The following is a 144,179-nucleotide window of genomic DNA, read 5'->3' on the forward strand; positions in this document are numbered from 1 at the left end:
GATTGTCTGTCTGGTATCGGGTCCTTGCGCTAGCAAATCCTGCCCAGTTGATTTCTGACTAGCTGGTTCTGGTAGTAGATTAATGTAAGTGATGGAGAAAATCGGCGGTGTCATCTCAGAATGCAGGTTGGTATCTAGTCAAGGAGGATTTTGAATGTTTATGAGAGGATTCAGAGTTCATTGTGGAGATCATGGAGAGTGACTGTTCTCTGAGCAAGGTAAGGAAGGACAGGGTCTTAGCTGTGGAAGGAAGTGATGTCAGACCTATTTCTAGGAGAGAGAGGATGGGACATCGTGGCAACTATACAGATGGGGTATTACAGAGGCCTAAAATAGGGTGGAGGGTACCAGAGTAGAGGTGGAGGAAGGTGAATGAAGAGTGATAAAAGAAATTTTTACAGGGACTTCGCTGGTAGTCCAGTGGTTAAGACTTCACCTTCCAGTGCAGGGGGTGCGGGTTTGATCCTTGGCCGGAGAGCTAAGATCCCACATGCTTTGCCCAAAAAACATACATAAAACAGACATGATATTGTAACAAATTCAATAAAGACTTTTTGAAAACAGTCCATATCAAAAAAATCTTTTTTAAAAAAGAAATTTTTACATATTGAGATATAGGGAAATCATTCTGTCCTATACATGAGTTAAGTTGAATGTTATGCTAATTAAAACAGCCTGTTGTGGCCTATCCAGATTTCCTGGAGAAGGAATGGCAACCCACTCCAGTATTCTTGCCTGGAAAATCCCACGGACAGAGGAGCCTGGTGTGCTACAGTCCGTGGGGTCACAAAGAGATAAAACTGAGTGCACACATGCATTGTACATCTGCTTTAATTATTAAAGAAAAGGCACCCTGACCAGAATTAAAGAATGTGTATGTTAAAAATAAAGATGAAATGCCCCTCTTCCTGGGATACCAATGCTGGTCCTCCTTTGATGATAAGACACTGTTCCCAGGCATCAAGGTCATGCTGTACCTGCTGGATGTGTACGTGCTAGTCTTTTTTTTTTTTTAATATTGAAAAAGTGACGCCCTGACTTGTTTGATATTCTTTGTTCTGACAAGGTATAAAACTGTGTTTTTAAAAGCCTGCTTCTCCAGAGTAGTTTCTCTGAGTTATCTGGGAAGCAGTTTTCCAAGCTAGCCCTCAGTTTGGCTCAAATGAAACTCTTTTCTATTGTTATTATTAATTGTTTACTGATTATTTTCATCGACCAGAGAAAGGCATGGTGATGAGTTTCCACCTGAGTGATTGGGTGGGGCTGACTCATGGGATATGCTGATTGGGTGGTAGGGAGGGGAGAGAGGATGAGGTGCTTTTGGATTTTCACATGGAAACTTTGAGTAGAGCGGGGGCTTCGGTGAGGACTGATCCAGAATCACTCAGATGAAGGCATGGAGCCTGGTAGGAGGAGTGTGTGTCAGTGTGGAGGTGTTTGACATGACACTGCTCAGGTGCTCTTGGCTGAAAAGTCTTTGTACTCCATGTAAACCTGAACTTGAGCTCCAGGACAGCCTCAGGGACTCTGGAGCCTGACACAGATGACAAACACACAAAGGAGTACAGGCTATCAGGCAGAAGAACTAAATTCAAACAAAACTCACCTGCTTAGGAGCTGGGTGATGTGGGGCAGGTTACTTAACACCTGTGAGTCTGCATCCCCTCATGTGTGAAATGAGATTAGTGAGAATGCTCTGGAGCAGTGCTGGGAGGCACATTGATGCATGCTTTCAGTGCTTCCCTGTTTACTGCCACAAAGCAGGTCCATAGTGAACTGGAGCTATTATAATTCCTGACTTGAGTGTTCACAAATGATTATGATATTTTGTGAAGTCATTGAATGAGTCCCCCCCTTATTTATATATTTTCTTTCTCACATTTGCTTTATTTAAATTTATTTGTTAATTTAGCATTTTAATTGATGTGTAGCTTATGTATATTATATAAGTTACAAGTGTATAATATAGTGAGTGATTCACAATTTAAAAGGTTATACTCCGTTTACTGGTATTATAAAATGTTTGCTATATTCCTCATGTACAGTATATCCTAGTAGTTTATTTTATACCTAATAGTTTCTACCTCTTAATCCCCTTCCTGTATTGCCCCTCCCCACCAACAGATGGGACTTCAGTTCAGTTCAATTCAGTCGCTCAGTAGTGTCCGACTCTTTGCGACCCCATGAATCGCAGCATGCCATGCCTCCCTGTCCATCACCAACTCCTGGAGTTTACTCTAACTCATGTCCATCGAGTCGGTGGTGCCATCCAGCTGTCTCATCCTCTGTCTCCCCTTCTGCTACTGCCCCCAATCCCTCCCAGCATCAGGGTCTTTTCCAATGAGTCAGCTCTTTGCATCAGGTGGCCAAAATATTGGAGTTTCAGCTTCAACATCAGTTCTTCAATGAACACCCAGGACTGATCTACTTCAGGATGGACTGGTTGGATCTCCTTGCAGTCCAAGGGACTCTCAAGAGTCTTCTCCAACACCACAGTTCAAAAGCATCAATTTTTCGGCACTCAGCTTTCTTCACAGTCCAAATCTCACATCCATACATGACCACTGGAAAAACCATAGCCTTGACCAGATGGACCTTTGTTGGCAAAGTAATGTCTCTGCTTTCTAATATGCTGTCTAGGTTGGTCATGACTTTCCTTCCAAGGAGTAAGTGTCTTTTAATTTCATGGCTGCAATCACCATCTGCAGTGATTTTGGAGCCCTGAAAAATAAAGTCTGACACTGTTTCCACAGTTTCCCCATCTATTTCCCATGAGGTGATGGGACCAGATGCCATGATCTTAGTTTTCTGAATGCTGAGCTTTAAGCCAACTTTTTCACTCTCCTCTTTCACTTTCATCAGATGTTTTAGTTCCTCTTCACTTTCTGCCATAAGGGTGGTGTCATCTGCATATCTGAGGTTATTGATATTTCTCCTGGCAATCTTGATTCCAGCTTGTGCTTCCTCCAGCCCAGCGTTTCTCATGATGTACTCTGCATATAAGTTAAATAAGCAGAGTGACAATATACAGCCTTGACGAACTCCTTTTCCTATTTGGAACCAGTCTGTTGGTCCATGTCCAGTTCTAACTGTTGCTTCCTGACCTGCATATAGGTTTCTCAAGAGGCAGGTCAGGTGGTCTGGTATTCCCATCTCTTTCAGAATTTTCCACAGTTTATTGTGATCCACCCAGTCAAAGGCTTTTGCATAGTCAATAAAGCAGAAATAGATGTTTTTCTGGAACTCTCTTGCTTTTTTGATAATCCAGTGGATGTTGGCAATTTGATCTCTGGTTCCTCTGCCTTTTCTAAAACCAGCTTGAACATCTGGAAGTTCACGGTTCATGTGTTGTTGAAGCCTGGCTTGGAGAGTTTTGAGCATTACTTTACTAGCGTGTGAGATGAGTGCAGTTGTGCAGTAGTTTGAGCATTCTTTGGCATCGCCTTTTTTTGGGATTGGAATGAAAACTGACGTTTCCCAATCCTGTGGCCACCACTGAGTTTTCCAAATTTGCTGACATATTGAGTGCAGCACTTTCACAGCGTCATCTTTCAGGATTTGAAATAGCTCCACTGGAATTCCATCACCTCTACTAGCTTTGTTTATAGTGATGCTTTGTAAGGCCCACCTGACTTCACATTCCAGGATGTATGGCTCTAGGTGAGTGATCACACCATGGTGATTATCTGGGTCATGAAGATCTTTTTTGTACAGTTCTTCTGTGCATTCTTGCCACCTCTTCTTAATATCTTCTGCTTCTGTTCGGTCCATACCATTTCTGTCCTTTATAGAACCCATCTTTGTATGAATGGAATGGGTGAATTTAACTCAGATGACCATTGTATCTTCTACTGTGGGCAGAAATCCCTTAGAAGAAGTGGAGTAGCCATGATGGTCAACAAAAGAGTCTGAAATGCAGTACTGGATGCAATCTCAAAAATGACAGAATGATCTCTGTTCGTTTCCAAGGCAAATCATTCAATATCACGGTATTCCAAGCCTATGCCCCAACCAGTAATGCTGAAGAAGCTGAAGTTGAACAGTTCTATGAAGACCTACAAGACCTTTTACAACTAACACCCCCAAAAGATGTCCTTTTCATTATAGGGGACTAAAATGCAAAAGTAGGAAGTCAAGAAACACCTGGAGTAACAGGCAAATTTGACCTTGGAGTACGGAATGAAGCAGGGCAAAGGCTAATAGAGTTTTGCCAAAAGAACGCGGTGGTCATAGCAAACACCGTCTTCCAGTAACACAAGAGAAGACTCTACACATGGACATCACCGGATGGTCAACACCGAAATCAGATTGATTATATTCTTTGCAGCCAAGGATGGAGAAGGTCTATACGGTCAGCAAAAACAAGACCGGAAGCTGACTGTGGCTCAGATCATGAACTACTTATTGCCAAATTCAGACTTAAATTGAAGAAAGTAGGGAAAACCACTAGACCATTCAGGTATGACCTAAATCAAATCCATTATGACTATACAGTGGAAGTGAGATGGATTTAAGGGACTAGATCTGATAGACAGAGTGCCTGATGAACTATGGATAGAGGTTCGTGACATTGTACAGGAGACAGGGATCAAGACCATCCCCATGGAAAAGAAATGCAAAAAGGCAAAATGGTTGTCTGAGGAGGCCTTACAAATAGCTGTGAAAAGAAGAGAAGTGAAAAGCAAAGGAGAAAAGGAAAGATATTCCCATTTGAATGCAGAGTTCCAAAGAAGAGCAAGAAGAGATAAGAAAGGCTTCCTCAGTGATCAATGCAAAGAAATAGAGGAAAACAACAGAGTGGGAAAGACTAGAGATCTCTTTAAGAAAATCAGAGATACCAAGGGAACATTTCATGCAAAGATGGGTTCAATAAAATGCGACTTAATTAGGCTTAAAAATTTTTGAACAGTAAAGGAAACCATCAATAAAACCAAAAACCTACTGAAAGGGAAAAAATATTTGCAAATGATTTGATTGACTAGGGGTTAATACCCCTAAATATACAAATAGCTTGTGCTGTCAATATCAAAAAAACAAACAGCGTAATTAAAAAGTGGGTAGAAGAAGTGAATACACATTTTTCCAAAGAGGAAATGTAGATGGTCAACAGTGGCATGTAAACATGCTCAACATTGCTAATCATCAGTGAAATTCAAATCAAAACCACAATGAAATATAACCTCACACTTGTCAGAATGGCTATCATCAAAAAAAATACTGCAGATGGTGATTGCAGCCATGAAATTAAAAGACACTTACTCCTTGGAAGGAAAGTCATGACCAACCTAGACAGCATATTAAAAAGCAGAGACGTTACTTTGCCATCAAAGATCCGTCTAGTCAAGGCTATGGTTTTTCTAGGGGTCATGTATGGATGTGAGAGTTGGACTTGTAAAGAAGGCTGAGTGCCGAAGAATTGATGCTTTTGAACTGTGGTGTTGGAGAAGACTCTTGAGAGTCCCTTGGACTGCAAGGAGATCCAACCAGTCCATCCTGAAGTAGATCAGTCCTGGGTGTTCATTGGAAGGACTGATGTTGAAGCTGAAATTCCAATATTTTGGCCACCTGATATGAAGAGCTGACTCATTTGAAAAGACCCTGATGCTGGGATATTTCAAAAGAACAGCATGTATACTATCTATGGTGAAACAGATCACCAGCCCAGGTGGGATGCATGAGACAAGTGCTCCGGCCTGGTGCACTGGGAAGACCCAGAGGAATCAGGTGGAGAGGGAGGTGGGAGCGGGGATCGGGATGGGGAAGACGTGTAAATCCATGGCTGATTCATATCAATGTATGACAAAACCCACTGAAATGTTGTGAAGTGATTGGCCTCCAACTAATAAAAAAAAAAAAAAAAAAAATAAATAAATAAAAGAAAAGACCCTGATGCTGGGAAAGATTGAGGGCAGGAGGAGAAGGGGACGACAGAGGATGAGATGTTTCAATGGCATCACCGACTTGATGGACATGGGTTTGGGTGGGCTCTGGGAGTTGGTGATGGACAGGGAGGCCTGGAGCGGTGCGGTTCATGGGGTCTCAAAGAGTTGGACACGACTGAGCGACTGAACTGAACTGAGCTGAAAACACTGGTGAGGATGTGGAGAAAAGGGAACCCTCCTACTCTGTTGGTAGGATTGTAAATTGGTACTGTCGCTGTAAGGAACACTATGAAGGCTGCTCAAGAAAACTAAAAATAGAACTACTATGTGACTGAGAAATTCTAATCCTGGGTCTATATTTGAATAAAACAAAAACACTAATTTGAAAACATACATGTACCCCAAAGTTCATAGCAGCTTTATTTAAAATGGTCAAGACCTGGAAGCAACCTAAGTGTCTATCAACGGATGAATGGATAAAGAAGATGTGGTGATTTTTTTAAATTTAAAATTAAAGTTTGAATTCCATTAAAAATTTTAAGATAAAAGTTGTATATTTTAATGTCTACACCGTGGTAATTATGTGTATGTGTGTTTAGTCAGTCATGTCTGACTCTTTGGGACCCAATTGTGTATGTATATATAGACACACAAATGGTGAAATAATTATTACAATTAAGCTCATTAACATAGTCATATCCTCACAGTTACCTTTTTATTTTGTAGTGAGAACACCTGAAATTACTCTCTCAGCAAATTTCTAGTGTGCGGTACAGTATTGTTAACCATAGTCATCTTGCTATGTGTTAGATCTCTAAAACATATAAATTCTTTACAGCTTTGATTATTGTCCCTTCATTTCCCCCAAACAGAGATCTTAAGCTGTAGAGGCTTCTTTATTGTACTTTGATTCTGTCCTTATTTTTGAAGGTTCTGATTTATACCTGGCGTATCAGAAAAACACAGTGTCCTATTGTAAATTAAGAGCCCCAGCCATCATCTGATGGTTTTATTTCTTGTCCCATTCATAGCTAAAAGTTACTATTTTGAAATTGTATATGTTTGGTTTGTAGTATTTTTAAAGATTTTATTTATTTATTTACAGCTGCCCTGGGTCTTTGTTGCTGCTTATGGGCTTTCTCTAGTTGCGGCAAGTGGGGGCTGTTCTCTTGTGGTGGTGTGCAGGCTTCTCATTGCAGTGACTTGTCTCGTTGTGGAGCGCAGGCGCTAGAGCTTGGGCTCAGTATTTGTGAAGCACAGGCTTAGTTGCCCCTCTGTGTGTGGATTCTTCCCAGACCAGGGATCAAACCTGTGACCCCTGCATTGACAGGCAGATTCTTTACCACTGGACCACCAGAGAAGCCCAATGTTTGTTTTAAATTCAAAGTCTTTGGTAAGAGTCACATGTTAAGGATGACTGAAATAATTCCAAGGGAGCCATGTTGGAGTAGTTGTAGACAATGTATTTGAATTAATGTGATATAAAACCAATAAAATGAAAATTTCATGTACTTGCCAAAATTCTCAGTTTGTAAAATAACCTTCATCTCTTTGGCATCAAATGCTTACATTCATAGTCATAAAATAAGATATGGACATTTTCAGTTGTTGTTCAGTCGCCAAGTTGTGTCCAATTCTTTGTGACCCCATGGACCACGGCACACCAGGCTTCCCTGTCTCTCACCATCTCCTGGAGTTTGCCCAAGTTGATGTCCATTGAATCAGTGAGGCCATCCAACTATCTCATCCTCTGACATTTTCCATAAAACATGACAAAACAAAACAAAACAGGAAAAGCTCTACTCTCTGTGAATTCAGTATTTTTAGATTCCACATAGAAGTGAGGTCACAAAGTATTTTTCTTTTTCTGCTGAATGTTTAAGTTCACGAGTTTCAGTAAGGCTCTCATGACTAGGCAGGATAGGAAGCATTGAAATGTTTTATGGATGAGGATCCCAAGGCCAAAGTGGGTGAGGCATGTAGTGAAACCATGGGCGGGCCTGCCCTTCACACCCACAGTTGTGAGAGGAATATGCTGCATTTCACCAGATTCTTAGAACTTCCCTCTTTCTGCTTTGAATTGGAAAATATCCCTGGGAACACAAATTAATTATATGCCTTAAGTAACCACCTGGATGTAATTGCTTGCTTGCTGTCCCCTTCAGAGAAAAACAAGTGCCCACCCCCATCCCCCAGCTCTTCAGCTTTCTGTGCAATTGATTTGTGCTCATCCTGGAACGAATTTGCAGATTGGAAGCCTTGTCCTCCAGAGTCCAGGATTCCACCTCCAACCCTGTCACCATCTGGCCAGACTGTGTGGAAATGGAGGTGGGGGGATAACAGCAGGCAGCAGGCCCTTTGCAGGAGCAATAGTGCCGGGCTTTAACTTGCAGAGGGCTGGGGCATCCCTGCCCTGTGCAGCAGCATACAGGTCAGTGGGGCGGGTCAAAGGAGAGAGTGCAGGAACCCGGGAACAAAACCTGCCTCTCATGGCTGTTCACTGCTGCCAGTGGAAGCCATCCATCATGCTGCTTCTCTAAGCAGCTGGATGCCCAGAGCTGCCTCCCGCGGGATCTTTTCTTTCTCTTGCCTGTCCCAGGAGCACTTGATGGCTGTCTTTTCAAAGCTATTTCCTCTTAAGACCCTTATGCACAACGTTTTGAATGCTGTGAGGCCAGTCGCATTTTGGGCTCTTTTGAAGTTTTTGCGTTGTGATGGGTAGGGGAATACAAACCAGGGATCATCTTGGCTTATCCCTCAGAAGTTTTTCACAACAAAATGGGGGGAGCCTTGAAGTCGGGCTTTTAATGCAAAGACCTGTGATGCGTTGGAGTTCCCCCTTGTCATGATTAAGTAGGAAGAGCAAGTTGCATGCATCAGGCTGCCTGTTGCATGAATCAAGTGCTTTTGCCTTTTTTTCCTTGACTGATGTGATAATATGAACACTGGACTCCCAGTGAATATTTTATTTTGCATTCGTATCACTCAGTCCTTGTTAAAATGTTGTTGCAGAACTTTTCCCAGAGTAACAAGTGAAATCTGGGTATGATTCAGTTTTGATGGAAACTCGCTGCATGTATGTTGCAAGGTAACAGATTAGATTTAGTGACTCAAATGGGCTTAGATTTAATAGGACTGTAATTGTATAGTGAATTTTAAATGCCCTTTTGATTATTGCATCAGGGTTATATTGAAATACATACTTGTCATTATGTCTTGACATTTTAAAAACAATTACATCAAATCTAATGAGAGGGAACCCAGTAAAAAAAAACTCAATTACCTCTCAAGGGTGCCAGGTTTTCCATTTCAGTTCTGTGGTTTTCACTGACCTTGGCGTTTTTCTCCCAGTGGTGATAGAAAGATAATAAATTTGGTTGGTATAATTAGTCATTATTCTCATTATAGTGTTTTCTAATAAGCACCCCAAATTATCCAGTCTGCATTTTTCTCCTTCAGGCTGCTTCCAACACCCTACATTTGTTTTTGTCTCATTCTCTAAAGACTGGTGAAGATACATCATGGTTCCTGGGATAAATGTGCTCTTTAGTTTAATTCAACAATTTGAGTGCCTGCAACATGCCAGGTTTTAAACAAGATATAGAGATACAAAAATGAATTCAGACATTATTTTGTTGTCAATAAGCTTTTCTCTTTTCGTTTCCTTCCTCTTCTTCCTCTTTCGTCATCATAGTCGTCATTGTCCTTCTTGCATCTATTGAAATTTTACCCTAAGGAGTCACTGTGTTCATTTCTTTTCTCTTGTCTCATCTAACAACTGCGTGATTAGGTGCCATTATTCCCCTTTGCAGATGAAGAAATCAAGACTTAAGTTAAATACCTTGCAGAGAAGCTGAGTTCAAGGTGAGGTCTGTATGACTGCAGCTTCCACCCTGAGAACCATAAATGCATGACTTTTCATGTCATTCTGTTGTTCTCAACACTTGGAACAACTTTCCAGAACCTGCTGCATAGGGTGAAATTCTTAGGGTGCTTCATAATGGAGCCTCAGTTACCTTTCCAAGCTCCAGCTTTACTTCTGTTATCTGTGAGTTAACGTAGCAGGTGGAACCTACTGTACTCAACTCTATCCTTCACCCACTCTCCAGGCCCCGTGCACATGGCTCCCTTCGTCAGCAGTGCCAGCAATGCCTTTTTATTCCTTTTCTCTACCTGTCAAAACCCTTCCTACTTTTCAAGGTGGCTCCAAAAGTGGTCTCTTCAAGGTGGTCTCCCTGAAGCTCCCTCTTATCCTCTAATAATTAATATCTTCCTCCATGATGGAAGATCTTGATAGTACTTCTCTTGCTGTTTGTAGCTCATTCTGCTTTGTTAACTGTGTAGCTCATTCTGCTTTGTTAACTGTTAACTCTTCACACCCGATACCCTCAACCACTCTGCATGTTCCTTAAATGGACCTTCCCCATCTTGCTAGCTCCATGATACCCAGTACAATGTCTTAGGAACTCTAAGAAAATACTTGCTGAATTGAATATTTATTTAGCTGCAGGAGATGCATCATGCAATTTCAGGTGGCATGTGTTAGGGGAAATGTATTCTGTAATGCCAAACTATAGTTTCTGAAATTCTCCATTCAAAACTTCTTTATAAGAGTACAGTCATTCAGGGAGGACTAATGTATGGCAGAAGCCAACACAATATTGTAAAATAATTATCCTTCAATTAAAAATAAAAAAGAATGCTTTTTAAGAAACAGATCACTAACTACTAAAATTCTAAACAATCATGGAAAGATAAAGCTAACTTGAGGCTACTCATGGAAAGCAAGTTTAATATTTTTCAATTTATTTAAACTAAAAATAAAATGAAACAAAACAGTATACTCATTTATCTTACCCCGATTCCCTTCTGGCAACCACTAATCTATGTATCTGTGAGCTTAGTAATTTTTTTTTACATTCTGTATGTTAAAGAAATCATATAGTATTTGTGTTTTTATGTCAGACTTATTTCACTTAGCATAATGCCCTCAAAGTCCATCCTTTTTTTGTTACTCATAAATGGCAAGATTTCTTTTTTGTGTCTGAATAATATTCCAGGGAATATATATACCACATCTTTTTTATCCATCCATCTACTGATGGACACTTAGATTGCTTCCATAGCTTGGTTATTGTAAATAATCCTGCAAAGAATATGAGGATGCATATATGTCTTCAAATTAGCATTTTTGTTTTCTCTGGATAAATATCCAGAAGCGGAATTGTTAGATCATATGGTCATTCTATATATTTTTAATTTTTTGAGGAACTCCATACTGTTTGCATTCCCACCAACAGTGTACAGGTGTTTCCTTTTATCCACATCCTTGCCAACGCTTATTTCTTATCTTTTTGATAATAGCCATGCTGACGGATGTAAGGTGATGTCTCATTGTGGTTTTAATATGCACTTCCCTCAAATGGCAACCCACTCCGGTATTCTTGCCTGGAAAATCTCATGGATGGGGGAGCCTGGCAGGCTACAGTCCATGGAATTGCAAACAGTCGGACATGACTGAGCGACTTCACTTTCATGTTCATGATTAATGATGTTCAGCAGCTTTCCAAGGCTTCCCTGGTAGCTCAGCAGCAAAGAATCTGTCTGCAATGCAGGAGACGCAGGTTTGATCCCTGAGTCAGGAAGATCCCCTGGAGGACAGCACGGCAACCCATCCCACATTCTTGCCTGAAGAATCCCATGGACAGAGGAGCCTGGTGGGCTACAGTCCATAGGGTTGCAAAGAGTTGGACACAACTGAAGTGACTTAGTATGGAGCTTTTCATATACTTGTTGGCAATCTGTATGTCTTCTTTAGAAAATTTTCTATTTAGATCTTTTGCTCATTTTTTAATTAGATTTTTTTTTGCTAGAGTAACATGAGTTCTCTGTTATTATCAGAGATATGCTGTACACATATTTTCCCCCATTCAGTAAGTTACCTTTCATTTTGTTGATGATTTTCTTTTCTGTGTAGAAGTCTTTAGTTTGATGATTGCTTATTTTTCCTTCTGTTGCTTTTACTTTTGGTGTCAGACTCAAAAAACCAATGCTAAGACCTATGTCAAAGAGCTTATCTATGTTTTCTTCTAGGAGTTTTATGGTTTCAGGTATTATGTTCAGGTCTTTGATCCATTTTGAGTGATGCTTTGTGTATGCTGTAAGATAGAGGTCCAGTTCCAATCTTTTGTCTGTGGCTTTCCAGTTTTTCCAACACCATTTATTGAAGAGACTGTCCTTTCCCCATTGCGTTCCTCAGTTCTTTTGCAATAAAATGACTGAATATGCTTGCATGCTCAGTCACTCAGTTGTGTCTGAGTCTCTGTGACCCCCATGGACTGTAGCCCACTAAGCTCCTCTGTCCATGGAATTTTCCAGGCAAGAATCCTGGAGTGAGTGCCATTTCTTTCTCCAGAGGATCTTCCCGACCCAGGGAAGTGAACTCGTGTCTCTTGTGTCTCTGGCATTGGCAGCTGGATTCTTTACCACTGGGCCTCCTGGGAAGCCCAAAGTAATTGTGTGTCAATTCTTTATAAATTTATCATTTTCTTATCTAAAAGGTATAAATATTGCTTGCTTTGGTTACTTCTTTGAGTCTCATTTGAGTCCCATATGTACAAAAGTAATTTTTTTTAGTTCTCCTGTAAATCTTTCTTTTGTCAATTTAATTATTAGACCAACCAAGAATCTAGAATGGAGGGAGGAAAATGCTTTCCTTCCCCTACAAAAATAACATGATCGTGAAAGAAACAACTAAACATAGTTAGGTATAGCTTACCCCAGCTGACTTCCTTTGGATATAAAATAATGGAAAGGAATTAGTGTGGATTTGTAAATTCAACTATGCTGGTTGTAAGACTAGGCTATGTATATACTCTACATTCAATTCCAATGTGGGGGAGAAGGTGGTTTCTTCACACCAAGAAATTCTTGGACACCGACTTGGTGTCCTGCAATACCACTCAATTCTGATACTATCTACTAATACCTGGAGATAGCATTAGATCCCACAGGTTAAGGACTCAGTCCTACAGGACTGCGCCCCTCCCTTCAGGTGCCAATTGTATGTCCAGGTTGTCACCTGTGCTTCTGACTGATTGGCTATAGATGAGAGGTTCCAATGACCCCTTTTCCTTGGGTTTGATTATTCTGCTAGAGCAACTCACAGAACTTAGAGAAATATTTTACTTATTGGATTACTGGTTTCTTATAAAAGGATATAACTCAGAAATAGCCCGATGGAAGAAATGCATAGGGCAGGGTATGAGGAAAGGGCACAGAGCTTTCATGCTCTCTTGGAACATAGCACTCTCCTAAAATCTCCATGTGTTCACTAATCCAGAAATTCTCCAAACTCCCACCTTTAGATTTATATGGAGGCTTTATTGCATAGTCATGATGGTTGAATTATCAGCCACTTTGTGATTGATTCAATCTCCAGCTCCCATCCCCTCCCCAGGGGTCAGTAATCCCTGGTGTACTCTAATAACATGGTTGTCTCCTCTGGAAATCAGCCCCTACTTAGGTGCTTTCCAAAAGTCACCTCGTTATGTAACAATACACCTTCATGGTCCTCATCTCTTAGGAAATGCCAAGGGTTTTAAGAACTCTGTGCTAAGAATGTGAAAGAAGACCAAATATATATTTCATATTATTAATTACAATATCACAAGTCTTGACTTTAGGATTGGGTAGTCCCTTTTCTGTGCCACATGCCCCTATGTTCATGTCTCTTGATGTATTTACTGTATATAAATTCTTTGTATCCCCTATTAAATGATGAGTTTGCTGAGTCATTGCTCAGTGGTATGTGCTTAAAGAAATAGTTGTTGAAGTGAGATTTTAATCCATTACAGTAAATAAAATTACTTACCTATAAAGGAAGATCATACAGTACGAATCACACTCTTTCTTCTGTAAATAGCTCTTAAACTTTTATGTAGACCATCTTAATGTTTGGAAACTGATGTATACAGTGCACAAGATTCTAAGTACTTCTATTCTAAGCTTCTATTATTATCCTCTTTTACATATCGAGAAACAGGCATGGAGTTTAACTAACTTGCTCATGGTTACACATCTAATAAGAGGTGGACTTTAACCAGAGCCCAATCATCACAAAAATGCTGGAGATAGTAATCTTACCCTGTACATGATTATGTCTTAATTCTTTGCAAGTGCTTTAGCAATTGTCTTATATTATTCCTATTTACTGAACAACTTTAACAATTGCACTTTTTCCTGGAGGAACAAAAATAAAGTAGTGGTCAGCTGATCTCCAAGACTTTAGTGTCTAGTAGGAATGAGCGCAGAAGAATTGATGCTTTTGAACTGTGGTGTTGGAGAAGACTCTTGAGAGTCCCTTGTACTGCAAGGAGATCCAACCAGTCCATCCTAAAGGAGATCAGTCCTGGGTGTTCATTGGAAGGACTGATGTTGAATCTGAAACTCCAATACTTTCTTGAAGTTTATTGAAGTTCAATACTTTATTGAAACTCCAATACTTATTGGCCACCTGATGCGAAGAGCTGACTCATTTGAAAAGACCCTGATGCTGGGAAGGATTGAGGGCAGGAGGAGAAGGGGATGACAGAGGATGAGATGGTTGGATGGCATCACTGACTCAATGGACATGGGTTTGGGTGGACTCCAGGAGTTGGTGATGGACAGGGAGGCCTGGCGTGCTGCGGTTCATGGGGTCGCAAAGAGTTGGACATGACTGAGCGACTGAACTGAACTGAACTGAACTGAGGAATGATGTCAGTGTGGCAATGTGGCCTCTTACATTTCTGATGTAGTTATTAAATATTGTGATGTTAGGCAAGGCATGTCATCTCTCTGAGATCAACTGAATGGTAAGGTTGGGATTAAATAATCATCAAAAGCTCTAACACACTTTTCATCAACAGCATATAGTGAATGTGCAATATGTTCCATATCTCACAAGGTAGGTTACAGAACCAGGTTAAATCCCAGGAGTTAAACAGCTAGTTGCTTAGAAAGGGGCACTTCCTTACAGCTGACACAAAGCCCTTTTAGTTTTAGATGGAATATGAGGAGTTTTACTTGTGTCTTTTGATTCAAAACTTAATAAAATTCATATCTAAAATGGATATCTCATTCCCTTAGTTTGGTTGCTATGTATAGTTATACAGGCTTTGCACTGTACAACTCCAGGGGGTACTGCTCACATAAATTGTGATGAATATGACATGTCTGGAACTGGACAGTGTAGTGACCTGATTCTTGACAACTCCATTTCCCATAAAAGCAGACCCTGTGACATTATTGACATTTCTATGTTAAGGCAAAATTCCATATTGTATAATAAGAAATTAACATAATGAGACTGCATCTGCACATCTGTGTGGTACAATGGATACACATTTCCAATCCTGTAGGTCTTTTTCTCTCTTTATCCAGCCTTATTTACTTTGTGTAGGCTCTAAAATCATCATGTGGTCACATATGGCCAGTGTTGCCTCTTTCCTATGAGTACATGAAAGAAAAAAAAACTGAGCCACTGATAGAGTTGCAAGAAGAGTACAAATCTGGGAGGAGATCCGGAGGGAATGCAGCAAGTTTATCAGACTTGTGCAAGGGATGAAGAGGGAGGTGGAACTGAGACTAGGCATGAAGAAAGAGTCTAGGGATGAAGAATATTTGGCAGATTCAGCCTGAGAGGGAAAAACAGTGCAGAAGAATCAGGACTTAATTTGTTTTAGTGGGTTAGTTCTTTAGTCCATAATCAAAGATTCCAAGAGGTCCTCATCTTTCTCTTGAAGGCGTCCAGTCACTTCTTTAGTAGTAATTACTCTGAGGGGCCTGAAAACTGACTGTATCCTACTTATCCTAGAGGTTTTCTAAATATAGGCCTAGATATGATAGTAGAAGGTGATAAGTGAATTTTAAGCGATAGTTGGTAAAGACATTTTGGGAACGGGACATTTCTTGGAATGCCTCAAATCAGACAACCCCCTGCCCATGCTTATGAAGCTCACCATGGTCCAAAGAGGGCAGAAAGCACAAGCATACCTGAAACACTTGGTCCCCAAAGAAACAAATGTTTCCCTAAAACTAAGAAACATTTTTCTTTTCACTTCAGTTCCGTTCAGTCACTCAGTTGTGTCTGACTTTGTGACCCCATGAATTGCAGCATGCCAGGCTTCCCTGTCTATCACCAACTCATAGACTTTGCTCAAACTCATGTCCATGGAGTCAGTGATGCCATCCAACCATAATAGCTAATACATAGTCTGTATATTATTGAGTTCCTTTGTGTCGTCTTTTAAAAACATTTTTGTTTTCATCATTTAGATATTATCAGTTACTATTTAGAGTCTGGAGGATGGGCAAAAATAAAAAATTTTTCCTGACTCTCCTGAAGTGCCTTAATGGCTGTGTATCAGTTGAAATGAAAGCACTTAATTACTCAATTCAAGGTAATTGTCCATATCACTCATCTAAGTAGTTACAGAATGTTCTAGCTCCCCGGAAAATACCATCAATTAGAAAATGCCAAACTCTCTGCAATTCTTTAGTTTCAGATAATCTATTTTCTCTTTCTGTCATTTCAAATACATACTCCTCACATTTTTGACTTATGACATCCACTGACCTCTGGTATAGTTTTTAAATAAATGCTTATAGTATTTTCCTTATTTACACTTCAAAGTATACTACCCAAAATAAGCTTCTTACTTCTGAGGAAATGCATACATGTTTTGAGTATTTTATTTTCTAAAAGACCTGAGGCATTTTACATCCATGGACTCCTCAGTTCTGCTCTGCTCAGTTGTTGTTTTTTAAATTAATTTATTTTTGACTGCACTGATTCTTTGTTGTTGCACATAGATCTTCTCTAGTTGCAGTGAGTGGAGGCTAATTTCTAATTGTGGCACAGGGGATTCTCATTGTGGTAGTTTCTCATTGCAGAGAATGGGCTCTAGGGTACACAGGCTTCAGTAGTTGTGATGCATAGGCTCGGTAGTTGCAGCTGCTTGCGGGCTCTAGAGTATAGGTTCAGTAGTCATGGCCTTTGGGCTTACTTGTCCCATTTAGAGTCTGCCCAGACCAGGGATCAAACCTGTGTCCCCTGCCCTGGCAGGTGATTCTTAACCACGGGACCACCAGGGAAGTCCTCCACTCAGTTTTGATGTACTGTAGAACACACGGCTAATTATTATTCAAGAAGGGATTGGAATCCTAACTTTTCCATTCTAGGCAACCTTTGGTAGAATGCCCTTTTGCATTCACCTATCAGTCATCCCCTTTGCCTTTCTAGTACTGACCGGAAGGATTCTATAGTCCTCAAGCTCTCCCGGAGACTGTACTGTGGCGTTCTTCCTCTACCCCTTCTCCTTGGACTAAGAGCAGTACTCCATGCTCTGGAGTTCTCTCCCTTGTCATAACACCTTTATACCCTGTAGTATAAATATATATATTTATATATAATTTATATATTATTATCTTTTTTTTTCTTTCTGCTCAGTTCCTGGCACAGAGTTCCCAAAACCCTTGGAATTTCCTTAGTGATAAAAATGTCTCTTTTATGCTAATGAGATTATTTATGGTGTGAAGTCAGCAGGGTTGGGATGTAAGAGGGTGAAAGTTGGGGGCTAAGTAGCCATGATTGGAAGGTTGAAATTTCTAGTTCCACCCCTGGTCCTCCAGGAAGAGGAAAGCGATTGGAGAGTGAATTCAGCAGCTAATGGCCAATGATTTAATCAGTCATGTTTACCCAACAAAACCTCTATAAAAACCCCTAGTCAATGGGTTTCAGGAAGTTTCAAAGTATGTGAACATATCCACATACTGTAGGTGGGAGAATGCTTCCTGACACCTGGGGGACTGAGGCTGTTGCCCTTGGAACCTTTCTGAACTTTGCCCTATGTACCTATTCACCTGGCTGTTTATTTGTATCCTTTATAATAAGCTGTGATAGTAAATATAGCACCTTACTACATTCTGTGAGTTGTTCTGGGGAATTATTAAACCTTAGAGAGGGGGTCATGGGGAACTCTCAAATTCATAGTCCACCTGGCAGAAGTGTTGGTAGCTACTGAACACCTCATTCATGGCTGGCATCTTAGTTGGAAGCAGTCTTGTGAGACTGAGCATTTAACCTGGGTGTATTTCCTAGAGGTTCTAGTTCTCTGGGTAAATCCTGACTAGTACCTAAGCCTTGATGCCCTCTTCTCCATTTCAAAACAACTACTATCTTAGAATGTGCCACTGGCCTCTTATTGCTTTCCACTCTGGCCTCCTATCATTCACTCTCTACCCAGCAATTACAGGGATCTTTTTATGACATGAAAGTAATCATATCACTTCCCTAAATCAAAAACCCTTCAAGGCTTACCTTTATACTTAAGAACAAAACCCATACATGTCATTCCAGGACTACTTGACTGGCCCCATTCACTTCTTCCATTTCCATCTCCACTTTCTGCCACACTCCCTTCTCATTTACTGTCTTATGCACATGGGGTCCCTCCCACCTTTCTCTTCCAGAGGCAGCCTAGAAACATAGGTGAGGAAGGAGAACTTTAAGAAAGGTTAGCCCCCAAACCATGAAAACATGCTTGTGATAAGCCAAATATGATGGAACCAGAATTTTTTTGTTTTGTTTTGTTTTTCCATTTATTTTTATTAGTTGGAGGCTAATTACTTTACAATATTATAGTGGTTTTTGTCATACATTGACATGAATCAGCCATGGATTTACATGTATTCCCCATCTCGATCCTCCCTCCCACCTCCCTCTCCACCTGATCCCTCTGGGTCTTCCCAGTGCACCAGCCCCGAGCACTTGTCTCATGCATCCAACTTGGGCTGGTGATCTGTTTCACCCTTGATAATATACATGTTTCGATGCTGTTCTCTCGAAACATCCCACTCTCGCCTTCTCCCACAGAGTCCAAAAGTCTGTTCTGTGTTTCTTTTTCTGTTTTGCATATAGGGTTATCGTTATCATCTTTCTAAATTCCATATATATGCGTTAGTATACTGTATTGGTCTTTATCTTTCTGGCTTACTTCACTCTGTATAATGGGCTCCAGTTTCATCCATCTCATTAGAACTGATTCAGATGAATTCTTTTTAATGGCTGAGTAATATTCCATGGTGTATATGTACCACAGCTTCCTTATCCATTCGTCTGTTGATGGACATCTAGGTTGCTTCCATGTCCGGGCTATTATAAACAGTGCTGCGATGAACATTGGGGTGTACATGTCTCTTTCAGATCTGGTTGGAACCAGAATTTAAAATATTTTGGACCATGATCCACAGTAAGAAAATCCACTTGACGTTGCAACCTAGTGTGTGCATACACATACACAACAGTCGTTTCATTAAACAATATAATATGGCATTTATGTGGTCTACACTCTGATTTTTCCTATTCTAGGCTATTCCCTCCTCTTCCCTTCCCTGAGAAAAGTTTTGGGGACTTACCTGGTGGTCCAGTGGCTAGGAATCTGCCTGCCAATGCAGGAGACTCAGGTTTGATCCCTAATCTGAAAGGATCCTGCATGCCACAGAGCAGCTAAGCCCATGTACCACAACTACTGAGCCTGTGCTCTAGAGCCCTCGAGCCACAAGTAGTAGAGCCCAAGTGCTGCAGTTGCTGAAGCCTGTGTGCACCTAGAGCCCATCCTCCACACCAAGAGAAGCCACCGCAGCGAGGAGCCCATGCACAGCAATTAGAGAGTAGCCTCCACCCCCTGCAACTGGAGGAAACCTGTGCACAGCAACACAGACTCAGTGCAGCCAAAAGTAAAGAAATAAAATGCTCATAAAAGATTAAAAAATGTTGGCCATGAACCATAAATTAATTTCATGACTCACCGATGGGCCATAACTTGCCATTTGAAGTGCATTGGATACAATAAAGAGGTTTTGGGGTGGGGGATTAGGGCTTTGAGGACTCTGGATCCTGAGAGCCACTAGAGAATAAGAAAAATTGGCTCGTGTTAGATCATGACTTTTGGTTTAACCTCTGTCATCTCTATTTGGTTTGCTCTTCTGAAAAGGAATCAAGACCTGGGCTGTAGGTTCTGAATGCTTTCTCTGTTCTGTGTTAAAATGTTAAGTCTCATAAAGGTCTGTGTTATCTTGTTTACTTTCTAAGTGTCAGTGTCCTCATCTTAAAATAAGAATGATAATAATTCCAACTTTTTGTAGTCATTGTGAAGATTGTATGAGGGAATGTACCAAAAGGACTTAGCACATAACTGCATGTAATAAACAACCAATAAGTGGTAAGGTGTGAGCTAGGCAGTCCCTAAAAGGCAGGTGCTACTAGCATCATTTTGTGGTATGCAAACAGAGATTCATTAAGTCAAGTAGATTTGCCCCAGATTCAACGATTTTTCAGTGTTTCATTTTCCTGACCCAGTTTGAACCACTTAGAGATAAACAAAGAAGCTAGTCAGATAGGGATTGAAATATCTGTGACACTTGTCTTAGGTATGTGGCAAGAATGGGTGCATCTCTGAGTCAGGTACCTTGGAGCACCCATGGGTCTCCCCAGTACTGTAACTGGCCTAAAGGCAAATATGCATTGCTGTTCACATCGTTTTCTTGGTTAATCATGAACTTTTTATATATTGGAGTTTAAATTGATCTTTCATAAAATCCTTCTCAAGGAAATTGTCTCTGACAAATTGCATTGATATCATTGGCTTTTTCTTTATGACTGTGTTATTTAAATTAAAACATTGTTCTGAAATATTAAAGGTCAAATGTGTGAGAATTAAATTCATTTAGTACCAATGTACTTGACAAAAAAGATTTTGAAAATTTCTAGAAAATGGTAAATTAATATTTTTACTCAGACTCCTTCTTCCTTGAGCTGTTCATATCTTTCTGCTACCGACCTTTTTATATCACAGATTTAAACAGTCTAGAATATTAACATAGTATCTACCATGCCACTAAGTATTTATAACTCTGCTTTAAGCTGACATCCATTATAAATAGCACATTGCTTACATCAGTGTTTAAAAAACAAACTTTTTATGTGACACAGGTAGCACCTGTATCACAAAGGCAAATAGTATGAATTATTGCTTTTGAATGAAAGCTTGTCTCTGAGCCCAATGGTGTATATGTGTGTGTGTGCTCAGTAGCTTCAGTCATGTCTGACTCTGCTACCCTGTGGACTGTAGCCGCCAGGCTCCTCTGTCCATAGGATAGAGGTCCAGTTCCATTCTTTTGTATGTGGCTGTAGAATTTTCCCAACACCATTTATTGAAGAGACTGTTCTTTCCCCATTAGTTCTTTTGCTGTAAAGTAATTGGATATGCGTGCATGCTCAGTCACTCAGTCATGTCCAACTCTTTGCAACTCCCCTGGACTGTAGCCTGCCAGAATCCTCTGTCCATGGGTTTTTCCAGGCAAGAATATTCGAGCGGATTGCCTTGCTCTCCTACAGGGGATCTTTCCAACCCAGGGATCAAACCTGCATCTCCTGCATTGCAGGTGGATTCTTTATCTGAGCCACCTGGGAAGCCTCCAGTGATATATGCTAAATAATAATGATAATAAAAATTTACCTACTAGCATTGCAGACCAAAACAAAAATATCTTGCTAAAGTATTTTCTGTTCAGGAAAATACATCTCTTGGGTAGCTTTTTCTTCTCTGACCTGCATGGTAATTGGAGGTTACTGGTTTGGTCTGATAAATTGCTTGGCATATAAACTAGGGTTTAACAAATTATCTTCTTGGCTGACATATTTTAGAAAATCCTGCAGGCATTTGAACTACAGAAGGGAGTATTTTACCATGACAAATACAATTCTGATCAATAAAATCTGATCAAGATATGTATACTTAGTCGCTGAGTCGTGTCTGACTCTTTGCGACCCCATGAACCATGGCCTGCCAGCCTTCTCTGTCCATGGGATTTCCAAGGCAAGAATACTGGAGGGGTTGCCACTTCCTTCTCCAGGGTTCCTGATCCAGAGATCAAACCCAGGTCTCCTGCATTTCAGGCAGATTCTTTACCATCTGGGCCACCAGGGAAGCCCAAAATCTGACCAAGAGGGCTTTTTAATTTTTTTCCTCAAAAGATCATTGGTTCACAAAGCCTCCTATATGGCTTAACTTTTGGAAGTGCTAAGATATGATGCTGGGAAAGATTGAGTGCATGAGGAGAAGGGGTGACAGAGGATGATCAGAGGTTGGATGGTATTGTCAACTCGATGGACATGAGTTTGAGCAAGCTCCAGGAGATATTGAAGGAGAGGGAAGCCTGGCATGCTGCAGTCCAGGGGTCTCAGAGAGTCAGACATGATTAAGTGGCTGAACAACAACAACAAAGACATTACAAAAAGGTTTCAAAAAGTTCTTTGTGCTTTGCAAACTCCTGGAAAAATAGGGAGCCAGGAATACCGTAGGGGGAGAGAGTCATTCACAGGATGGCTCCACCGTCAGTTTCTTCCCCAGTACCAGTAACAAACGTGGCATTTCCTCCTCCTGCTTTAACACTTGGCAGAGGATACCTCACTGAAGTGAGGTATCCTCTGCCTGACTTCTCAGAGGAAGTAGTTTTCTTTTCCTTTACTTTCACCCTAAGTCTTCCATGACTCCCCCTTTCTTCTTCCCAGTTAATTTAACTTCATATTATCAAATTCTTTCCCTCTCATTACTCTTAGGGTTTTGAGTAATGATCATTGTGAACCATATGAGGAAAAGACAGACATAGGATAAGGTGTCAAATACCCATTTGATGTTATTGTTGTTGTTGGTAAACCACAGTTGAAGATTGTGGCTGTGATCTAAAACTGAACGACAAAAGGCTCTCCCCCCCCACCCCTCCGCCCCGACCTCTCCGATGCGTGAAATTCTAACCTGCTAAGTTAGTTTGCTATTTAGAAGAGGAAAAAGCAGGGAGGGAGGGGAAGAAAGATGGTCTTTGGGTTCACAGGTTCCAAGGGAGAGAGCCAAAGAGAGCTTCAGACAAGCATGGATAATGACCCATTTTACGAAGGTCACCAATGAAATAAATCCTTCTTTCCTTGGGAAGGACAGAGTGAAGGGGTCAAAGAAAAACAGAATTTCTCTGTTATTTAAAATTATTTATTCCTCAAAAAATTAAAAACAGAACTACCATATGATCTAGCAACTCTACTTTTGGGTATATGCATCCAAGGAAATGAAATCACTATGTTGAAGAGATAGCTGCACCTCCATGTTCCTTGCAGAATTTACAGTAGCCAAGACATGGATTTAACCTAAGTGTCCATCAACAGATGAATGAATAAAGAAAATGTGAATCACACACACACACACACATACAATACAGAATACTATTCAACCATATAAAGGAAATCCTGCCATTTCTGACAACCTGGATGGAACTTGAGGGCATTATGTCAAGTGAAATAAGACAGAGAAAGGCAACTACTATATGATCTCACTTATATGTAAAATGTATTTTAAAAAGAAACAAACAACAAACAAAAAGACTTAAAAAACAGAGATCAAATTTCCTGCGAAGAAAATGAATCTGCCCTCTGTCTTGGAAGTAGACTCTTGTCTCTGTCCTTCAGGCTTTTTTTTTTTTTTAAACTATACAAACATTCTTGAAAAGATAGTTTGAGCCAATAGCTTTTACAAAATGTGTAGAAACATAATGGAGAATTACTTCACAACACAAAGAACAGATGAGACAAATAGAAAGCAGCAAGATGGTAGATTTTAATCCAGCCATGTCAGTAATCACATTAAATGTGATCAGTTAGCCATTTAAAAGACAAAGATTGTAAGGTTGAATAAGAAAGCAAGACCTAACTATACTATCTACCAGAAACTCACTTTAACTATAAAGACATCAGTAAATTAAAAATAATAGAGTTGAAAAATATATGCCATGTAAATATGAACCATAAAAAAGTTGGAGTGAAAGTAAAAAGAAAGAAAGTGAAAGTCACTCAGTCATTTCTGACTCTTTGCGACCCCGTGGACTATACCGCCCATGGAATTCTCCAGGCCAGAATACTGGAGTGGATAGCCTTTCCCTTCTCCAGGGGATCTTCCCAACTCAGGGATTGAACCCAGGTCTCCCGCAGTGTGGATGGATTCTTTACCAGCTAAGCCACAAGTAGCTGTATTGAACAGTAGATTTCAGACAAGGAATATTATCACAGATAATCAGGGATATTGCAAAAAGATAAAAAGAGTGACCATCCAGGAAGACATAATAGTCATAAATGTGTATATATCTAGCCACAGAGCTTTAAAATAAATGAAGCAAAAGCTGATAGAATTGAAGGGAGAAGTGGACAAATTTACAATAATAACTGGAGATTTCAATACTCTGAGTATTTAATAGAGCAAACAGACAGAAAGGCAGTAAGAATGTAAATCTGAATAACCACCTACCTTGATCTAATTGACATATATAGAATATTCCACCCAATAACACTAGACTACAATTCTTCTCAAGTGCACATAAAAGATTCACCAATGTAGACCACATTTGAGGTCACAAAATGTAAAAAGAATAGAAATCATGAAAGTATATTCTTAAATCATTCCAGAATTAAATTAGAAATCAATAGCAGAAAGGTATCTGAAAAATTCATATATATTTGGAACTTTAAACACATTTCTGAATGACAAATGTATTAAAGAGGAAATCTCAATGGAAATTTGAAATAAAATAAAAATCCAACATATAAAAACTTATGGGATAGAGCTAAATCGTACTTAGAGGAAAATTTATAGCATTGCAGACTTATCTTAGAAAAAGACAAAAATCTCAAATTGGTAATCTAAACTTCTATTTTAGGAAATTAGAGAAGAAGAACAAAATAAACCAAAAGCAAGCAGAAGGAAGGAAATAATAAATGCAAGCGCAGAAATGGATAAAATTGAAAGCACAGAAACCACAGAAAGGGCTTCTCAGGTAGCGCTAGTGTTATGGAACCTGACCGCCAGTGCAGGAGCTGTAAGAGACATGGGTTCTATCCCTGGGTTGGGAAGATTCTCCTGGAGGAGGGCACAGCAACCCACTCCAATATTCTTGCCTGGAGAATCCCATGGACAGAGGAGTCTGCTGGCTGTGGTCTGTAGGGTCGGACAAAGTCGAACACGACTGAAGCGACTTAGCGGGGAAACAACAGGAAAAAAAAATCATGAAACACACAGCTGGTTCTTTGGGGGAAAGCAACAAAGACAGTAACATTGAATTGGTAAACTACTAGGCAGACTGACTAAGAAACAAGAGAAGACAAATTAGTTTTTCAGATTTTCTGTAAAATTATATCAAGTGATAATATTTTAAATGATACAGGGCTATTCTCTCACCATAAAAGATGGTTGTATTATATACTCAGTAAATATTTGCTGAAATAAATTGAACTCAATATCCAGAGTCGGACACAACTGAAGCTACTTAGCCAGCAGCCGCAGCAGCAGTATCCTAGTAGCATGGAACAGAGATTAAGATCTAATAATCAGTGGTTTACAGGCATGTGCAGTTACTCAGTTGTGTCCTACTGTACAACCCTACAGACTGTAGTCTGCCAGGCCCTTCTGTCCATGGGATTCTCCAGGCGAGAATACCAGAGTGTGTTTCCATTTCCTTCTGCAGGGGATCTTCCTGATCCAGGGATCAGACCCATGTCTCCTGCATTACCAGATGGATTCTTTACTGCTGAGCCACCTGGGAAGGTCCCAATGAATGGTTTGCCAAATATGTTACCTCAAAGTTTAAGTACTATTGTGAACTGAGATGTCTACCTGCAATTTAGTTTGTGAAAGTCATTGTTTGGATTACTTACAACGATTTTTAAGTCACTTCATAAAAATGTTAGAATTGTATATTTGAATTTTGATTATGATCTTTTTACCAGAAAATCTTGTCACGAGTCTAACCTAGGGATTCTTAAAAATTTGTTGCAAGTGCACTTCAGTAAATGAGTTCTGGTGTATCATTTGAAGCTCAGTGCATTTAGTGAGCTTTGCCATATTTTCCTTTGACCTGGGGTTGGATGGGTGTCCTTTTTTTTTTTTTATTAGTTGGAGGCTAATTACTTTACAATATTGTAGTGGTTTTTGTCATACATTGACATGAATCAGTCATGGATCTACATGTGGATGGGTGTCTTATCTTGGATGAATATCTAGAGAAAGTTCCTATTTTATTACCTAGAATTTATATAGCTCTGACCTACTAAATACCACTCTTCATATTGCCTTTATACATTATAATTGCTTACATGGTTGTCATAGTCATGGCTATATTCATCATTAATTCACCCATCAAAGTGAAATTATTGCTTGCAAAGAATTCTGTTTCCCAGTTCCTACCAGGTCCTTCTGTACAGAACAGGTGCAGGCAAATAGATAACCCTGGTCTTGTGCAGTGTTCTTTGTATTTGAGTTTTACTGAGAGGAGCTGTGTTATTTTAACCTTTTCTTACTGTGCCTAGCTTGAAGAGTTCTTTGAAGCTGGTCTGAACGTGTTTTGTTCCTCTCTGTGGGGTCTCTTTCTCCCACAGATTCTGTTCTCCCATCCCTTTGGGGGTTGCTCTTGCATGCCTTTTTCTCTTCCTCTATTCACTCCCAAGCTTTATCATTTTACTTTTGACTTTGGCTTTGTTCTTTCAAACTTTTTGCTTTCATTTGACAAGCCCTCCAGGGGTAAGAACAAAATGATCCAGGAAAGTAGCGATTGAAAATAAATGTTAAATCCTCAGTATTGCTCTGCTATATTAATTTGTGTTGAAATTTTGGGTGATGAGGGGGGAAAAACCTGTATTTTGAAAAGAAACATCTCAAGCTGTATATAATACTATTTTGCCTTCAAAACATTTGTTTCTACAACCTTAAGTAGAAATTTCCATACAAAGTTTCTCCATTGGCAGTCTGTGAGTTAGTTTCACTTGTCTTTAGTTAGCTTTAATATACTCTCTAGTTAGACAAACAAAATATCTTTGAGCCAACTATAGTCCTGGATTGATAGAAATCCAAAGACTCATATAGATTCAGCTTTAATGTGTTTTGCTCTGCTATCTGGAGTAATACTAGCTTTATGGGAAGAGGGTAAAGGGCTTGGGAGGCAGAAAGACGGAAAGAAGCCAGTCAGTAGGAAGATAAAAGACAGTGAAGTGCCATTCTAACACTTTTTAGAATGTCCCACATCACCTGAAACCCTTTAATTGGATGTTTTTTGTATGTTTTATACCCCAGCCCACAGTCAAGACATGCAAACACACATTCATTCGCAGGCAGATATGAGATATATGAAACACAATTTCATAAAACAATATCTTTCCTTATACCTGACAAATGCTTATGTTTTCTATTCTGTGTCCCTTGTAACTGTTGGTCACAGATGACTAGTTAATTTCATGACCCCTTAGTATGTGGCAACCTGTGGCTTGCATAACACTGCTGAAGAGATTGCAGCTCTTCATTGCTGGGGATAAATTCTCACATTTTCTTATTTTTCAATAAATGTTTTTATCATCTTTTTCTCATCTCAAGCACTGAGCAGTACTATTTGTCAAATGGAAAGTGACTTTTTCTGACCTAGTTAAAGGCTTAGAGATGTAAATAAAGGGAAGATTGAAACCCTGAAAACCCAGGGTTTAAATGTCAGAAAAGTAAACTCACAGACCAAACCTGTTGGGAACGAATAGGAGATTACAAACAGGAGATTACGTGACAAAGAAAAGAAAGGGATAAAGAAAACCCGTTAATCACAACCAGAATCTGAGAGTTTAATGTAAGCAAAGACCACATTCTTTTCAGCAAAATGCATGAGTTTACAGATAAAAAAATATTCAGATTTCATCCAAAATCGGTACATTGTATAGAAGGAGATATTAGTAACCCTTCCCTCAGTGGTAGAATAAGATGCTTACTCTTACGAATTTAATTGAATCCACCCATGGAACAACAGGGATAAATGCTATTAAAGGTTAAGGTCACTCCTGAGTAATAGCCCCACCCCCACTCCAATCAAAAAAGCAATGAGATTCTATTTTACATAATGGGGGACTGCTGAGTCACTTGGGGGAGGCTGTAGCTCATTACCTCCTGGAGAAAGAATTCTGTCCTTTGTGGAAAAGCACCTATGCTGAGTGCTCCTCCACTATGGGGTGTATGTAGAACCACAGGTGAGCTTTTTATAAACACTGATCCAGATGAGCCATCAGGATGAGTACAATTCAAGTGAAAGGAAATACATACTGGCAAACACCAAAAAGGAAATCTGAGCTGAGGACTCACAACTGAACATTGGATTGTGCCCTCCTTCCCACCCATTTCCACTTCAGCTATTGTGATAGGTTGGGGTGCAAAGGGCATCAGACTTTCCATCTGAAGCCCTGGAAAGTTTATACCCTTTCTACTCAAGTGTGGTTCACACACCAGTATATCAGCATCACCTGGGAGCTGGTTAGAGAGGATGGAGCAAATGACAACAGCCCTGGATGTTGCTAAGGGAAGAATGGAAAGACCCTTTATGCTACAGGCATGTTTTCAAATAGAGAGACTCAAGAAAGAGGATAACTCCTACACTGTTTGTGGGAATGTAAATTGGTGTAGCCATTGGGGAGAACAGTGTGGAGGTATCTCAAAAAACTAAAATAGAATTGCCATATGACCCAGCAATCCCACTCGTAGGCATATATCTGAATAAAACTATAATTCAAAAAGATACATGCACTCCAGTATTCATAGTAGCAGTATTTACAATAGCCAGGACATGAAAACAACCTAACTGTTCATCAAGAGCTAAATAGATAAAAGAAGATGTGGTGTGTGTGTATATATATATATATATATATATATAATGGACTATTAGCCATAAAAAGAATGAAAATAATACTATTTACAGCAACATGGATGGACCTAAAGATTATCATACTAAATGAAGTAAGCCAGATGAAGAAAGACAAATACCATATGATATCACTTTTATGTGGACTGTAAAATATGACACAAATGAACTTATCTAAGATACAGAAACAGGCTCACAGATATAGAGAACAGACTTGTGGTTGCCTTGGGGAGGGATGGATTGGTAGTTTGGGATTAGTAGACGCAAACAATTATGTATGGGATGGATAAACAATGAGGTCCTATTGTATAGCACAAGGAACTATATTCAATATCCTGTGTTAAACCATAATGGAAAAGAATATGAAACAAAAAATAAAAAAGAAAGAGGGTAAGACAGTTCCTTTTACTCATCCATGTATGACTGAGGAGAAGAGAAGTTGTCCAGTATTTGGCTTTCTCATGTACTTCCCACTGTAAACACAACTGATAATGAAATTTCTGGATCACATGAAATGAAAAGTCAGAGGGTTACTTGCTTCCTGTAATACAATGTAGGCACCATAAGATCAGGAAATTTTTTCTATTTTATTTCTTGTTATAATAACATCTGAATCAGTCTTCATTTCCCCTACCCTCTTGCAGACACCCAGTCTCATACACAGAAGCATTGCTTTGGTTGGGATAGGCTGTATTGCAGTAACAAACAGAAAGGCTTCTCATTCATATGCAAGGTCAGTATAGTTCATCAGAAAAGTTTTGCTCATAGTGTTAGTGAGGCTGATGGAGGCTCCATCTCAACATGTGCCTCTCAAGCACTATGGTAGAGGTAAATCAGCTCTCAAAGGCTTCAACCCTAACTGACCTAATACTTTCACTCAAATTTCTTTGGACGAAGCAACTCACATGGTCACACCAAAACTTGAGAGGGCAGGAGAGTGAAACAATACCATGCGTCCAGAAGGAAGAGAAGGAGAAACGTCTGATGAACCACACTAATGACTACTGGGAACCAATGACCCTGGAACTAAATAAAGCTGATGAATCAAGTTCTATGTAAACACAGATGTTGTTGCTTGGTCATGTCTGACTCTTTGTGACCCCATGGACTGCAGCATGCCAGGCTTCCCTGTCCTTCACTGTCTCCCAGAGTTGGCTCAAACTCTTGTCCATTGAGTTGGTGATGCCATCCAACCTTCTCATCCTCTGTCAACCCCTTCTCCTCCTGCCTTCAATCTTTCCCAGCATCAGGGTCTTTTCCAGTGAGTCACCTCTTCCCATCAGGTGGCCAAAGTACTGGAGCTTCAGCTTCAGCATCAGTCCTTCCAATGAGTATTCAGGACTCATATCCTTTAGGATGGACTGGTTTGATCTCCTTGCAGTCCAGGGGACTCTCAAGAGTCTTCTCCAGCACCACAGATGGAAAACATCAATTCATTGGTGCTCAGCCTTATTTATGGTGCAACTGTCACATCCGTACATGACTACTGTAAAACCATAACATTGACTATATGGAGGTTTGTTGGCAAAGTGATGTCTCTGCTTTTTAATATGCTGTACAGGTTGGTCATAGCTCTCTTTCCAAGGAGCAAGTGTCTTTTAATTTCATGGCTGCAGTTACCATCGGCAGTGATTTTGGAGTCCAAGAAAATAAAGTCTGTCACTGTTTCCATTCCTTACCATTCTATTTGCCATGAAGTGATGGGACCAGATGCCATGATCTTTATTTTTGAACGTTGAGTTTTAAGCCAGTTTTTTCACTCCCCTCTTTCACCTTCATCAAGAGGCTCCTTTAGTTCCTCTTTGCATTCTGCCATAAGGGTGGTATCATCTGCATATCTGAAGTTATTTATATTTCTCCCAGCAGTTTTGATTCCAGCTTGAGCTACATCAAGCCTGGAATTTCACATGATGTGCTCTGCATGTAAGTTAAATAAGCAGGGTGACAGTATGCAACCTTGATGCATTCCTTTCCCAGTATGAACCAGTCTGTTGTTCTGTCTGGTTCTAACTGTTGCTTCCTGACCTGCATACACGTTTTTCAGGAGGCAGGTAAGGTGGTATGGTAGTCCCATCTCTTGAAGAATTTTCCACAGCTTGTTGTGATCCACACAGTCAAATGCTTTAGTGTAGTCAATGAAGCAGAAGTAGATGTTTTCCTGGAATTCCCTTGCTTTTTCTATGATCCAGTGGATGGTGGTAATTTGCTCTCTGGTTCCTCTGCCTTTTCTAAATCCAGCTTGTACACCTGGAAATTCTCGGTTCCTGTACTGTTGAAACCTGCTTGAAGGATTTTGAGCATTACTTTGCTAGCACGTGAAATAGTGCAATTGTGTGGTAATTTGAACATTCTTTGGCTTTGCCCTTCTTTGGGATTGGAATGAAAGCTGAACTGTTCCAGTCCTGTGGCCACTGCTGAGTTTTCCAAATTTGCTGGCATATTGAATGCAGCACCTTAATAACATTATCTTTTAGAATTTGAAATAGCTCAGCTGGAATTCCATCACCTCCACTAGCTTTGTTCATAATAATGCTTCCTAAGGCCCACTTGACTTCACACTCCAAGATGTCTGGCTCTAGGTGAGTGATCACACCATCATGGTTATCTGGGTCACTAAGACCTTTTTTGTATAGTTCTTCTGTGTATTCTTGCCACCTCTTCTTATTCTCTTCTGCTTCTGTTAAGTCCATACCGCTTCTGCCCTTTATTATGCCCATCTTTGCATGAAATGTTCCCTTAGTATCTCTAATTTTCTCTTTTTTTTTTTTCCCTAATTTTCTTGAAGAGATCTCTAGTCTTTCCCATTCTATTGTTTTCCTTTATTTCTTATTGTAAGGGATTTGATTTAGGTCTTACCTGAATGGCCTAGTGGATTTCCCTCCTGTCTTCAGTTTAAGTCTGAATTTTGCAATTAGAGTTCTTGATCTGAGCCACAGTCAGATTTTTGTTTTTGCTGACTGTACGGAGCTTCTCCATCTTTGGCTGCAGAGAATGTAATCAGTCTGATTTCGGTATTGACCATCTGGTGATGTCCATGTATAGAGTCGTCTCTTGTATTGTTGGAAGAGGGTGTTTGCTGTGACCAGTGAGATTTCTTGGCAAAACTCTGTTAATCTTTGTCCTGCTTTATTTTGTTCTCCAAGGCCAAACTTGCCTGTTATTCCAGGTATCTCTTGACTTCCTACTTTTGCATTCCAGTCCCCTATGATGAAAAAGACATCTTGTTTTGGTGTTAGTTCTAGATGGTCTTGTATGTCTTCATAGAATCATTCAACTTCAATTTCTTTGGCATTAGTGGTTGGGGTGTAGACTTGAATTACTGTGATATTGAATGGTTCGCCTTGGAAACAAACCAAGATTGTTCTGCTGTTTTTGAGACTGCATATAAGTACTGCATTTTGGACTCTTTTTTTGACTATGAGGGCTACTCCATTTCTTCTAAGGGCTTCTTGCCCACAGTAGTAGGTATGATGATCATCTGAATTAAATTTTCCCATTCCCGTCCATTTTAGTTCACTGATTCCTAAAATGTCGATGTTCACTCTTCAGTCAGTCAGTCAGTTCAGTCGCTCTGTCCTGTCCGACTCTTTGCGACCCCATGAATCACAGCACGCCAGGCCTCCTTGTCCATCACCAACTCCCGGACCTTGCTCAAACTCATGTTCATTGAGTTGGCGATGCCATCCAGCCATCTCATCCTCTGTCATCCCCTTCTCCTCCTGCCCCCAATCCCTCCCAGCATCAGCATCTTTTCCAATGAGTCAACTCTTCGCATGAGGTGGCCAAAGTATTGGAGTTTCAGCTTCAGCATCAGTCCTTCCAATGAACACCCAGGACTTAGCTCCTTCAGGATGGACTGGTTGGATCTCCTTGCAGTCCAAGGGACTCTCAAGAGTCTTCTCCAACACCACCATTCAAAAGCATCAATTTTTCGGCACTCAGCTTCCCTCACAGTCCAACTCTCACATCCATACATGACCACTGGAAAAACCATAACCTTGACCAGATGGACCTTTGTTGGCAAAGTAATGTGTCTGCTTTTTAATATGCTGTCTAGGTTGGTCATGACTTTCTTTCCAAGGAGTAGTTTAATATGCTATCTAGCTTGGTCATAATTTTCCTTCCAAGGAGTAAGTGTCTTTTAATTTCATGGCTGCAATCACCATCTGCAGTGATTTTGGAGTCCCCCAAAATAAAGTCTGACACTGTTTTCGCTGTCTCCCCATCTATTTTCCATGAAGTGCTGGGACCAGATGCCATGATCTTAGTTTTCTGAATGTTGAGCTTTTAGCCAACTTTTTCACTCTCCGCTTTCACCTTCATCAAGAGGCTTTTTAGTTCATCTTCACTTTCTGCCATAAGGGTGGTGTCATCTGCATATCTGAGGTTATTGACATTTCTCCTGGCAATCTTGATTCCAGCTTGTGCTTCTTCCAGCCCAGTGTTTCTCATGATGTACTCTTACCATTTCCTGTTTGACCACTTCAAGTTTACCTTGATTCATGCACCTAACATTTCTGAAAATAAATGATAGAACTTTAACATACTTCCAAATGTTGACCTGTACAAAGTTTAACATAGACTCATATCAATGCAAGAAAATATTCTTAATGCAAAAAATATTCTCTACTTCTAAAATAAGTCTTATGTTTCTCTGCTCTTTTTCTCATTTTATCCCCCCCCGACCCCCCCGCCCAATGGGATGTGTCCCTTCTTCATTTTTCTTTAGGCATTTGATAGATTCTTGTGATACCAGTATAGAAATGTGGGCTGGAGCCTATAATGTTGACAGATTTATAGCTGATGAATGATTTGAGGTTGTTTGGATGAAGATCTTCAGTAGTCTGCCAAAGTTTTCTCTCTTCTTTGACAATTTTTATCATAGATTTGAATTAAGACACAAAAAGCATAATATACCACATTTTCAGATGACATGACACTGGGTGTGGGAGAGTTAGGTCATGTTATCTAGAAAAAAATCAGAATCCAGAAAGATGTTGTAACAAATGTATGGAAAAACCACAGAATACATTTCACAATGAAATTCTTATTTCCAAGTTTAAAAAATTGTTTAAATACTTTATACAATTACATAAATCACTTTGTTCCAATACAGAGATATAATAATTTTTAACAATATATGGAATTACATAAGATGATCTAAATTAGAAGTAGATGAGAGAGAATAAAGAAAATGAAAGTTGGGGCAAAGAAGGAACCAAGAAAGGAGGTTAAAAGTCCTTCTAGTGATGATGTATGAGGTATGGGAAAGTGTATGAGAACAAGATTGATAGATACAATGTTCAAGATGACTGGACAAAACAGCATTCAACATGGCTCAGGATGGAGTCAAGGCAGGGCTGACAAGAAGAGATCGGCTAATATTTCAATTCTAATTGATTGGTAAGTGGATTCTTAGAGCAGCAGGAGAGGAGGGTTTCTGAGACTGGGTTTAGCAGGAACAGATGTGGTCATACAGCAGTCATTAGTGGAAATGGGTGGAGCAGCATTTGTGTTGGATCTTTGGCAATCCTAGGTGAAGTCTCTCCATTTTATGCTAGCAGATGTCAGATGTCAAAGCAAAATGGTCAGGGGTGAGGAAATTAGATAAGGTTAAGTGGCAAGTCCAGTGGTGGGCTCATTCAACACCAATGCCAACTCTCTCTTAGTGCAAGGAAACTGCTTGGACCACATTTTATAGGGCCTGATGCCTCCTTCATAGGTAGGGAGGGATTTTGGTGGATGCTAGAATGTATTAGAAACATTTGACTTGGGAAAGTCTGACCTTGATATGCATGCCTTTTACTTTGGAAGTCCCCATATCATCTGAGAGTCTTTATTTTTATTACTTTGCCTTCTGCTCCCATTTTGCATCCTGGAGTCCCTAGTCTCCCATCTATTCTATCATGGGTGTTGTTTAAGACAGAGTGGAGGATGATCTCTTCTGAAAGTTGCCAAGTCATATCTCTCCACTTTCCACATACAGCTGTCACCCAAGGAGTATAAAAGAGAAGTTTTTTGCACTGTGAATTCTGACTTTAACTTACACAAGTTCTGGGTGGTGGTTTTCTTCCCCAAAAGGTGGAACTTGGAGAGAGAGTTCCATGGAGCAGATCACATGGGATGAAGGTTTACCAATTAGCTTTTGCTATATAAGATGTCACCAAAACCCAATATCTTAATAACTTTTCTTATTTCTCATAATTCTGTGCATTGGGTGGCCATTTCTTCTGGTCAACTGATTTCTACTGCCCACTGGTGACTCTACTGTGACCAAGTTGGCTAGACCAACTCTCTCACCTATCTGTTTGTGGGCTTTCTGTTATTTGGGTGAGTATTGACCTTGCAGTGTTCCCAAGAGCAAGAGAGAGCAAGTTCCAAGGCCCAAGTGTTTTGCAAGTCTTTCCTTGTGTCACATTTCCTGTTGTATCATTGGCCAAAAATAACCACGATGATGTGATCACTCACCTAGAGCCAGACATGCTGGAGTCCAAAGTCAAGTGGGCCTTGGGAAGCATCATTATTAACAAAGCTAGTGGAGCTGATGAAATTCCAGCTGAGCTATTTCAAATCCTAAAAGATGATGCTGTAAAAGTGCTGCACTCAATATGCCAGCAAATTCAAAAAACTTAGCAGTGGCCACAGGGCTAGAAAACGTCAGTTTTCATTCCAATCCCAAAGAAAGGTAATGCCAAAGAATGTTCAAACTACTGCACAATTGCACTCATCTTACACTCTAGCAAAGTAATGCTCAAAATTCTCCAAGTGAGACTTCAGCAATACGTGAACCAAGAACTTCCAGATGTTCAACCTGGATTTAGAAAGGTTAGGGGAAGCAGCAGTCAAACTGCCAACATTCATTGGATCATAGAATAAGCAAGAGGATTCCAGAAAAACATCTACTCTGCTTTACTGACTACACCAAAGCCTTTGACTGTGTGGATCGCAACAAACTGTGGAAAATTCTCAAAGATATGTGAATACTAGAAAACCTTACCTGCCTCCTGAGAAATCTATATGTAAGTCAAGAAGCAACAGTTAGAGCTGGACATAGAGCAATGGACTGGTTCCATATTGGGAAAGGAGTACGTCAAGGCTATATATTGTCACCTTGCTTAATTAACTTATATGCACCATGTGAAATGCTGGGCTGGATGAAGCCCAAATTGGAATCAAGATTTCTGGGGGAAATATCAACAATCTCAGATATGCAGATGACACCACCCTTATGGTAGAAAGTAAAGAGGAATTGAAGAGACTCTTGATGAAAGTGAAAGAGGAGAGTGAAACCACTCTCACCACTACTATTCAACATAGTGTTGGAAGTTTTGGCCACAGCAATCAGAGCAGAAAAAGAAGTAAAAGGAATCCAGATAGGAAAAGAAGAAGTGAACTCTCGCTGTTTGCAGATGACATGATCCTCTACATAGAAAACCCTTAAGACTCTACCAGAAAATTACTAGAGCTAATCAATGAATATAGTAAAGTTGCAGGATATAAAATTAACACACAGAAATCCCTTGCATTCCTATATACTAACAATGAAAAAACAGAAAGAGAAATTAAGGAAACAATACCATTCACCATTGCAACAAAAAGAGTAAAATACTTAGGAGTATATCTACCTAAAGTAACAAAAGACCTATACATAGAAAACTATAAACCACTGATGAAAGAAATCAAAGAGGACACAAACAGATGGAGAAACATACTGTGTTCATGGATTGGAAGAATCAATATTGTCAAAATGGCTATTCTACCCAAAGCAATCTATAGATTCAATGCAATCCCTATCAAGCTACCAACGGTATTTTTCACAGAACTAGAACAAATAATTTCACAATTTGTATGGAAACACAAAAAACCTCGAATAGCCAAAGTAATCTTGAGAAAGAAGAATGGAACTGGAGGAATCAACCTGCCTGACTTCAGACTCTACTACAAAGCCACAGTCATCAAGACAGTATGGTACTGGCACAAAGACAGAAATATAGATCAATGGAACAGAGTAGAAAGCCCAGAGATGAATCCACGAACCTATGGACACCTTATCTTTGACAAAGGAGGCAAGGACATACAATGGAAAAAAGACAACCTCTTTAACAAGTGGTGCTGGGAAAACTGGTCAACCACTTGTAAAAGAATGAAACTAGAACACTTTCTAACACCATACACAAAAATAAACTCAAAATGGATTAAAGATCTAAATGTAAGACCAGAGACTATAAAACTCCTAGAGGAGAACATAGGCAAAACACTCTCCGACATAAATCACAGCAAGATCCTCTATGACCCACCTCCCAGAATATTGGAAATAAAAGCAAAAATAAACAAATGGGACCTAATCAAACTTAAAAGCTTTTGCACAACAAAGGAAACTATAAGTAAGGTGAAAAGACAGCCCTCAGATTGGGAGAAAATAATAGTAAATGAAGAAACAGACAAAGGATTAATCTCAAAAATATACAAGCAACTCCTGCAGCTCAATTCCAGAAAAATAAATGACCCAATCAAAAAATGGGCCAAAGAACTAAACAGACATTTCTCCAAAGAAGACATACAGATGGCTAACAAACACATGAAAAGATGCTCAACATCACTCATTATCAGAGAAATGCAAATCAAAACCTCAATGAGGTACCATTACACGCCAGTCAGGATGGCTGCTATCCAAAAGTCTACAAGCAATAAATGCTGGAGAGGGTGTGGAGAAAAGGGAACCCTCTTACACTGTTGGTGGGAATGCAAACTAGTACAGCCACTATGGAAAACAGTGTGGAGATTTCTTAAAAAACTGGAAATAGAACTGCCATATGACCCAGCAATCCCACTTCTGGGCATACACACTGAGGAAACCAGATCTGAAAGAGACACGTGCACCCCAATGTTCATCACAGCACTGTTTATAATAGCCAGGACATGGAAGCAACCTAGATGCCCATCAGCAGACGAATGGATAAGGAAGCTTTGGTACATATACACCATGGAATATTACTCAGCCGTTAAAAAGAATACATTTGAATCAGTTCTAATGAGATGGATGAAACTGGAGCCCATTATACAGAGTGAAGTAAGCCAGAAAGACAAAGAACATTACAGCATACTAACACATATATATGGAATTTAGAAAGATGGTAACGATAACCCTATATGCAAAACAGAAAAAGAGACACAGAAGTACAGAACAGACTTTTGAATTCTGTGGGAGAAGGTGAGGGTGGGATGTTTCGAAAGAACAGCATGTATATCATCTATAGTGAAACAGATCACCAGCCCAGGTGGGATGCATGAGACAAGTGCTCAGGCCTGGTGCACTGGGAAGACCCAGAGGAATCGGGTGGAGAGGGAGGTGGGAGGGGGGATCAGGATGGGGAATACGTGTAACTCCATGGCTGATTCATATCAATGTATGACATAACCCACTGAAATGTTGTGAAGTAATTAGCCTCCAACTAATAAGGAAAAAAAAAAAAAAAAAAAAGAGGAGAGTGAAAAAGCTGGCTTAAACCTCAACATTCAAAAACACAAAGATCATGGCATCCAGTCCCATCAATGGCAGATAGATGAGGAAACAGTGGAAACAGTGACAGACTTTATTTTTTTGGGAACCAAAATCACTGTGGATGGTGACTGTAGCCATGAAATTAAAAGACGCTTGCTCCTTGGAAGAAAAGCTATGAGAAGTCTGAACAGCATATTAAAAAGCAGAGACATTACTTTGCCAACATTTGAACTCTGTGGGAGAAGAGTTCAGAGACATTACTTTGCCAACATTTGAACTCGGTGGGAGAAGAGTTCAGAGACATTACTTTGCCATCTAGTCAAAGCTATGGTTTTTCCAGTAGTCATGTATGAAGGTGAGAGTTGGAGCATAAAGAAAGCTGAGCACTGAAGAATTGATGCTTTTGAACTGTGGTGTTGGAGAAGACTCTTGAGAATTCCTTGGACCACAAGGAGATCCAACCAGTCCATCCTAAAGGAAATCAGTCCTGAATATTCATTGGAAGGACTGATGCTGAAGCTGAAACTCCAGTACTTTGGCCACATGAAGCAAAGAACTGACTCTTGGAAAAGACCCTGATGCTGGGAAAGACTGAGGGCAGGAAGAGAGGGGACGACAGAGGATGCGATGGTTAGATGGCATCACTGACTCGATGGACTTGAGTTTGAGAAAGCTCTGGGAGTTGGTGATAGAAGCCTGGCGTGCTCCAGTCCTTGGGGTCATAAAGAGTTGGACACGACTGAGCAACTGAACTGAACTGATTTACCAAAGCAAGTCACGATGACTGCACCTGAACTGAAGAGGTAAAAATATATTCACTACCACTGGATCAAGGAGAGATATATTGATTCTATCCCTCTACTTTGAAACAACCTGCCAAGTCAGATTGCAAAGAGGTGTATATAGAAATGAGAGGTCTCTGTGGTCATTTTTGTAGCCTGTCACAGAAGAGGGCACCTGCTTACCTACATCGAGCAGTCAAGTCAATCATTGCAGATTGTCCTCCCGTCACTGTGTTTAAAATTGGAACTGTAATCCTACTTTCCCAGCGAAACACTTTGAACTATGTTTAGGGCCCTTGCTGCTGCTGCTGCTAAGTCGCTTCAGTCATGTCTGACTCTGTGCGACCCCAGAGACAGCAGCCCACCAGGCTACACCATCCCTGGGATTCTCCAGGCAAGAATACTGGAGTTTAGAGCCCTTAAGGAGGGTTTATTCCTTGATATTGGACCACCACTATATGACCACGTTGGAAATCTAGTTCTAAGTATTCAACTTTAAAGTGACCTTTGAAAATACAACCCATTTCTAATTTGAGGTCTATCTGTCTTGTTGACTGAAACAGAGTTGCAGAAAAGACTAGTGCCTTTCTTAAAAAAAAAAAAAAATCATTCTGTACTCTGACAGTAAGAATTCCTTTTTGAGGTAGATGCAGATAATGACCTCGTGGTCTGAGTTTGAAGTTTGCTATTTCATTTTTTGGCTAATTATAGTCAGAACTGCTATTTTCACTCTAGAGCCAAATGATTATTTATACTTCTCCTGGATCATTCTTTATGTACCATTAGCAATGACATGCAAAGCACAAGGGATTGAATATTTACATCCAAAATTCTGAAGTGAATATTCTCTCTTTGGCAGATACAATTGCTCAGGGTTGTGAGGCCCAGTAATAAAGAACCATATGTCATTTATGGATTGGTTGCTGCTGCAGCAATGGTTTTTGAGCAGCTGAAGCTCTAAATTTCCCTGCTTTTCACTCTGTGTCTGAGTGTGGCTGAGTGTTGCTTTGGTGTTGTCTGTTAAAGAAATGTGGAAGATGATGAAGATATCTTTCTTTGAATTTTCCTAATGGCTAATCCTTAAGAGTTGTTGTTTTTTTTAATAAATGGAGTATTATAATTACAGCATGGGAGGATTAAGGGTTCAGTGCAGAAAGTATTTCTTAGGCATTTAGGAAGATTCTGAACTTGAGGTTGGTCTGATGATGTATGGAGCAAAAGACATGTTCCTTGGCCTCAGCCAGCTTATGTACTAATCAGATTGTAAGAGAGGAACATGAATAATTCCAGCAGTGTCCAGAATATGCTGAGTCCCAAAAAGAATGCAAAGAAGGGAGTATGAAGTTCAAAGGAAGGAAGGAGCAATATCATTCAACTTACATTCATAGCAATGAGGACATGGCATTTAATCATTGATTTTCTTGTCTCCTTGATGGCAGAAGTTTAGACTCCCCTGGGTTTTATCACCTCTATTGACTTTCAAAGTGCCTGCCACCCAGTAGAATAGATGGCAATGAATTTATGTGAAATGAACAAATGGATGAATGGATTGATTCACTTAGGAGGAGGAAGAAAAACTGTGGATGTGCAAAAAGTTGCAAGGTGCTTAGAAGAATTGGCAGACAGCAGTGGATTAGGGAGAGGAAGTGTTTGTGATGGAGGGCACAGACTGAGCAAAGATTTGAAACAAAGAAAGTACAAAACAATTAGGAGAAAAATAATCCAGTTTGGCTGCAGTGTGGGAGGATGCATTTGTATCCTAGAACTTTTGGTGTAAACGTCATCAAGCCATGAATGGTGCTTCTTAGCTCCTGTCCTCTTTCCTTTAAGGGATGAACATCAACTCATCCATTCTGTCCTTGATTCCAACTGGAGATTTGGGCAGAGTGAGGCACAGCAATAACAGGGAGAAGAGCCAGCAGTGACATCAATGGTTCCTAAGCCCCTAGACAAGGGACCACCATCATCATCATAATAATGACAATAATGGCTCCAAACTTATGAACTCATACTAATTGTCAGGCACTGTGTTAACTACTTAACATGACCATCTTATTTTATGCTTCCAACAGCCCCAATTCTTGCTGTGACAAAGAAAAACAATACATTCTGCATAGAGATATTTGAATGTATAAGGTAGTCACATTTTTTTTAAGCCTAATTTTATCTTCATAAAACTAAGATCATGGCATCTGGTCCCAACACTTCATGGCAAATAGATGGGGAAACAATGGAAACAGTGACAGACTTTATTTTGGGGGGGATCCAAAATCACTGCAGATAGTGACTGCAGCCATGAAATTAAAAGATGCTTGCTCCTTGGAAGAAAAGTTATGACCAACCTAGACAGCATATTAAAAAGCAGAGGCATTACTTTGCCAACAAAGGTCCATCTAGTCAAGGCTATGGTTTTTCCACTAGTCATGTATGGATGTGAGAGTTGGAGCATAAAGAAAGCTGAGTACCAAAGAATTGATGCTTTTGAACTGTGGTGTTGGAGAAGACTCTTGAGAGTCCCTTGGACTGCAAGGAGATCCAACCAGTCCATCCTAAAGGAGCTCAGTCCTGGGTGTTCATTGGAAGGACTGATGTTGAAGCTGAAACTCCAATACTCTGGCCAACTGATTCGAAGAACTGACTCATTTGAAAAGACAAAGGAAAAGATTGGAGGCAGGAGGAGAAGGGGATGACAGAGGATGAGGTGGTTAGATGGCATCACTGACTCAATGGACATGAGTTTGAGTAAACTCCAGGAGTTGTTGATGGACAGGGAAGCCTGATGTGCTTCAGTCCATGGGGTCACAAAGATTTGGACACGACTGAGCAACTGAACTGAGCTGAATTTTATCTTCCCTTTGTGTCCATGCATACTCAGTCACTCAGTCATGTCTGAGTCTTTGTGACCTCATGGACTGTAGACTATAGCCCTTCAGGCTCCTCTGTCCATGGGATTTCCCAGGCAGGAATACTAGAGTGGGTTGCCATTTCCTACTCCAGGGGATCTTCTTCACCCAGGTATTGAACCTGCATCTCTTGTGTCTCCTGCATTGGCAGCCAGATTTTCTACCACGGGGCTACCTGGGAAGGCCTTGTCTTCCCTTTATAGTCCCCAATAACTTTCACATATTATTTGTTCGTATTAAATTCATACTGATAGCATATATTAGTATTTATGATAGAAGTGAGGTAGCTCAGCACAGTGGTTAAGAGCATGGACTCTGCAAGTATATTTCCTGCCTAGATTAACATTCTGGCTCAGGCACATTCTGTGTCTGTGACTGTGGGCAGGAAATGTATCCTCCCTGTACCTTAGTTTCCTAATCTGGAAAGTGTAAATAATAACAGAAGAACCTATTTCATAGTGTTGCTGTGATAATTAAGTGAATCATTATTTGCAAAAGACTTCAGGAACACTCTATAATTTTTGACTGTTATAACTATTACAGTGTTCATTTTACAAATGGGGAAACCAAGTCACAGGAAGGTAAAGAAACTTGCCCTGCAGTAGTTAGCAAGCAGTGGGACCCAGCATACTGAGTTCAGGGTACCACCTCCAAGACATGAAGGAACTAACTCTCTCATGGACCTTTGATTGTCCATCAGAGTTGCATCTTTTATGGTTGCATACTTGACATAGTCTCAGTGGACTGACCCAGGCAAATAATCTTAAGTGAACTTCCTATTTCTTCCTGTTGGAAGAGTTTTTAAACTTACTGATAGATGCTTATGCTGAAGCTCCAATACTTTGGCCACCTGACGCGAAGAACCGACTCATTGGAAAAGACCCGGATGCTGGGAATGATTGAAGGCAGGAGGAGAAGGGGATGACAGCGGACAAGATGGCTGGATGGCATCACCAATTCAATGGACATGAATTTGAGCAAGCAGCTGCTGGAGATGGTGAAGGACAGGGTAGCCTGATGTCCTACAGCCCATGGGGTCTCAAAGAGTCAGACATGACTGAGTGACTGAACAACCATGCTAGAAAAAACATGAACCCTGGTCTTTAGAGTGCCATTGATTACTTTCTCTGCACAAGGCATGGAAGTCAGGGTTCTAGAGAAACACCTGGCAACACTCTGTAGCTCAGAGAGCTTACAAACAATTATAAATAGATGAAATGTATTCATGAGAAAATTCCAGAATAAGGCATATTTTACTTCTATTTACCACTTACATAAAAAGAGAGATCAATCAATCACTATGGGCTGAAATGATTAGGAATGGAGACTCCTTTGTGGGGTAGGAGTTACCTTGAGTTTTGTAAGAGACAGCCAAGAATTATATCCCTAGGGGCACAGGTACAGGTAGATGTGGGAAGGGTTGGCGTGTGTGTGTGTGTGTGTTGTGTATACAGGACATGTCCACAATGTTATAGGAAGAATATATAGAGCAGGTCCAGAGGACAAATGTGATGACAAGCAAATTAGGATGAGGAAACAAAACAAGGAAACAAACAGTGGCCTGAGGACCAATATCTAAGCTTGAAAGAATGTAGGAAATTGTGGTCGTAGGTCTAAGATGAACCCCTCTGCTTCATCTGGCACTTCAGAGCACAGATACCTTAATATTTCAATCTTGTTTTTTTCCCTAAATGGCCTTAATTTTTACATAGGTTAACAGAAACAGGAATGATGCCATCTTTGGGATGAAAGCTTTATATTTTCTATTTCCTTATTGTTCATTAGTAAGGTATCCTATCAGTATAAAAGCAGAATGTGTGTTTGGGTCAGTGTTCTTCTAAAGGCAAAGAATAGAGGAATTAAGTTCTAGAAGAATATCATCTAATTATTACCGCACTGTTCTGATCTTAAGCTTTGAAGTAAATGGCTTCTCTTTTGGTCATTTATTGATTTCCTCTTTGAAAGTTTTTTGCCCCATATATCATCATTTTGCATACATTCTTGCTAGATCTCTCTAGTTGATTGCTATTATAAATTTTACCTTATTTTCTTACATGGTTCAAGTCAGTTTTTTTTTTAGTTAAAACACATGAATGAGTAATAAATAATTACATTATTGATCTCTTCTTGACATCTTTGCTGGATGTGAAACTACCATTTTCTAAACTTATCATATTTGTGTAGTAAAAAATTTGCTGTAGCTTTACCGGTCTTATATTAAAATTTTTTTCTATGACATTCCCTGTCTTCTTTTCTGAAATGCCTTTCCTATAATTTAATGAAATAGGACAAAAGTAGAACAGGGGAAAGACATTGAAAAATGGCAATGGGGAGGATAAGAAAGATGCTCTTTAAATATAGTGACGATGAAAGATTAACTTTTTCAAGTGCAACCGTATTTATAAAAGTTAGTTTTTTTGCTACTTTTTAAAACATAGGATATAATATTTCTTTGAAATGATTTTTAAGGTTATGAATTAATTTTAAGTGCTCTTATCATTAAGTTATTTTAAAGGTTTATCAGACTGGTTAAATCTGATGAGCAAACTAGCTTCTGAGCCAATATGTTTTCTTGTTTCTTCCAAATGTGATTAGAATTCAGTAACAGTTTGGAAGCCCTACAGAATAATTCAATGATATTGTTTACCATTTCAGGTATTTACCATTATAAGGCCTTTCTTAGCAACTGATTTTACTTATGCAACTAATGTCATTAGGAGCCTCAGTGCTTGTTTATCATATTTTTTAAGTCCAGAGTATTTGAGGTTCATGAGTAAGAATGCTCCAACTGTCTTCATGTTAGTAGTTTTAGCCCGGGGATGAAAATGGAAGAGAAGTTCACATTAGGGTCTGCTGATAAACTGGACATTTTCATCTTTTATATTGTGAAATACATTGAAAAATAGAATATATTAGTGAGTGCATTCTGTGTGCTCCTTACAAAGTCATGTTGTCATCCCTCCTTTGAGACGAAGACTCTGAGACACAGAGAGGTTAAGACATCTACTCAAGTTCACAGGGATAGTAAATGACAGAGCAGAAGTTGACCTTAGATGAGTCTAACTATGAGGACTGCCATCTTTCTGGGGGATCTATTGCCTCTGCCTGAATAAGAGGAGTTTCTTTCTGTAAAGAAGCAGTATATGATGCAGAGATGGGTTTGGGCAGCTGGTGAACCTGGAAACAAGGCTTGAGAGAAGTTCAGGTCCAGAATCCTTCCCTCTCTCTTCCTCCTCTCTTGCATGGCCACCTTTCTCCAGTCTATCACTTTTCTTTACCTACCCTCCCGTCTCTAAGGAAAATTAGCGTGATAGTGAAGAGCCAAGGTAGATTCTGTAGGCAGCAGATGCCCATGAGAAAATCTATAAATCCAAGACAAAACACCAGTTTGATTTTGAAGGTACTGAGCCTTGGCAGAAAACCATCAGTTTGCACAACATGCTTTAGGGAAACATCTTTCCAGGCGAAATAAAAACAAAAGCAAAGTTTAAGCTGTCTGTGAAACTGGACACCTATAGACATCTATGTGGGGGAAGGATGCAGAAAAGATACCTTGACTGTTGGAGAAAGTAGCAATAAAATCAGTCCAGATGAAACTGGGGCTCTGTGCTCAACCACTCTATATCTAAAGGCCGGACAGTGTATTGCCAAGAGGGCCGGAATGGGCAGTAGTTTAGGAATGAGATTTCCTCATTCAAATCAGAGCTTTTCCACTTATATCATGTCAGTTCTCAACTTTTCCATCTGTAAAGTGGGAGGAACAATGACACATACTTTGCAGAGCTATATTATTGGAATATAGTATATACTTGGAATGAGACCTGCTACATAGAAAGCCCCATGCGTAGATTGACTCTCGAACCTGCTATTGAATTGCCTTCTCATGTAATCAGTCAATGAAGCCCTGAAAATACATGACCTCCTTATAATCCTACATGTGACAAAAATTAGGAGGGGTCACTTGTAACCCCCCAAAAAATGCATTGCTAAACCCCATAGCAATGATATTACTTCTCACTCTCTACTTTGATGAATTCTTCAGTGGGCAAGATAAAATGGAAATTGGCATTGTATACTTGCCTGCAGCAGCCACTATCGTATGTGGTCCATCATCTGTGACTCACCAAAATATGGTTGAATTGATTCACTCCTAATCTTCTGAGAGATCTTTCAATATTAGTACTTTAAAGTGCAGTCAGTGGAGACAAATACAATTCAGCATATTTCTCTCTCCTCTCTCACTGCCTCTCCCTCCCAGCTATAAATCGTTATCTATTCACTGGATAAACAGCATCTAAATTCCCTGGTGCCCAACAGCCCACTGATTTCACTCAAAGGTTGTCTCATCCAGCTCTGAATCTGGAGTCTGGTGTCTGAATGGCCAGTAGGATTTATTTTCCCTGGTGGTTAGAGCCGATCTGTTTTACTCAGGCAAACCAGTTTCAACAGAGGAATAAATACTGAGGTGAAATTATTTGCATAAAATAAGTGAACCCCATCAATGAGCTGCATTTTATTTTGTTATCAGAGAGCTAGCTGCCTGCTAGCCCTGCCCATCAGCAGATGGCCTCTCTGACCTTTCTGACTTTAGTTCACAGTGGATTGCACTTTTCACTAGTAGTAGCCTAGATACTCAAATCAGTGTCATGGTTTCATACCCATAGCCTCTGACACCCCTAGGCACCAGACTTGTGGGGATAAGGAGACCCCATTAGAGGCACTATTTCAACTAACATGAGCTTCCCACTTGCTTCCTGTTGCTTCATTTAGAGTTGGCAGGCAGTGTGGCTTTAGGAAAACATAAAGAAAGCTGGGATTATATCTTGGCTCTGCCAATTTCAGGTGGTGACAATGTCAGCAGAAGTTTTGACATATCTGAGCTTCAGTTTCTGAATCTGTAAAATGAAGATAAATACTATTTTATTCAGCATTTTTTGAAGATTAATAGAAGTGCTGGAAGTTGTGTCTAGCATAATACCTGCCACCTAACAGGTGCTGGTCAAATGTTTCCTACATCGTTTTTCTCCTTCCTGTCCTCCTTATCCCCTCCCTTCCTTCTTTTTTCCCCTCATCCTTCCATTCTCTTTCTTCCTCACATATAATTTTCAGTTTGCCTGGGTCTCCTTTTGTGATTCTAAGTGATCACTTCTGGGGTAATTGTCATTTTTGGGACCTAAGATATGGCCTGAAAAGCCTGAACATCAAATCTAAGTTTTGCCCACCAGCCTTCAGCCTCCCTTCCCACCCATGGGACACTCCCCTGCAGAGATCCAGTCTCTAAGTCTGATTTTCTCCAAAACTTAATAATCAATTTACTTCACCCCTAAGATAACTGTTGTTATCTCATGTTCAAAAATTCAGTAGATGTTTAAAAAGTGCTTGATAAATTGAACCTATGATAGCCAAACTACAGGCACTCATGGAGTATGAGATACAGATTCTGGACACTAAGTGTTTTGTAGTCCTGATAATCAAATGTGTCCACAAGCCTGGTGTCTGGAAAAATGACTAGGTGTCAGGTTAAGAGCTCTAGAATCATGTTGGCTCATCTCTGTGTCCTCCAACAAATCTCTTAATTTCTCTAAATCTGAATTTTCCCATCTGTTAATAGGTGATATAAGGTGGTTTTGGAGCAAATAAAAAATGAGCCCTAAAGTACTTAGCACAGAGTCACTTGGCTAGTGGGAGAAACAAACAATGGCTAGTCCTGAGATAATCTGAAAGAGATCTGTTACGGCCCCCAACCCTAACCCGATTCATATATTGAAGTGTAACCCCTTGTGACTATTATTATAGTCACAAGTTTTAGTTAAAGAGTTTTTAGAGAGGTGATTAAGTTAAAATAAGGTAGTTAGGGTGAGACCTAATCCAATATGAATTGTGTCCTTAGAAGACAAGATGAGGGCATCATTCAGTTCAGTCCCTCAGTCATATCCAACTCTTTGTGACCCCATGAATTGCAGCACGCCAGGCCTCCCTGTCCATCACTAACTCTGGAGTTTACTCAAACTCATGTCCATTGAGTCGGTGATGCCATCCAGTCATCTCATCCTCTGTCATCCCCTTCTCCTCCTGCCCCCAATCCCTCCCAGCATCAGGGTCCTTTCCAGTGAGTCAGCTCTTTGCATGAGGTGGCCAAAGTATTGGAGTTTCTGCTTTAGCATCAGCCCTTCCAATGAAGACCCAGGACTGATCTCCTTTAGGATGGACTGGTTGGATCTCCTTGCAGTCCAAGAGACTCTCAAGAGTCTTCTCCAATACCACAGTTCAAAAGCATCAATTCTTTGGCGCTCAGCTTTCTTCACAGTCCAACTCTCACATCCATACATGACTAGTGGAAAAACCATAGCCTTGACTAGACGGACCTTTGTTGGCAAAGTAATGCCTCTGCTTTTTAATATGCTATCTAGGTTGGTCATAACTTTCCTTCCAAGGAGTAAACATCTTTTAATTACATGGCTGCAGTCACCATCTGCATGATTTTGGAACTCCAAAAAATAAAGTCAGCCACTGTTTCCACTGTTTGCCCATCTATTTGCCATGAAGTGATGGGACCAGATGCCATGATCTTAGTTTTCTGAATGTTGAGCTTTAAGCCAACTTTTCCAACTTTGTGTGAAATGTTCCCTTGATATCTCTAATTTTCTTGAAGAGATCTCTAGTCTTCCCATTCTGTGATTTCCTCTATTTCTTTGCATTGATCGCTGAGGAAGGCTTTTTATCTCTCCTTGCTCTTCTTTGGAACTCTGCATTCAAATGGGAATATCTTTCCTTTTCTCCTTTGCTTTTCACTTCTCTTCTTTTCACAGCTATTTGTAAGTTCTCCTCAGACAACCATTTTGCCTTTTTGCATTTCTTTTCCATGGGGATGGTCTTGATCCCTGTCTCCTGTACAGTGTCACGAGCCTCGATCCATAGTTCATCAGGCACTCTGTGTATCAGATCTAGTCCCTTAAATCTGCTTCTCACTTCCACTGTAAAGTCATAAGGGATTTGATTTAGGTCATACCTGAATGGTTTAGTGGTTTTCCCTACTTTCTTCAATTTAAGTCTGAATTTGGCAATAAGGAGTTCATGAAATGAGCCACAGTCAGCTCCCAGTCTTGTTTTTGCTGACTGTATAGACCTTCTCCATCTTTGGCTGCAAAGAATATAATCAGTCTGATTTCAGTGTTGACCATCTGGTGATGTCCATGTGTAGAGTCTTCCCTTGTATGGTTGGAAGAGGGTGTTTGCTATGACCACTGCGTTCTCTTGGCAAAACTCTATTAGCCTTTGCCCTGCTTCATTCCGTACTCCAAGGCCAAATTTGCCTGTTACTCCAGGTGTTTCTTGACTTCCTACTTTTGCATTCTAGTCCCCTATAATGAAAAGGACATCTTTTGGGGGTGTTCGTTGTAAAAGGTCTTGTATATAGAACCATTCAACTTCAGCTTCTTCAGCATTACTGATTAGGGCATAGATACATACAAAGGAAAGGAAGAAGGAAATGGCAACCCACTCCAGTATCCTTGCCTGGAAAATTCCGTGGATGGAGGAGCCTGGTAGGCTATAGTCCATGGGGTTGCAAAGAGTCAGACATGACTGAGCAACTTTACTTTCACATACAAAGGAAAGACCATATGCAGGCACAGGGAGAAGCCAGCCATCTGCAAGACCCCCTTTCGGGTCTCTGAAGAAACCAACCCTACCAACACCTGAACCTTGGATTTCCAGCCTCTAGAAATGTATGAAAACAAATTATTGTTGTTTAAGTTCCCCAGTTTGTGGTATGTCATTATGGCAACCCTAGAACCGTCACTCGAAATGCCAGGCTGGATGAATCACAAGCAGGAATCAGGATTGCTGGGACAAATATCAGCAACCTCAGATATGCAGATGATACCACTCTAATGGCAGGAAGTGAAGAGGAACTAAAGATCCCATTGATAAGGTTGAAAGAAAAAAGTGAAAAAGCTGGCTTGAAACTCAGCATTCAAAAAACTAAGATCTTGGCATCTGGTTCCATTACTTTATGGCAAATAGAAGAGGAAAAAGTGGAGGCCATGACAGATTTTATTTTCTTGGGCTATGGATGGTGGATGGTCCAAAATCACTTTGGATGGTGACTGCAGCCATGAAATTGAAAGACACTTACTCCATAGAAGGAAAGCTATGAGAGACCTAAATAGTGTATTGAAAAGCAGAGGTATCACTTTGCTGACCAAGGTCTGTACAGTCCAAGCTGTGGTTTTTCCAGTACCTGTGTGTCTAGTTGTTCACTTGCATCTGATTCTTTGCAATGCTATGGACTATAGCCTGCCAAGCTCCTCTCTTCATGGGATTTTCCCAGCAAGAACACTGGAGTAGATTGCCATTTCCTCCTACAGGAGATCATCCCAACCCAAAGATCAAACCCACGTCTCCTGCATTGGCAAGCAGATTCTTTACCACTCAGACATCTGGGAAGTCCATGATTTTTCTAGTGGTCATGTATGGATGTGTGAATTGGATCATAAAGAAGGCTGAGTGCCAAAGAATTGATGTTTTAACAATTGTGATGCTGGAAAAGACTCTTGAGAGACCCTTGTACTGCAAGGAGATCAAATCAGTCAGTCCTAAAGGAAGTCCATCCTGAATATTCTTGGATGGAATTGTTGCTGAATCTGAAGTGCCAACACTTTGGCCACCTGATGTAAAGAGGCAACTCTTTGGAAAAGACCCTGACCCTGGGAATGACTGAAGGCAATAGGAGAAGGGATAGCAGAAGGTGAGATGGTTAGATAGCATCACTGACTCAATGGACATAAATTTGTACAAACTCCAGTAGATAGTAGGGGACAGAGGAGCCTGGCGAGCTGTAGTCCATGGGGTCAAAAAGAGCCAGACATGATTTAGTGACTGAACAACAACAACAAAAAGCCCCACCCTACACCAGGACTGTTTTCGCCCAGCCCTATTATCCTGAAGAGAACTTTGCACTCAGCCTGGGCTCAATCAATGATGATATGTTTGAATTTAACAAACTGAGTGCTTTTCTCTTTCCTTTTGGAGCTTTCCTCCCTGGTGACTAGCATCTCTCAGTCATAGGCTGGCCATGTTTCAGAATAAGTTCCTGCTTTGCATGTGGAAGCCCCCTTTGAGCATCTTTTCAACACCAGTATCTTAATCCATTTACTGTTTGCCCCTTTATTTCCTTATGAACCAAGAAAAGTGAGCTTTGATTATTTCCTCAACAGTTTGGCCATCTACCTGTGTGAGTTTTCCAGTTTGCCAGAAATAGGGACCTCGTTGCTCCATCTGTGTCCTTGGATTCTGACCCACTGCCACATTTGACCTCGGTTTTCCATGTGGGCCCTGAGTACTTTCTAAGCTTCAGTGGCCCAAGCACCTATATAATTGAGGAATGGGAAAAGCACACACATTCTAACATTAATTTGAGTGGTGAGTGTAGTTTGTATAGCTGAGTCATGCTACCCATGGACACATGAAGAAATTGAGGCCCAGTCAGGGTCAGTACCTACACGGTCAGTATCACACTTCAGTTTGCTTCTCAATAGCACCAAGACCTTCCTGTTCCTGCACAGAACCTTTCACTTTGCCTTCCTGCCTCTGACCCTTGACTTTGCTCTAACCTCCACAATCTACCAGATCATTCTAATAATTAATTGTTTGACATTCCCAAAACATAGTTTGTAGCTTTGTGTCCGTGTCCCCATATATGCCTCTATGTGGTTCCATAAAGATCAGCTACAGTGTAATGCAAGGGTCCCCAGCCTCTGGGATCTAATGCCTGATGATCTGAGGTGGAGCTGATGTAATAATAATGAAATAAAGTGCACAATAAATGTAATGCACTTGAATCATCTGGAAACCACTCCCCCCCACCCCCTAACCCCAGTACATGGAAAAATTTCTTTCCACCAAACCGGTTCCTAGTGCCAAAAAGGTTGGAAGCTACTGGTTTAAGGAATCTCTGACCCTGAAGCTATACCTCTGAGTATGGATAAAGAAGATCAGCATTTGCTGACAAGATCTGGAAGTGACTTAAAACAGAATTGTTTTGCTACTCCTTGGACACTGAGCTTCTCAAACTTGCCTCTAGTAGTAAGATTACCAGGATACATAATAAGCTCTATAAATGGCAGAGAGGAATTTATGTCATGAGATCTAAAAATTCCTAGGTGGCCTTGTTCTATGATGACTATGCCATGTGTCTTGTGTGAGATCAGATTTCCTTAGAGATGCAGCATGGTCAGTGCATGAAAGCGATTCATAAGAGGAAGGCAAGGAGTCAGAAATTGAGCACTTGAAATAAATCTGGAGGCACAAAAGCAGACTAGATCTAGGAAAATATCTAGGAGTCAGTAGGCAAGTCAGAAGGGGGAATCATTTGGGCGGTCCGATATAGGAACGGACATAGGAAAAGGAAGTATGTGACTTAGACACATTGTTTTGTGAACTTTCTGTGAAGTCATTAATTGTTTCTTGCCTCAGTAAATCCTCTTTATAAAAATAATAGGTTGGACAAGTTGCTCTCTAAATTCTATTCTATTTCCCCAACACTAATCTGTTTTATTTGTTAAGTACCACTGTCAGAGCACATTAGCAGTACAGCTAACAGATATAAGATACAAGCACTATTGAGTATTTGACATCTGAGACCAACTTCTTTTCTAGAAGAAAAATTATTTTTTGTATGTTTTTTACTAAGGCTAGAGCAGGTCAAAATCCAGGTGTAAGGGTTGGTCTTAGAGAACACTTTTGAGAGCAGAAGGTGACCCATGGGTACTCATTTCACATCTCTAGTAACTTGTGAGCTATTTGGCCCCATGGCAGTGGGTCAGCAATGCTTTTGAGGCTTTGGCACTGAATTTGACTTTGTCAAACCATGAATCAAGATTTAGGAGGATTTAAAAACAGAAGATAGCTCCACGTGGAGCTTTCTGTCCACAGAATGACAGTGGGGAGAGGCGTTTGACTACATGGGAAGCAAAATCTTTCTGAACCAGTGAGATGAAGTGTTACAGTGAACCATCAGTTCAGGGTGAGCCAGTTAGAACGCCCCCAGATAACTCTTACTGCCCTTGTGTTTACTGGAGAGATTCTTCTTCCTAGGCCAACCTCCTTAACCCTTACATTTACTTCAAAACCTGTTAGAACATAGGGCAAGACAAAAGTAGGCTGATATCTACACCCTCAATATGATATTCCCAGCACTTTTCAACTTTGACTATGTGTTAATCAGATTTATGCTGTCTTCCTCAGGACCAGCTACATAATTTCCTGAGCCCAGTGCAAGATGAAAATACAGGGCTCCTAGATAGATCAGTCAATAAAGAATCTATCTGCAATGCAGGACAACGCCTGCAATGCAGGTGACCCGGGTTTGATCCTGGGCTTGGGAACATACCCTGGAGAAGGAAATGGCAACCCACTTTGTATTTTTGCCTGGGAAATCCCATGGACAGAGGAGCCTTGCAAACAACAGTCCATGGGATCACAAGTGTCAGATGTGACTTAGAGACTAAACCACCACCACCAGTTCAAAAGTGAAGAACTTAAAGGTGGTGCTGGCACAGGATTAATCCAAGTGCAGATCTCTCCTGAGCGTGAGGTTCTGTGTGACTGTACAGGCTGGATGTCTGTGGAGCTGACACTCATCCTGTCTCCCAATCTTCTGTTCCTGGAAAGGAGCCTGTTCAAGTGGGGTGCTGGTTTTCATCTCTGAGCTGTTGGACAAATCCACTCAAGCAAGCTCGTGTATACCATTCTCTGTCTTGTACTGTCTTGTTAGGAACCACAGACAATTTTGCTGAAGTGAGGAAAAGGCATCAGAACAAATTTGACAATGTTTTCTGGTTTACATTTTCCATTGAGAGGCATCCTCAGATTGCCAAGATGTTCCTACATATGCTGCCTCTAAACCAGGGGTTCTTAATGAAGGGTGAAAATCAGGATTACTTGGGATGCTTCTTCAAAACATACTCCTCAGAGATTCTAAATCTGCCAACATAGTTTACATGGGGTATTGAAAAGTCTTTGAGCAAAACATTGGTAAAGAACTACTTGAAAATTATTACATTTATTTGTTGTTTTTGAGGAATGTATGTTTACATATCTGTATATCCACCTACCTCCTTGATGTTAGAGTCTGTTGAAACTGACTTTTTTCTTTCAGAGTGCTTTAACCTTTACTTCAGTGAATATATTCTGGGTGGTGATGATTATCCACTTTGACACAGAGTGTCAAAGAATTTATTTGTGACCTGCTTTCACGGAGGCCACAAACTAGTTATTGCAACCAACCAAGAAAAAAAAAAGAAAAGAAATGAAGAAATACCACAAGTACTGGCAATATTTATTGCAGCATATGGCTAATGTGTAAAGAGGTAACAGAACGACGTATCTCAGGGGATCATTCAAAAGGAAAATTACTTAAATTAACTTCTCAGGCAAACCAAATTATGCACCATGCCCCCTCCTGTAATGCTATACAAAGTCAATGTTTGTGGAGAGTAGAACTGGGGACTATCAGTCAAGTCTTTCATAAGAATGGTTGTGTCTGCAGGGATTTATTTTTTTCCTTTGCATTTTTGGCTTTTAGATGAATGAAGAATTTTTCTCAGCAAATTATTAATTACTCCTACTTGCCTGTCGAATTGAGTTCACTGTAGTTATGTAGGAGTCAATGGTATTCAAACTGCAGCTTTTGATGAAGTAATCGGCTGCTTCTGGGGCCTCTTTCAGCTGCCCTGGGCGTGCTTCACATGTAAACGACTGCCAAATGGATTCTTTCGACATTCCAGCCAATTAAAATACATTTAAAGTGCAGCTGGTAGAGAGGGAAGCCGGGTGATTGTGTGGAGAACTTCAGGGCAGAGAGACAGAAAACAAACTTTGCGGAACCCAGTTCGGGCAGCCCAGCCAGGGGCTGGGGGACAATGGAGAGTCCCCCAAAGAGGGTATCTTTAGTTGCTGTCATCATCAAAGATGACACTTTGAGCACCACCTTAAAAGACACAAAAGAGGGAAGCATGTTTGTTAGGGTGTCAGTTTTCTCCCCTTGCCTCTTGAAACTCTGTGTTGGCTGGCTGCCCAATGCGGTGCTGCATACAAATATTGACAGAACACAGCGGTGTTTGTTAAACCCGGTCTGGGGAAGCCAGTGATTAAAACTCTTGAAGGAAGAGCCGAAAACCCCAGGAACTCTCCTCAGTAGCTTTAGAACACTGACCGAATGCAAGAGAAAGCACTGAGTGGGCTAAAGTGAACATATTCACCGTCCCTGCTATGCCTTTTCGGTAAGGTCAGAATTTTCTTTTCTCTTTTTTCTTTAATGTTTCTGTTGGTGTGGAGACGAGAGCTTCCAACATGCTAAGTGCTCTGCTTCAGATCTCTGATTTGCAGAGCATAGGGTTTGCCTGTGATTTTTCTGGAGGGCTTGAGGGGATTGCAATGTGTAAATAGACACAGGGCATCACCCAGCACACGTGTGGAGTCCGCCAGTGCTTTTCCAGAATTCAGGATACATTTTTCAATATTTGCCTCTGTTGATCTGTCCCAGGATTTGCTGCCTGTGTCCAAGTGTCCTGAGGTTGATTACAAACAGATTCCTCCTTTGAACCAATAGGTATGCTGTATGTGCTTGTTTCATTTTTATTTTCATCATCAATGTCTTGTGCATTCTGTCACCAGCCCCTTGCCTGTGCACGCGGAAAGTGTATTTTTCCTCCTGGGTTAATATTCAATCAGACACAAGTGTCCTGTCTTACTCAAGCAAATCCCAAATGTTTGGAAATGCCTTGCTTTATCTCAACTTTCCTTGGAGAAGCTGCTAACTTGGGAATTTGTTCTGAATCACTCTTATACTGGAAGAGGGCAGCTGCGATTGCACTATCTCTATGGTTCTGCAAGCTCAGTAAATACCTGGCTCTGTGGGTTGGACTCCCAGGCCCCTCTTAAATTCCTGAGAATGTTTAGGAAGAGTAGGGCTGATGAGGGGTATTGATTGCTATCCATCAATTGACCAGTGAAAGACACACACAGTTCCTGATTGTTTCTGATCCTAGCTTGTCACAGTTGGCCCCTTTTGGCTTTGGTTTTGTTCATTGCAAACAAAGAATCTTGCACATTTCATGGTGAAGGATCACGTTGCAGTTCAATGCTCTTTATTAATCTTTAATGTGCCAGTAGCTCTGAGGCTATGCCAAGCTGAGCCTTTCCAAAACTCTTCAAGCTACCTGCTGCCAAGATAAACGGTGGTAGGCTCAGAAGGAATATTTTACAGAAACTTGCAAGAGCAAAGTTTTAGCTATTAAATTTGTTATGGGTCAATGAAAGAAATCTTAAATACAAGAGATTTCAGAAAGGGCTGCTTCAGCTCTGCCCTCCACGTGAGAGACCTGCTGTTGGGGCGCATGTTCTCACACACACAGTGGTCTGTGTTCTGGGTGTGGAGAGTATACGGTGACCTACTGTGTGGGTGTTGGGTTGGGTTTATGAAATGGGTGCTGTGTGAACGGAGGCATGCAAATGCAGAAGGCCTTCCTGCTCATGGCAGTGTTGGAGCCCAGGGGTAAACATGGCTCCACATGTGGTGGCTGCTTGTCCCATACAACCATTTCAGACACACCAAATGAGTCAGTGATGGACAGCGCTCACCAGAGTACCTGTGGACACAAACGTAACTATGTACAAAAGAAGAATGGCATGGTATACCTCGAAAAATTGGGCCCTGGAGGTGATCTAAGAACTCAGATGCAATGGAAACTTACTGTGAGGCCGTGGAGAATGGAAGGCTTTGGCCTCTTGGATCTGTCAGTTGCTCACCAGGCTAATGCAAGGTCAATGGTGTCATCATTGCTTCTTAGGAATGCAGGTAAGAGTCAAAAGAATCCTGCCTGTAGACACCAGTGCTGTAAGCAGAGGTTCCATTTGTTATGGTTGCTATGAGAACACTGAATTGAAGTGAGAGGAGTTTCAAAGTCCTTTCTGATTTAGATTCAATGATGTAAAGACTTTACACACACACACATGTAGACAGTGATGAGAAAGGGGCAAGAGTGAGGGAATCCTTCATTAAATGGGTTTTGTTGATTTTAGAGTCAAGCCCAGTCTTCTTCCTGTGGCCTAGAATAGGGTTGACAAACTAGGCATCACAGACTAAATCTGATCACCATGATTTTTTTTAATAGATAAATTTTCATTAGACCCAGCCAAACCCCTTTGCTGATACATGGTCCACAACTGCTTTTGTGCTATCATAACAGAATTGAATAGTTGCAACAGAGATCCTATGACCCCACAAAGCCTAAAACATTTATTGCCTGTCTCTTTACAGAAAAAGTTTGAGAGACTGGACATGGAGGACAGTGCTTCTTAAACTATCTCATAGATTGGTTTTGTTTTTAATTTCCAGTCTGTTTTGGACTGGAAACAATTTTATTAAATGTGGCAAAATGTTGCTTCAAGGTTGTGGCAATACCAAATTGCTACAATATTTCTAAACATTTACTCTTAAATTTTGTACTTATCATGGATCCTTTATTTTAATTAATTTATTTATTTGGCCAAGTGGCTTGTGGTATCTTAGCTTCCCAACCAGGAATGAAACCTGGGCCCTCAGCAGCAAAAGCTTGGAGTCCTAACCACTGGACCATTAGGGAATTCCCTGTCATGTATCCTAAGCAAACAGTTTGCAGACCAGTTCCAGTCCTGGGACCACACTTTGAGAAGCTGTAATCCCTACTCAATTTTCTAGTTTCATCTTGTGACATTTGCCCAAATATCTAATCATACTACTCTTTCTGAAGACTGGATGCAATAAACTCTTTTCCACATTTGGGCCTGTGTTATGACTATTTGCTGGTCCTGGAACTGTCTAAATCTTGCCTTAGCTTTTTCTTTGTATGAGGGCTCTGCTTTGGTTCATTTCATCAAGAAGACCTTTTGACCACTCTGTCTGAAAAATCTTTCCTTACCTTACATCACTCTGTCTTTATTTTATATATTACAATCAATGCTTGTGCTGTTTATGTTGCTATTATTTGTTTCCCTCCATTGGTCTGGATTCAGTAATGATCCATTTCAGCTGGTTCAAGCAGAAAGGGATTTCATATTTGTTTTAGGTGGCATGTGAAATCCTGCAGGTGCCGGGGAGCCAACAAAGCTTCTGAGATAATGCTCAGAACAACAGAACAAAATTTACCATTACATCTCTGTCACTATACAAAGCTAGGATTCAGGAAGCTGATGCCACCATTGCCAGCTTCAGGATCACATTGCCTCTGCAGTCATCTCTTCCACCAAAATGAGCATTTCTGTTTCTTGAAAACACATAAACCTAAGGACAGGATACTGGGATCTTTTCTAAACAGATTTTCAGAATACCCCAAACCTCTGACAGGAACAGCAGAAATATAGCATTTACCACATGATCTTCACTCTGATTTTCAAATGCCACTGGATGGGAGGTAAAATCTGGGTGAAATCTGGATCACTGCAGAATTTGAGCTGTGAGAGCATCAAGGAAATGCCATATTAGGTTTTTTAGTCTTTAATGCTGTAATGGAATCACCAGAGCGTGCCTTCATCCCCTGTTGGAATTTCATCTCTATGATGGTAGGGACCCTATCTGCTCATTCATCACCCTTCACCAGTGCTAAATTAATGCCTGATATGTGCCCAGTGAATGTTGATAGTAAGAATGCATGTGAATGGCATGTTCCCCAGAAGTCCATGATTTATATAGGAGGGTAGCATGTGGAACACCTGGGAGAGATTTATGGCTTTCAGTCAGCTTGGGAAATGTCTCTGGTGGGAGATGCAAGACTCTCTATTGGTGACAGTCTCATTTTTGAAACATACCTTGTTTTTCAAAGCTGAAACATATTTATGTAGCTGTAGTTAATCTGTTTAGGACTGGGATTATTCTACTACCTAATATCATTTTTTGAGGATATTCAATGAGGATATTTAATAATATCATTTGCTGAGTAACACAGTACACTAAGTGTTATATATAATTAGCTCATTTAATCTGAAAAATATCTTGATGAAGTGACGTTACTTCCACTTACAAAGAGAATAGAGGTTTAGAGTAGAAGAGTGTCTTCTCAAGTCATAGAGCTGGCGAGTTGTAAAATCAGATTTTATCCCATGACTTTTGAAACCTAAGTTTATATCCTTCACTTCTAGTTATAACCCTCCATATAATTTATCTTTGTGGTTGCTCTCTCTTCACTTAAGCCTTCCTAGTTTTGTTTCCATCCTGAAAGTGAAAGTGAAAGTGAAGTCACTCAGTCCGACTCTTTGAGACCCTGTGGACTGTAGCCCACCAGGCTCCTCCATCCATGGGATTCTCCAGGCAAGAACACTGGAGTGGGTTGCCATTTCCTTCTCCAGGGAATCTTCCTGACCCAGGGATTGAACCTGGCTCTCCCTCATTGGAGGCAGACACTTTAACCTCTGAGCCACCAGGGAAGATTTGTTTCCATCCTACTGGTTGGTTAATTTACTGCATTATCTACTTTGTGCCTTAGCAAAGTAAATCTAGTCATCAGGACTGAAATATCAGTACAGGTTTCTGGTTATCATATTCATGCTGACTGTCAGCAATGAGTCTGTGGGTCTATAGATAATGATATAAAAGTAGGTAGGAGAGAACTAAATAAGTAGTGATCAAGATATGAAAAGTTGCACTTAGGACAAAAATCCTAGAAGGTGGGTTATTTCTCTTGTAATTGTGCAAACTTTCAGCCCCACAGAATTAACAATTTCAGGTCTTTTTCAGTGTTGTGGAATGAGATTTCCATTGGGGCTTTGAAAAGCTCACATATTCCTGGAAATATAAAAGGCATGCACATGCACAGAGGTGTGCATTTTCTCAGGAAAGACCTGAGAAAGCCCCAGTCTCTCATCTGTTACTGACATTGAGCCTCTGCACAAGCAGGGAGTGAAAATTAAGAATCATAAACAGCTGGCAAATTGAAGGTATGCCCCTCTATACACAGAAATCCCCTCAGCAAAGCCTGGAACTTATTGGCTGAGGGCATTATTTTTATTATTATTTTAAAAGAAATTTTAACCCATTATCTGGCCACTAAACTAACCACACATGAAAAAGAATGCAGATTTTACAGAATATGGTTAGGGAAGTCACTAAACAAATAGGAAGAATAATTACAGCAACAACAAACAAAAACAACAAACCATAGTTGGGGGAATGATATGATTTCAAGTATTGATGTTTTATATTATTTTAAATGTCCACTTTTCAAGAAAAATAATGAGACATGCAAAGAAACTGGAAAGTGTGTTCTATTCACAAGGAACAAAAGGCAGTCAATAGAAATTATCTTTGAGGAAGCCCAGAGATTGGATTTACTAGAGCAAGACTTTAAATCAGTGACCATAAAAATGTTCATAGAACTAAAACAAATCATGTCTAAAGAAATAAAGGAAAATATGATAACAATATATCACCAGAGAATATCAGTAAGGGGTAAAATTTGTAAAAAGCAGCCAAATAGAAATTTTAGAGCTGAAAAGTACAATAACTAAAAAAAAAAATCACTACTGGGTTCAACAGAAGGTTTAAGTAGGCAGAAGAAAGAATCAGAAAATTTGAAGATAGGTCAAATGCAAAGTACATAATGAGAAACGCTGGGCTGGAGGAAGCACAAGCTGGAATCAAGATTGCTGGGAGAAATATCAATAACCTCAGATATGCAGATGACACCACCTTTATGGCAGAAAGTGAAGAAGAACTAAAGAGCCTCTTGATGAAAGTGAAAGAGGAGAGTGAAAAAGTTGGCTTAAAGTTCAACATTCAGAAAACTAAGATCATGGCATCCAGTCCCATCACTTCATGGGAAATAGATGGGGAAACAGTGGAAACAGTGGCTGACTTTATTTTTGGGGGCTCCAAAATCACTGCAGATGGTGATTGCAGCCATGAAATTAAAAGATGCTTGCTCCTTGGAAGGAAAGTTATGACCAACCTAGACAGCATATTAAAAAGCAGAGACATTACTTTGTCAACAAAGGTCCATCTAGTCAAGGCGATGGTTTTTCCAGTAGTCATGTATGAATGTGAGAGTTGGATGTAAAGAAAGCTGAGCACCGAAGAATTGATGATTTTGAGCTGTGGTGTTGGAGAAGACTCTTGAGAGTCCCTTGGACTGCAAGGAGATCCAACCAGTCCATCCTAAAGGAGATCAGTCCTGAGTGTTCATTGGAAGAACTGGTGTTGAAGCTGAAACTCCCAATACTTTGGGCACCTGATGCGAGGAACTGACTCATTTGAAAAGACCCTGAGCTGGGAAAGATTGAAGGCAGGAGGAGAAGGGGACAACAGAGGATGAGATGGTTGGATGGCATCACTGTCTCAATGGACATGAGTTTGGGTAAATTCATGTTAGTGATGGACAGGGAGTTGGTGATGGACAGGGAGTTGGTGATGGACAGGGAGGCCTGGAGTGCTGCAGTCTGTGGGGTCTCAAAGAGTCGGACACGACTGAGCGATTGAACTGAACTGAACAAATGAGATTATTCAATCTGAAAAGAGAAAGGAAAAAAAGAAAAATCAGCAGAACTTTGATGAGACAGTATCAAGTATACCAATATACACATAATGAGAATCTGGGGAAGAAAGGAGAAGCAGAAAGGGACAGAAAGAATATTTGAAGAAAAAATGGCTGAAAACTTTCCATATTTGATGGAACATGAGAATCTATAAATTCAAGAATCTCAATGAATTTCAAGTAGAATAGATTCAAAGAGGTTCACTTTGAAACAAATTATAGTCAAATTGTAAAAAATCAGAATCTTGAAAGCAGCAAGAGAAAATCATCCTGTTATGTATAAGGAAGTCTCATTTATATTAATAGGTAGTTTCTCATTAATAACCATGGAGGTCAAAAAGCAGTGGAATAATATAAAGTACTAAAAGAAAAAAAAGACTGTCAACTTAGATATATATCCAGCAAAACTGTTCTTCAAAAATAAGGATAAATTAAGACATTACCTGGAGAAGGAAATGGCAACCCACTTCCGTACTCTTGCCTGAGGAATCCTCTGGACAGAGGAACCTGGTGGGCTACAGTCCATGGGGTCACAGAGTTGGACACAACTGACACACACACAGAAGATATTACCAGGTTAAAAATCTGAGAGAATCTGTCACTGACAGACCTTTCCTTCCTTAAATTACTAAAGGAAGTCCTTCAGACCGAAATAAAAGGAACTAGACAGTAACTTGAATTTGCACCAAAAAATAAAGAGCACTGCTAAAGTATAAAAGGCAGTTTACATGTATTTTTTGTTTATACTTCCTTTCTTTTCCTCCTGCCTGATTTAAAAGACATTTGCAAGCTATTAGCATAAAACTATATTGATGAGCTTATAATATATAAAGGTGTAATGTGTATTACAATAAGAGGACAATGGAGACTAGCTCTATAAAAGTGAAGCTTTTGTACAGTGTTGAAATAAACTAGATATTAATTCAACTAGACTATTATATTAGATAATCGAGATAAAATAGACAAATTCCTAGACACAAAATACTGGAACTGACTCAAAAAACAAAATCTGAATAGACTTTTAACAATAAAAATATTGAATTAGTTATCAACAGACTTACCACAAAGAAGAGCCCAGGCCAGGTAGCTACCTGTTGTATTCTAGCAAAAAAGAAGAATTAACACTAATTTTTCACAAACTCTTCCAAAAAATAAAAGAGAAACAAACACTTTCCAGTTCAGTCTATGAAGAGGGTATTATTACTCTGATACTAGGGGAATAAGAAACAAGAACTATAGCCTGATATGTCTTATTAATATGGACACTATAATTGCCAACAAAATACTAGCAAACCAAATTAAACAACATATAAAAAGGATCATACTCCATGACTAAGTAAGATTTATTCCAGGAATGAAAGACTGGTTATGCATAGGAAAAAAATCAATGTAACACAACAACATATTAATGGAATAAAGGGAAAAACCATATGATTGTTTCAGTAGATGTATAAAAAGCACTTGACAGTAGCCAACACTTTTTAATGGTAAAAGTCTCAACAAACTAGGAATAGAACTGTCTCAACCTGATAAAGGACACCTACAAAAACCTTACAGCTAATATTATATCCCAAAGAAAGGCAATGCCAAAGAATGCTCAAACTACCACACAATTGCACTCATCTCACACGCTAGTAAAGTAATGCTTAAAATTCTCCAAGTCAGGCTTCAGCAATACGTGAACCATGAACTTCCAGACGTTCAAGCTGGTTTTAGAAAAGGCAGAGGAACCAGAGATCAAATTGCCAACATCCGCTTATCATCAAAAAAGCAAGAGAGTTCCAGAAAAAACATCTATTTCTGCTTTATTGACTATGCAAAAGCCTTTGACTGGGTGGATCACAATAAACTGTGGAACATTCTGAAAGAGATGGGAATACCAGACCACCTGACCTGCCTCTTGAGAAATTTGTATGCAGGTCAGGAAGCAACAGTTAGAACTGGACATGGAACAACAGACTGGTTCTAAATAGGAAAAGGAGTACATCAAGGCTGTGTATTGTCACCCGGCTTATTTAACTTATGTGCAGAGTACATCATGAGAAACGCTGGGCTGGAAGAAGCACAAGCTGGAGTCAAGATTGCTGAGAGAAATATCAATAACCTCAGATATGCAGATGACACCACCCTTATGGCAGAAAGTGAAGATGAACTAAAGAGCCTCTTGATGAAAGTGAAAGAGGAGAGTGAAAAAGTTGGCTTAAAGTTCAACATTCAGAAAACTAAGATCATGGCATCCAGTCCCATCACTTCATGGGAAATAGATGGGGAAACAGTGGAAACAGTGTCAGGCTTTATTTTCCTAGGCTCCAAAATCACTGCAAATGGTGATTGTAGCCGTGAAATTAAAAGATGCTTACTCCTTGGAAGGAAAGTTATGACCAATCTAGACAGCATATTAAAAAGCAGAGACATTACTTTGTCAACAAAGGTCCGTCTAGTCAAGGCGATGGTTTTTCCAGTAGTCATGTATGGATGTGAGAGTTGGACTATAAAGAAAGCTAAGTGCCAAAAAATTGATGATTTTGAGCTGTGGTGTTGGAGAAGACTCTTGAGAGTCCCTTGGACTGCAAGGAGATCCAACCAGTCCATCCTAAAGGAGATCAGTCCTGAGTGTTCATTGGTAGGAGTGGTGTTGAAGCTGAAACTCCAGTACTTTGGCCACATGATGTGAAGAGCTGACTCATTGGAAAAGACCCTGATGCTGGGAGGGATTGAGGGCAGGAGGAGAAGGGGAGGACAGAGAATGAGATGGTTGGATGGCATCACCGATTCAATGGACATGAGTTTGGGTAAACTCCAGGAGTTGGTGATGGACAGGGAGGCCTGGTGTGCTGCAGTTCTTGGGGTTGCAAAGAGTTGGACATGACTGAGTGACTGAACTGAATTTTATACTTAATAGTAAAAGACCTTCCTCCTTACAATCAAGAAAAGATAAAATTCTGCTCTCATTATTTTATTCAGTATTGTACTGTAGTTCTATCCAGAGAAATTAGATAAGAAAAATAAATCCAAAGGCACCCAGATTGGAATAAAGAAGGAAAACTGTCTTTATTTGCTGATGACATAATTTTGTGTATATAAAATCCTAAAGAATCCATTTAAAATACAATTAATAAACAAATTAATGCTACAGAATACAAGATCAATATACAAAAATCAATTGCATGTCTATACAATAGCAGTGAGCAGTTGAAAAATGAAATTAAAAAAAGCAGCTCAATTTATAATGGCCTCATAAAGAAAAATGTTTAGAAAGAATTTTAACAAAAATGTAGGACTTGTAATACTAAGTATTGCTAATGAAATTAAAGAAGGCCAAAATAAATGGAAAGATATTCCATGTACATACCTTCAGTGACTTAATATTTTTAAGATGACAATACTCCCCATATTTATCTAGAAGTAGAACACAATTGTTATCAAAATCTAAGCTGCCTTTTCTTTCAGAAATGACAAGATTGGTAAGAAGTGAAAATTACAGGGGGCTTCCCTGGTGGTCTTGTGGTTGAGACTCTGCCTGCCAATCAGGTTTGATCCCTGGTCTGGGAAATTCCCATATGCTGCAGAGCACCTAAGCCCCACGCACCTCAACTACTGCTCTGGAACCTGTGAGTCACAATCACTGAGCCCCTGCGCTGCAACTACTGAAGCCCATGTGCCTACAGCCTGTGTTCTGCCACAAGAGAAGCCACTGCAGTGAGAAGTCTGCGCATCACAATAAAGAGTAGCCCCTGCTAGCCACAAACAGAGAAAGCTTGCACGCAGCAATGAAGACCCAGCACAACCAAGAGTAAATAAATAAATCTTCAAAAAATGAAAATTACCAAGAAAGTCAAAACAATCTTTAGACCAAAATTGTAACTCACAGTTCTTGATTTCAAGTTACTGCAAAGCAACAGTACTAAAAACAAACAAAAAGTATGTTATTAGTATAAACCTACATATATAGATCAATGAAATTAAATTGAGAGTTCAGAAATAAAACTTTACATTTATGATCAATTGATTTTTGACAGTGGTGCCAAGACAATTCAATAGGGAGAAAGAATAGTCTATTTAACAAACGGTGCTGGGAAAGGTGGATGTCCACGTATAAAAGAATACATTTGGAGCTCTTAACTCACAACTCAAGCAAATATTAATTCAAAATGGATCACAGAGCTAAATGTAAGAACTAAAACTATGAAACTCTTGGAAGAAAACATAGGAGTAAATTTTCATGATTTTGGATGAGGTAAAGTTTTCTCAGATACAACACAAAAATCAAAAGTGACAAAAGGAAAAATAAAGACTTTATCAACATTAAATCTTTGTACTTCAAAGGACATCATTTAAGAAAGTGAAAAGATAGCCCACCCAATGGAAAAAAATATTTGCAAATCATAAATTTAATAAGGGACTTGTGTCCCATACAATGACATATTCACCCAAAGTATATAAAGAACTCTCACTATCAAACATAAGAAGACAAATAATTCTTTTAAAAAATGGGTAAAGGATTCAAAGTAATTTTCTTCTAAAAAGATGTACAAATTGCCAGTAAGCACATGATTTGAGGGTTTGAGAGAGTTTGAGATCATTAGTTATTGGTAAAATGCAAATCAAAAGCAGGAGAAATACCACTTTGCCCCTATTACAATGACTATAATGAGAAAGATGAACAATAACAAATGCTTGCAAAGATGTAGAGAAATGAGAACTCTCATGTATTGCTGGTAGGAATGTAAAATGGTGTAGCCATTTTAGATAAGATTTGACAATTGTCAAAATGCTAACCATAGAGTTCCCACATGATCCAGAAATTCCTCTCTTATGTATATACCCAAGAGAATCGTAAATGTATGTCCATACGAAAACTTGTACACAAATGTTCTTAGCAGTATCATGCATAATTAACAAAAAGTATGTGGTATATCCATACTATCAAGTCATATAAAGGAATTAAATACTGATACCTGCTAAAATATGGATGAATCTTGGAAATATTATGCTAATGGAGAAGACACAAAAGGACACATACTGAATATATATATTCTATTATATGAAATGTTATGCAGATCTATAGAGACAAGGGGAGAAACCAGAGTAATTGGACACCTTAGAGTTAAGTCCACCTTTCCAATTTTTGAGCATAAGGCAAGAGTGCAATTAGAGGTTCACATAAGTTAAATATTTTAAAGTTATAAATCAAGCAAATACCATCTTAAATATGTCTATTCTCCTACTTTGACAAGTATATCTTTGTCCAAAAACAGCCTTGTACTATTGGCTATGGGGTGTCAGTAAAAACTTTAAGAAAAACAGTAATGTGATTATATTATCATTTGTGAAACAGCCTGCTGGCAGACTTGTCCATGTGTGAATAAAAAGGTGTCTGGGGATTGCAGTTGTTAAGCTAAAGTGATGGTTCTATCAGGAACTGGGGAGTACTTAAACCAACGTCCTAAATATGGAGAGAGCGTTACAGATAAAACAGAGATTCTAAAACTTGGATCAGCAGAAATGAATGTGGAAGGGAAAGGAAGGAGGAGAGAAAAGAGAGAGGCCAGCTGAACTTTAGCGCATGAGTGACTCAGGCTAGTGACATCATTACCCAAGAGGAAAAATAAGCAGTTTTTATGGGAGTTGGAGGAGTCTTGTCAGCTGGTCTTTGGGTATGAGAGGCTGAGCTATCTATGGGACGTCTGGTGAAATTGGCCAATTAGCATTAGGAAGCATATGCGTGTAGCTTGGAAAAGAGGCCTGAGTTAATAAAATGATTTAGAAGTCATCAAAATTATAAAAAAATCCCAGGAGTGAGTAAGATTTCATAAGGGGAGAGTAAATAAAGACTAAGAACCAAATGGAAAGAGACACAACAGAGTCGTATCATTAATAATCAGACTTGAGAGGCTTCCTTGGTGGAAGGGAAGGAAGTGGGTGTAGGTTTGATCCTTGGTCAGGGAACTAAGATCCCACAAACTGCTTGCTGTGGCCTAAAAAAATTAGACTTGAATTGTTTGCTAAAAACAAATGAAAAATATAACAGCATTTTTATAATAGAGTTTCAATCACATGGTAAGCTTGATGCTATTGATTAGACAATGGTGATTATGATATGATCCATAACTAGCAGCAGTTGGGAAGAATAAGCAAAATTAGCTGAAGCATATATGGAAAAACATATAACTAGCTTTTAATACATATAACTACTTTTATATAAATATATATACATATATATGTAAAACTAAAGATGTATGTATAACTGGCTTTAGTTTGTTAGGGTTGTTTTTGTGTGATCACCTATGTTTGAAAGAAGAAAAACAGGCTGTTAATTGCCTTAACTGGATGATGATGGTGCTATTTAATATTATTATAGGATTTTATATCTTGAAAGCACTTCAGAACCATTAATTAGGCACTCCTTATCAGCTCTCTGCACTAGACATTACCGTTCTGCTTGTGTTCTTTCTGCCACTGCCATACCTCCACATGCTGTCATTTATGACAGGGTATGTGATTGGAGTTCATGGGAAAAGATCTTAGAACCAAGAAATTGCTTAGTTTTTGTTTCTTTGAAATAGCATTGATTTGAGTTTGAAACCTTGGGTTTGCAGTTTTTTTGTTTGTTTACTTACTGAATGAGTAAAATTTGCTTGTTTTCAAAGACTTAAGCTGTTGTCTGAAACACTCTTCTGTCCTTTGATTGACAAAAATGCAGGGCTATGACTACTTCTTGTCACCCAAGCCTAGTCTTAGGAGTCACTGTTTTTACATTATCACCAGGAAATTGCCCAATACTGGGGCAGTGTTCTTTTTCCTTGGTTTCCCTGGGATTTAGCATTTCTAAGAGAAGCAAGTAATTTGTACAATAAGTAATTGAACTTTGTTAGTGGAATTTAGGAAAGTAAGAAGTTAAATGAGTTAATTAGACTTTTAGTCTCAAATTAGCAGCAGTCACCCATTTTCAAGGAACCATGAAAGAGCTTGTTTTGGGGAAATCTTTACAAGAGATAAAGATTTCATACATACCTCTCCATGTTGATTCTACCAAGTCATTTCAGTCCTCTCTGCCCTCGCTTCTAGAAATTCTGTAGTAGGATTGACTGTCTTCTCCCTCTGTGACTTGTATGCTGTGCTGTTTATGTCTTTACCTCTCTGCATCCTGTTTTATTACTGTGATTGGATATAAAATGGGTTGCTATGAGGTAGGTGATCTCATAATCTGATAACTGAAGTGTAAATTGGTGTGGCTTTTATGGAAAGCTTTTTAACAATGTATGTTAAAGTATTTTAATCTATTATAATTTAATCTATTCAAAAGAGATAATGTGTGATATATAATTACCAGCTTACAAAATTGTTCATTACTATATTAATGCTAAAATGAAGAAAACAACTACCCATCAACAGGAGAGCTGTCAAATTACGGACTAGAGAGAACTCTTACAAATCAATAAGAAAAAGATCACTATCCCAATAGAAAATTGTTAAAGGAAATGAAATGCAATTTTCCAAGGAGCAATATAAATTGCCAAGAAGCATTTGAACAGATGTTCAACCTCATTACAAATTAACACGATACAGATGAAAATAATGAGGTATTATTATGTTACCTATTATTAGCAGTGATTAAACCATCCTCATTGGTGAAAAAGTAGAAATCAGGCATTCTCATTTACTCTCAGTGGGAATGTAATTGGGATGAATAAGGGGGCAGTTTGGCTGGGAGAAAGCATAATTTTTGACTCAGCAATGCACTGCTAAGAGTGTTATTTTAAATAAAGTCTATAAAGAATATGTATAGGATATTTATTACAGTAACATTTATGCCAGTGAAAACTGAATAATCCAAAGCCCACTGGTAGGTGGTTGTTAAATAAATTGTAGTACAACTACACAGTGGACACTATACAGCCACTAAATACAGGTAATGATCTAGTAGATAGGAGTGATGCCTGTGAGATATTAACAGTAAGTGAAAAATGTAGGCTACACATGTGTATTATAAAGTCATTTATAGAAAATGTTTTTATTCACATGTATGTGTCTGCATACAAAGAAAATTTGAAATTACTTCCACTAAAATGAGAAGATCATGTTTACTTTGGTGTACATTTTTGTTTTGTTGAATTTGTTTTCAATTCGCATACATTAATACCATAATCAGTAAAATGCAGCCTCACCATTGTAATCAAAGAAGGAAAATGTTACACCCATAAGATGATATATTATATAGGAAGTTAAAACAGGAATTTTGAAAAAGTAATCAATTAAATGGTGCTAAAGAAAAAATAACCTCAGAGAAGAAAGACTGGAAGGAAATGTATCAAATGTTAACAGTGTTTAATCTACAATAAATACAAAAAGAATTACAGCCATAACCAAATTATTTGTAATAAATATCTATTAATTCCATATTTGGAAAAAGTTTTAAAAACAATTTAAAAGAGTTATTAATATTGTGACCAGGTTCTCTATAGTCTCTCTTTTTTAGGTGTCACAAATCAGAATGCCATAGTTATACCTGTAAACACTCAAATAAAAAAATAAATGTTGCACATGTGAGATATATGTCATAAGTCAATTAAAAAATTGTATGTAGAAGCTTCTGTAATAGTGGATACTGTAGGCATTGTGGCAGACAGATTTTTAGCTGGCGAGTCTTCTGGAAAATTAGGGAGAAGGGTCATATACACACAGAACATTTCTGCATATTTAGTAGACAATCCAAGACTTGGGTAAATGGTAAAAACAAACTAGAAACAGGGCTTCCCTGGTGGTCCAGTGGTTAAGACACTTCCACACTTCCTCTGCACTTCCACTGCAGGGTTATGGATTAGTCCCTGGTTGGGGAACTAAGATCCCACATGTCACAGGAGGTGTGGCCCATAACTAACAAAAATATAAATATGAAACAAATTCCGAAGTATATTATTATACTATTTGCTGTTTCAGATAGAGAATTGGGAAAATTGGGTAAGATATATTTTTCACCAATCCATCTAAAATGCGTTAATAATTTATACCCTATGCCCCATCAAATTATCTTAAAGTGATTTATTCTTATAAATCTTCTTTTAGTTTTGTCACCTTCTAAAAATATTTTTGATTTTCACAACAATCTTGTGAAGCAGGAAGGACAAGTATTTACAATTCACTGCTAAGAAACGAGATTCAGAAAGGTTAAAACCATTGCTCAAGATCTCAAACTAGAAAATTTAGGAGCTGGGATCTGAACCTACATTTTCCTGATAATACAGGTTAGTTCCAGTTATTACTGGGACTTGAGTCTGAGTTTACTGACTCCAAATCCAGTTATGCCATACCATTCTATTCTTCTTCCAGAAGTTTAAGATGCCTTGGATTGAACCTGGATCTGTCTTTTAACAAAGCAGCAGTGAGCAAAAGAAAAGGGAAATTCCTGGTAGAGGAATGATTGTGGTAAAGCAGTTGTCAAGGGAAGGGGTTTGGATGTGGGAGCGAAGTAGGGAGAGTCTCAAACCCAACATCTGCAAAGGATCTCCAGGTGATATAAACAATGTAAGCCTGCCAGGAGTAAGAAAAACAAAATCATGATAATAAATGGAAATGCCGCTGGATTTCATTGTGGTAGAGACAGCAGGGATTCATGAGGAAGTAAGTGAATTGGAGAGCATGTCTTGTGAATGTCTAAAGGATATAGGTGTTACGCAACACCAGTAATTGCTGCCAGAATAAAAGCTAGCTCTGTATTTTAATTTTTAAAAAATTATTTAAAAGAAGCTGGAAATCTGTTTTTTTAGGTCAAATCATCCCATTTTTAAATGCTAGCATTAATTTAAAAATAATATTATGTAGGCTGACTAAAATATTGGGTTGGCCAAAAAGTTCATTTGGCTCTTTATACCATATTTACGGATATACTCAAATGAACTTTTTGGCCAACTCAATACATCCAAAGGCCATCAAAGCTCTTCGAGTTGCCTCAGTTTGTGATTTCTGGGACATTTTCTGTCTTATGAGACTTCTTACTGATCAAATTCAGTTCTGTTTCCTTGATGTCTTAATTATATCACTGTGATTCTTGACATTTGTCCTTACACATTTGGGATGGCATCCAACTTTCATCTTCTTCACACTTACCTCAACCAGCCTCCTCTATCCTGGTTCTTTCTCAGCCTCTATCTAAAAGATTGCAAGAAGAGGTTGCTCCTGAAAGGATTTCCCCATTGTATCCCCGGAACAGTCTGTGTAAACACCGCTGTATGTGAGTGCCAAGGAATGACCCTCAGGGCTTGGGAAAGATGTGCATTAATTAAGTTGTATTTCTGACTTAAATTATTGCCTAGACCAGAACTTCTTCCAAGACTGTAAATGTATGGGTGGTGGCTTGGTAATACAAATCACTCAGGTTTTCTTTATCTAGGAAAAATTCCACCAAGAGGGGAAAGTTCAAGAGACATGTGAGCAATGATGCAAATCACCATGTTAAATCTGCAGACTAGATTAAACATTTGACTGCAGTCTTGACCTGAAATTGGCAAAGACAAATGTCCTCCTAATCCCACAGGAAGCACCACAACAAAGGCAGAATGTACACATATCTGACTCTCTCTTTCTTTTTCACACACACATTTAGTTCAGTGAACATTCTAATATGTCTTTGGGACCATCTTCACTTTGGAGATAACTGTATTAGGGCTAGTTTATAATATTTAAGTATGTAATTTTTAATTCATAGTGTGTCTTTAATAATGATTCTTTATAGAACATTTGGAAAATACCACAGATTGTGTGGAAGAAGATGAAAAATTACATATAATCCCATCATCACCCAGAGACACTCAACTCTCTTAAAATTCTGGCATATGCTCTTCTAACCTCTTGGCTATACTTGTATGAAAAAACAGACAAAACAAATGAATAATGACAATAACAACAACAATAACAAAAAAACCCAAAACCAAGCAAACTCTTGACTTTATATGGAGAATTTGAATATCAAATAATAGACTTTGTGGTAAATTCATTCAAGATAAGTAAACAATGTGGAAAAATGCTGAGAGGTGAGGCTACAGAAAGTCAGAATCTAACCCCTAAGTGGAGAGAATGCTTTCTCAGGAACATGTTTTGACTGAAGGGGTAAAGGTCAAGGAGGACAAAACTATCTGGGGTATTGGATACACTTATGGCAGATGAAACACATATGAACATAATTTAGAGCTCCTGATAGAAATATACAGGATTCTTACCAAAAAAGACATCAATTTAATGGTTTTGGGTGGGAAGAATTCTTATCCTAATCTAGCCTGAAGTCTCTTTCATTAGTCATTCTATTTCTAGTACTTTCTGCCTAATCAGTCAATCATCAATCATCGTAAATAAAAGCAACAAAAATCTACATTTTCAACACTTATTACATGTACACTTGTATGTAAGTTTCAATGTGTACATTTTATATATGTACTCTATTATGTGTACACTGTGTCATATAATTTTTTGGTAACTTCACTGAGATATCATTTATATGCCACTTAGAATATATAACAGTGATTTTTAGTATCTTCACAGATTGTGCAATTATCACTACTATATAGTTTTTTAAAATTTATTTTATTGAAGTATAGTTGCTTATAATGCTGTGTTAGTTTCTGGTGTACAGAAAAGTAATTCAGTTTCATAAATAAGTGTGTATATATATATATATATATATATGCTATATGAATGCATGCATGCTGAGTTGCTTCAGTCATGTCTGACTCTGTGCGATCCTATGAACTGTAGCTTGCCAGGCTTCTCTGTCCATGTGATTTTCCAGGCAAGAATACTGAAGTGGATTGCCATGCCCTCCTCCAGGATGTATACTATATATATGTGTGTGTGTGTGTATGTATATATATATGGACTTCCCCAGATGGTAAAGAATCTGCCTGCAATGCAGGAGACCTGGGTTTGATCCCTAGGTCAGGAAGATCGCCTGGAGAAGGGCATGGCAACCCACATGCACACATGTATGCATGCACGTGCACACACACACACACACACACACACACACACACTCTTTTTCAGATTCTTTTTAATTTTATGTTATTACAGTGTATGGAATATAGTTCCCTGTGCTATAACAGTTTGCATCTGTTAATCCCAGACTCCTAGTCCATCCCTCTCTCCACCCACAAAAGGAACCAATTGCTATTACCAATTGCTCTCATTCACTGTAAACAAATCCAGTACATTCTGGTACTGGACCCTTATCTGATGTATGATTTGCAAATAGATTCTTCCATTCTATGGCTTGTGTTTTCATTTTTTGATAGTATCCTTTGATCCTCAGAAGTTTTGTGTGTGTGTGTGTGTGTGTGTGTGTATAAGTATTGTGCTTTAATGAACTCCTTAGATAGAAATGTCACGACGAAAATATACAATTGGAAGAGATAGGGTGTCCTGTATATATTTCATACTCATAGAAAACTATGAAGGAAGAAGTAGAAATTGGAATTAAAGAAGCCACAAGAGGAGGTGAGAAGGAGGTCTGTAGGCCATCTTGTTGGCACTGATAAACAGTATAACTGATTCTCACAGTTTACCAGTGCAATATTAAAAATTTCCATTTCAAAGGAGTGGAATTGCCCTGAAAAAAGAGGCAGTTGTTCTGGATTGTTTTTGTTTCTTAATTCTTCAAATGACAAGAAACTATTTAAACCAAACAAGGCAGAGTGAGAGCTGGATAAGGTTAGCACCACTCATCTGCAATGGAACCTCAGGTCAGTGATCTTGTTTATGAGTTGGTGTATGAAAGTTGAGGCAGCAAGACCAGATAAGAAAAACCAAAGGATTAAACAAAACTCTCCCTTGCCCCAGCCCACCCTCTGCCCTGCCCATGAGAAAGCCAGCAATTTCAACAGGATTGGGAGAGAACGGTATTTGGATTTCTTTCCTTGGAGTGATCCTCAGGAGATATTCATGGTATCCATTTCCTTAATAACTCCTGAAGATGGGATAGCTCATCCTCGAGGCCAGAGACTGTGGGAGCTGAGAGGCCCATCTGTACATCAGGCCTTCCCCTCGGATAGCAGCGTCTTCAGAGCCTGATCTGGGTCACAGACATTTAGGCAGCAACAGCCCTGGGGGTAAAGGGCAAGTTCCCCATTGTGAGGGGAGCCCCTACTCCTGATCAACCAGGCTTTCAGAAGAGATAGCAGGTCAAGGGAGCCAATGAGAAGAGACTGGCAGCAGGGAGGGCCTGTCCCACCAAAGACGAAGCTGATTCAGGGGTGTCAGAGCCCCTCTAGAGAAGAGTCACGCAGAACTGGGGAGCCCAGGAACCATGAAACTTGACTGCTGTCTAGGGAGCCAGGAATCTGGGCAATGTTCTGGGTCATAGCCTCGATTATGAAATTGTAGTATTTGTTTACTGCTGTAGCATAAATTCCAGTCCCACACAGATAGCTGTGGGTTAATAGAGTTCCCAGACAGGGGCTGGGAGTACCCAGCAGTATAGATTTGTGTATAGTTTTTGAACTCACTTTTCATATTCAAGACTCCAGAGGTTTTTAATTTTGCTAAGTCCAATTTATCTTTTTTTTTTTTTTGCTTGTTCTTTTTTATTTCTAAGAATTCACTGCTTAATCCAAGGTCATAAAGATATACTTCCATATTTCTTCTAAGATTTTTATAGTTTTAGTTCTTACATTTTGGTTTGTGATACACTTTTAGTTAATCTTTGTATATAATATGAGGTAGGAAGGCATCAACTTCATTTTTCTACAAGTGCATACCCAATTGTTTCAGTACCAGATATTTAAAAGACTATTATTGCCCAATTTAATGTCTCATTTAATTTGCACACTAGTCCAGTGAAGTAGAATTATTGCCCCTGTTTCCAGAAGAGGAAACTGAGACTTAGCAAGGTTAGTGACTTGTCTGAAGCCCCAAAGAATTCCAAGTAAGAAGAAAAATTTAATTGGGCTCCAAGGGCAGGGTTCTTTCAACAATACCAAAATGGGCATTTATGTCATGCCAGCTGATGGTAAAAGAAAAACATACAAAAAAGAAATTGAACAAATTTTTCTTTTTTTTTTTTTTCAGTTAAATACAGTCTTCCTGAGGAGCCATGTGTATCGAGAGCTCCAGGACTAGGAAAGATAAATAAGCATAGTTCTTATTTTTAAAAGCTGACAATAATACAGTAAAAATAAGGGATTCCCTATGGATGGAGGAGCCTCGTATGTAGGCTGCAGTCCATGGGGTTGCAAGAAGTCGTACACGAATGAGCAACTTCACTTTACTTTTTACTTTAGGATGGCTGCAGAAGTCATAGTTTGGGTCACAGAAACAGAAAGTAGCTTACACAGCCACAGTCAGAGTCAGCAGAAACCTGGAGAACCAGCAAACAGACCAGAACTGAGGCAGGTCCAGTCACTCAGAAGCAGGAAGCCAGGGGCTGCCTTGGGCAAGCCATAGGGCCAGGACATCACAGCCATTGCGGAATCCCACTGTGGACACTTTAAGTGAGCTTCTTTGGCTCCAAGTCTTTGCATCAATAGGTTTAGATCCAGAAAAAGGTAGGGGAATGAGTGGCTGGTTGAGCCTGAGATGTGTTGTCCTGCTGTGTGGGCAAGAGGCCAAGGGGCATTCCATCCAGTCCTTAGTACACACAGTGAAGTATCCTCCAAAATAAGTGGAGGATGCTGGAAATAAAGGGCTTCCCTGGTGGACTCAATGGTATAGAATCTGACTGCCAATGCAGGAGACACAGTTTCAATCCCTGGGTCAGGAAGATCCTTTGGAGAAGGAAATGGCAGCCCACTCCAATATTTTTGCCTAGAAAATCCCATGGACAGAGGAGCCTGGTGGGCTATAGTCCGTGGGGTCACAAAGAGTTGGACACAGCTTAGCCCCTAACAACAAGAACATGCTGGAAATGCCCATACCCAGAACAGGGGAGAAATCACTCTTCCCTCTGCTATTCCAATTGTTTTCGTTGCATCAGTAGTTACAGAACCAGTCTCTCTTATTTTTAGTTCTCAATATTTCACATGACCCATTTTCTAATGAGAATGTAATTTCTTAGTGGTTAGGACCTACTAGTATTTTATATGCCACTACTTTGCATCTCTCATTGTACCCTAAATACAGGTTCACGGGATGTATTTTCTTTCTTTTTTTTTTTTTTTTTTTTTACCATCTCTTCTTTTTTTTTTTTATTAGTTGGAGGCTAATTACTTCACAACATTTCAGTGGGTTTTGTCATACATTGATATGAATCAGCCATTTTCAAAGGACTGATGATTCCTAGCCTACCCCAGGGACCGCAGTCCAGTCTTCAAAATCCACATCTGGATTCTGTATAGCAGTTTCTAATCTTAAGTCTGATTTTCCTTGCTGCTCCATATGATCCTGAGGACCCTACCTCTACCATTGGTTGAGAATACACATTTGGTTGGGCTCTGTTAAGGGAGGTTCTGGACCAAGTCATAGCTTTCACCTAGCACAAACATTTCTACTAATACTACCTTTGCTTTGAATGCTCCAATTCTTTGAGGTAGTTCTTTTTAGGGCTTCTTTCATCCATCAACATTCTGTGGAGTTTTGGGTTCTTTCCCTTGTTTATCATCAGGGGCCAGAACTGTTTGTCTTTTCTGCTTTACTAACCTCAAGGGATGTGAGTGGAATCCCCCCAAATAGCTGAGCTCTGACTCAGAGCTTTGAGGACCTTCTGCCTCACCCTCTCCTCACTCCCTTCATCACTTTCCAAAGTTTACAAAGCCCTAAGGTCGTGTGATCCACTCACAATAAAAGTATCTTGACTGCATGGCAAAGTAACATCAGGTTCTTATTTTACTCATACACATTCAGGGTGAAGGCTGCTAGACAACATGAAAAGCATTCATTTGTTGTTGTGTCATGTCATGCTATAGTTCTTCTTATCCTTGGAGCTATAGGCTATAATGTCACTTGACTTTTTGGAGAAAGTAGATGACCACCATTAGCCTTTGGAAAGAGCATGCAATTTTCCTGAGGGACAGATGGATGGAAGGCCAAAGTCAGGAAAGATGAATAAATGCAGTCATTAATTTTTAAGAAGTTCACCAAAGGTTGCGTGCTAAGAGAGTATTTTTATTTTGGGCACCAGTGGTTCCCCCTGATGGAGTGAAAACACATTAAATGAGATTCAGTGGTTTGAACTATCAATATCTTTCATTAATGGATGGATAACATGTGTAGCCAGCCACCTCCTCTTTTCCCCTAGAACATGCACTCTTGATCAGCAGTTGTATTGCCAGTCTTGTTCTCAGTTATTGAGAGGCCTGCAGAAGGTAGGGGTGGGGAGGGGAAGCTGGTCAGGACACACAATGAGCTGTGTTTAATGTTACAGGGAGACAAAGTTATTCTGTGATGGTGGTGGTGGTGAAGGGAGAATTGGTTGGAGGGAAAATAATCAAAGGAGAAATAAAAAGACATTTCCAATTATGAAACTTTAAGTAAAATCCTATTTGTATTTAGAGTCCAGACTGTTGAAGACAATCACACACTTGACAGCTTTTAATTTGTACTTGGATTGTTGATAATTCTTTACTCCATTAAGACCAGAGCCTTTCCAGTACCATGTGTGTCTAGAAATAAACAGAATTCTGAAGCAAGGGAGTTGTGAGAAGGAGTGGAGGGGTGAAGATTTATCTTTATTATTTCCCATGATTATTTTAGGTTTCTCTTTCCTGAGAGGTTACACTCCTTGGAGGTTACACTCCAGACCCTATGTACCAGGCAACTGTCCCTGTCCCATTGTTCAGATCTGCTATAAGAATCCTAATGATAGGATTCCATTAATACTTTCCCATTGAGCACCTACTGTGTACCAGACCCTATTCTAACAACTAACCATATCAATAGCTACTGTATTAATATTTATCATGTGGCAAGTGCTTCGTGTATCTCACCTTACTTCCTCCTCAAAAGATGACTATTTTGGAGATGGGGCACTTGAGACTCAGTGAAGTTGATTTGTCCAAATCAAATAGCTAATGGGGGCTTCCCTGGTGGCTCAAATGGTAAGGAGTCTGCCTGCAACACAGGAGATGGGTTCAATCTGGGAAGTCCTATGGACAGAGGAACCTGGTGGGCTCCAGTCCAGCAAATAGCTAATGAGTGGTAGAATCAATATTTGAACTCAGGTCTGTTTGACTATAGAAACCACATGCATTTTGTTGACTAACTTTTAATAAGCGCCTTTTTTTCTGTTTTTAAGGTGGACGTCGCAACTGACTAGGGCAAGGGAGATACATTAAAACCTTTGAAAACTTCTGAGGCCAGATACCTAACAACAGATCTGACAGAGTAGAGCAGGTTCAGCAGCTGAGGCACCCCTTGTGGGGGTATCTCTGATACTTTTGGTTACTAAGCTCTGTCCTCTATGGCCCCATCCCTCTAGCCTTGAATATACAGGCAGAATGTCTCCAATCTCTTCTGACTCGCTGTATCTTTGGGACCCCCATCTGCTCAAATGAGCACCAGAACCATGCTGCTTCACAAATGGAATCTCTGAATTCCTGCTGGGGCTTTGTTCTCTCTTGACATACATATTGTTCCCAGGTCTTTGGCTAGTGTTTTCATTGTAATGTAAGACCATATTAGACAAGAGAAACTTAAGATCAGAAATGAATTCTCACTGTGGGCATGATGGCTTATATTAATGAAATATAATTTCACCTCTAACAGATCACCAGCCCAGGCTGGATGCATGAGACAAGTGCTCAGGCCTGGTGCACTGGGAAGACCCAGAGGGATCGGGTGGAGAAGGAGGTGGGAGGGGGGATCGGAATGGGGAATACATGTAAATCCATGGCTGATTCATATCAATGTATGACAAAAACCACTACAGTATTGTAAAGTAATTAGCCTCCAACTAATAAAAATAAATGGAAAAAAAAATTTCACCTCTAGAAAAAAAAATGTGCTCCTCATGTTACCTTAATTGATTACAGTAGGAAGTTAAAACTAGGTATTTGTAAAAACTTGCAGAAAAGAAAAGGTGAATTATTTCACAGTAGAATGGAATCACCTGTAAGATATGGGGGATGTCATTGCAATTGGGAGAGTATTTCTTCATAAGGTTGCCATGATCTCTTTAGCTGTAAGAGTAAATAATTTCCCTTTATTTCCTCATTTATAAATGCCAGAGTTGAGCCCAAAGAAAGAATTAAATGATGGAGTGAATGATGGTCAATGCCTACAGTTAAAAGTTCACAGATGAAGGCAGCTTTGGTTGAGTTGGAGTTGTAACTCAGTTGAATTGCCAGGCTTCATGCTTCTGCCATGTGATGCATGAATCTGCCCCAAGACTCCATTGAAGGTTATGACACTTCCAAAATACTGAAAAGAGCCTAAGTAGGAACCTTTGTGATGGTAAAGAAGATGGAAAATATGCCATTGATTCCTCTACCAATCTCACTGATCAAACTACTTGTGAAAGCTCGGCACCAGGGAGGAATACCTTATTCATTCAGAAACTATTTAGAAGCTACTATGTGTTTGATATTGTGCCAGGCACTGGAATGATTTTGTGAATATGAAACAATTGCTGTCTTCAAAAATGTACCATCAATAGGACATAAGGAAAATATAAGACATGAGCCCACATTGGCCCAGAATCTACAGAGAAGGGGCTCCTCAGGAAGAGCCAAAGGGATAGAGATGGAGCCTTTGGTGGCACAAGCAGGAAATTATTGCTCCTGATGCAGGACTGGGACGAGATTGGGGTGAGTGCTACTATTTATCTCAGTCATCTTGGTCATCCTGAGTTTAGAGATTTGAGGAATTTTTTTTTTTTTGAGGAAATTTTTAACTTGCATATGATGGATCAAAAAGAATGCCAGACCCAAAGACCAGAGAACTTTATGTCTAATCACCAACACAACCATGACAACTGCCCCCTACCCCAACATTTATTTTGGCAAAATGATCAGAACACTCAGGGTCTTAATTATTTGATAAGTAAAGTGGTAACAATGATAGATTCTTCCCTAAAGGTAGAAGTCTGGACCTCCTGACTTTGTTAATTTTCTTTCAGTTCTCAGGTCTGTGATCTTATGACTACTCAGTAGATGAAGGTAACACAAAGGCTGAGTTTTTGGAGAAGTGTGTTATTTGCTTGACCAAATACTGTACCTACCTTTGAAAATGTGAACAACAGCCATAGAAACTGCTTCTAGTTTCAGTTTCTATAGAAAGTAGTCCTAGATGTTGTTGAATTCATTTCAGTCAAGGCTAAACTGATTTGCAGCTTTAAGAGCAAGACAATTTGTAGAAATTTCTGCAATACTATTTAACCATCTGCATTTCTTGATGAATTAAAGATACTGTGCAATAGTGTTATCTTTAAAGGACCTTTTAAGGTCAGGCACTCGAACATTACAGCATACTAACACATATATATGGAATTTAGAAAGGTGGTAACGGTAACCCTATATGCAAAACAGAAAAAGAGACACAGAAATACAGAACAGACTTTTGAACTCTGTGGGAGAAGGTGAGGGTGGGATGTTTCGAAAGAACAGCATGTATACTATCTATGGTGAAACAGATCACCAGCCCAGGTGGGATGCATGGGACAAGTGCTCCGGCCTGGTGCACTGGGAAGACCCTAGAGGAATCAGGTGGAGAGGGAGGTAGGAGCGGGGATCGGGATGGGGAATACGTGTAAATCCATGGCTGATTCATATCAATGTGTGACAAAACCCACTGAAATGTTGTGAAGTGATTGGCCTCCAACTAAAAAAAAAAAAAAAAAAAGGAAAATGTGTTTGATAAATGAGATAGACTCATGTTTGTTTATGGAAAATTCTCTGATTTGTTTCATAAAATAATGGGTTAACAAGTATCTGATGAGTGCCCACTATCTATAAAGAATCAAACTGGGCTTTCTTGTATAGGAGCAGAAGAGTAGAAAACATTCTTTTTATTTTTAAGAGCCATACCATTTATTTGAAATGAGGCATGCATCTGAGAATAATTATAGAGCAGCTTAGCAATACATTCTTTAATGTGCTTTGAATCAAAGACACTCGTTACAATTGTTGGCAGAGTAAAGGAAAGAATAGAAAAGGAAAGATTACATTGAGTTTTGAGTCTTGAAGGAGCTGATAAAATGCTTTCCCAAGGCTGTGTCTAATATTAAATTCATTTAACAGCCTTCAAACCAAAGCTGGACACAGGTGGCAACCAGAAGACAGACCATAGACTAATCCCTAATAATGGGAACATAGGATGCATTAGAACAAGAGAGGGCAAGTGAGAAAACTTCCTTTGGCAAAGCCTGATTGTGAACCAGGTACTTAAAACTTATTACTGTGATAATTCCATGTGATAATGTCCCCCCTATTACTGATTAGGAGACTGAAGTCCAGAGGGGCAAGGTAAAAAATTTATCACTTATTAGGGCAAGGTTTGGGCTTGTTTGTACATCTACCAGGATGAAAAAAATCTGTGTGAAAGGTGACAAGTGATGCAAAGAAAATTGGATGCAGTTCATCAATTTATTCTCATATAGTCAAATAAACTAATTGATAACAGTAGTTGGCTGAGATCACTAGCCACTCCAACTGTACTGGAAATTTAGATAGAAACTGGGCAGACAATGGATTGCAAGCCTGAGAGACAGTGTGTCTGTGCTTCTTATTCCCTCAGTAGGTTTTATAAAGTTCTCTGGCCAAAAGGAAACTGCAGAGCAACTGAAAAGCTATATAAAGCAAATGTGTAATGCTGTTGGCAGTGTTCTGAAGGGAGCTACCAAGAATGCATACTACAGGGAGGAATAAAGAACTGATTTCTGGCTGAAATTCCTTTTGGATGAAAAACTTTAATGGACAAATTCCCCATCAATATGTTGCTGCTTTCCATTTAATTGTCATCATTCACTATTTGATTTTTAAATCTTTCTGCATGTACATACATGACTCCATTGGGAGGCTGTGGAAATTATGTTTTTGAACTGTGTGTTCTCTTTCCTTAGAGAATGAACAACTATCTGACTCAACACGGTATCCTCTTCTCTTGCCTCATGATTATTGTTAGCTTTATTTAACATTCAATATAGATCTTGGTCTGGTGTTCCACCTTACCTGCTTCCGGAGAAACCTGCATGCAGGTCAAGAAGCAACAGTTAGAACTGGACATGGAACAGTAGACTGGTTCAGAATCAGGAAAAGAATATGTCAAAGCTGTATATTGTCATCCTGCTTATTTAACTTATATACAGAGTACATCATGCAAAATGCTGGAATGGATGAAGCACAAACAGGAACCAAGACTGCCAGGAGAAATATCAACAATGTCAGACATGCAGATGATACCACCCCAATGGTGGAAAGTGAAGAGGAACTAAAGAGCCTCTTGATGGGGGTGAAACAGGAAAGTGGAAAAGCTGGCTTAAAACTCAGCATTCAAAAACTAAAATCATGATATCCAGTCCCATCATTTCATGGCAAATAGATGGGGATATTGGGCTTCAATCACTGCAGATGGTGACCGCAGCCATGAAGTTAAGACACTTGCTCCTTGGAAGAAAAGCTATGACAAAACTAGACAGTGTATTAAAAAGCAGAGACATTGCTTTGCTGGCAAAGGTCCACCTAGTCAAAGCTGTGGTTTTTCCAGTAGTCATGAATGGATGTGAGAGTTGGACCACAAAGAAAGCTGAGCACCAAAGAACTGATTCTTTTGAGCTGTGGTGCTGGAGAAGACTCTTGAGAATCTCTTGTACAGCAAGGAGATCAAAGCAGTCAATCCTAAAGGAAATCAGCCCTGAATTTTCATTGGAAGGACTGATGCTGAAACTGAAACTCCAGTACTTTGGCCACCTGATACTAAGAAATGACTTATTGGAAAAGACCCTGATGCTGGGAAAGACTGAAGGCAGGAGGAGAAGGGGACAATAGAGGATGAGATGGTTGCATGACATCACCAATTCAATGGACATGAATTTGAGCAAACTATGGGAGATTGTGAAGGACAGGGAAGCCTGGTGTGCTGCACTCCATGGGGTCACAAAGAGTCAGACATAACTTTAGCAACTGAACAACAACCAAAGACGTTTCTCTATTAAAATTTGAGAACTTGATTTTCCCTCTTCTCTCTTTCCTCATTAGAAATCATATGGGTGAATCAGTCCTTCTACTTTAATATGTAATTATGGGAACTAAACTTTTATGTGCTTATCAGGTGCCTTTCATGGCTTTTATAAGGTGGTGATGGTGAGTCACTCAGCCATTCCTGAGTAGTTTTGCAGATCATGACAGATCAAGAGATCATCCCACTCAGATTTTTTGTTTTGTTGATTTCTGGGGATGTCTCCAGTGATTGTTCTTGCCAATGGGCCGTGAACTCTACGAGTGGGAGGGAAACGCTGGGTTATTGCGAAGGGTGTATAAATTCATATCTAACCCTAGCAGCAATACATGTACTACTATTTTTCAAAAGCATATAGTAGTAGGGGGAAAGAGTGGGATGGGATAAATTGAGAGATTGGGATTGACATATATACACTATTGAAAAAGTGAAAGTGAAGTCGCTCAGTCATGTCCGGCTCTTTGCGACCCTGTGGACTGTAGCCTACCAGGCTCCTCCCTCCATGGGATTCTCCAGGCAAGAATACTGGAGTGGGTTGCCATTTCCTTCTCCAGGGGATCTTCCCGACTCAGGGATCGAACCCAGGTCTCCTGCATTGCAGGCAGACGCTTTAACCTCTGAGCCACCAGGGATACTATGTATAAAATAGATAATTAATGAGAACCTACTGTATAGCAAAGGGAACTCTACTTAATGCTTTGTGGTGACCTAAGTGGAAAGCAAATCCAAAAAGAGGGGCCATATGTATACATATAACATTATTTTGCTGGACAGTAGAAACTAACACAGCATTTTAAAGCTACTGTCTGTGTGTATGTTAGCTGTTCAGTCGTGTCCGACTCTTTTTGACCCCATGGACTGTAGCCTGCCAGTCTCCTCCGTCAATGGAATTCTCCAGGCATGAATACTAGAGTGAGTTGCCATTTCCTATACTCCAATAAAAACTTTTTAAAAGTATGTAATATATATGTGTGTTTACATAATGCAGTATCATGAGTTAATGGATCGGAATGCCCTTTAAGCATGTTGAAGTTTACTGAACTCATAGTAGGTTTAAATTATAATCTATTTTTGAATCAGCACATGCAAAAAAAATTAACATGTAGAAGGTCATGGAAGTTTTTGAGGTTAAAAAAGGAAACTTCATAATAACAAAAAAAAGAGTATGATCTTATGCTCTACCTCAATTCAAACCTGTTTAAAGCACTTACATCATTCATGACCTGGAGTATGGGCATAACAAACTTGATCAACTTATTTTCCTTCACTTTGCAAAGCAAAGAAAGAAAAGCCTGAAAAGGTTAATTTCCTCCAAATATTTATATATTTCCTTTCTTTCTTTCTCTATTCTCATTGTGTCAACCCAAAATGTTTTATCATTGCCTCTGATACAAAGAGGAAGGATGCTCATGTTTTATTATTTAATATATTTAGCAGTTGGTTTTGGGTAGAACCTCTTTCCTGTATTATGGAAGTATGCTTCTATTCTTGATTTACTTTTTTTTTTAATAAGCAAAAATCAGGAATAAATGTTGAATTTCACAAACATAATTTCAGCTTCCTATAAATGTGTATAAACTTGACTACTCAATCTAGTATTGTAATAGATTTTATGACAGCAAACCATTCTTGTTTGTGATATTGTCTTCCTTTTCAAACTACTGATCTTGGTTACTCTTTTATTTGAGGCATTATAAATGAGTCTGGCTTGTAGTTTTCCATTTTTATTAGTTACTAGCTTCGTCAAGATTGCTATCAGATTTATGCAAGTTCACAAAATGAATTTGGAAGATGTTCATCTTTTTCTGTGTTTTAGAAACTATCTATATAGATAAGGCAGTGAAGCATAGCCTTTGTGCCCATGGTCTTTGGGGATATACACAGATGTCTATATGATTCTGGGCTGTTCACTTCGAAATTTCATAAAATTGGGCTAGTTATTCAACTTGTCTAAATATCATTTTTGTTACCTATAAAATGTAAACACAAGCACCTATCCTAGAAGGTTTTGTGCAATTAAATAGGCAAAGCCCTTATCACAGTTCCTGGCTCATTGTGAGCTTTAAATAAATGTGGCTTCTGTTGAGATAATGGTGATGAAGATGATTATGATGATGATTCCATTGTTATCATTGCATGGAAATTATCTTTCCCTTGAAATTAGTTGTGTTCAATAGTGCAACAGTTTTCTAAAAAAAGAATTAGGGACAATTTTCCTCAAGTTCTTCTTTAACTTGTCCAGTTTTCCTATTTTTATTCAGTTAATTTTAATAGTTTTTTTAAGAGAAACTTGTCTTTAGACTATGGAGCTCTTCAAAATTGTTAGGCCAAGTAAAATGTGTTTTATGAATGATCCCTCTCTTTCTTTATCTCTCTCTATCTATCTATATATGTTTATATTTATACATATTTCTATATGTATTCAATGAAATTGTGAGCCATGCCATGTAGGGCCACATAAGATGGACAGGTCTTGGTGGAGAGTTCTGACAAAATATGGTCCACTGGAGAAAGGAATAGTAAACCACATCAGTATTCTTGCTTTGAGAACCACACGAATGGTATGAAAAGGCAAAAAGATATTATACTAAAATAATTCCCCAGGTTGGTAGGTGCCCAATATGCTACTGGAGAAGAGCAGAGAAATAGCTCCAGAGGAATGAAGAGGCTAAGCCAGAGGGGAAAAAACACCCAGTTGGGGATGTGTCTGGTGGTGAAAGTAAAGTCTGATGCTGTAAATAACAATATTGCATAGGAACCTGGAATGTTAGGTCCATAAATAAAGGTGAAATAGGAGATGGCAAAAGTGAAAATCAACACTTTAGGAATCAGTGAATTAAAATGGATTGGAATGGGTGAATTTAATTCAGATAACCATTGAATCTACTACTGTGGGCAAGAATCCCTTGGAAGAAATGGAGTAGCTCTCATAGTCAACAAAAGAGTTCAATATTCAGTACTTGGGTGCCGTCTCAAAAATGAAAGAAGGATCTCTGTTCATTTCAAAGGCAAACCATTCAATATCACAGTTCTGTTCAGTACAGTCGCTCAGTTGTGTCCCATTCTTTGCGACCCCATGGAATGCAGCACACCAGCATTCCCAATCCATCAACAACTCACAAAGCTTGCTTAAATATATGTTCACTGAATCAGTGATGCCATCCACCAATCGATCCTCTGTCATCCTCTACTCCTCCTGCCTTCAGTGTCTCCCAGCATCAGGGCTGGGAGTCAGTTCTTTCTAATAAGTCAGTTCTTCACATCAGGTGGCCAAAGTACTGGAGCTTCAGCTTCAGCATCAGTCCTTCCAATGAATATTCAGGACTGACTTCCTTTATGGATAGATTTGTTTCATCTCCTTGTAGTCCCAGGGACTCTTAGGAGTCTTCCCCAACACCACGGTTCAAAAGCATCAGTTCTTCAGCACTCAGCTTTTTTAATGGTTCAACTCTTATATCCATACATGACTACTGGAAAAACCATAGATTTGACTACACAGATTTTGCCAGCAAAGTAATACCTCTGCTTTTTAATATGCTATCTAGGTTTGGTATAACTTTCTTCCAAGGAGCAAGTCTTTTAATTTCATTGCTGAGGTCGCCATCCGCAGTGATTTTGGAGCCCAAGAAAATAAAGTCTGTCAACATATCCATTGTTTTCCCTTCTATTTTCCATTAAGTGATGGGACCAGATATCATGAACTTTGTTTTTTGAATGTTGAGTTTTAAGCCAGCTTTTTCACTCTCCTTTTTCACTGTCCTCGAGAGACTCTTCAGTTCCTCTTCACTTTCTGCCATAAGTGTGGTATCATCTGCATATCTAAGGTTATTGATATTTCTTCTGGCAGTCTTGATTCCAGCTTGTGCTTCATTCAGCCTGGCATTTTGCATGATGTGCTCTGCATATACGTTAAATAATCAGGGTGACAATATACAGCTTTGAAGCACTCCTTTCTAATTTGGAACCATTCCGTTGTTTCATGTCCGGTCCTAACTGTTGCTTCTTGACTTGCATACAGATTTCTCAGGAGGCAGGGAAGGGGGTCTGGTATTCCCAACTCTTTTAGAATTTTCCACAGTTTGTTGTGATCCACACAGTCAAAGGCTTTAGTATAGTCAACCAAGCAGATGTTTTTCCTGGAATTCTCTTGCTTTTTCTATGATCCAGGGGATGTTGGCAATTTGATCTCTGGTTCCGCTGCCTTTCTAAATCCAGCTTGAACATCTGGAAGTTCTTGGTTCATGTACCGTTGAAGCCTAGCTTGGAGAATTTTGAGCATTACATTGCTAGCATGTGAGATGTGTACAATTGTGCAGTAGTTTGAACATTCTTTGGCATTGCCTTTCTTTGGGACTGGAATGAAAACTGACCTTGTCCAGTCCTGTGGCCACTGCTGAGTTTTCCAAATTTGCTGGCATATTGAGTGTGGCACTTCCACAGCATCATCTTTTAGGATTTGAAATAGGTCAGCTGGAATTCCATCACCTCCACTAGCTTTGTTCATATTGATGCTTCCTAAGGCCCACTTGACTTCGCACTCCAGGATGTCTGTCTCTAGGTGAGGGATCTTACCATTGTGATTATCTGGGTCATTAAGATTTTTTTGTACAGTCCTTCTGTATACTCTTTTCACCTCTTCTTAATATCTTCTGCTTTTGTTCAGTCCATACCATTTCCATCCTTAATTGTGCCCTTCTTTGCATGAAATCTTCCCTTGGTATCTCTGAGTTCTTTGAAGAGATCTCTAGTCTTTCCCATTCTATTGTTTTCCTCTATTTCTTTGCATTGATCCCTGAGGAAGGCTTTCTTAGCTCTCCTTGCTATTCTTTGGAACTCTGCATTCAGATGGGTATATCTTTCATTTTCTCCTTTGCCTTTTGCATCTCTTCTTTTCTCAGCTATGTGTAAGGCTTCCTCAGACAACCATTTTGCTTTTTCACATTTATTTTTCCTGGGGATGGTGTGATCACTGTCATCTGTACAATGTCATGAACATCCATCCATAGTTCTTCAGGCAATCTGTCTATCAGATCTAATCCCTTGAATCTACTTGTCCCTTCCACTGTATAATCATAAGGGATTTTATTTAGGTCATACCTAAATGGGCTAGTGGTTTTCCCTACTTTCTTCAATGTAAGTCCGAATTTTGCAATATGGTGTTCATGATCTGAGCCACAGTCAGCTCCTGGTCTTGTTTTGCTGACTGTATAGAGATTCTCCATCTTCGACTGCAGAAATTATACTCAATCTGATTTTGCCTCGATATTGACCATCTGGTAATGTCTATGTATAGAGTCATCTCTTGTGTTGTTGGAAGAGGGTGTTTGCTATGACCAGTGTGTTCTCTTGGCAAAACTGTTAGCCTTTGTTCTGCTTCATTTTGTACTCAAAGGCCAAACATGTCTGTTACTCCAGGTATCTCTTCACTTCCTATTTTTGCATTCTAGTCCCCTCTGATGAAAAGGACATGTGTTTTTGGTGTTAGTTCTAGGTCTTGTAAGTCTTCATAGAACCATTCAACTTTGGCTTCTTCAGCATTAGTGGTTGGGCATAGACTTGGATTACTATAATATTGAATGATTTGTCTTGGAAATGAACAGAGATCATTCTTTTGTTTTTGAGATTGCACTGAAGAACTGCATTTCAAACTCTCTTGTTGACTATGAAGGCTACTCCATTTCTTCTAAGGGATTCTTGCCCACAGCAGTAGATATAGTGGTCTTCTGAATTAAATTCACCCATTTCTGTGCATGTTAGTTCACTGATTCCTGAAATGTCAATGTTAACTCTTGTCATCTCCTGTTTGAAAACTTCCAGTTAACCTTGATTCATAGACTTAAAATTCCAGGTTCTTATGCAATATTGTTCCTTAGCAATAGACTTTACTTCCATTAATAGTCACATTCATGACTGGCTGTTGTTTTTGCTTTGGCTCAGCTTCTTCATTCTTTCTCCACTCTTCTCCAGTAGAACATCAGGGGCACCTACTGATGTGGGGAGTTTATCTTTCAGTGTCCTATCCTTTTGCCTTTTCATACTCTTCATGGGGTTCTCAAGGCAAGAATTCTGAAATGGTTTGCCATTTCCTTCTCCAGTGGACCATGTTTTGTCAGAACTTTCCACCATGACCTGTCTGTCTTGTGTGGCCCTACATGGCTTTGTTCATAGTTTCATTGAGTTAGACAAGGCTGTGATCCATCTGATCAGTTTGATTGTTTTCCCATGACTAACCTTTTCTCTTGGGTCTGGTGTGCACAAGATTTTTTTTGTGCCCTCCAGGAGTCTGTTTCCCCAGTCCTGTTTAAGTTCTGTAATCAAATCCTACTCGTCTTCAAAGTCAAATTCCCTGGGGGTTCTCAGTCCCTTTGCTGATACCCAGGTTGGGAAATCTGTTGTAGGTCTTAGAACTTTCTCAATAGTACAAGAATTTATTTGGTATAATTGTTCTTCAGTTTGTGAATCATCTGCTCAGTGGCTCTATGGTGGGGCTGTGGGCGACCTCCTCCAAGAGGACTTATGCCACAAGCCGCACCTCCCAGGTCTGCTGCAGCAAGATCCCCTGTCTCTGTGGCAGGCCACTGCTGACCTGTGCCTCCACTGGAAACACTCAAGCACTCAAAGGCAGGTCTGACTGAGTTCTGGTGGGGTACCTGGGTCGTGGTGTCCACAAGGTTGTGTTTGAGCCCTGCAAGCATCTCTGGAGGGTAAGAGGTTTGATTCTAAATGTGATTTCCACCCCCTACTGTCTTGTTGGGTCTTCTCCTTTGCCCTTGGATGTGGGGTATCTTTTTTTGGTGGGATCCAACATTCTCCTGTCAATGGTTGTTCAGTGAGTGGTTAGTTGCAATTTTGGAGTTCTCTCAGGAGAAGATGAATGCATGTCCTTCTACTCTGCCATCTTGAAGAGGCCAATATCACAGTAATCTTAGTCTATGCCCCTACCACTAATGCTAAAAAAGCTGAAGTTGAATGGTTCTATGAAGACCTACAAGACCTAGAACTAACACCAAAAAATATATGTTCTTTTCCTCATATGGGAATGGGATGCAAAAGTAGGAAGTCAAGAGATACCTGGAGTAACAAATGAATTTGGTCTTCGAGTACAAAATGAAGCAGAACAAAGGCTAACAGAGTTTTGCCAAGAGAACACACTGGTCATAGCAAATGCCCTCTTTCAACAACACAAGAGATGACTCTACACATACACATCACCAGATGGTCAACACCGAAATGAGATTATATTCTTTGCAGCTGAAGATGGGGAATCTCTATACAGTCAGCAAAAACAAGACTGGGAGCTGACTGTGGCTGAGATCATGAACACCATATTGCAAAATTCAGACTCACATTGAAGAAAGTAGGGAAACACCACTAGCCCATTTAGTAATGACCTAAATTAGATCCCTTATGATTATACAGTAGAAGGGACAAGTAGATTCAAGGGATTATATCTGATAGACAGATTGCCTGAAGAACTATGGATAGAGGTTCATGACGTTGTACAGGAGGCAGTGATCACAACCATCTCCAGGAAAAATAAATGCGAAAAAGCAAAATGGTTGTCTGAGGAAGCCTTACACATAGCTGAGAAAAGAAGAGATGCAAAAGGCAAAGGAGAAAATGAAAGATATACCCATCTGAATGCAGAGTTCCAAAGAATAGCAAGGAGAGCTAAGAAAGCCTTCCTCAGGGATCAATGCAAAGAAATAGAGGAAAACAATAGAATGGGAAAGACTAGAGATCTCTTCAAAGAACTCAGAGATACGAAGGGAACATTTCTTCTTTTTTTCCCCCCATTTATTTTTATTAGTTGGAGGCTAATTACTTTACAGTATTGTAGTGGGTTTTGCCATACATTGCCATGAATCAGCCATGGATATACATGTGTTCCCCTTCCCTATCCCCCTCCCACCTCCCTTTCCATCCCATCCCTCTGGGTCTTCCCAGTGCACCAGCCCTGAGCACTTGTCTCATGCATCCAGCCTGGGCTGGTGATCTGTTTCACCCTTGATAGTATACTTGTTTCAATGCTGTTCTCTCAGAACATCCCACCCTTGCCATCTCCCACAGAGTCTCAAAGTCTGTTCTGTACATCTGTGTCTCTTTTTCTATTTTGCATATAGGGTTATCATTACCATCTTTTAAAATTCCATATATCTGTGTTAGTATACTGTATTGATGTTTATCTTTCTGTCTTACTTCACTCTGTATAATGGGCTCCAGTTTCATCCATCTCATTAGAACTGATTCAAATGAATTCTTTTTAATGGCTGAGTAATATTCCATAGTGTATATGAACCACAGCTTCCTTATCCATTCGTCTGCTGATGGGCATCTAGGTTGCTTCCATGTCCTGGCTATTATAGACAGTGCTGGGATGAACACTGAGGTACATGGGTCTCTTTCAGATCTGGTTTCCTCGGTATGTATGCCCAGGAATGGGATTGCTGGGTCATATGGCAGTTCTATTTCCAGGTTTTTAAGGAATCTCCACACTGTTCTCCATAATGGCTGTACTAGTTTGCATTCCCACCAACAGTGTAAGAGGGCTCCAAGGGAAGATTTCATGCAAAGAAGGGCACAATTAAGGATGGAAATGGTATGGACTGAACAAAAGCAGAAGATATTAAGAAGAGGTGAAAAGAGTATACAGAAGGACTGTACAAAAAAATCTTAATGACCCAGATAATCACAATGGTAAGATCCCTCACCTAGAGACAGACATCCTGGAGTGCGAAGTCAAGTGGGCCTTAGGAAGCATCAATATGAACAAAGCTAGTGGAGGTGATGGAATTCCAGCTGACCTATTTCAAATCCTAAAAGATGATGCTGTGGAAGTGCCACACTCAATATGCCAGCAAATTTGGAAAACTCAGCAGTGGCCACAGGACTGGACAAGGTCAGTTTTCATTCCAGTCCCAAAGAAAGGCAATGCCAAAGAATGTTCAAACTACTGCACAATTGTACACATCTCACATGCTAGCAATGTAATGCTCAAAATTCTCCAAGCTAGGCTTCAACGGTACATGAACCAAGAACTTCCAGATGTTCAAGCTGGATTTAGAAAGGCAGCGGAACCAGAGATCAAATTGCCAACATCCCCTGGATCATAGAAAAAGCAAGAGAATTCCAGGAAAAACATCTGCTTGGTTGACTATACTAAAGCCTTTGACTGTGTGGATCACAACAAACTGTGGAAAATTCTAAAAGAGTTGGGAATACCAGACCCCCTTCCCTGCCTCCTGAGAAATCTGTATGCAAGTCAAGAAGCAACAGTTAGGACCGGACATGAAACAACGGAATGGTTCCAAATTAGAAAGGAGTGCTTCAAAGCTGTATATTGTCACCCTGATTATTTAACGTATATGCAGAGCACATCATGCAAAATGCCAGGCTGAATGAAGCACAAGCTGGAATCAAGACTGCCAGAAGAAATATCAATAACCTTAGATATGCAGATGATACCACACTTATGGCAGAAAGTGAAGAGGAACTGAAGAGTCTCTCGAGGACAGTGAAAAAGGAGAGTGAAAAAGCTGGCTTAAAACTCAACATTCAAAAAACAAAGTTCATGATATCTGGTCCCATCACTTAATGGAAAATAGAAGGGAAAACAATGGATATGTTGACAGACTTTATTTTCTTGGGCTCCAAAATCACTGCGGATGACGACCGCAGCCATGAAATTTAAAGATGCTTGCTTCTTGGGAGAAAAGCTGTGACAAACTTAGACAACATATTAAAAAGCAGAGGTATTACTTTGCTGGCAAAATCTGTGTAGTGAAAGCTATGATTTTTCCAGTAATCATGTATGGATGTGAAAGCTGGACCATAAAGGAAGCTGAGTGCTAAAGAATTGATGCTTTTGAAGTGTGATGTTGGAGGAGACTCTTGAGCGTCCCTTGGACTGAAATGGGATCAACCAGTCAATCCTAAAGGAAATCAACCCTGATTATTCACTGGAAGGACTGATGCTGAAGCTGAAGTTCCAATACTTTGGCTACCTGATGCAAAGAGGTGACTCAGAAACGACCCTGATGCTGGGAAAGATTGAAGGCAGGAGGAGAAGGGGATGGCAGAGGATGAGATGGTTGGATGGCATCACTGACTCAATGGGTATGAGTTTGAGCAAGCTTTCGGAGCTGGTGAAGGATAGGGAAGGCTGGCGTGCTGCATTCCATGTAGTCGCAAAGAGTCGGACATGACTGAGGGACTGAATAAGAACAACATGTATTTGTATTTCTATATATTTGAATATATACATATAGAGAGAGAGGGGGAAGATCTATTATCTCTATTTATTCTCATATTCACTTTATAATTTTTATTTGTGAATCTTTGTAAATTTTCTTTTTTCATCATAGTATTATCATGGGTTTATTTTTGTCCTTGTGGAAATTAGACTTTAAGTTTATTTTCAAACTGTTTATATTTTGTTTTTAAAATCCTTCTACTTCAATCCATATTAATTTTTCTATGCTTTTTTAAGTTTATATTTCAATATTTTTGAAGATTGAGATTTGGTAATTTATTATTTACTCTTTTTTTTTTGAAATGTTGAAATCATTAAAAGATGTTGGTTTAACTATGAATACAATTTTCCCTGCATCTCACAAGTTTTTCTATGTAGTGTTTTTACCACTTTTGTTTTTAATTATTCTATAAGTTAAATTTTGATATTATCTTTGATCTGAGAGCTTTTTAGGTAAATATAACTTTTCAAGTTTTTGTTTGCTACTATTTATTAATTTAATTCTAAGTTTTTTCTTGTAGATATCATAGAACAGTGCCTATCTTTTGCTTTAGGAACTATGATTTTTATTTTATAAATGTTCAAATTTGGTAAATATTCCATGAGTAATGGAAAAGGAAGCATATTATTTTGTAGATCATGGAGTTTGAAGACTACATAAAAATGTGTATGTGTACATATATTATGCATGCATGCTAAGTCACTTCGGTCATCTCCAACTCTTTGCCACCCCTTGGACTTTAGCCCACTGGACTCCTCTGTCCGTGGGATCCTCCAGGCAAGAATACTGGAGTGAATTGCCATGCCCTTCTCCAAGAGAGCTTCCATACCCAGGGACAGAACCCATGTCTCTATGTCTCCTGCATTGGCAGGCATGTTCTTTACCCCTAGCACCACCTGGGAAGCCAGGACATATAGGCATATACACAGACCAACAACACATAGAGTCAGTCATTATTGTTTAGGTCTTGTTACCTTTTTTGGGGTCACTTTTTGCTTTAAGAACAACAGAAAAACTGGTAAAACTCATTTTATCTTATGATTTTATGAATTTTCTTGTATTTACAGTATTTTTCTTTATATACTTAATGCTATGTTATCTGTCATATTAACACCAATAACAATTATATCTTGCTAATACTACTATTATTGATACAGATACTAAAAACAACTATTAGTTTTTGAGCATGTACTGTGTGGCAGGTATTGAGTCTGGTGTTTTAGATGAATTTTCTTATTTAATACTTATGACACATTTATAATAAGGTGGCTATATCTAGCACTTCCAGTGGGGATCCTTGTGGATTTTATTCTTCACTAACAGACATGCAGATAAAAAACATTTTACATAAATGTTTTTTGCCTTATCACTGCTTCTTTAATGTTAATATTGTGATTCTTGCTTTCTTTTTGTCTGCATTTGCCCTGTGTACCTGTCTCTCTTAACATGTAAACTTTTTGTCACTGGGCTTTCCTGGTGGCTCAGTGGTAAAGCATCTACCTGCAATGTAGTAGACACAGGAGATGGGGGTTCAATCCTTGCATGGGAAGATCCCCTGGAGGAGGGCTTGGCGACCCACTTATGTATTTTTGCCAGGAAAATCCTGTGGACAGAGGAGCCTGGCAGGCTGTGGTCCATGGGATCTCAAAGAGTCAGACATGAATGAAGCGACTGAGGATGTAGTCGCTTAGCCTGGTATTGGTATATAGGGGAGAGCCTACAAAAATGTCTGTAGGATGAACAGACCTTTTGGAGTCTTTTTGTTTAATGTGTATCTCTTCTAGGAGGCATATAACTGGATTTTGTTTATGATGCAGTGTGAGATGCTTATTAGGGGCTTATTAGGGGAGTTTAACCCACTTATTGTGTTAATGATATGTTTGTTTTACTTCTAACATTTAGTGTTTTGTATTTTTTTTTTTTTTTACCATTTCGTTTATTTTTCTTTTACCCTTGCCATATGGCTGTGAGCTCTTGATTAAATATACATACAAGTTGGTATGGAGAGTGTACATCTTGTTTTCATTTCACTTTTGATTGACATCTGGCTTGTCCTACAGCTGAGTACATTCACACTCTTGGCATGATAGTTAAGAGTTTCCATTGCAGCTGCTGCTTCCCTAGGCTTTACATTCGTGTGCCAGTCTACAGTAAATTATGTTTATGGTCCTGAATTTCTCATTTTGTTTATGATCTCATCTGAAATAATTTATTCATTTGAAAATGAAACATATTTGTTACATTGTGTAGTCTTCATCTGTTAGTTTTATCCTCATCATATAACAAATGTTAAAGGATATGTGTTGATTATATCTTATGTACACTGTGGCAAACTATGTGAACTCAGAGAAGAAAGAAGAGGAATGCAGAGTAGTTCTGTTCCTGTTTTTAAGTTGCTTAAAGTAACTTGGACCAAGTTATTTTAAGCATGGCTCCTGCCATGGACCAAGCAATTGGCAGGAGACTAGATGTATATCTATAAAAAAGTTAAATAACTCAAAAGTTAAAATAGAAATGATGTCACTGGCACTGTGTAGAAATAAGTATCAAATGAGAAACATACGCAAAATGTGCCATGAATTCAGAGGTCAGAATTACTGCCTAGGGTTGAAATGTTCGGAGAAATCTTTAAGGAAGAAGGAAGCCACCCCAAGATGAATGAATAGTGTGAGCACAGATATGGAGATGGGCATGTATAGGGTGTGTTCATGAGATGACAAGCAATGATCATGGACACATCAGAGGTTCATGCAATTGGAGATGCTTGTTAGGGTAAATGATTGATTTTACATATCTTAAGCACATAATACCCAGAGAGAGTACAGAGGGCACGTAAGCCAAGGTGTAGGGGCAGAGGTGTGTTTGGGAAGGCTTCCATGTGAAAGCCCTAAAGGACAAGGAGGTGTTCAACCGGGAATAGTTTCAGGGAGGGGTGGGGAAGTTGGGAAAAGAATAGGGGAAGCTAAAGATATGAAAGCTTATAGGTAAGAGAGAACTTGGTGCTTTCAAGAGCTGTAGCTATTTTCCTGTGGTTGGTCTATGAAATGTGAATGGGGAAACTGGGCAAAGAGTTTGGAGCGAGAAAAACTAACCCAGGTTATAAAGGATTTTGGGTACCATGATGGCTTTTGGTCTTTATTACAAGACTGGGGGAGCCTCAAAATGACTAGGACAGTGGAGCTGGACTGTAGACAGCAAGGTTAAAGGTGGGGAGATTGATTGGGAGGATATTGGATTAATTCAGGTGAAAGATACCAAGGGAGAGAACACAGAGGTTGTGTGGGTAGCAGTGGGGATAAATGGGGATATAATTGAGGACAATTAAATGTTAGGAGCTACAGTTTCTAGGTCATGGAGGAGTTGTAGGGTAGATTGAGATAATTTCATATATATATATACATATGAATTTCCCATTCTTTATGGCATTTTCCTACTGAGTTTAGTATAGTGGGGTTTTAAATGGTAGCATTGCCTTAAGACTATCATGGGTGTATAGTAATGGTAAAATTACTAGGTCAATAAAGTATGTACAAATGTACAGACTTGTTGATTAAACAAACTTTTATTTAGCTCCCAATCCCATAAATGGCCAAACAATTAACAATGATAAAGTTTGTTTCAGTAACAAAGCCTCCCAAAGAAAGGGAGATTTGGATGCCTTTCAACAAAATAAATTCCTTTCTTCTCAGATGACATGTAAACTGATGTCATTTCTCATTCCATAAAAAAAAAAGAGAGAGACAAAGAGGAAACTTGCTATGGTTTGCAGTATTCCAGTGATGACATTCTTCCTCAAAGTAATCTAAAAAAAGACATTGTGAGCAAACTTGTACTTCCCCTGCCAGAAATGCATGCCTGGTTATAATGCAAGTCTTTCTTATTTAGTCATTTAGATAATGGTTTCTACATGAACTTTCATAACATTTATTTACTGCCATAAATTAATGGACCAAGTTCTGTTAGAAGCCAGGAATCCAGTTCCTCAGCAGTTGGATTTCTCACTACTTTATCTCAACATTATAAAGAGTGCTCTGAAAGTGGTCTTTCTTGTCAATAATTCAGAGGCAATGTGAAATGTATGAATATCTCAATTTTGTGCTTTTACAGTTTTGCCTGCTTGGGAAATTTTTAGCTTCATTCTATGAAGACTATGCTCTAGTTATAAATATTTCAACTCCCCACCCCCACTCTTTAGGGTGTATCAAGCACATTTTCTTTTCCCTTCCCTCTGACTGACATTCGTACATTCTCTGAGTTGTTGCTACAAGAAAAATTAATACAGTCAGAGGCTGCCTGATTCTAAGACAAGTCTTTCTATATATTCATCTTGATAAAATGGTAAAATATTACTTGGGCTGATCTGCTAATGAGAGTTTAACCAGGATAGATGTGTTGATCACTGAATGGAGAAAAGCGTCTTGCTATAATAGGTTTTCCGTTTACATGGTAGAGGCGATGGAGGATGATTCTCCCTGAAAGAATTTGAATTCCAGATAACTTTGCTAAGCAGATGTCTGACTTGTTGAAGTCCCACTACCTCCTCTGGTCCCTACATGCTGAGGCGTGGGGTTCCCTCAGGTTGAGCTGGTTAGACTGGACAAACCACAGTCTCCCAGAGCAGACTCCATGGCCTCGGGGGTGGCTCCTGCCCTGGCAGGAAGCTGTGCCCACGTGCTTGCCTTCATCATCTCCCACTCTGCTAGCTCCAAGCGCAGCCAGGCGGGAGCAGGGCATGGCCACGCACAGGGCAGTCCGTGTCTGACTTTAGCCTGCTCTAGAAACATTATTCCAGAGTGCTCCCAGATCTTGGCTGGCATCCTGCAAGGGACTAGGATTAGAGATCAAATTTCAGGAACCTCACTCTTGGTGGCCAGAAAACAGAACCAGATGCAGCTGTGGAGGAAGATGGTGGAGAAAGGTAAAAATAATTGATCTTTTAAAATAAAATTAGAGTTTATTTTTAAATGTGGTATTTATAAGATATTTTTATACAAAAGTCTTCTATGTTTTCTCTCATAAAGTAATTGGATTGCCTGAAGGCATGGGTAGGGGCGAACCTCAATAAGACAGGTAGAAGGAAAGAAAACAATTAGAACATTTTACTGTGGGAAAGCAGAGAAATATCTAGTTGCTAACATTTGCTGCTCTTATAGCTATTAAGAAATCTCTGCTGTCCACATGAACAGAGATGCACATAATTGCATAGGATCCTCAAATACCAGAGAACCTCCAGAGAACTTGTTTTTGATTCTACAATTTAACTGTCAAATTTACCAACTGTATCTACGCCTAATTGCTGAAGAGGGATTCAGAGAAATGGAGCAAAATCCTTGTTTTCACAAGGAGTGCAGGAGAATGGAGGAGTCATTACCTTGAGAGGTGTGAGTGTTGTGGTGCAAATACGGTGTAGATTCTTAGGAAGCAGTTTAACTGTCTTCACATCCCCATTGTCTAACACAGGGCTTAACTGGTGGTGTGGGTCTTCATATTAGTTGAAAGTTGTACTTTGGTTGCAGTCAGCATGAATTTGAATCTTTTCAGCACACACTAATTTCTTTAAGTGGTTTTCACTCATTCTATTTATTCATCCATTCACTGGGAAAATACTTACAGAGAGAACTACCATACAAGACCAGAAGTATATATGTATGTATACAGTGCAATTACAGACTAAATTTTGATGTTTGCATAAGTAATCTAGAAACTTTTTTTTGCAAGTGAAATGATATTGTGTATAGAGGCTGTTTAGTAGTGGGTTGGCCAAAAAAGTTCATTCAGATTTTTCCATAAGGTGTACAGAAAATCCCAAATGGAACTTTTGGGTCAACCCAGTATATTGAAACATTGGCAAAATAGATTACTTGTTGAAGAAGATTGCCTCATTATTTAAATAAATAAATAAATAAATAAAATAATATAATTCCTAGGCCAGTAAAGATATGATTTTATTTATAATCATCTCAGTGCTATAAAATGATTCCAGAATATTCTGAAGAATGTCTCCCTTTCGACTCCCATTCAAGGATCTCCCAGAGATTCTATATCTCCCTAACCTAGGAGAAACCTTCTTCAATCTTTATGAATTTCCTCCTTTATAAGAGTGATATGTTCTAACTCTACTTTTTACTTCATACCCATTCATTCAAAATATTTATTATGAAATATTTCAGAAACATTATATGAAATATTATGAAATATTTCATAAAGACCGATGTTTTACCACTCAGACTAAGAAATAAAACATTACTAATAAAATTGATGTTCCTGTCCCCTTGCATCTTACTTCCTTCAAATGTTCAATCATGCAACCACTATCTTAAATTTGGATTTGATACTTATCATTTCTATATCATTCTTTACAGTCATACTAGATATGCATGCATCCCTAATCATTACATCATATTGTTTTCTATATTTTTAAACTTTACATGATGGTATTAGGTGTATGTATTATTCTATCATTTGGTATCTTGGTACTTTCATTCATTATTTTGTTGGTACGGTTCATCCATGATGATAGTGTTCCTTTGTATGAAATCCCACAATTTGTTTCTACACTCTCCTGTGGATGGACATTTAGTTTGTTTGCAACTACTGTGTCAAGGGGTCAGGACAGATATCATTAGTGTCACTTGGTGTAAAAAGGGACTCATTGGCAGGAGGGTGGTCAGAATCTCATCATCCTTTTCAGAGGTGTGCTTGAGCTCCAGGGCTTTTCGATGCACTGTGGAATGGGTCTCCTGCAGACAGAGTCCACCAGTGGGATGTTCCCCCTCTTGATGCTCTCTCTTTCTGTGAATTGAATAGGAGAAGAGCCTTGAAAGACTTGGGGGCAGACTGCTTTGGTGTCAGTATGAAGGTGAAGTGTAAACTGTTGGCAGTTTTTGGGTACATTAGCTACCTCACACTGGAGGTTTAAGGGGGATGCCTGTAATGCACTTAGTTTCTTACCAGGCAATATAGAGGGAACACATTATGGATTGTCATTTGTCACTACAAATCAGTTTTTTCTTGTTTCAAATACTGTTGCCATGATCATATTCCCTTGTGTACATGTACAAGAGTTGTGAAGGATATGTACCTAGGAGTAGAATTAATGAATTGTGGGGATTGTACCTTGTCAGATTTCCTGGAGGTTGCCATTTGTTCTTTAAATCGTTGAACCAGTTTATACTCCCACCAGTCATATGTAAGAGTAATACATTGGTCCACATCCTCTCTGACAACTAATAATGTCCAAATGTATTAACTTTTTGTAATTTGACAGGTGGTATGATAGTACCTCAGAGAGGTGTTTTGCTTATGATTAAGATTGAGCAGGTTGAGGGGGGTAGGAGGAAGGCTCAACAGGGAGGGGATATATGTATCAGTTCAGTTCAGTTCAGTCGCTCAGTCATGTCCAACTCTTTGCTACCCCATGGAAAGAAGCACACCAGGCCTCCCTGTCCATCGCTAACTCCCAGAGGTTGCTCTAACTCATGTCCATCAAGTCGGTGATGCTATCCAACCATCTCTTCCTCTGTCGTCCCCTTCACCTCCTGCCTTCAATTTTTCCCAGCATCAGGGTCTTTTCCAGTGAGTCAGTTCTTTGCATCAGGTGGCCAAAGTATTGGAGTTCAGCTTCAATATCAGTTCTTCCAGTTAATATTCAGGACTGACTTCCTTTAGGATTGACTGGTTTGATCTCCTTGCTGTCCAAAGGACTCTCAAGAGTCTTCTCGAACACCACAGTTCAAAAGCATCAATTCTCCGGTGCTCAGCTTTCTTTATGATCCAACTCTCACGTTTATATATGACTACTGGAAAAACCATATCTTTGACTAGACGGACCTTTGTCGACAAAGTAATGTCTCTGCTTTTTAACTATGCTGTCTAGGTTGGTCACAGCTTTCCTTCCAAGGAGCAAGCGTCTTTTAATTTCATGGCTGCAGTCACCATCTGTAGTGATTTTGGAGCCAAGAAAATATACTTACAGCTTATTCACAGTGTTGTACAGCAAACAGTTTTTAATTTCAATAATTATATATCTATTTTACATCAGTGATTATATTTTAATTTCTGTAAGTCTAATTATTTTTTAAGATTTCTTATTTGTATTTTGTATCTTTCACAAACTTTGATATACCAACTTCTGGGACATCTGCTTTTGAAGGTTTTATTTCTACAAATGCTTTCCCCTAGTGGCCTGTTTACTTAGATATGTTTTTTGAATTAATCTCTTTTTTCATTGAAGTAGAGTTGATTTACAGTATTATATTAGTTTCAGGTGTACACTATAGTGAGTCATCATTTTTTTAAGTTATTTTATATTATATTGAGAACTTATATCAGACTCCTGTTTATCTGTGAGAATCCTGAGAGCTCTGGGTGAGTGTGCATTTCTTTTTTTTTTTGAGTGTGTATTTCTTTGCATTTACTTCTACCACACATTGTGCGATGCTGGCCAATTAGAACATCATTCAGTTAGCATTTTGGTTTGTGGGCTTCCAAACCCTGGTGCTTGTGTAAATTTGCACCCCAAGCTCACATGGAATACGCCTATGTTTAATAACTTTTGGTTGTGGGAAGGGGTGGGAAAGTCAATAAATTTATCAGTAAACAAATTTTTTTTTCATCTAGTTAAATTTGATTTTCAGGGAGATAATAAGCACTTATTTAAAAAAAGTTTTAATTTTTTATCTGGCTACTTGTGGCCAGTAGATTGAAAAATTTTGTTTTCCTAAGAAGAGCTAAAACTGTATGATAAATGTACATATTGTCTTCCTTTGTAGGTGAAGAGAATCATTTTCTAATCTGTCATTTCACGGAGCATCTAGTCTTTCAAAGTTCTTGGGTTTTCATCTAAGTCCCAACTCCCCACCTTGTGGAAGCTTTGTGCCCTGTTCCCCAAGTTCCAGGTTCCTGGAGTGGGGAAATTCTATCGGCATAGTTACTGATCCAGCATTTGCTTTCCTTTCTGGTTTTCTGTTTCCTTTTTTGTTTGGTCATTTGGTATTTTTAGTGCTTAGGATTTTCCCCTTTCTTTCAAGTGAGATATGCATTTTAACGCGCATTTGCTATATTTTCATCAGTTATATTACTGGAAGCAGAAACACTTCCATTCACTTCTAACCAAGCCTTAGCCTTTACCACTGTTCTCAAATTGCCCTCTGAAAGTTCTACCTGGGATGCTTTATTGCTAAATCCACTGTCGCTTCTTGAGTGCTGCCTACTTGAAAACTTTCATTCCTTGACTATCCTTTCTCATTCACTGACTTTAATGACCCCAGTTTTTCATGTTGTTCTGCCTCTCTGACCAGCCCTTGTCAGTATTCTCTAATGGGTCTCTTTCCCTCTGCTTTTCCTTTGGTATAAATATGCCTCTCAGATAACCAGTTTACTCCTAAACTAGTGTCCTGATCTCTAAACTGTGCAGACTTGTTACAAATTGTTTTCTGTGAAAATCATTTTTAAAAGCAGATCTTATGAGTATTCTTGCCTTTGAAAATCTTTGATAGCTTTTAACTGCCAAAATATATCATTTAGGCCTTAAAATTCCTCCATAATGTGACTCTTAAGCTCTACCGTATCCAGCTTTCTCAGCTACCACGTTCTCTACTGATTGCACTGCTCTGTGCTTCTTGGACCATGTTGCCATTTCACTCCTTTGTTCATAACCCTAGAGTAGCTGCTGTTTGCTGTCTTATATTGAAATCAGACCCTCCCTTTAAGTTTAGGTCAGATTTCCCCTTGGTGAAGGGGGAATACATTCCCACCTTCAGCTGGCTGTTCATTTGTGCTATATTCATGCTTTTGCTATTAATACAACATATATATTTTGTGCTATCATAGTTATTTTTGTATCTCTCTCACATTTCGGGGGTACAAACTATTGTTTATTCATCCTGTCACTTTAATTTTAAGCACAATGCTGTCTACTTGGTAGCCTTCAACAAATTTGTTTTAATCGAGGTGCTTTTCTATAGTGTTTATGAGGACGTATTAGATAGGCTTATAATATCATACCAGGTTTTATTAAAAAACTGAAGATCAGCTTAGAAAAATTGCTAGAGCTGCATAACAGTATGGGCCTTCATTTTCAGTTTGGAAGAGTATTTCCCTTGATCTTCTATATTATCAGAGGGTTCAACTTCTGTGTTGTATTTTCATGCAGACCGATGGTCACAAGTCTAGAATCTCATGAAAAGGTCTCCCAGGAAATATCCAACCTCCATGGCCTTTGTCTGTTCATTCATTTCCCCAGATTCCTTTTTTTCTTCCTCTATTTTAAAATCATCACAATGTGTAAATTAGAGGTAGGCAGCTTATGTCTGTTTAGCACCTTTGTTCTAAAAGATCACACTATTATATCCCCTTCAAATATCTGTAACACCTGTAACACCTGGGAATCTTGTCCTCCTTCCTTTTTCTCTGTCTATGGTTGCCAGATTTTGCAAATCAAAGACATCAGCAAAACTTGATTTTCAGGTAAACAATGCACACATTTTTTAGTATATATTTTAGTGTCACTTGGGACATTCAATAAAAAAAAGTCATTACTTATCTGAAATTCAAATTTAACTGGGCATCTTGTATTTTATCTGGCAACCCTATGTCTTTACCACTTCCAGTTCTTGTTGCTTGTCACCTAATCATCTAAAAATACACAAAGGCCCTCCATATTCAGAAATTAAGTTTCCCTAAAAGTGATTCTTCCTGGAAAACTCTCAAAGATTTCCTAGCTTGCAAATCTTAAGTGTGGAGAAGAATGTTAACATGGCAACAGGGTAATTAATTCTAAAGTGGGGTGGTGAGAAAATAGTACCGTAGTGGAAAACTGGTCTCAGCTATGGGAGTTGATTAGTGTAAATATGTCTCTGATCATTTTTCCAATACAATTAACGTATTGTGGCAAGCACATCTGGGTGACACACATTCTGTAACTCAGTAAAAATGCTTGGGAGAAAGCACGCGTATGTGTATGTGTTGAGTTAAACAGCCTTTTGTTATGAGGGAGTGGAAAAGGGCCATGAACATTGGGCTGAAATGCAAGCTAATTGATGGATAGTATAATCACCACCTTAGTTAGCACCCTGGGACTCTTTTCATACCAGTAAGCTGTAAATTTAAATGGAAACCAAAAGGCTAGTACTCAGCCCATAACTCTGCATTCCATTACTTCATGTATGAAGTATTCAGTGAGTAAGAAAGAGGCTTAACAGATAATAGCTGGAGAGGAGCTGCATGGTGATTAAGGTAAGACTGAAGTGGTTGGCAAAAATCTCCATCTAACCATGTACAGAGAAGAGCTTCTGTTTGAGGGATTAAACTGTATTCTTTGCTCAGAATGTACTTATGTGTGTTGAACAACCCAGCGATCTCTTCTATTCAGCCCTAGTCCAAGACAGTATGTTCTTTTTGAGATTTTATGATTTTGGATAAGAGGGCTCTATTCATGAGCCCAGTCAATCATGGTTTATTTATTTTTCAGAGGCCTGCTATTTAGTGTCATTGAAGGTACCTGAATTTTCTAATCAGATTGCATGTGTGAGTGCATGCTGAGTTGCTTCAGTCGTATCTGACTCTGCAATCCTGTGGACTGTAGCCCACCATGCTCCTCTGTCAATGGGATTCTCCAGGCAAGAATATTGGAATAGGTTGCCATGCCCTCCTCCAGAGGATCTTCCTGACCTAGGAATCGAACCCATATCTTTTCTGTCTGCTGCAGTGGCAAGTGGGTTCTTTACCACCAGTGCCACATGGGAAGCTCCTAATCAGACTGATTTGGATTCAGATCCCACCCACCTCTACCCCTTGAATAATAATATAAACTTTCTAAACCTTTTTTATATTCATCTATAAAATGAAGTTGATACCATCCATCTCTCAGGATTGGGATGTGGATTAACCAGGTTTATTGCACACAAACTGGATTTTCTTCATTACATCATGAAAAGTAGGCTTGTCCTTCTCCATCTGTATGCTTTCTTACTTTCTTCTCTTTGCTTAAGCTTGATGGCAGGGATGCTGCTTTCTAATCTCATACATTTCCTGGTTGCATTTCTCATTTTTTTGTGACACCTTAATTTGAAGGTGTGTTACTGAGCACAAGTCAGGTGAGGCAAAACAAACCTAAATGTAAGAGTTCGGAGCAATGAAAGGTTTATTGCAGAGCCAAGCAAGGACAATGGGTGGCTTATGTTAAAAAACCAGAACTCCCTGCTTATTTGGGGTGAGAAGTTTCTATAGACAAAATTTAGGATGAGGTCTACAGGGTCGGTGACTTCTGATTGGTTGGTGATGAGGTAAGAGGGTAGTGCTCTAGGAGTCTTGTGCTCAGCCTGAAGTTACCATCCTTCACCTGCATGGGGGCATTGGTCCCTACAGAAGAACTCAAAGATATATATATATGTGTGTGTGTGTGTGTATATATATTACTTGAAGAGGAATCAGGACCCTGCCCCACAGTTATACTGTTGTTTTCTTGACTGTTCCTCCGTTGTTTTTCCATCCCCTCCCTTCCTTGATAAGCAAGGAAGGAGTTTGTTTGAATTTGCCCTTTGGAACTCAGGGAATGTAGAGTGGCTGAATGAAGCCTATTTTCTACAAATAAAAAAAGAGGGATGCAGAAAGGATTTGTTTCTAGGAGGGCCCCATACAGTCCTGCTCCATTTCAGGGGCACCATGGGTGAGGGAGAACATTTACTTTAGGTTGCAAATGGCAGAAGGCTGTTCTTTCCCAGGCTGACTCCCATCAGTGGGCACTGGGCCCTGGCTGCCCACCACAGTGTTGGGTAAGCTCATGAGACTGCCTGGGTATGCTGAGAGATAGCTCCTGGCTGACTGATGAAGGCTTCCATTTGCTCAGGGAGGGGAGAGCTGTGTGGTTGTTGATGGGGCGCCCCTTGGTCACGTTACAAAGCTGGCATCTTGCCTTCAGGAACATTACCATCCCCACTCCCACTCTTTCATCCACTTTTTGTGTCACCTTCCTAGGTCCACTAGTGTTTATAAACTGGCTGTGGGACAGAAAATGGACAAACTCATTCATTTCTTTTAGGATCTGGGTACTTGGCAATCAGTTCTTTCTGCAGAGTGCCCTGAAGGGAAAGCCAGTGTGCTCTGGGATCAGCCTTAGCTGCCAGTTTCCCCAGATGCAAGCTGGTGGTCCTTAGCTTGTATATGTGGCTGCTACATGGCAGCCCTATGCAGGACTATGGAGGAAAGAAAGTTCCTTCAAATCATCTATCAGGTCCTTTGAGGTTCTAGTCTCTGAAAAAAGGTTCAAGGAATCTGGCTTTATATGCAATGACGTTTAAAAAGAAAATTCAATTATCCAGGGGCCTATAGGGATAATTTCTTAGTTTCTGGGAAAGGCCAGACAATGCAAACTACCTTTCTGGCTTTTGGCTATTGACTAGATTCTCACTGATGATGGCTGCATTTCTTTAACTTACACCTCTGTTAAAACTTAAATTTTCCTGAAAAAACCTAGGGTGGCAGCATTGAATAGAATATTTTATGATAGATTGAAGAATGAGAAAGAGAAATTATATCACTGTGAATGCAAAATATAGACTTTCCAGGAGGAGAGGGAGACTCTCTGAAGCAGGTACGGTAAGATGGAAGAGTTCTGGGGAGGTTCAGTCTTTCACACAGCTACACATTGTTCTTTTTCTTAAGTTGGATGGTAATTACTTTACGGTGTTGTGATGGTTTCTTGCCATACATCAGCATGAATGGGCCATAGGCATACATGTGTCCCCTCCTTCCTGAATCCCCTTCCCACCTCCCTCTCCACTCCATCCCTCCAAGTTGTCACAGTACATTATTCTTAAAGAAGGCTATCTGATCAGCTTTTTAAAGTAGCATTTTTTTTCTGATTATTATGGTAGAAATTTTGCAAAAATGTGGAAAGAATACAAAAGAAAATAAAAATTTCTAATAACCCCACAGCAAGGATTGACCCAGTTGGCTAATATTCTGGTGCATTTCCTTCTAGTCTTTTTCCTGCATAGACATTTACATATTTGCACATAAACTATCAACCCCAGCAGCACTTGTTTGCCTGAGGCTACAAAATAAGGTGACCTTGTTAGTTTTCTTTAACCTTCATTTAAAAAAAACAAATAACAGTAAACATTTATTGTCTCACAGATTTTATGGCTCAGGAATTCAGCAGTGCTGGGTGGTTCTAATTCAGAGTCTTTCATGAAATTACGATCAAGATGTCAGTAGACTGTAATCTGAATGCTTGACCAGGGCTAGAGGACCTGCTTTCAAAAAGGCCCACCCCCATAGCTGCTGGCTGGAGTCCCAGGTCCTCCCCACATGTGTCTCTCCATAAGGTGGCTTGCATGTCCTCACAATGTAGCTACTGGCTTCCTCAGAGTGATGATTCTCAAAAGGGCAAGGAAGGAGTCCTAGTGTCCTGGCCTTGGAAGTTACACACTATTACTCACATCTTGTTCTGTTTATTAGAAGAAAGTTGGGAAGCCCACTAAGTGACCTTGCAGTACCCTGGACTTGGTCTTTTGTGGCCTGCTTGCTTTAACCATCATTTTTAATGTCCAGTTATGCTAATTTGTGTTCCAATAATGGAGTTGCGAGACAGTGTTCCTCAGCAGCTTCTGAGAGTTTTTCAGAGGCTTAGCTTCATAAAAGCTTAAAAATAGACTTGTTCTAATGTGGGCCTCTACTGTATACAGCCATGCTATGGCAGCTGCTGCCCATGTGACTTGATCAATTAATTAGGTGTTTCTTCTCCTGGTCCTCTCTGATGACTGCTAGTGATATGGCCACTCTACCTTTCAGAACAGGACACAGCTCATTCTGTGGTCTTTCCCATCAATTTTTGGAACAGCCCTTCCCTAATTCCCTGATGCACAGCTGAGGAAATCGGGCATTTTCCAGAGAGTTTACTGAAGTTTAGGGGATACAGAAAATAAATCTGACATAGAGAACAGCTTAAAACTGCTTCTAGAAATGCCTACTCATAAAACTGACCACAGTTTTTAATGGAATGGAAATCCACCCACTCCAGTAGAGTCCAAAAGCAGCCTTCTTGACTCTTTATTGAATGCCTCTGTGTTAACCCTTTTACAGAATGATTAAAAGTAGGGACTTCCATTCCCTTCAGAGAATAGAAGACCCCAGCCCCACCCACATGGAGATGATCTGTCTGACCACTGGGGCAGATGACTTACTTGTACCACTCTTAGAGTATATTTCCCAAAGTCAAAATTATTGCTGCATGAAGCCCAACATGGACCTTGATTTCCAGATATCCTCTAATATCACATGAACAGAAGATCAAACCTCTCCATCTTTGAGCTATACCTCACAGAACAACAGCGCATCTCTCTTTAAGGACAAGCACTGATTTGATGGTATATAGCCATCTAAGTCCAAGTTTAAAGAAAAAACACTCTTTAAAGGAACTGATCTTCAGAGATATAATTTTAAAATGCAGCTGTTTTACATTTATTAAACAGAACATCTCAGTCAGAACCTTCTGCATATAGATTGCTTCAACACATTTATGTATTCACTCTCGCTTTAGGCTGTATAACTTCAAGGGACCACACAGAAGTCAGGAGTAATCTCCCTAAAGACAAAGTGAGACCTTGCATGAAAATTTGAAAACAGTAATTTTCAAAAATAAGTCTTCAGACTAAATCTCCATCTGTGATACAACACACATATTCGCATAATTGGAAATCATATTTTGCATATAATTATAATCAGCTGTAATCAATTTTCTATTGTAAATATTTTAATGTCATTAAATATTTTATCATTGATCAAACCATCAATGATAAAATATCATTACATTTTGAAAATATGATTTTTAATGATTTCATGATCTCAGATCTGTAGTTATTATTAACCTAATTCTTTCATGTTGGACACTTATATTGTTTCCAATTTATTAATATAGATATTAAAATGAACATCTTTGTACATTTAATTGCCCATTTTTTAATTACTTTTTAATAATTTAGCTTTTATTAAGAGACTGCTTCAAACTTAATGGCTTAAACCTACGAACATTTATTATTTTTCATGATTCCGTTGATTGACAGAACATAAGTTTTTCTGGTCTGGGTTGGCTCTGCCAGGACTGAGTGGTCTAGGATGGCCTAACTCATGTGTCTGGGATGACTGGCACTGCTGAGATCATTGGGCCTCTCCCCATATTGTCTCTCATCCTCCAGGAATCTAACCACGACTTATTCATGATGGCAGAAGGGTCCCCAACAGCAGGAGAGGGCATGCTGCATGCTAAGTCACTTCAGTCCTGTCCAACTCTTTGCACTGCTATGGACCTTAGACCACGAGGCTCCTCTGTCCATGGGATTCTCCAGGCAAGAATACTGGAGTGGGTTGCCATGCCCTCCTCCGAGGGATATTTTCAACCCAGGGATTGAACTTGCATCTCCTTATGTCTCCTGCATTGGCAGACAGGTTCTTTACCACAAGCATCACCTGGGAAGACAGGTGGTTTTTAATCTTTAGCTTAAGTCACATTTTCTCAAGTCCAGCTGGCTAAAGAAAGTACCATGGCCAAAGTCATATTCAAAGGATAGATAAATAGACTCCACCTCCTGATGGGAGGGGGAGAAAATCACTCTGAGAAGGGGCCTGGAAACTGGAAGGAATGATGGCAACTGCAGCCATTTTTGCATACAACCTACTATGTGTGCATGTTCAGTCTCTAAGTCCTGTCTGACTGTTTGTGATCCTTTGGACTGCAACCTGCCAGGCTCCTCTGTCCATGAGATTCTCCAAGCTAGGATACTGGAGTGGGTTGCCATTTCCTCCTCCAGGGGATCTTCCCAACCCAGAAATCGAACCTGTGTCTCCTGTGCTTCCTGCATTGCAGGCAGATTCTTTACCTACTGAGGCATCAGGGAAGCCTTCGTAACCTGCTGTAATTTCCTTGAATTTCTGGAAGTATTGAGTTGGCCAAAAAATTGCTTTGGGTTTTTCCATTAGATCGAATGGAAAATCCCAAATGAACATTTGGGCCAACCCAACAGAATGACCACCTCAGAAAATATAAGTATTTGTTTATAAATGTTTCTTACTATATATTGCCATACTTAGCCCAGAGAAAATTTCTTCTAGTTTGCATTTTTAACAGCAGTCTATTATAGTGCCTATAGAAAACATTTATGGCAGCATTAAATATTTTAAAATTTTAAGTATGTAAATTGTACATATTATTTATTTTGCATGCATTTCCTTAATTACCCATGGAGACTGACATTTTCATAAATATTATCCATTATATTCTGTGCTTTGTGAATTTTCTTTTTGTGCCCATTTTCCCTGAGGTCCTTGTATTTTTCTCATTGATTTGTTCATGGCTTTTATGAAGGAATAATATTAACCATTATTCTGTCAGAGTTTATCAAATATTTTATCCAGTTTTTTTTTGTTTGTTTTTAAGACATAGGAATTTTAAGCTTTTATGTAGTCCATATATTTTCCTTTGTGATTATTTCATTGCTTTTAAGATGGGAAATTTACTACTGCCAATGTAAAAATATTTATCCATCTGTATAGTCTTTACTTTTTGTGTGATATCCTTTTTTAAACATTTAACTGATTCGTCTGAAATTTATTTTGGCATGTGATATTACATACACTATTTTTTCCTCAAAAGCTACTTCTCTTTAATTTCTTTTAAAATATATACTCCTTTTTGAAAGACTTATCCTGAGTAATTTCAAACATATATAAACTTAGAATAGTATAGTAAATCTCTATGTATCTATTTCCCAGATTAAAAAGTTATCTATAAATACCCAAAATTAGTTTATCTGTTCTTATTTCCTCACGATTTTCAGATTATTTGTGTCAATGAAAAAATTAATAGTCTAAGAAAGAAATGGAAAATTTTATTCAAGACAACCTGAAGATTATAAGCTGGAAGGCAATCTTTCAGAAAACTATTCCAAAAAGGTAAAAGGGGAGGTCAGTATATACATGATTTTTGGTGAAAGGTTATGTGTGATCAAATGCAGCTTAGTAGAAGGTTGCTACAATTTGGGAGGAGCAGATATCTTGGTTAATGGTTTTAGTGCTTTTCTAAGTATGGGAAGAACAAGAAACTGAGTTCACACAATTTTCTTCTGAAATATCTAACTATCTGAGGGTCAGTTCTGTCAGTTTTCCGAGAGCACAAAATGCCTATTCCTGCTCTTAGCTCTGAATTCTTTTCAGAGTGTACTTTAGGTCAGTGACTGCAGTAGCTAATGACTTGATTCTTGTAGAACTGGATAGTGAGCAACATTCTTTATTTTACAATGCCTTCCCTTTTGGTCTTAATTTTGACCAAGATTTGAGAAACATTTCATGACCAGTTTGTCCCTGGGAATGCTCACTCCCAGGTCAGGAGAGAATCTCGATAAGCTATTCAATGTACTATTACTGGACTAGACCTTTTAACAGTAACCAAAAGCCTCTGAATTGCCTGTTTTACTAGTCCGGAGCTTCCCAGCTGGCGCAGTTGGTAAAAAATATGCCTGTCAATGCAGGAGATGCTAGAGAGGTGGAGTCAATCCCTGGTTGGGAAGATCCCCTGGGGTAGGAAATGGCAACGACTCCAGTATTCTTGCCTGGAAAATCCCATGGACAGAGGAGCCTAGTGGGCTACAGTCCATGGAGTCACAAAGAGCTGGACATGACTGAGTACTCACACATACACACAAACATCTGTTATGGTCCAGGGAATGTTTTCCTCTTATATAGACTTCTTCCTGTATCTAGAATTAGACACTATTACAATCAGGGATCTTATAGGGCTATATATATGATCAGTCTCTTCAGGTTGCCTAGTCATCCTTATTTTTATTGGAGGCTCAGTCACATATTTGGTAATGCAAGACAGAATGATCTTATAAAATAGGCAGAATAATGAGTAATATAACTACCAAAATTAATAAGGGCATAAGTAAATATTTCAGCTAAGAACTTCCAATGGGTGCTGCCCAGTATCTCCCCAGACTGTCTGACAAGTTTGTTCTGCACCAACCCCTGTCTTTAAGGGAAACAATATATTAGCATCGTACATAAAGTTCACTAAAGATGGCTGCACATACAAGGTAAGTAGTGGGTCATTGTGATCCCCTAAGTGATTGAGAAAGGCATATTATCTTGTAAGGATTTACATGGGTGATGCCAGAAGGAGAAATGTAGATCTTTGTAGTTGAGCAGGTATTTCTGCCACTGGGGAGTTCAGGTTAATGCAAGATGCAGATGAGAGAGGGGAGGGAGAAGGCCGAAGGGCAGTGAAAACATTTTATGCTTTCCTGCCCTGCTTTCAAAAATGAATATTTATTTCACTGACAGACATTCTATCATTTCAACATCTATTTCTGAAAGATAAAGACCTTTTAAAAGCATAATAATGTCATTATTATACCCCAGGTATTAATAATTCTCTAATACAAAATTTTCACAATTGTGTCATAATTTCTTTACACTTCGAATAGGAGTCTAAGTAAGTAAATACACTGTGATTGGCTGCTATGTCTCTTAAATCTCTTTAAGCTGCTAAGATTCTCTTTTATTTCTCTTGCAATGTATTTGTTGAAGAAAATAGATTGTCCTATAAGGTCTTTCCTTTTCTAGATTTTGCTGATTGAATCTTATGGTCTTGTTTACCATGTTTCTTTATGCTTACATTTCCTTTAACTTGGTATTTAGATCTAGAAGCTTGATTAAATTCATTTTACTTTACTTTTGAGCTGGAATATGTTCTAGATGATATCGTTATATATTTCCTTCAGTATGCACATATTATCAGGTTGTCTGTCTTTGAAGAATAATAATCACGAATGATTATTACCTAGATCCATTAATTCTTTATGGATCTAGGTGTTGCAGGAAGGGGTACCCCTTTCAGGGCCCGAAACTGGGCTCTTGTCTAACACTTGGAAATGAATTGTCCAAGGAGACACATGTGCTGACAAAGCAAGAGATTTTATTGGAAAGGGCACCCGGGTAGAGAGCAGGAGGGTAAGGGGACCCAGGATAACAGCTCTGTCACATGGCTTGCAGTCTCGGGTTTTATGGTGATGGGATTAGTTTCCAGGTGGTCTTTGGCCAATCATTCTAATTCAGAGTCTTTCCTGGTGGCTCAGCCAAGATGGATGCTAGCGAGAGGGATTCTGGGAAGTGGACGGACACGCGGTGTCTCCTTTTGACCTTGCCCAATCTCTTCTGGTTGCTGGTGGCTTATCAGTTCTGTATTCCTTACCAGGATCTCCTGTCATAAAACAACTCATGCGAATGGTTACTAAAGGGCCTGGCCAGGGTGGGCGGTTTCAGTCAGAGTGCTTCCCCTAACATAGGGAGTAATATTCTAATTGTATCCCTTGATCCTCATTTACTAGCAGAATAATTTGATAAAAGGAAACGTTCCCTCACCTACATGTTACCTGTGGTAAAATTTATAAAGGAAAACCTTAATTCTTTGCTTTTGTTTAATAGCTTTCAAAGTGATAAGTTAGTTCTTTAGCATCCTCCTATGGTGACTAAGCATTTACAAATACTATTATGTACTTTAACATTTAAAAACACATTATGTTTTAAACCATTGCAGTGAGGCTCAATTTTTTCTCATGTTGGTCAGTAGGAGCCTCCTCTTCAAACTGGTGCCTGAATCTTTTTGGCGTGAGCTTAGAGTTCTTTGGAAGCTTCCTTGCTGTCTGATATGACAAGAAAGTTCAGTCTTCCTGTGTCTGTCTCCTGCCTTTTAATGGGATCTTAATGAGAAACCCTGATTCATTCTGGTGGAAATTGGAAAGCCTGATTTCATTTATTGGAGGACTCATTGCTAGAGGGTTGGTCATTGTTTCCATCTGTTGCTTTTTTCATCATTCAGAGCTAAGGAATTATATACTGTAATTATATAATTGTATAAAGTATGTCATGGATTTAAATGCTGATTTTTCTGATTCATATTCAAGACCACAGAATTTTAACTAAACCATTTGATCTTATACCTGTAGTTCTTTTTCCAGTGGCTGAATATCACTTTACAATGATATCAACATAATTAGTTACTAATTTGGTTTATTTTACAGTGCATAGGCAACAGTCTGGGAATAACCAGCAAATGTACCCCAACTATAGATTACTGAAAAAAGTTTCAGACCTTTGTTAGTTGTTTATTGGAGTTGTGTGTGTGTGTGTGTGTGTGTGTGTGTATGTATGTGTGTGTCCCCTCTTGGCTTGTATTAAGATGTTTAGTGGAAGTCATTGAGTGTAAGAAACTAAATTACAATTACAATTTATCTAGTAGAGCTAGATAAATATTATGCAGCTACTGTTACTGCAACCTTAATTCACATTCTTTTTAGTTTCTTACAGCTTCTTAATTCACAATATATTGAGACTCTATACATTGTGCCGACAACTCAGACACAGATTATTTCATTTTGCTTTCAGTTTTTAGGGTTTGCAACATTTTATCAATCCATAAACTTTTTTTGAAATCTAAAAGTTTCCTCTTAGAGCTGTCTCTTGTAGTTGGAACATTAAATGAAAACTGTCATTAAGAGTATGATATGTATTACATGGTATCCAAAATCATCACCTGTGTACTGAAACATGCCAGGGTTCTGAATCTTGAGTCCATAAACAGTTCTTAGGGCAGGAAATGGCCCTACTCAAACAGCATCATAATGTTGAAGAGACACAGTCCAGTAACTGACAGCTTTTACATGCTCTGAAAAACATCATGTAACAATTGTGCTGTAATTATTGCCAACTTGTTTACTGTTGTTTTGAGCCTTTTCATCCCTTCAACTGTGTTGCCAAAATTCTAGTGTCTGAAAGAGTGCCCTTAACATAAACCGCAGATGGAGGAGGTGGATAGAGCATTGCTGGGCCGTGGTGGTCTTGCTCCAGGAGCCTGGAACAACATAGTACATCTGTACCAGGGTTTTGTTGTAGCAGGACCTGAGAAATTTTGGGGGATGACACTTGGGGGACAGAACTCGCTTCATTGACAATGGATGGTGGGAGAGGCTGCTTGACAAAATTCTTTGACTGCTCTCTTCAAGAACTCATGCAAGAACGACGAGAAAGAAGCTGTAAGAAACTAAAAAGAATGCTTTCTTTTTCTTTTAACACTCTAAGAACACAACCAATTCCAGTTTTATAGCCCCAGTGTAGTCATGTGCTATGCAAGTGATTTCCCACTTCAGTAAAGGGAATGCTGGACCACCCATAATACAGGGAAGAGAAGAAGAGGGCGGTCTTGGAACAAAGTGGAGCCAGTCTCCATTTGGAACAGAAGCAGCTGTATAGGACATTAACTTAGTGAATTTGAGGAAACGGCATAGACAGCTCTGTAGCAGGCAGGAGAATAGCGACTGGGGCCACATCACAGCCAAAGGATGGGGTTAGAAGGCATCTGTAACTCTGTTTCATATCCTTGATTATTCTGTTTTCAAGCTAATGTTAAACACATTCTTCCTTGTTCTGAATAACTGAACAGTGGCTAAAATTTCTTGGTGAGCAGTAGAGCTAGATAAATATTATGCAGCTGCTGTTACTGCAACCTTAATTTTAGTCCTGGGCTGGTATTATTGCAGGATAGTCTTCAGGAAGTAAATCATTCTCCATAATCATAGCAGTGGGCATCTGTATAAATCTTTTCCCTTACAGAATAGTTTTGCATCCATTGAACATAAGAGAGGTGAAATACCCCTCCCCGCCCCCCCATGTTGTGAACTTTCAGTTAGGGAAATAATTCTATCAAAAGTCATAAGGTGTTACTACGGGGATGCCTACATGAGGCCTACGATTTGACTCTACTGTTCTATGATCTTTTTAAAGGTTGTTTTAGCTTTTATTTATTTTTGGCCACATCAGGTGGCTTGTGGGGCCTTAGTGCCCTGACTAGGGATCAAACCTGGCCCCCTGGCAATGAAAGTGCAGAATCTTAACCACTAGAATGCCAGGGAAGTCCCCATTGTATGATTTTTCTCTATGATTCGTGGAGAAGTAAGGACGAAATGCCTTTGAGGTGGGACTTTGGATATTTAAATTTAGCTCTGCTTCCCTGGTGGCTCAGAGGTTAAAGCATCTGCCTGCAGTGCGGGAGACCTGGGTTCCATCCCTGGGTCGGGAAGATTCCCCTGGAGAAGGAAATGGCAACCCCCTCCAGTATTCTTGCCTGGAGAATCCCATGGACGGAGGAGCCGGGTGGGCTACATTAGTCCATGGGGTCGCAAAGAGTCGGGCATGACTGAGCAACTTCACTTTCTTTCAGCTCTAGGGATGCTCTCTACCTCGGCCTTCTCAGCTGTTTGTTCTCACTAGTTTCTTCCTTAACACGCTAAGTTTCCTTCATGGATATCTATTTTGTAGCGTCCATTCGGATGGATTCCGTCTCAGTACCTGTTATTTATCAATGCTGTATGGTAGGTACTCAGTCCAAGTTCCTAAAGGGCTGGGTGATTGAACAGCAAAATCCTCTTAAGGACAGCATTGCAGAAGGCTTTATCACTGCTATATATGAAATAAATAACAAGGACCTGCATATGGTACAGGGAGCTGTACTCAATATTTGTAGTGACCTATAAGGGAAACCAGTCTGAAATACAGAAATATAGATCTATCTATCTATCTATCTATCATCTATCTATCTATCTATCTATCTATCATCTATCTATCTACCTATCTATCTATCATCTATCTACCTATCTATCTACCTATCATCTATCTATCTATCTATCATCTATCTATCTATCTATCATCTATCTATCAATCATCTATCTATCTATCAATCTATCATTTATCTATCTATCAATCATCTATCATCTATCTATCAATCATCTATATCTATCAATCATCTATAATCTATCTATCTATCATCTATCTATCAATCATCTATCATCTATCTATCAATCATCTATCATCTATCTATCAATCATCTATCATCTATCTATCTATCAATCTATCATTTATCAATCATCTATCATCTATCTATCAATCATCTATCATCTATCTATCTATCATCTATCTCTCAATCATCTATAATCTATCTATCTATCTATCATCTATCTATCTATCATCTATCTCTCAATCATCTATAATCTATCTATCTATCTATCATCTATCTATCTATCTATCATCTATCTATCAATCATCATCTATCTATCAATCATCTATCATCTATCTATCATCTATCTATCTATCATCTATCTATCAATCATCTATCTATCTATCTATCATCTATCTATCTATCTAACGGAATCACTTTACTGTGCACCTGTACTAACACAACATTGTAAATCAACTACACTTAAAAAAATAAAATAAAAGAAGGCTTTACATCTATTCAACCTTTCTTAAATGTCAGGCAGACTAAGCTAAGCATTTCTTGGCATTAATTGGGTCCATCTCCCCATTCTTAACACACTACTATGTTGTGGCAAATACAGGATTGAGAAACTTGTGCCTCCACTTTTCTTAGCATTTTTTTAGTGTCAGCATATTAACAATGAGGAGCTTCCCAGACGATGCTAGTGGTAAAGAACTCGCCTGCCAATGCAGGAGATGCAAGGGATGAGGGTTCAATCCCTGGGTTGGGAAATTCCACTGGAGGAGGGCATGGCAACCCACTCCAGTATTCTTGTCTGGAAAATCCCATGGACAGAAGAGCCTGGTGGGCTACAGTCCATAGGGTCACAAAGAGATAGACATGAAGTGACTTAGCACACACACATTAACAAAGAGGCAAGAAGAAATGGAGTTCCTCTACAGAGAATATGTACATTGATCATAAACAAGAGTTTATGACCAGAAGAATAAACTGCTAGTCTAAGATCATGATATCTTACACTTACTCATCACTTTGCAGTTTAAAAAGTACTTCGATATGTATTATCTGGGAGACCAATAAGGGTGATTGATCGTGTAATGAAGTACCATCCTTTTAAATGTTCTCGCTAAAAACAACACTGAGTATATTTGAGATGGAAGATCAGGAAAGGATAAAGATGAGCTTTTTCAACCCAGATGCTCTTAGTGGTTTCAGGTTTTTCTCTGTTCTGTGGGAATCCATCAATTGTATCATTTGTTGTGAGACTCAATGCAGATATTCTATCAATGCCCACTTCTCCTTTTCTTTAGAAGATAATATCTTATTTCCATAATGGAGCTTGGGATATCGCTCTAGAAACCTTTCTGGCATTTTCTGGTTTCATATTTCCTTCTTATCTGTGAATTCAAAAGTTTATTGATGGTGTTGGAATTTTAAAGAATATGAAATGTTCGTTATGGTCTATGAGTGGCAGCCAGATGCAGTAGTGAACTATCCATGAAGAAAAAGTTTACGCTTAGTCTGTATGAAAAATTAATAATGTGTATATTGTGAACATAACAGAATGTTGAAATGCCTCTCTTGATGTCCAAGATTCTTGGTTGACATGTCAAAGCTGCAATCTGTGGGTGCTAAGTACACCCACATTCTATAGGGTACCGCCAAATACTTCTGCATAGGATGCCTGTGTGCGTGCCACGTTGCTTCAGTCATGTCCAGCTCTTAGAGACTCTATGGACTATAACCCACCTGGTTCCTCTGTCTGTGGGGTTCTCCAGGCAAGAATGCTGGAGTGGGTTGCCATGCCCTCCTCCAGGGGATCTTCCCAAACCAAGGATTGAACCCATCTCTCTTGTATCTCCTGCATTGGTAGGCAGCTTCTTTACGACTAGTGCCACTTGGTAAATCGGTACATAGGATGTGTTATAGAAAATTAGGTAAAAACCTCCATCCTGCTTAGTCTGTAAAAGAGAAGATTAGAAGTTTGAAAACAAGGATATTTGAAGGGGGTTTGATAGAAGAGAGGATGTTTTAGCATTTCTCTTTTAGAACGAAGTTAGAGGTCTCTAATACCCTGCAGGAGCCCATAGGGAGAGCCTGTTAGTTGCCACATTCCCCTCCCCCAGCCTTTTCATCTTGGGTAGAATAATTTAAAGTGAATCTCAGACATCATGTCATTTCATTGGGTGCAAGGAGTCTTGCTATATTATTGAAGATAAAAGACAAACCAACAAAATAACACAAGAACCCTTTTTGAGGGGAGAATTCCTTTTGTCTTTGACTGACAGGCAAGCAAACAAGTAGAAACATAGACCCTTTGGGGAATGGAGGATCCCACAAACCATCCACCCTAACAGATAGTGCAAAAAAAGCAATAAAGTGAAAAGATGAATTCTTCCCAAATGATCACCTGCCTGGTTTTGGCTGCACTCTGGGTCCCACCTTGCAAGACCGTGGCTGCTCTTACTTGGAGGAGAGGGGAAAGGGGACAAGAAATTTTTTTGCAGCTGCCAGAGGTGGAAGAATGCAACAATCCATTTCTTGCAAGTGATCTGATGGATGCATCACACATCAAAAAAGAAGAGAGAAACACTTTACCTCCTGTTTTTGAATGCAATGCCCCTTTTCAGGCATTTAGCTTGTGCTAGTATTTCAAATTTAAATCCAAGGTCATTTCTCTGGGCAGGGGGTCATTCTCACATTTCTAAGAAGAGAAAAGAAAAAAGTACAAAAGCCCCAGAAAGCCCTGAAAACAAAGACTGTATTCTGCCCTTCCTATTGAAACACCTTGTTAACCCCACTGTCCCCTCTGACCAACACAGATGGCATTTTCATGGAAATCTTGGTCAGTGGGAAAGAGCTGCTCATTGAAGGAAGAAGATTTTCTGATATAATTGTGTTCTTATTTTAAAAAGAAAGCAAGTTTACTGTAGAAAATAGAGATACGTAGAAAGAAGAAAGATAAAATAACCCATAGTACTCTCACTCAAGAGCAAGCACTATCAATGTCTGATTTTCTTTTGGTCTATTTTTTTCCATCTTTAAGCCTTTTATTCCATAGCTTTAAAAATTTTATTTTATATTAAAATATAGTTGATTTACAGCATTGTGTTAGTTTTAGGTGTACAGCAAAGTGATTCAATTGTGCACATACATATATCCATTGGGGTGAGTATGTGTGTGTGCTCATTAATTTTAACCAGTGGAATAATTCCAGACTGTTTTGTGGCTTTCATTTTTCACCTGAGCCACAAGGACAGCCTGAAGAAAAGACTATTCACCCTTCTTCTGGATATGGGGTTGCCTGGAACTTTTCAGCACCCCTCCCGCTCTCCACATTTAGGCTGGCATGTTGAGAGGGAAAAAGAACATGCCCCTCTTTGGGCACACCTTGTTCTGTTGGGTAGCAATGCAGAGATCAGAGAGGCCAGCACAGTCATGTGAGGGGCTCTGAGAACACTGGTCCTTTAGCCCAGAGTGGAGAAGTTATCTCCTCCAGCTTCTCTCTTCCCCAGCATACAAATATATCTCTAATTCATCTTCTTCTAAACACAATTTATTACCTCCTCCATCTCTTTCATCAATACTTTGTACTTTGGGGTACTTAGAAGGTTGCTATCCTACAAGAAATATACCCTTTATAGCCATCAGGGCACAACTTCATATAGAAATCACTCCATTGTATTTCTCTTCATGGTGTTAAGGAGGAAAGAGATGATCTAAGAGCAAAAGCCCATATTCATATGAGTTCTGGGTAGAAAATCAAGCTACTTATTGACAACGAGGAAGAAAGGAGACCCAAGAAAGCAGGAAGGTACACTGTCATCTCAAGATCTTTGCCTCCTATTGGGATTAAGTGGGTTTCCGAAGGTGAAAAAATATCACATTTCTCTAGAATGAAGCTCATTCAGGAATTTAAATTAAAATTCCTAAGGGACTACTCTATGTGGGTGGTGCCCTCTTTTCTGCTAATTGCCTTACTTATTATTGCTATGTATTATGAGTAACTCTTGACACACCCTCTCCAAATGTTTGAGCTTTATCATTCTGGAAAAACTTTCTGAAATGTGTGATGGATATTTGTTATGTATTTCTAGCTTCCTTGTTCATTATCTGGGTAACGTTTGGGGTATAAAATCCAGTTCTGATGAGTTAACTTGATACAGAAGCCCAAGCCATCCAATAGAGATTATCCTGGATATGAGCTTAGAAGTCTGGATGTCTTTAGGGAGTACAAATATGGAAGATGGACCACAGTCCCAATTTGGCTCCCCTCATGGCTCAGAGCTAGTAATCAAACTGGAGAGAGAGAAGAAAGTATTGAATGAGTGTGATTTATCAAGTTGGTAGTAAGGCTTTGGAGCCTTCACATGCATGAATTATAACCACTCATTTCTAGAATAAAAAAATGGCAGAAATTCTCCTTCATCCTTTCAGAGTTTTTGAGGTGCCTGGATATCCAAACCATATAAATTTCAAGCTGGATAAAACATAGTTTATTCATTCAACAAGCATTTGACAAGTGGTTTCTATTTACTCGCATGGAGATAGAGAGATGAAGAGTGAACAATTTCTTCTCTCAAAGAACTTCTAATCTAGTTGTAAAGTAATAAAGAAAAAATCCCATGAAACAGACTGAAATTAGCACTATGTTAGAAATATACATAAAGTGCCATTATAGGGAAAATAAAATAATACAGTTCTGATGCCTGGCACATAAAAGACACTCCAAAATAATTGAATGAGTGAATGTTATCAGGGAAAGTGTCTTCCAGGGAATGTTACATTTGAACTCATCATTGAGGAGAGGTAGAATTTCGTCATGAGCTGACTAGACAGTTTGTGCAAAGATCCAGGTGTGAGAGCACGTGAAATGTTCAGAAGTGTGGGTGGTTTGTGAGAACACAGAGAGAAATAGGGAAGCACATGACTATGAAGGATCTTGAGTACTATTGAATTTTATTCTCTGTATAATGGGCAACCAAGAGTCTCTGAAGAGGAAAGCTACATGATTTGACTTCTTTTAGGAACAGAATTCTGGGGGCAGCTCAAGAAAACTTACAAAGGCAAAAGTGGCAGTATGCAACTATACTATCTTGTGCTCACCTCTGTTACTGATTCTTGAATCTCAGTGAAAGCCTTGAGGCAGTAAGATTTTGATTGTTAACCTCATTTTCCTTAGAGGAGAATACACTTGGAGAGGGGGTGAGGTTTGCCCAGGGTGGCACACTGAGTGACACAGAAATGCTTCAAGAAACCTGGTCTCTTCCTTCTATTCCTGGTGCTGCCAACACTCTTTTCTTCCCTTGAAAGAAAGAGGCAATGTGATGCCAGGATCTCCTCATTATGACTGTGTGTCTGCCTCTAAGCTACTTGTTTTCATTCTAAATTAATACTAAAGGAATATCAGGACTGTGGGACATAAAGTTTTTGATCACAGGAGCGAGCAATGCTACTACTATTATTATTCAAATTTTATAGGCAAAATTTGTTACTATGAATCATGAAATTCATTCTGGACTCTTGTGCCCTTTATTTCACCAAATATGTATGTGATTCTTCTTCCCTTGGCTATTACCTGCCATTTGGATATCTCTGTAGCTGGGATTTACTTGTTAATAACATGCCTTATTCTTGCTGTTCAGTCGCTAACTCATGTCCAACTCTTTGCGACCCCATGAACTAAGCACGCCAGGCTTCCCTGTTCTTCACTATCTCCTGGAATTAGCTCAGACTCATCTCCATTGAGTCAGTGATGCTTTCTAAGCATCTCATCCACTGCTGCCCACTTCTCCTCTTGGCCTCAATCTTTCCCAGCATCAGGGTCTTTTCCACTAGGTCGGCTCTTCGCATCAGGTGACCAAAGTATTGGAGCTTCAGCTTCGGCATCAGTCCTTCCAATGAATATTCAGGGTTGATTTCCTTTAGGACTGACTGGTGTGATCTCCTTGCTGTCCAAGGGACTCTCAAGAGTCTTCTCCAACCCCACTTTTACATCTGTACATGACTACTGGAAAAACCATAGCTTTGACTATGCAGATCTTTGTCAGCAATGTGATGTTGCTTTTTGATATGCTGTCTAGGTTTGTCATAAGAGTTATTAGCTTATTTGGAGATTAGTCTTTTAAACTAATAAATAAATAGTTAATGTATTGATTCCATACAATCCTATAAACTTACTCTCACAAAGTCAATGAAGAATATTTGAAAATGGCTGAGACACACTTTCATAGAGCAAGGAATCTTTGATCATGAAAATCAAGGGGCTATTAATGAGAATTTCAGTAAGAAGGATTAGAGTGATAGAACTTTATTTCAGTTGAGATGTTGTATGTGACTAAAAGCTGTTTTTTAGGAGTTCCATCAAATTAAATAAATAATTTTATCCTGAAAACAGATAAAATGTTAAAATCAGGTCCATATTACATATTCATCAGAGCCATAGGTTTTGTGTTTTTTTTAAAAAAGTCATCCCCGCCACCAAAAAAAAAAAAAAATCGCTGAAACTTGATACTGGAACAGGAATTTTCTGAGAAGATGTGAGTTAATATCAGTAAGTTGTTATTGAGTTTCATCAGCATTAAACTATCATGTTAAAAGCTGAAGCTCGTGACCATGATACAGTCATTAAAATGAGTCCCAGACTCACTCTACAAGAAAATACATGTAGGGATTTCCTTGTGGCTCCTTGGGTGGGATAGGAATGTCAAAAGTGATGGCAGGATTTGAATCATACTTGTCTGAGATTTGTGGCCTTTCTAAGCAAGTGCTTAGAAATTTCAGCCTTTCCTTTAGTAAATCTAAGGTTGAACTTTTAAAATTATGGATGCTTTCCTTTTTCCCTTCTGTCACATTTTAACTTCGGAAGCTTTGAAAATACCCTTAGGCATGTTCAAATGAGTTTCATAACGCACAGAATCTGTTATTCCCAGGTGAGCGTCTTCAAAGAGTCTTCTTTCCTCAGTCCCTTCAACTGCCCCCGCTTCCCAATCTTAATTCAGTGTTGTTTCAGTTCGTTGGATTTTGGCAAACATACAGATCTAACTGACTCAATAATAATAATTGAAAAGTGAAAGTGTTAGCCACTCAGTCGTGTCCAACTCTTTGCAATCCTGTGGACTATAGACTGCCAGGCTCCTATATCCATGGAATTCTCCAGGCAAGAGTACTGGAGAGGGTAGCTATTCCCTTCTCCAGCAGAATGTCTCAACCCAGGGATTGAACCCAGGTCTCCTGCATTTCAGGCAGATTCTTTACCATCTGAGCCACCAGGGAAGCCCAAATCTTCAATAATAAGTGAAGAAATGCCATTTTATCCATCCAAATGGGCATACCCCACCCAGGTATCTCTCATGTCTGGCAAGTGCTTGGGAAGGAAGTAAGGAGCTCTCTTCTGTGACTCAGAGGTAATTAATGATGTACTCAGGTAATTTCTGTGAAAAGGCTACCTGGAAACAGCCTTTTGGCATTTTTTTCTCAAGTCGAAATTATTAAAATTACAAATTAAGCAAGCTGGAAATTATGAGAATTTTCTGTTACAGAGAATAGATATTGACCTCATAAACTATAAAAGTCTGTTAAGAAGTGGTAGATTTTATTTTTTTTAATTAAAAAAAATTTTTGATGTGGACCATTTTTTAAAGTCTTTATTAAATATGTTACAATACTGCTTCTGTTTTATGTTTTGGTTTTTTGACTGAGAGGTATTTGGGGTCTTAGCTTCCTGGTCAGGGATTGAACCTATATTGCCTGCTTTGGAAAGCACAGTCTTAACCACTAGACCACCAGGGAAGTCCTATGATGGTAGATTTTGGTATATTTCAGGCTCAGTTTTGGGGACGCAAAAAGTAAAAATAAAAAGGATTAATCATGGATTCATGGATATGAGCTTTTGTCCCTCATTTAGAATTTCTCACAGGTACTTTTATATCATCTAGTGTCAGTGGTGGGGTACTTACTGATTAGGAAAGGAATTTTGGACACCAGCTGAGTTGTACCTTGTGACTCCTTCCATTTTACTCTCTTTATTCCCTGATGGACAGTATCTGGAGAGAAACAAACAGTATACTACCTAAAATGTCCTGAGATATTAATGCTGCTGTAACCTAAGCTGGCTAGGTGGTGGACACACAGCAAACACTTTTGGATTCAGTATTCTGACAAGCTCTTAGGCCTGGCCCCAACCTCCCCCTCTCTTGGGCTTCTCTCTACTTTTGGACTGGCTTTTAAAGCAGCAATTCTCAAACTTGCTGAGCATCACAATTGTGGGGGGCAAGTTGGTAACAGTTCAGAGGGCCAGGCCCTGTTCTCCCTCAACAAGCACAGGATTCTGTACTTTTTCATAAGTTCTGCTGGTGATTCTGATACAACCCAGAGTTTGAGAACCATTCTTTTAGAGGCTTAGCAGTAAAGAATCCACCTGCAATGCAGGAGACACAGTTTTGATCCCTGGACTGAATTCCCATGATCAAATGGAATCCCGTGGGTTGGATCCCCAGAATTTTTTTGCCTGAAAAAAATGAGCTGCAGTTCATGGAGTCAAAGAAATTCAGACAGAACTGAGCACGCAGGCATGCATAGTTGGTTCACAATGTTTTGTTAGTTCTCTCCGTACAGTGAAGTGAATCAGCTGCAAGTTTACATCTACGCCCTCCCTCTTGGGTCTCCCATCCCACCCCCATTCCACCCATCTAGGTCACAAAGCTGAGCTTCCTGTGCTTTATAGCAGGTTCCCACCAGCTATCTATTATATACATGACTGTATATATGTCAGTCCTAATTTCCCAATTCATCCCACTCCTCCTTCCCCCTACTGTGTCCATACATTTGTGTCTCTATTCCTGCCCTACAAATAAGTTCATCTGTATCATTTTCCTAGATTCCATGTATACATGTTGATATACAACATTTGTTTTTCTCATAGTTTCTTCTTTAGGCAATCCTACTTTAAAGGATTTTTGAAGCTATATCAGAATATGATTTGAGCTACGTTTGGTCACTACTAGCAAGGCCAAGGTGAGGACTAATGCATGTGAAAATAGCATTTTAAAAATTAATCTGCTGATGCAATTATGTCACATGCAAAGAGATAGCCTCAGTTTTAGTTATTGTATTCCTTGGTACTTTTTAACATTTTGTTATGATTCTTTGGCTCATGGAATCGCCTGCTGTCTTTTTCTACTTCATTTATCCAGGTCGTTGCAACTTGGTTAAGACGTGTGCTAAAGTAGCAAGGAATTAAATTTTAAATATGCCTGAAGAGCTGAGATGCATTTGTAACACTTTGTTCTGAGTTTTCTCAAGAAATAAGATGCCCACACAGGAACAAACCAAATCAACAAAAGCAAAGCATGGAGCTAGGCAAAACCCTGATGCAAATTATTTATATTGATATATCCTAGATAAAACAAGATTTTACAAATCGATGAGCAGATTTATTTCTTGCAACAGTTTCTAAGTAGGACCCTATGACTAATTCAGGGACCATGCTTTCAGGCTATTCTACCCAGTTATCAAATCCATCCATATCCTCCAGCCCTGCTCCTTCTCCACTCTGGACCCCTCCCTCATGCTTTCAGCCACTCCATGAGTTTCTCAGAAACCCAGCCAGGAGGTCAGGGACTATAGCATCGCCTGTCAGAGTCACTTCAGGATTGAGCCCCAGCTCTGTGCCCAGACCACACAAACATCCCTACCTCCCCTCGCCCAAGGCAAGGATCAAGGATTTTCACACTTAATTGCACCAGGCAGAGGATAAACTTAAATTCACACAGACCAGCCAACCAATTTAAGGAGAGCAAGGAGACTGTTATATGAGATGAGGGGGCAGTGGCTGAGAGAATCGGGTTGAAAGATCCAGAGACCAGCTCATTTGGTGAGAGCACAGTGCCTGTCTGCTAAGAGGCTTAAGGCACCGGGTTGGGATTAATTCTACAAACAGCCCTGGGAGGTAGATAAATCTGTATTAATTAAAACTGCAAAATGTTCTCTACCTGCCTAGTTTCAGTCTTGTGAAAGAAAATATGTTTCCCAAAAGGCATGGGAAGAAAGGAGATGATGATGGCTGTAAGATTGGTTCGATTTTCACCTACATTCTCGGTGAGAAAAAGAGAAAGGGTCAGTCCTTGGTGCTGGGCAGGGGGACTCCTTGGACCTCCAGCCACTTCTTCCATGTCCTTTTAGTTAGTCCCCGGGATAAGCAGAACAGGAAAATGCAGAGGAGAGCACTAACCTAGGACTTAGGACGACACAGGTCTGAGCCCTGCAGAGACTGACCGTCTGATGCCTGTGATGGTCCATGCAGCGGGCTCTGCTCTTACCTACCCCTCTTGCAGAGGGAGAAAGCTGAGGTCCAGAAAGGGGAAGTGACATGATCAGACAGCATGAGATTCAAACCTGATTGCTACGTCAAGTCCTCTTTCTGTGTTACTGAACTCTCTTGCCTCTCAGTGATAACCAAGGACAGTAAGGCTGGAGGAAAAAAAGGAACGACTCAAAATCACCCTGTGTGTTCTAATATGAATTATGCAATGTCCTAAAGACTGTTATTATTTCTTGGGGAGCCTGCTCCTTGCTGTCATTAGCTGATTTTCATGTTTCTCTCCCCACCTAGACATTTCTTACCTGCCTTACCTGCCCTTCTGAACCCTCCTTTTCCCAGGAAGCATTCCCAGACACTGCAATGAGCTGTCCCTCCCAGATCCTTGGTATCTCTTGCCTCTCCCATGACTTAACAGTAAAGATTGCACCACATGGTCTGTCACGGTCCTTCAAAGTGTCTAGTCCAAGGTTACAGAGTTGGCAGGTGCTCAGGAAACAGGTGCTGCCAAATTGCCAGAGGACCCGCATAAGATGTGGGAGGAGCTAGGCAGTGGATGCAATCCCTGACGTCATCAGCACCACCAGCCCACTTCTAGGGGTGAAATGCTCTTCTGGGAGTTGCCCAGAAGGTTCTGTCATCCTGCAGTTCTCTGATCATTCTTTTGCAGCTGACTCCATGCTTTGTATTTTTGGCTGTCTAATAAACATAGATGTGTCTTCCCTTTGTCTTCTCTCTGCATGTATGTGTGTGAGCACATGTATAAGTCTGCAGCTTAAACCACCCCCCACCCTTTGCTTGCTCTTCATTTTAGCTAAGGAATAAAGCCCTTCTGCATGTTACTATTACTAGAAGTTTTTGAATCACCCTCTGCCCTTCTGCACTTCCACTCTGCCCCTACCTCCCTTGACAGTTTGCGCAATGCTTCTCAAATTTGTGTCCTCGCTTCAATCTTTGGTCTAACTCAGTCTTCCACATCTTCTGTAGGACCAGCTAACTTCTCTCCTTCGTCTAATCCAGGGGCTGGCAAACTACAGCCAGCAAGCCAAATCCTGCCCAAGGCCTATTTTTTTTTTTTTTTTTCCAAGGCCTATTTTTGTAAGTTACATTTGATTGTAACAAAGCCACACCCTTTGTTTCTGTATTTGTCCAGGGCACAGAGTTGAGTAGTTGCAAAAGAAAACTTACAGCCTGTGAAGCCTAAAATATCCATTCTCTGGTCCTGTGTAGACAAAGTTTGCAGACCTCTGCTCTGCTTCCTTCTCAGAGCTTGTCTCCCTGCTGCAACCTTGACTTCTGTGCTCTCGCTCCCCTCCTAAGCAAGCCCCCTCCCTCACTCATGACATATAAGACTGATATTTCTGCCCAGCATTGAGGCCCTACCCACCTGGTACTCAACGGACTTCCTGACCTCATCTCCTTCCACCTCCCTTTCTATACCCAGTCTCCAAAATCACCTCCCTGTTCAGCATACCGGAACAAACCCTATTCATTCCTCTGCTCCTTGCTGTACCCAGATCTCTCAGGCTCGACTCAAACGCTGCCTCCTCGGTCATTCCCACACTTGGAGATGCTTTGATTCTCTGGTTCTGGACATTCTGTTTTTTGGATTCCTGGCAGTTTTCCAAAGGTACTTCCTATGATGGTCCACAATAAATACATGGTCCTATAATAGCTCTTCATTGGTTTCCTTTTCTACTCTTACTCTCTTGTAATCTGTTTTCCACAGAGCAGGTACATGAATATTTTTTTTTTTATTTTGAAGTTTTGGCCCTGCCTTGTGGCATGTAGGACCTCATGAATCTTGACCAGGGATTGAACTTAACCCTCAGCTTTGGAAGTGTAAAGTCTTAACCCCTCGACCACCAGGGAAAATGAAAGTGAAAGTTGCTCAGTTGTGTTCAACTCTTCGAGACCTCATAGATTGTTGCCTGCCAGGCTCCTCTATCCATGGAATTCTCCAGGCAAGAATACTGCTCTTCCCAACCCACAGGTCAAACCCAGGTCTCCCACATTGCAGTACAGATGGATTCTTTACCATCTGAGCCACCAGGGAAGCCCAAGAATACTGGAGTGGGTAGCCTATCCTTTCTCTAGGGGATCATTTCAACTCAGGAATCAAACTGGGGTCTCCTGCATTGCAGGCGGATTCTTTACTAGCTGAGCTACCAGGGAAGCCCTGGACCACAGGGAAGACCTATGATTCAGATGACTTCACTTCCTGCTCCTCTGAGTTCTGTCTAACCTCGCCTCCCACTGGCCACTGCCTGTGCTGTACCCTGACTGCACTCATCTTTCTGCTCCCAAACATGCCTTGCTTGTGTCTATCTCAGGACTTTTGCCTTTGCAAAAAAGGAGTTTTAAAAACCCTTCAAGGTAGGAATTAAACGAACAAAATCTTGATGCCCATTGTATTCCAAAGGCTCCAAAAGCCTTTTGTTGGTGCCAAGAAATATTTGCTGAATAAATGATTAAGCGGGTGAGTCTTCCTGGTCCCCCAAACTGGCAATGGCCACTGAATCAACACATTTCCTGATTCATTCATTCAGAGGCCAGCAGACAAGGCTGGCTGCTTTATATTTCAAAGGTCTGGTTTCATTGTACCAGTACCTCTGCCGATAGTTCGTGGCAGACAGCTCACTTCACCCTCCCATTATTCCACCTGGCCATTCAGACTCTGTGGACCATGAGTGGGCTCCTCAGGGAGGGTCTGGGGTTTACACCAGGTGGGCTGAGGCTGTAAGAAGAAGCTAAATATATCATTCTCAGAAAAGAGTGGCCATGGCAAAGGCTGGAAAGGTGGTGGCCAGGTGAGAGGTGATGTGGAAACTCTTGAAGTCAGAGGTAGAGATCAGGAAGGCACCAGGGTGCATGTGAGGAACAGGTGTGAGAAAGCAGCTCCCCATGTGCCTGCTGGAAGGGGCTAGATTTTGCTTTCAGCTTGGAACAGCAGTGCTGGGGGCTCAACTCACAGGAAAGGAGCCCTCAGTGAGTCAGGTGGGCCTTAGTGACCGCTTCAGAGCAGGATTCCCCTGTCATGGTCCAGTCACCCCTATGGGAGTGGGTGCAGAGCTCACGTATGAGGGCCTGTCTGTCTGACAGCTGCTGTCAGGGGTCTGGCTATCCAGAAGGATTCACTTGTAAAGAACTTTCTCCACTGCTTCCCAGGGATGAGACCTTTTCTCAAATCGAGAGTGAAAGTACCACACCTCAGGATTGAGAGGTGCCAACCAGGCCTCCCATTCAGGGAATTGATAATGGAACTTCATTTTCCACCAATTTGCAGACAACTCCCGGGCTCCCGGCTTGTAACTCGGTCAGCTCTGCTTCAGTGGACACGTGAGCGGCTCTCAAAGGCGCCCCTACAGCTCATTGTTCTGGGTCTGGCCTTGGAACAAAAAGGGTTTTGTGTGCTTGCCGTAGTGTGTGCCAGGACTAAAGTGTTTCTCTCTTTCCCTAGAGGCTAACTTCTTTCTCTCTCTCGCTTGCTCTCTCTCTCTCCCTCTCACTTTGAGTTCTTGTCTTGAGAAACTGGAAGAAAAATCTTCTATCAGGCAAATGCCCATGAGATCAAATCCATTTCATTGGAAGGCTCAGGTCCCTTGGATATGTGCAAGAGGACAGTTGATTCCTGCATGGAATGAAGATCCTGGATGATCTGTTATTAAATGATGGCAAAATCACACTCACTTTGTTTCAGGGTGGCCTTTTGGGTGCTGGCTCCCTACCATCTTTTGTGATGAGTTTATCTTCTTGATAAACAGGGCTTCCCTGATAGCTCAGTTGGTAAAGAATTCGCCTGCAATGCAGGAGAGCCCGGTTCTATCCCTGGGTTGGGAAAATCCCCTGGAAAAGGGATAGGCTACCCACTCTAGTATTCTGGCCTGGAGAATTAGAGTTGCAGTTAGAATTGCAAAGAGTCAAACATGACTGAGCGACTGACTTTCACTACCCTTTTGAAAGCCCTATTTCCAGACATACCCTACAATGTGTCCCTTAAGCCATTCCCACCTCATTGGAGACACGAATAAGCAGGGTGCCATTGTTTAGACTGGGTGGTGGGTAAGCCCAGCAAAGCTGAACCTCAGCCAGTGGGTCTGACAGGAGGCAGCTGCCACTCCAGCCCTCAATCTTTCCATGAGCCTTAAATCTCACTGTGGGGTGTGTGACGGATTGGCTTTCACACCGTTGCTAAGGCATGGATAAGCTGATTGGAGCCATCCCAGGAGGCAGTGGGAAAGCCCTTCTTCTCTCCTCATTCTGATTTCATGGCCTCTGGGGGCAGTGACAGAGTTTCCAGCTGAGGCATGTGGAGGTGGCCCTGACTCCAAGCATCTCACCCAGTGTTCCAGACGTGGAGGGCATGTGCTTACCAGCCCTGCCACCCCCACCTGCCTGCCCTCGCCCTCTCTCCTCCCACTCTCTTCCCTTTCTCAGGCAGCATGGTCAAGGTCGAAATCAAGGCTGAGCATGCCTTGAGGCTGATGAAGTGCATCTTATATGCTAGATAATATCTCCACATCTAAACATTGAGTACACCTAGTACTTACAAAGGACTCTGTTCCATGCTTCTTTCCAGCTAGAACCCAGTGGGCTCCCTCCTTCTACCAGGCCATATCCTCAGTCCCCCACTTGGACATTCCCTTTGGACATTTTGCATCCCTGTACTTTCTCTGTTCTTTGCCTCCATGAGACAAGCACCTGGCAGAAGAGCAGGCGGGGAGCCCTCCCACTGCTCCAGGCAGGCGTGACCTGAGTGACTGATTCCCAGGCTCCTTCCTGCCGAGGCTCCTGACCACCTCCAGTCCTCACACAGCCTTGCACACAGGCTGCTGTCAACAGCTCCGAGTTTGCACTTGAGACAAAACATCTGCCATCTGTTGTGGATTGAATTGTGCACCCAAAAAGAAATATTGAAGTCCTAACCAGAGGTATATTTGTGAATGGGGCCTTATATGGAAGTAGGGTCTTTCACATGTAATCAAGTTAAGATGATATCATGCTGGATTGTCATTGTTCAATGGCTCAGTTACGTCTGGCTCTTTGTGACCCCACGGACTGCAGCATGCCAGACTTCCCTGTCCTTCACTATCTCCTAGAGTTTGCACAAACTCGTATCCTTTCAGTCGGTGATGCCACCCAACCGTCTCATCCTCTTTCGCCCCCTTCTCCTCCTGCCCTCAATCTTTCCCAGTATCAGGGTCTTTTCCAGTGGGTTGGCTCTTCACATCAGGTGGTCAAAGTATTAGAGCTTCAACTTTGGCACCAGTCTTGCATGCTGGATTAGGGTGGCCCCTAAGTCCAATGATTGGTATCCTTATAAAGAGAGGGAGACTCAGGGATATGCTGACACACAGGGAGAAGTTGCAGTGATGCAGCGATATAAGTCAAGAAACAACAAAAGTGGTTGGAAAATACCAGATTCTAGGAAGCATTGAGGGAGGATTCTACCCCAGAGCTTTCAGAGGGAGCAGGGTCCTGCTGACATCTCAGTTTTGGACTTAAAGCCTTCAGAATTGTAAGAGAATAGTTTCTATTGTTTCAGCCACCTAAATTGTAGTAATTTGTGACAGCAGCCCTAGGAAACAGACAAACCATTTTTGCTTTCCGCATTTCCACCCTGGTCAGAATCCTAGGCCTCTGGTACAATACTCTGACTCCCTGTTTTGGAGATTTCAGCCTCGTCCACTTTGAGAGGGTTGGTGGAGATTCAAGGAAGAGGAGACCCCCAGTACAGCTTAGCGCACCTGAGTTCTTGTCAAGGAGGAAGGGTCCTTCAGTGGACTCACTGGACCCCTGGAGAGGTAAGGGCCCCAGGACTAAGGTGACACTGTGAGTCTGGTGGAAAGAACCACTAGGCCTGCTTCAAGATAGTCCTTTGAATTAGAGAAGAAGTGAAGGAAAGTTCTCAGAGATGTGTGCTTGAGCCTGGTTCATGAATGTAGGGCATTGTACAGGATTTGGAAGACAAGGCCTAAGTTTGCCAGGAAGAGGGTTACATTTTCTTGGGGATCTTCAGAGCTTGGTTGCCCCATGAGCATACAGTGTGTTATGGGTTATGTGGTTGATTGAAATGAGGAATTTCCTGCTTAGAAATAATAGTAAATAGCACTCAGGTAGGACTGTGTGCCAGGCACTGCTCAATGTGTTTTGTAAATATTAACTCATGTAGTCATCACAACAACCTGAGGAGCAACATACTCTAATTATCTTCACTGTAAAGGTAAGGAAACTGGGCACAGAGAGGTTCAATAACGGGCCTGAGACTACCCAGCATTGTAAGTGACAGAGCAGAAATTCTCGTTTATGCAGTCTGACTTCTGAACTGTACTCTTAACCATAACACTCTTTAGAGCCCTTCTTTCTCCGAGTTTATCCAGATGGATATTCATACTCCCATTAGTTTTTACATCATTGGGGCAAACTTCCTTCAGCATAGCTGAGCAGTGGGCATGAAGGCTGGGATGGAGAATTTTTAACCTTACTCAGCAAGAGCCTCATGGCCTGTGCGATTGATGCCAAACTGAATTTTGGAGACAGAGTTTTGGGTGAAGTAGAAAAAAATAGCTTTATTGCAGGGTGCCAGGCGAAGAGTCTAGGACAGTTAGTGTTTAAAAGACCCAAACTTTCTGAAAGCTTTCAGAGAAAGATTTATAAAGGCAGGGTGAGGGTGTGGGGTGTGTGGTCAGCTCATGGGCATTCTTCTGATTGGTTGGTGGTGAGGTAAGTGGGAGTCTGCATCATCAACCTTCTGGTTCCAATCCAGTCTAGGATCTATTTGCTTGTGGGCAGCATTCAGTTAACTTCTCTCACCTGGTAGGGGTTTCAGCATCTGCAAAAACAGCTCAAAGGACCTGGATCAGAATATTAGCTATAGCCCTTGAGGAGGAACTAAAGGTTCTTGACTTTGTTTCATGGCAATATTATTATTATTATGTCTTATTTGATTTGTTTTCCTCTCTTTTTGCATTTTCTCACTTCTCTTATTAAGTTTATTCTTTGACTAACATTTTTCTACAGACAAAAGGAAGACAGGCAGAAGATATAGGTGGGGATCTATTCTAGTAAGGCCTCAGAGAGTCCTGCTCAGTTATACCCTTGCCTAAGAGTAAAAGGACTGGCATCAGTTGTTCTGAATAAACCAAAACAGTGAGGAGGGGGTGAGCAGGGGAATGTCAAAGGTCATGGCAAGGACAGAAGCAGCTGCCTCTTTTAGGTCATTGGTTTTTAAACTTGAGTATCATCAGAATCACCTGGAGCGTTTGTTAAACCACAGACTAATGGCCCCACCTCCAGAGTTTCAGTAGGTTTGGGGGATCAGGCCCAGGAATCTGCATCCTCTCAAGCCTCCAGGTGATGCTGATGCTGTTTGTCTGAGTACCACATTTTGAGAATCATTATTTGAGATTAATTCCCACTCTCCAGGATGCTGTGATAGGTTCCTAGGTAATCACAGAGACCATAAGACCATATACTAAGATCTTCAACATTTTTCTTTCTTCCAATTATACTATTGGCAACTTTCAGAGGAGCAGATTTGTCATGCAGCAATTTTCATGAAGATGAGTGAACTTAACAGCTTTACAGTGTTCATCCACAGGGGTTATTTGTCAGTGGGCCTCCATCTCTGCTGCAGCAGAATGAGAGGGAAATTAGCATGTTTTGCATGGAGAATGTAGTTTACACTGCCTGCTGCTGCTGTTGTTCAGTCGCTAAGTTGTTTCCAACTCTTTGTGACCCCGTTGACTGCAGCACGCCAGGCTTCCCTGTCCTTCACTATCTCCCTGAGTTTGCTCAGACTCGTGTCCATTGAGTCAGTGATGACATCCAACCATCTTATCCTCTGTTGTCCCCTTCTCCTCCTGCCCTCAGTCTTTCCCAGAATCAGGGTCTTTTCCAGTGAATTGCCTCATGTGGCCAGAGTATTGGAGCTTCAGCTTTAGCATCAGTCCTTCCAATGAATATTCAGGGTTGATTTCATTAAGGATTGACTGGTTTGATCTCCTTGCAGTCCAAAGCACTCTAAAAAGTCGTCTCCAGCACCACAATTAGAAAGCATCAATTCTTCAGCGTTCAGCCTTTATGGTCCAGCTCTCACATCCGTACATGACTACTGGAAAAGAAGGGAGATTTCTCATTGGTCTGGGATGATTTAATTCTGAATTTCTCTTGAGGTGGAAAGATCAACAGGATTCCTCCTTCCTGCCCCTCTATCCCTAGAGTCTGTGATGATATAAGCCACGTGTATTCTTTATAACAGTTCCAGTCACTGCCACGGCCTTACTCTACCCACATACCCTATAAGTTCCCAAGGTGGCTGCATGTCTGAAGGAGAACTTTATGTGTGCATTCCTGACCAATTTTGGTTTCTGTCAGTTCGTAACAACATCTTGTTCACTCATCCATGCTGGAAACCTGCAGGTCATCCTTGACTCATCTGTCTACCATCTCTCCCACTTCCATGATCACAGTTCCTCCAGTCTGATTCTCTGCCCCTTTTCCATGCCAGGCTCAGAATCATCTTTTTTTTGGGGGGGGGGTGTCACCTCTCACCTGGGCCATTGCAATGGCCATCTAAGTGGTGATTGTGCTTTTAGTTCTGCCATCTCGCCTTCATCTTCATCACTCTCCCACAATGATCCATCTAATATAGGGGCTGGTAAACTAATTCCTGGTCATATTTGGCTTATCTAAATTTGAATAACTCATGAGCTAAGATGGTTTGTACATTTTTTAATGGTTAAAAACATTGAAAGAAGAATAGTGTTTTATGATGTGAAAATTCTATGCAATTCGAGTTTCAATGTTCACGTATAAAGTCTTGCTGTAAAACATTCCCATGGTCATTCATGTACACATTGTCTGTGGCTACTTTCATGTCTACATCCACAGAGCTATGTACTTGTAACAGAAACTATATGACCCACAAGTCTAAAATATTTACTTCCTGGGCCTTTATGAAAAAGATTTCATTACCCCTGATCTGCAAAGAAAATCTGGGTTTATCCTCTGCCTTGAAACCTTCATGGAGTACTTAAGAGGCCTTACTCAGGGTGAAGTTCAAGCTCCACCAAGTTCTTGGCTCAAGTTTAAGTGAAGCGCATGGCCCGCCAAGACCTCTGTGACCCAAACTCTGCCTACCTCTTTGGTTCCCAGCTTTGCCAACTTAAATGCCATCAAGGGTCAGGGTGGCGATGGTTAAAAAAAAAAAAAACAGCAAATAAGACTGATAAAATGGAGGCCACTGGTGAACTGGAGTGTTCATGCCCCACAAAAACGTTCATTAAAATAAAGCAAAACAATACAAGATGAAAGCAATATCAACCACAGAGAAACCATTTGCACCTACACTTTGACAGTCAGGGAAGGTCATGGAAACTGAATGAAGCTTCTTTTCTGCAAATAAGAAGCAGGGGACATAGAAAGGCTTTTGTGCCCAGGAGCCCCACAGGGTTCTCCTCACTGTCAATACCACTGGTCCCAAGGTATATGCTACTGTTTTTCAAAAATTTTGTAATGAAATTCCAAAGTCCAGGATCCTGTCATCTCTATTACACAGATGATTAGAGTACCTTCTTCCTTTCTCTTTTGTGAAGACGGCCAAGGGAACTATACACACGTCTGTATGTATGCATACACAGAGATGTATTTATGTACATGTTATCTGTGAAGAAAAGTACAACATTAAATACATTTTAAAGAAGCATTTCTGGGCTTCCTGTGGATTCTGCTTCAGCTTTGTTGAGATATAATCTACTTAAAATTATGGTAGCAATGACTTTATCTTATAAACACTGTGAACTATTGAAACTTGCTCAAAAAGAAAATTCAGGACCCCACTGCCCATGGGTTACAGATGGCATTGGAACTGTATTTTAACAGGACCAATCCAGCTGCTTTCTGCTTCAAAGATATTCTGTATTTTGTCTCCTGGGGCCTGAACTGAAGTTGAGAACAAGACTTGACCCCAGTGAATCACCATTAAGCCCCTGATGAAGCTGAGTATGTTTATAAAACTAAAATTTAAAATCTCTACATGTTTGTGTTTCAGACAAAATAGAAAAACAAAAACCACTTTTCCTCAAAACCTGAGCACGAACTTTATACTCATTTCAAACAAGCACAAATAAACAAATGTTTCCCTTTTATCAAAGGTCATGGGGCACAAAACATGAAGAAAAACCAAAGATGCCTTTATAAAAGTAAATGGATGTTAATTTATACATCTCTGTATTGCATAACATCAGTTCAATGAAACTGAGAAATTCAGTGAGCAGTTTGGTCTTGGTGATATCAAATTGGTGGTGGTGTTCTAATGACTAGTTCCCAGTGTTCTGAGAATGCAAACCCCAGGGTCCACATGGAGTCAAGAAACTGTCTCCCAGTTCCTTGCTAGCAATTTAAGGATCTGACAGGGGAATGGGAAAAGAGTTCAAAGGCAAGCCAATGAGAACAGCATTCAGGAAGGAGAGGTCTGAGTGTGAAGGTCTTAGGCCTTATCTGACACTAGGTGTTGTATAAATAAAGAAATATCTACACATATAAATAACTTTAATTTTGCCTGAGGCTCGCCTGGAAAACTCATTCTCTGACTAGAGCAATATAGCTTTTTAGCAAGAGAGCCTGGTATGTGGTACTTGGGTTTGAAACCATCTAAACATTCATCAGCAAGGAACTGATTACATAAACCAGGGTGCACTGACTCAAACAATTCTATGTATTAATGGTTGGTATACATGGGCTTCCCAGGTAACGCTAGTGGCTTTCAGCAAAGCACCTTTAAAGGCCGGGCGAGGGAGTGGCATGTTTGCTTCTTGCACACTTCTTGGTATAGCAAGCGTTTGTTCTTGCAGCTGTCCACATAGGTCATGTCACTATGATCCTGTAACCCTCCAACAAGACAAATGTTGTTCTCTGTTCTGCAACTTTTTATCTGTATATAAATGGGAAAGTGCTATATCTTTAAAGATTGGAGCCTTGAGAATGGGCTATCATGTACATTTCAGACTGTAGGCAACATTCTTAACTGGAAGCAAAAGCAAAAGAATACAGTGGTTCAAGTCAAAGAAATATATTGAATATGGAATCAGATTTGTTCTTCCCTTATTGTACTCGGAAGGAACAATTTTTTTCCCCACTTTTTGCCTTATATACTCTTCTGTACAGTTTGGAAAAAAATACCATCATCAGTATGCATTACTTTTATGATAAATATTAAGAAAATTAAAGGCTTTAGGCTCATTTCTGAGATTGCTTCTGTAAGACTAAGTTTTCTGAGCTTCAGTTCCATTTTCAGGGTTAAGAGGAACAAAAAGAATGACCCATGTAAAACTCCTCTGCACATTCTAAAGTAGTGTCCAAGTGTTTTCACCCCTTTTTTTCAAATGGAGCCCAGGAGCCCTCTCTTGGAGTGTGAAGGAGCAAATGCCAACAGGGACAGTTATAGTAAAGTTTTCTCCAAGCTATTTAGAAGGCCAGGCTTTTCAGACTGTATTTGCCCTGCAGCCTCTGACAACTGCCTGGATCCTGCAGCGCTGTCCCCCTCCTTCCTGGAGACATGTGGCTCTGTGTTCCCAATGCAGTGGGAGATGCCTGTGTTATGTGGAAAGGGCAGGGGACAGCAGTAACTCCCCTGGCAGCAGAATGGGGCAGCTGTTTTCTGAGACATGTGACTTCATGCAACCTCGGTTGGCAAACATATCACCTCATCAGGAAGGAAAATTCAGCCATTCAGATGCTTTTTGAGGCCCCAATTTAGCTCACCCTGTTTATTTGGGCTCTTAGTTGAATGTTGATCACTAGGATCTAAATAGTGATTCATGGCCTCATCTGACTTGCAGCCCCATTTTATCTTCCAGGCAGGGAGGAAGTTCCCGCCAAGTGGATCTTGGCTTTATTACAGCTTCTCTGCAGTCTGAGCCCCAGCACAGGTGTGATTCAGATTTAAAGAGGTAGAAACACACACAGACACACACACTCACGCATGCACCAGTCCCTCACACACTGAAAACACATACTACTCACACACACATACAGCGCACATCACTCACACACTCAGACCCACACTCACAGGCATTCACACACACATCCACACATAGATACCACTCACACACATTCACAACACTGGCAGCACTCACACACATTCACACACATGCAACATATTATTGGGTTTGTCAAAAAGTTCATTTGAGTTTTTCCAAAGGATCATGCAGAAAACCCCAAACAAACATTTTGGCCAACCCAGTATACCCTCACACACACCATACATGCACTACAGCATTTCTATGAACGAACACTCTGAAATATGAGAAAACATACAGAAAACTGCTTATCAAAGTAGGCGAATCTTTTGCTCCAGGGCTTGGCAAAAAGAGCAGTTTTTCCTTCTAGATATCTAGGAGGGGCCACTGTAAACAAAAACAACGCCTTAGGCAATGGTATTTAAAGACACAGGATAATTCACTAAAATGAGGCTTGACCAGTTATGCCTGCTTATGGGGCTGTTCCTATTCTTGTTTGGCTTTGTGGTTTGCTGTAGCTGTCAGGACCCCTTTTCACCTACTGCCAATCACAATGCTTTTCCCTAAAAGTATTGAAAGAAGGATACTCAGGATGGACAGTTGGGGAGATTACCGTGTTCACCAGGTCCAGCTGAGGTGATGCTTCTTGGGAGAATGTCCTGGAGTTCTGGGAAGTGAGGCAGAGCAGGCTGAGGGTGGGTCAGTGAAGAAGGAAGGCAGGAAAGGGGTCTTGGAGGATCAGGGTGGGGCTCCTGCGGAGATGGGCTTCTGCCCTAGCCCATGGGGGGCTTGACTGTGCACAGCCTCCTGGCTGAGTTTGCTTTCAGGCAGCAGAGAGAGACCTGATGAAAGTTCTTCCACCTGTGGAAATCACATCACTTTGAGTTTAATGTTCATTAACAAGTCTCTTCTTCTCCTTCAAGACTGAATGTTTTTGTATCTTCTTTTCACTTTAAGGTTGTAAATGCCTGGCACCAGCAGGCAGTCAGTCACTGTTTATTGCAAGAAGGAAGAGCAGCTTCCCTGATGCTGCAGTCCAGATATTTCTGTACAGTCCCCTACATACATATAAAGGGTCTTTGGCCATCTGGTGGGCATGAAGACAATTATGAAGTGCTTGAACATTACCTCACTGTCTGAATATCTTTTCTTCTTTATTTATGTGTACTTCCTTGGTGATCTCATCCAGCCTCATGGCTTTAAATACTAGTTATATACTGACAACTCCCAAATCTATACCTCCATCCCAGATCTCTCTTCTGAATCCCAGACTCCTGTACCCAGAGGCTTACTGGGCATCTCCTATTAGATACTTAATAGGCATCCAGCCTTAACATGTTCAGAATGACTCTTCCTATCTTCCTGAAACCTATTTCTCCTGTAGGCTTCCCCTTCTCAGGAAAGGCAACTTCATCTTTTTGGTTTCTCAGACACAATCCTTGGATTTATTCTTACCTTTTAAAATTTCTTTCACACTCGTATTTACCTCACCAGCGTGTCAAATCTACATCCAAGCACATTCCAACACCTCCACTGCTCTCTCTCTGGCCAGAGTCACCCACCATGTTACTCCCTGGATAACAAGTTGTCCTGGCTGGTGTCCCCATGTCCTGTCTTTACTTCTCTCCAGTTCGTCTTTCCCCGAGTGTTCTTTTAGAAATGTTGGTGAGGTCAAATCAGCCCTCTGCTCCAAAAACAGTAGTGGGTTTGCATCTTGCTTCGAGTGCAAGCCAGAGTCCTAATCTTGTCCATCACCCCATCTCATCTGCCACCCATTTGTCCCCTCGTTCCTGCCTCCAAACCACACCGGGTTCCTGCCATTCTTCCCGCACCACGCAGATTATCGTCTCAAGGGCTCTGCGCCTCCAGTGCCTCGGCCTGGAACTCCCTTTCCCTAAATATTGTTTTGGCTTTCAGTAGGCTCTCAATATATTTGTGATGAATGGAAGAAGGAAGGGAGGAAGAAAGAGAGAGAGAAATAAAGAAAAGAACCATGAGTTCTATTAAGCCAGCACCCAAATACATCAGACTATGGGGCATTAAACAGTATTTCTTAAACCATTTCAATCATGAACCTTCAGTAAGAAATTCATTTTACATTAGGACATAATTGGCAGATGTAGATATATACGTAGTACAATGCTTGCAGTCTATTTTCTATTCCTTTTAATCCTATTTTAACATTTTCTATTTTATTTTCACAATACAATACTTGTTCTGGACTCATTAAGCTGATTTAGCCATCAACAGGTTATGGACCATGATTTGAAAAATGCTGAACTATAGCGACTGGAAAGTCTTGATGGGGGATAAAGGTTAAAATGCAAATAAAGTGAGCAATCATTACACTATCTTGTAATTTAGAAAATCAAATTGCTTTCTTTGCAAAAATCTGGCCTCTTTGTTAGAGTCAGGGAGAAAAAGATGATTTTCTAGTATGGGTGATTTGTGGAGAGACAGCATGAGTTGGATGCTGAAGGCAACATGTTTTCAAATTAAGAGGATGTTAAGAGAGGCTAGGGGAGGCACTTCCCTGGTGGTCCAGTGGTTAAGACTCAGGTTTCCAAGGCAGGGGTCGCAGGTTCAATCCCTGGTTAGGGAACTCCCACATGTCACAGGGTGTGGTCAAAAACAAACAAAAATCCGAGAGAGGCTAGAGGAGAGGCAGGTGCCAGGAAAAGCTCATCCTCACAGTCCAGGGAAGTTGGTGTAGTCTAACTCGTTCCCTGTACCATCCACATTTCAGACTGGGACAAACCCAGATTCAAACCCCACCTGCTTCTCCTCTGCCACACAGGATTTTTCCCATCCTTCCCTTCAGATGGAGTCTGTGTGTACAACATGTACCCCCTCTTCTGTCATCCACATCAGTGTCTTTCCCAGGAAGATGTAATTAGTTCCAGATTTTTCCATTCCAGTGTTCCCTGTCCAACTGAGAGATGACTGGGTATATCATCCTCAGGTTATCTTCTCCAAAGCAGACATGAGACATTTCAGTTGGTCATGCAATGATTGTTATCTGACAATGAGTCTTTATTTTGTGCCAGACATTGTTATAAGTAACTACAGCAGCTCTATGAAATGGTGGTGCCATTAGTCTTCACATTTTACAGATCTGAGCCTGATTAGGTAAGTTCCTCAAGGTTACCTAGCTAGCAAGTGGGGGACTAGGATTCAAACCCAGGCCACCGGGCTCTCCAGTTCTTGTTCTCACTCACCACTTGTTCTTGCAAAATATGATGACTGATATGATGGTGAAATTGGCGCCAGCCCGTTGCTTCATGAAGGGAAATGAGGAGAACTTCTGTGGCATCAGAGGTGGCCTGTGAGATTAGGGCCAGGACACACCCCTAGGACAAATGCCATTATTCTATCTTTGTGTGAAATCAACTTTTTGATAGAAGTGCAATTAATCCAGGCTAAAAGATGGATTGTTCAATATAGAGATCATGAACTTGCTGCACATCTCTTTTGTTTGGTCCACTAAGTACTTAAAAAACTGTAGATCTTTTGCTGGCTATGAACTTTGCTGCTCATCACAGTCTCCACCATTCCTCACGGTCCCCACTCTTTTGTTCTCTTAGGTCACTGCCTTGTTCCTGAAGGTAATGTATGTGTGTGTGTGTGTGTGTGTGTGCATGTGCACATGCGTGTGCACGCATGTGTGTGTTGCTGTCTCAAATGGGATCAAGTGCCAACTGACTTTACCCCCTATCTCTTAACATGATCTTGTTAGTGTTAATCTGCTCATGCCCCTACTCTGAGAATTAAGAGAAGGCAGACTGGGCATGAATTTAGCTAGTATTCTTGTTACATCTAAAGGAACATGCATGATTCTCATTAGTTAGAGGAAAACCTGCTGGGAGCACCACACCTTGAGAATCATCTGGTATCTCTTTTCCTGAAGTTGACACTGTTAAATGTGATCCAATAACAAGTGAGAGACTCCTGAGGGAGGAAATTAAGGTGATGGTAAACTACCCACTTAAAGCATCAGGGTTCAAGAGTGAGGGCAAGAAGATAAGCCCCCGGGTCAAGTACAGAGGTGTTCAGGAACTGGTCAGGGATTAGAAGCACAAGGGAAGGAAGCAATGGGGCATTCAGTGAGAATATCATTGGCCAGCTGGTCACATGGCACTTGTGTTGGCAGCTTACTGGGTAGTTCTGAGACACAGGTTTTTACAAACATAGAGAATGTTTGGCTTCAATTGATCATTAACATTTAAGTATTTAAT

The sequence above is a fragment of the Dama dama genome, chromosome 33 (assembly GCF_033118175.1).
Source record: "Dama dama isolate Ldn47 chromosome 33, ASM3311817v1, whole genome shotgun sequence".
In the NCBI taxonomy this organism is placed as follows: Eukaryota; Metazoa; Chordata; class Mammalia; order Artiodactyla; family Cervidae; genus Dama; species Dama dama.